The sequence below is a fragment of the Chrysemys picta genome, chromosome 11 (genome assembly GCF_011386835.1).
Source record: "Chrysemys picta bellii isolate R12L10 chromosome 11, ASM1138683v2, whole genome shotgun sequence".
Lineage (NCBI taxonomy): Eukaryota > Metazoa > Chordata > Testudines > Emydidae > Chrysemys > Chrysemys picta.
The window spans coordinates 51546322-51690500 of NC_088801.1; the positions used below are offsets into that span (position 1 = coordinate 51546322).

A 144179-nucleotide genomic window follows, 5' to 3' on the forward strand; every position below is an offset into this window, starting at 1 on the left:
CTATAGCGGCACATGGACCTTGTCTATCTTCTTCCCTATTTCCACAGTTTTAGCACTGACTTCCTCTCTGTCTTTTTTGAAAGAATCTCATCACTGTTGACATGAGACCCACTTTCTTTGGAGCTGTTATCATCTGGAACAGGCTTTGTCTCATCAACTGTCCATTTTACTTTACTCTCACCCAATTATGTATCTTTTCTTGTCTTAATCTTTTAATATTTCTGTCCCACTGTTTGTTATTTAACTCTAGTTTTGTTACTTAACTTTGTTTTGACATGTTGGGAAACAGTTGGATTTGAATTGGAATAATCTGCAAGAAGTCTCTGAGCTACATGTATTCTGAACTTTAGACAATGTAGTAATAAGGAGATTAAAGAGCAGATGATACCTTAGGGAAAACTTTGAAAAACATTCTGTTTAGGAGCCATTCTGTTTTATATGTCATTTTGAATATCTTCCTCATTTTTCACCCAATGGTAGGGACACTTGCATAAAAACAGAATTGTTATTTCTCAGGAGTCTTCTCAGGTAGGGCCTGATGCTTCTCCCAGTGAAACCAGTGGCAAAACTCTTACTGACTTTAGTGTAGGGTTGCCAATTTCTAATCACACAAAACCAAACACCCTAGCCCTGCCCCTTCCCTGAGACCCTGCCCCACCCCTTCCCTGAGGCTCTGCTCCCCCCTCACTACATTCCCCCTCCCTCGGTGACTCGCTCTTCCTGACCTTCACTGGGCTGGGGCAGGGTGTGTGGTGTGGGAGGGGGTGAGGGCTCTAACTGTGGGTGTGGGATCCGGGCTGGTGCCAGAAATGAGGGGTTCAGGGTGTGGGAGGGGGCTCTGGGCTGGGGCAGGGAGTTGGGGTGTGGGAGGGGGTGAGGGCTCCTGCTGTGGGTGCGGGCTCTGGGGTGGGGCTGGGGGTGAGGGGTTTGGAGTGCAGGAGGGGGGTCCAGGCTGGGGGGTGGGGCCAAGGGATTCGGAGTTGGGATGGGGCTGCAGGTTGAGGCAGGGGGTTGGGGTGCAGGAGGGGGTATGGGCTCTGGGCTGGGGCTGGAGATGAGGGGTTTGGAGTGGAGGAGGGGGCTTTGGGTCGGGGGGGGCTCGGGCAGCATGTGGAGCCCCATGTGCCCTCCCCCACCCCCCCAGGAACCAGACCTGCTAGTTGCTTCTGGGGCACAGCATGGTGCCAGGACAGGTAGGGACTAGCCTGCCTTAGCCCTGCAGCACCGCTGACCAGACTTTTAACAGCCCGGTCGGCGGTGCTGACTGGAGCCACCAGGGTCCCTTTTCGACCGGGCGTTCCAGTCAAAAACCGGACACGTGGCAACCCTACTTTAGTGGAGCAGAATCAGGTGCATACATGATCCTGTAGTTAAAGCACAGGACAGGGCATCAACAGGTTTTGGTTCTATCTCTGTATCTCAGTTTCCCTATGTGTTAAATACATGTATAAAAAAGAAATTTGGGGTATTAATTATTTATCATTGATAATGTATTAGTACCAAAAAGCCCTATTCAGGTACCTGTTTCATTAGGTGCTTTTAAAACATACATGAAAAAATCAAAGAATTTACAGTGTAAGGCCCTGCACACATGCTTAACTTTACTCTCATGAGTAGTCCCATTGAAGTTGTGAAAAGTTCACGTTAGCTCCCATTAAAGTGTGTAAGTGTTAACAGGATTGGGTCCTTTGCTTGTATGTTACGTTCCATTTCCCTCCCCTCATCTGTTTTTGGTCTTTTTAGAGCCTGATTCTGCAAATGCTTAACATTATGCATGTTAAAAACAGATCACATGTTGGGTAATAATGGACCACATGGCCAATGTCAAATACAAAAGCTTCTTGGAGGGACATCACCACCATTCTGTCCTCCCCAAAAGAAATGTTGACAATCTTCACCAACAATGGACTCAGTTCTTCTCAATTGGTCTTCAAGAGCCAAAATAGGATTGGGCTTGGGTCCAAAGCACAGGAACTGGCATGAGGTGTTTCCACCACTTTAGCACCTCAGATTGAGAAACCAGCCAAAACTCAGGCATAGAGGATTTAGTATTTGTCCTCTCAATCTGTTACTCTGCACACTCTCCCCTTTCCTCTCCAGACACATAAAGTTTGGTCTGGATCCACACAATTCTATTTGGAAAGAAACAAGATTTCCTCATTAAAGGGGATGCTTGTGTCAGCCACCAAGCTGAGACAACACAGATTAACCAGGCCCTCTGCCCCCCCAGAAGCAATCTCCTGAGTGAGGTTTTGCAGATGCTATGGTGTAGACAAAGAAACTTTTCTTTGCCTCCTTCATAGCCACAGCAGAAGACTTCTAAAAAACCTTTAGTCAGACCTATCAAAACCTTTTCTAGGTCAGATGCAGTCTGAGTTCATCACAAGTGCGCTACTCTTCTCTCTTGCTTCACAGGTCATCCGCAAATCAGGGCAAGATGTGAGGATGTGGCTGGAGAACAAGAAGGATGTTTAAGCATTTGTTTATGTGTCTGTAAAATGTTTTCTTTTATCGTATACTGTGAAAATCAATAAGCACGAATATGTCAAGACTTTTTGGCATTACTAATATTTAATTTTATAGCCGATCCTTTATTTGCCCTTTACATTCTGCTTTGTCAGACTTCGTACTTCTTTTTGTCACTGCACAATTAATATGTGCCAGATGGTCATTGTCTTTTTTTTTTAATCTGGATTATTTAGCACCTGATTCAATTCCCAGTGGAGTCACTGGGGGAAGTCCATTGCATTCAATGAGAATTGGATCAGACCCTTGAATAGCTAACCCTTTTCCTTCATGGCCAATATTGTTTTTCATCTTGGCTTTTTTTAACATGTACAAGGCCTGCCCACTGCCTTGCACCTTGTCTAGTCATTTACACCTGTGCCAAGTGGGTGGTTAGGCACTGTCATTCTGATTTGGTAGCCTTTTACACCCACTCTGCACTCACTCAGCACAGATATAAATGTGGATTCTACCTTGCAAGCTGCAAGGCAGTGGTGAATATGGCCCAAAATAGTTTACATTAGATACAATGTGCAATATCTTTGATTAACTAAGCATGAACTTCAGACTCTAAAGAAAGGAGCCACCAACAGTTTTGTTTCTTCAACGGTCTTTATCCAATTTGGATATTTGTAAGATTGCCTTTACCAGCCTCTCTGTCACAACCGAAGTCATGGCTGAAATGTTGGACATATTAGTTATGTTTATTCATGTAATGAATCAATTCCTATAAAAATGTCACCTCTCAGTTATATTTATTAACAGAACTGGTTTGTTAATAGCAACATTTATTAAAGGAATCACTCTCAGATTTTTGATTTGAGATATTCTATGTTAACCTATTTGACTTGTTTTTTTGTTTTGTTTTGTTTTCTGAGAGAGCAGATCTGTGTTCAATTTTCTGCCTTTGCATTTTAATTCCTAGAATTCTTTGCACTTCACGGCTAGGTAACTTTCAATAACTGTATTAGGATTACAGTCAGTCAGTGTGAATCAGAAATAAAATGTAGCTTTAGGGGACCACACTCTGTCAAAAACTATTAGAAACCTTTCCAAGGAGAACATATTCAATCAAGCAAGGTACAATATCTATTAGACAGTGTTCTACCACACTAAGTATTCCTTGATAAAAGAGGCTATAATTCTGTTATGGTGGTGTCTGCTAGTGTTGTTACAGTTAAGGATGTAATCATTTCCTATTTGCAACTCTTATTTTCAGAGTGTTTGACCTCAGTTGTAACGTTGTCCTAGCTCAGGGGAGGGCAAACTATGGCCTGTGGGCCAGATCTGGCCCATCAGGGCTTTCAATCTGGCCTGCGGGATTACCAGCCCCATGGCGCAGCGGGGCTAAGGCAGGCTCCCTGCCTGCCGTGGCTCCACGCCAGTCCCGGAAGCAGCCGGCACCTCATCCTTGTGGCCCCTGGGGATGGGGCAGAAGGCTCCGTGCGCTGCCCTCGCCTGCAGACACTACACACTGCAGCTCCCATTGGCCAGGAACGGGGAACGGTGGCCAATTGGAGCTTTGGGGGTGGTCCCTACAGGCGAGGGCAGTGCGCGGCAGAGTCAACTGCCCCACCCCATCCCCACGAGCCACTGCCGGACATGCTTGCCGCTTCCGGGAGCAGCACAGGCCCAAGGCAGGCAGGGAGCCTGCCTTAGCCCCGCTACGCACCACTGCCACCCCAGAACCGCTCGAGGTAAGTGGCGCCAGGCCAGAGCCCCTGCCCTGAGCCCCCTAACTCCCTGCCTTTAGCTCCCGGCTGTACCCATCCTGCACCCCAACCCCCTGCCCTGAGCTCCCTCCTGCACTCTGCACCCCCTCCTGCCCTGAGCCTCCTGCCATACCCTGCATCCCAACCCCTGCCCTGAGCCCCCTCCTGCACCCCAACTCCTTGCCCCTTCCTGCACACCACAGCCCCTTCCACACCCCAAATCTAGCCCTACATTCATGGCCCTGCATACAATTTATCCACCCAGATGTGGTCCTTGGGCCAAAAAGTTTGCCCACCCCTATCCTAGCTAAAGCATGGTGTTCAAGCTTAAAGGCAAATGATTTTTTTAAAATACATTTATTTACAAATACGATATGAAAGAATGGGGGAAGTTATTTACTGGTTTCAGCCATACTAGCTGAAGATGTTCCTTCACCATACCTTATAGGGTAAGTAGGACTGAGCAGGATTAGAGTATTTGGTTGGGAGACAGCTAGAGAAAATTTAAGTGTTGCAGGCAATGATGTTGATGTTTTGGTAGACTCTCAGCCAGTACTGAGCCAAACACTACATCAGTGTAGAAGACTTTGTGCTCTCTTTTTGATGAGATATAAAATCAAGGTCCAGGCTGTGGCATCAGGAGCTCAGATACCACAATGATAGTCTAACTTTCAAGTTTCTTTTACCATGCCTATCTGTGGTGACTAAAATTTCTGTGGTACATTTTGCAGTATTGTTAATGCGGGTGTCTTGGACACATTCCAATTTGGACCATTCTATTCTGATTCAATACACTCCCTGTACAATTCCAGTTAGATACACTTCCAGTCCTTAACTGTGTGCAGTGTGCTGTTAAATAGTAACCTTTAGTGGTGGGTAGAGAGGATCCTAAGGTGTGGCATAAAACACCAAAGAGGCCATGGTGAGTTGGAAGATTTCCCAGATGAAAGCCATCAACTTCTTCAGCATCTAAGCTTTTATTATGAAAAAAACGAGTGTTATCTCTTATGGTTGACAAAGAGAACCTTTCAAATGGGAACAAAGTATAAGCCAATGCAGTGCTGTCCCATGATGTCTCCTGAGCTTTGGTTGCTTCTCATGGCTTTCCCAAGCTGCAGCAGGGTGAAAACTCCTGAGAGTCATTTTAGTTTTCACTGCTGCTTTTCAGAATCCTCTGGACCAGATGAAGATAAGATTAAGTTACCCTGGACACACTGCTGTTATATGATCCTCTGAAGCAACTGGGGACCCCACAATAATCCCTGATGGGAAACTCAAGTAACAAACAGCAGGCACACATTCAATCAAGTGTAGCATCAATTTTAGTATCTGGTTCATCCTCCATCAGGGACCTGCCGCAGTTGGACACAATGAGTTTTTTTTCCCATCTGAAACTTCCATAAGGCTATGTTACATCATCCAATATTTGAGACCCCCTAGCATAAGATCATATCATCTGCAATGATTGCATGCAACTGTTTGAAAAGTTAATACAATTTTTGGTATAACACTGAATCCCCTTTCAACTCTCCCTCTCCCAGCCATTCTGCCAGTGTCTCTTCTTTTTGACCTTTCGGTTAAGATCCTTAATTTGGGATATTGCAGATTATGAACTATATGCCTTTTTATGACTTATTAAACCAAAGTTGCTACTTTTGGATAATTTAAGCATTATACGCAGATGAATAGAAACGTTTTCATTAATCCGTGTTTTAGATAATTTTAATATAAACTTTAATAAAATTTTAAAATCTGAAACATTCTCTGTTGTGGGGCTGGTGAAGAGTATAAACTGCCTTTGCAGGAGGATTCTATAAGGTTGCCCATTCCAAACTACTGTGATGCAATGATTTGTTAAAATGTATTTTACAGCCTATTGCATAGCTCTTAAAAGCTAGTAGAGGATTCTAATCTCAACACTCAGTTGAAAACCCTACACGAAGTCAAGATGACTAAGGGCTCTTTCTCTGGTCATTTCCTCTTTTTTCCCCTCCCTCCTCCACCTTTTCTCTTTTGACATCAGCAAATGGTATGATTTGTTTGCATTTATAGAATGTTTTATCTTTTTGGCCGGAACCAGTGGTGCAGGTTTGTTAGATCTACAGCTATTCTCTTTTTCTCAGGGCTGGCAGGTGGGTGTTGGATTGTGTGTCATTCGTAGGAGGTGAACGTCAAAGGAAGTGGGATTGACTGTGAAAGGAGATTTGTAACCCAAGTACTTAATATTTGGCTTCGTAGAAAAGCAAGAGAAAATGGCAAAACAGACAGCCTTTCTGCTTTTAGCTTGCCCCATGTAATCAAAATAGCACAGTAGCTGTATGTGCTTAAGTACACTTCTGTCTTTGCCTTCATTTATTTGGAATTGAGAGCTACTTTATTTCCCTTTAAACAACATCACATGCTTTGGTGTATTCTGTTGAATGTTTATTCTGACAATACAAATCATTCATGCTCTGTAAGTGCCCTTGCAAATAATACAGTTTATAACCAAGTACTTTATGGTGTCTTTTTATATTTGATTTAAATGAGCTCTCGTAGTTAAAAATAGTCAGAAGAGCCATTTCACACTATTTTGTTAATCTCTAACTGTCTTTTCAGAAGTGCATTAGTTTGAAATATTTTTCAGCCAAAATATGGTGGTGTTTTTTGTGGGAGAAAAAATGATCTACAAGAAAATAGGTAGAGCTACTTGTTGTTACAGTAGTTTTATGCTAATTTTTATGCTTGACATTTATAGATTGTGGGCCAGATTCTGCATTGTTAGGAATATTTACTACTTCTAAAATGTAAGTACTCTAGATATCTTTCATAATGCATGTTGAGGTTCAGATTGGAACTGAACAATAGAAATTATTTTTGAAAGGTTAGTAAAGTGTCGCTTTTTACTGATTAGGCAAATGGATCGTGTTCTTTGCACTCTCTTACACCCTGTGTTTTTCTCTTAACTCTTTGCATATTTAACCTGAGTGCCAAATACTTATGTTCAGGCTAACTGCACATTTGAAAAACAATATGTAAGAATGTCTGGTTTCCAATTATACCATAGGTATGAGGTGGGCAGTGTTTGGTTGTCATCTCATAGCATGTATCCAAGTGAAAGAGGGAAGCAATCTGAAGTTTCTTTAAGTAGGCTGGTGTGGATAATATGGCTCCTTTTCTTTTTGCTTGGCTTCTGGTTTTTGTAGATCCCTGGGACCTGATCCCACATTCATAGGACACCCACATTTTTTATTGACCTCAGTGGAAGTTTGGGTCGTAAGGAATGCAGGATCAGACCTCTGGTATAAAAATGTTTTGCAGGTGGATATGCCCATGCTAATGCTGGGAACATGTTGAGTCTATTCTGATCTTATTATATATCCTCATGTAACTTCACTGGAATTATTCCTGATTTAAACAGTAATGAGTAAGGGCAGATTTAGGCCAATGTTCTCTAAAGCATCTTATTAGTAGTGGGCCATTAAAATATATCTAGTTTATTCTTGGTATGTCAAATTTAGCTTTTTCTGTGACATGCAAGCAGTATTCTAAATCTTACTGGATTTCTTCTCTGCTTCAGATGTAGAACTGAGGCAGAATGTTTTGACCCAGAACGCTACTATTTACCATGTGCATCTTTCACTGATGAAAATATCAGAGTCTTCATTCTGTCAAAATCATTATAGGGAAGGCCTAATGGGACCCAGGTGAGTTTCTTGAGGTCCCCATCTAAAGGTAAGAGAGCCTGTTTCTCCTTCAAAGAATGATACCACCTAAGGAGACAAGACAGCCATGACAGTCCATCAGCCACTTTACATGAGAACCCTCAGGGCAGTTCCAGATCATTCAGACACAATACCCTGGAAAGTCATTGATTGCCTCTCGAAAAAATATCTTTCACAGTTTGGTATCCACTTCCAATATGTGCCCACACAAGACGAAGTGGTGGAAGTGCACTGACCTGTTGATTAATAGGTCAGCTCTATTAATACAGGCCATTTTAAACTGTAAACAAACACTTGGAAAAAATGTCTGAAAGTCCTTCAAAGTCTCTTTAAACAAGAGTGCACATAAGATAACTAATTTCTCTGCACTTTGAATGGATTGATTTATGAAGTGCCCAACCCATCCACTTTTATCTGAGGCACTGTGCAACCTCTACACAGGGTTAAACAAGAACTTGGCTCAGTACCTAGAAAAAAAATCATTCCCTCCCATAAAACAAGGGAAAAGAAACAGTGCAAAAAGGAAAAGCTGCTAAATACAAGGAGATCAGCATGGTCAGAAGAATCTATCTGAATAGAAAGGTTTTGCACTGGGCCCTGAAAACAACTAGGACTCCAGGGAATTTCCTCCAGAGACAGGGTTCCTGAACCCTCAAGCTGGGGGGCAAGGACAACTTGGAAACGTCAGTTCTTCTTCGAGTGCTTGCTCATATCCATTCCATTAGGTGTGTGCGCGCCGCGTGCACGATCGTCGGAAGATTTTCTACCCTAGCAACACCGGCGGGTCGGCTGTGGAGCCCCCTAGAGTGGCGCCTTCATGGCGCTGAATATATACCCCAGCCGACCCGGCGCCCCCTCAGTTCCTTCTTACCGCCCCTGACGGTCGTTGGAACTGTGGAGCGCGGCATAGCTGTTCTCCACTCTCCCTAGCTTAGTTAGTCATTCGCAGTTATAGTTATAGTTATAGTTCTAGTGTTTATAGTTATTTAGTTAAATAGTTTTTAAAAGTTGTTCTAGTTGTTATAGTAGTTCAGGGGATTAAGGGGGTCGTCTCCCCCTTTCTCCCCCGGCCGTGGGGCCGGGCTCATGCCCAACGCTCCCGGCTTCAAGCAGTGCGCCTCCTGCGCTAAGCCTATGCCCACGAGCGACCCGCACGACTCCTGTCTGAAGTGCCTGGGAGAGTCCCATCAAACAGATAAGTGTAAGATCTGTAAGGCCTTCAGACCAAGGACCAAGAAGGAGCGGGACTTTCGGCTCCGGCAACTCCTGATGGAGGCGGCACTTAGTCCGGACGCTCCATCTACAAGTCAGGCCCCGGCACCTAGCGCCTCGGTGCGCAGTGCCCCGGCGGCACCGGCCATGCCGACCACGCGAGTGGCGTCGGACAAGCCTCCCCGGCACCGGACCTCGTCGGCACCGCAAGCACAGCAAGTGCCTCGGCGCCGGTCATTATCCCCAGGGCATAAAAAAGCCCATAAGACGGGGACCTCCGTGCCGAAGACGCCGGCTCCCCCAGTGCCGGGGGTAGAGCTGCGTCCGCCGGTGGAGCACCGGAAACAGGTGCCTCCGGCACCGTCGACTCCGGCACCGAGGCCGTTGAGTCCGGTGCAGATAGCGTCTCCACCGAGGCCGGCGGTGATACAGTGCCTCCCGTCGACTCCAGAAACCTTCGCGGCGGCGAGAGACTTGATAGCTCTCACGGAGCCGGCACCGCCTCAACCACCGGCACCGACGGCACCGTTGACTCGCCCGGTCCAGTCGAGGGGGAAACCTGCCTTGATGCGCCCTCCATCGCAAGGGCTGGAACCTCGGCACCGGTCCAGGTCCCGAAGCAGGTCCCCACGCCGCTCGCAGTCCCGGCGCCGAATATCACCTCGGCACCGGTCGTACTCGCGGCCAAGATCTTCGTCGCGGCACCGCTCTACGTCTCGGCACCGCTATGATCGTCGGCACCGATCAACGTCGAGACGTAGTTCTCGGCACCGCTATGGCCGACGCTCGACGTCGAGAGGCCGCTCCCGGCACCGGGCATACTCCAGGTCCTCGTCGAGGTCCAGATCCGACTCCCGGCACCGACGAGGTCATCGGCACCGATCGCGGTCCCGGCACCGTTCGCCGGCACCGCGTAGAGATAGATCATCTCCGGACCGGCACCGTGCGGCACCGCAGCCCACGGGAATCGTCTCGACGCTCTCGGCACCGCCATGGCCATCGCGATCGGTGTCTCGCTCCTCGGAGGACCTATCGAGATCGGCATACCCCCCTCAGGGGCAAGCCGAGGAACAGGACTTGGACCATTGGCAAGATATAACAGAGGACCATTCTCATGGCCCATCTCACTGGTCGTTTTGGACCCCGTGGGCGTACCATCAGGCGCAAGGGGCTCCAATAGCTTCGACCTCTCGCTCGGGTCACTCCGCTAGAAGGGCCCCGGAGTCCACCATCTCTCGGCCTCCGCCAGGGGGCATGGAGGCTTCCGTGTCCGCACCACCTGACGCCCTGGACCCAAGCGCAGGTGATGCTCCGGCCCAGGAGCAGGGAGACCAGGACCCTCCCTTGGATCCTGTGCCACCGGAGGCATCTTCCTCTTCCTCTCCGGATGAGGCAGTGGCGGGCACATCGTGCACAGGTCCACCTCCAATAGATCTTCGGGCTCACCAGGATCTCCTGCGGAGGATGGCCCGTAATATGGACCTGCAGGCGGAGGAGATAGTAGAGGTGCACGACCCCATCGTGAATATCCTCGGAACGGATGCCCCATCAAGGGTGGCGTTACCCCTGATCCGCACGATACAAGCCAATGCAGCTACGATATGGCAAACTCCTGCCTCTATCCCACCCACAGCGAGAGGGGTGGAAAGGAAATACTTTGTTCCATCCAAGGACTACGGGTACTTGTATACCCACCCCCAGCCGTGTTCACTGGTGGTGGCATCAGTGAACGCAAGGGAGCGCCACGGTCAGCAGGCCGCAGCGCCCAAATCAAAGGAGGCTAAGCGCCTCGATTTGTTCGGCCGTAAAGTTTACTCAGCCGGAGGGCTGCAACTTAGAGCGGCTAACCAGCAGGCGCTCTTGAGCCGTTATAACTTTAACTCCTGGAACTCTATGGGGAAGTTCAAGGAGTTGGTTCCCCAAGAGTCCAGGGAGGAGTTTGGAGCCCTGGTAGAGGAGGGTAAGAAGGTGGCTCGGACCTCCTTACAGGCCTCCTTAGACATAGCGGACTCTGCTGCGAGAACCCTGGCCTCGGGTATCGCTATGCGGAGGATCTCCTGGCTCCAGGTTTCGGGTCTGCCTCAGGAACTGCAGCAAACCCTGCAGGATCTACCCTTCGAAGGACAAGGGTTGTTTTCAGAGAAGACGGACTCTCGTCTGCAGAGCCTCAAGGACTCCAGGACAATCATGCGTTCCCTGGGGATGCATGTTGTGGGCACTCAGCGCAGGCCATTTAGGCCGCAGCCTCAGCGCTTCTACCCCCCCCCGCCTCGTCAGAGACAGGACTCGGCCCGGAGGCGAGGGCGAGGTGGTAGACGAAGGTGGACCGGCCCTCAACCCGGTCAGAACCAGGGGCCACCTAGACCACCTTCAGGCCCCAGGCAGAACTTTTGAAGGTGCGGTCGAGGACGGCGCCCCAGTCACCCCCCAGGATCCAGCCCCCTCCTTTCGGGATCGCCTTTCCCATTTCCACCGTGCCTGGTCCCTTATAACCTCGGACCGTTGGGTTCTTCGCACGGTGGACAGGGGATATGCTATCCAGTTCTCTTCAATCCCCCCCTCCTCCCCCCCTTCCCCGTCCCTCTTCAGGGACCCTTCTCACGAGCAACTTCTTATACACGAAGTTTCCACGCTCCTTGCTATGGGGGCCATAGAGGAGGTTCCAGTGGAGTTAAGGGGCAGGGGATTCTATTCCCGTTACTTAATAGTCCAAAGGAGGTCTGCGACCCATCTTGGACTTGCGCGGACTCAACAAATTCGTAGTAAAGTTGAAGTTCCGCATGGTCTCTCTGGGGGCCATTATCCCGTCCCTCGATCCTGGAGACTGGTTCGCCGCCCTCGACATGAAAGATGCATACTTTCACATCGCAATTTACCCGCCTCACAGACGCTTCCTGCGGTTCGTGGTAAACAAGGTGCACTACCAATTTGCAGTCCTTCCCTTCGGCCTATCCTCGGCCCCAAGGGTGTTCACGAAATGTATGGCTGTCGTGGCAGCGTACTTTCGTCGGCAAGGGATACAGGTGTTCCCGTACCTAGACGACTGGCTAGTACGCGGTCGCACCAAAGAGCAAGTTCGAGCTCACGTCCACATAATAGTGCACACATTCAACGAGTTGGGCATCCTACTCAACAAGGACAAATCCACTCTGGAACCTACCCAGAGAATAGAATTCATCGGCGCAGTCCTAGACTCCAGACGTGCACAAGCCATCCTGCCAGACAACCGCTTTTGCACCATCACGAGCCTCATTCAAGGACTCAAGGCCTTCCCAACTACCACGGTGAGGTCGTGCCTTACCCTGCTGGGTCACATGGCTTCCTGCACGTACGTAACCAGGCATGCCAGACTTCGGCTTCGCCCACTTCAAACCTGGGTGTCATCAATATACCGCCCGCATCGGGACAGCCTGAACATGGTGGTCACGGTCCCGAACTCGGTCCTGACCTCCCTCACATGGTGGCTAGATCGCAACGTGGTTTGCGAGGGGATGCCATTTCACGCCCCACAACCCTCTCTGCACCTAGTCACGGACGCTTCATCTCTGGGTTGGGGCGCCCATCTCGACAAACACCATACCCAGGGCCTGTGGACTGCATCCCAGCTAGCCCTGCACATCAATGTTCGGGAACTGATGGCGGTGCGCCTGGCGTGCCAGGCATTTCTCAACCTCCTACGTGGCCGATGTGTGTTAGTTCTCATCGACAACACCACGGCCATGTTTTACATCAACAAGCAAGGAGGAGCACGTTCGTCAATTCTATGCCAAGAGGCCATTCGCCTGTGGGACTTCTGCATCGCCCACTCAATCCATCTCACGGCATCGTTCCTCCCTGGAGTCCAGAACACTTTAGCGGACCGACTCAGCAGGTCCTTTCAAACGCACGAGTGGTCTATCCGTCCGGACATCATACATTCCGTCTTCCAGAAGTGGGGGTTTCCCCAGATAGACCTGTTTGCATCTCGAGACAACAGGAAGTGCCACGTGTTCTGCTCCCTGCAAGGTCGAGCTCCGGGCTCCCTCTCGGATGCGTTTCTCCTTCCCTGGAAAGACCACCTGTTTTATGCCTTTCCTCCGTTTCCTCTGGTCCACAAAGTACTGCTCAAATTGCGCAGGGACCAGGCACAGGTGATTCTGATCGCCCCAGCGTGGCCGAGACAACATTGGTACACCACGCTGTTGGAGCTCTCGGTTCAGACACCGATCCCGCTTCCATTATGCCCGGATCTCATCTCTCAGGACCACGGCCGCCTGCGTCACCCCGACCTGCAATCACTCCACCTCACGGCGTGGCTGCTCCATGGTTCACCCAGGCAGAGCAGCAGTGCTCGCACTCTGTCCAACAGATTCTGCTGAGCAGTAGGAAACCCTCAACACGGACCACATACTTGGCCAAGTGGAAGCGGTTCTCCTGTTGGTGCGAACAACGAGCCACGTCCCCGTTACAGGCACCTATTCCTCTCATATTGGAATATCTCCTCTCCCTAAAACAACAAGGGTTGGCGATATCTTCAATTAGAGTTCACCTGGCCGCTATATCGGCTTTTCACCCAGGGGAACTCGCGTCTTCGGTATTCTCTAACCCGATGGTTGTTAGATTCCTCAAGGGCTTAGACCGGATGTACCCACGGCAACGTCAGCCCGTTCCGACGTGGGACCTCAACCTGGTTCTCTCCAAGCTCACAGGTCCTCCATTCGAGCCACTGGCCACCTGTTCACTTCTGTACCTATCCTGGAAGACAGCCTTCCTCGTAGCCATCACCTCAGCAAGGCGCGTTTCTGAACTCAGGGCGCTTACATCTGAGCCCCCTTACACAGTTTTTCATAAGGATAAAGTGCAGCTTCGTCCACATCCTGCCTTTCTCCCTAAGGTGGTTTCTCCTTTTCATATCAACCAGGATATATTTCTCCCGGTCTTTCATCCTAAACCACATGCCACTCGCCAGGATCAACGTTTGCATTCCCTGGACGTACGCAGGGCCCTGGCCTTCTATATTGACCGCACAAAGTACTTTAGAAAGACGACGCAACTCTTCGTCGCAGTGGCCGACCGGATGAAAGGCTCACCGGTCTCCTCACAACGCCTATCCTCCTGGATTACGTCTTGCATCCGGACTTGCTATGACCTGGCAGGTGTCTCAGCACCGCACCTCACCGCTCACTCCACGAGGGCCCAGGCTTCCTCGACGGCTTTCCTGGCACAAGTTCCGATCCAGGACATTTGTAGAGCAGCGGTTTGGTCATCAGTCCACACATTTGCAGCTCACTATGCACTAGTGCAGCAGTCCAGGGACGATGCTGCCTTCGGATCAGCGGTTTTGCACACAGCAATGTCTCACTCCGACCCCACCACCTAAGTTGGGCTTGGGAGTCACCTAATGGAATGGATATGAGCAAGCACTCGAAGAAGAAAAGACGGTTACTCACCGTTGTAACTGTTGTTCTTCGAGATGTGTTGCTCATATCCATTCCAAACCCGCCCCCCGTCCCCACTGTCGGAGTAGCCGGCAAGAAGGAACTGAGGGGGCGCCGGGTCGGCTGGGGTATATATTCAGCGCCATGAAGGCGCCACTCTAGGGGGCTCCACAGCCGACCCGCCGGTGTTGCTAGGGTAGAAAATCTTCCGACGATCGTGCACGCGGCGCGCACACACCTAATGGAATGGATATGAGCAACACATCTCGAAGAACAACAGTTACAACGGTGAGTAACCGTCTTTTACTTTGGATGGACATTGTGGGAGATGTGGTCCCTCAAGCACCCAGGGCTGCATATTTTTTTCAGGAACAGTGACAGCAAAGATGTTAATGATTTCTTTGTGTTTCAAATATTTTGCCATTTTTTAATATAATTTCATAAGTTACATTAGGAGCTGGGTGTAAGTGAGAGCGGTATTGGTCAGAAAGTGGATTGGATCTCAACAGAGGCTATGATCCTTCAGAGAGCTAATGAAGCAGTCCTCACTTTGATATCCTCCTTCCTTAATGTCACATACTGCAACCGCCAGAATGAACCTCTGGGATATTTCCTGGAAAGTGATCCATTTGATCCTGAAGCTATAGTCCGATTGTATTGCACTGGTGTGCTGGATACGTATAGCTTGCATGGATCCATTCCACGTAGGTTCTTCTCAAATACAGCGTATGTTGTGTTATCTTTTCTCTTTAAGCTTGGGGTGCACATTGTCCCAGGGAGAGGCTTCTACAGGCTACAGGAGAAGAAGATTGTATCATGGTTGTGAATGAGCCCCCTTCCATGCAGGAGTATAATGGAGAGGGGAGATCCGTATATGGAGTGACCCTCAACCTCATGGGATACAATCTGGGTTAATGCACGGGGATGCTATAAATTGACACAAGATGATACAAGATAACTCAGAGAATTATCAGTGTGGTATTATATAGCCTTTCACCCCAAGCCTGATGGTTTCAATCCAGGCCAAACCAGTAGTTACTAAAATCTGTTACTACCTGATGGTTTTTGATGGTCTGTTTGAATTGAATTGGTGCTTTAGCTGATAAGTAACCACATCACACTCCACCACCCTGGTTGGCATCCTTGTTGGCAGTCTCAGAAGAGTGGCCAAAGCTTGAGTAGGCATGGGAATTGAACAGCCTTCACGCTTAAAGGTGTTCCCTCTAGTTTATGATTGAGGCAGAAAGGCTAGGCAGTGGCTTTCAGGGCCACTGATCATGCTGTGTCTGTTCTGGGACTAAACAGAGGATTTCATCTCCAGACCAGTCAATCAAACAGCTTTCGGGAACACTACATTCATAAGATGTTTATTTTTAAATATTGTCTAAAACAAGAACAAAGACCTAACAGAAAAGCTAAACCCACCCTGGCTTCCATTAGAATTCACATCACACATAGTCTGGCTTTGTTAAGAGACTATAGGAACAATGTTTGTTTTGTTTATGGACGTATATGTATGATTCTCTACCTTGCATTTGCATTTGCATTCATATAAACAGATTTCCTTATTATTATATCAACAGGGATGGCTCTAGGATTTTTGCCGCCCGAAGCAAAAACAATTTTGGCCGCCCCCCCCGCCCCGTTTTTTTCTTACCCCACCCCCGGCCCCTTCCCCAAATCCCCAGCCCTGCCTCCTCCCCCAAGGCTCTCAAGCCTAGGAGGGAGGGAGGGAGAGGGAGAAGCAGCGCGTGCGCCGCGGCCACTCGGGGTCTCCCCCTCCCTTCCAGGCTCTCAAACCTGGGAGGGAGGGGGAGCAGCGGCGTGCGAATCAGCTGTTTCGCGCGCCACGGCCACTCGGGGTCTCCCCCTCCCTCCCAGGCTCTCAAACCTGGGAGGGAGGGGGAGATCCCGAGCGGCCGCGGCGTGTGAAACAGCTGATTCGCGCACCGCTGCTCCCCCTCCCTCCCAGGCTCTCAAACCGAGGAGGGAGGGAGAGGGAGAAGCAGCGCGTGCGCCGCGGCCACTCGGGGTCTCCCCTCCCTCCCAGGCTCTCAAACCTGGGAGGGAGGGGGAGATCCCGAGCGGCCGCGGCGCGCAAAACAGCTGGTTCGCACGCCGCTGCTCCCCCTCCCTCCCAGGTTTGAGAGCCTGGGAGGGAGGGCGAGCAGCGGTGCGCGAGCGGCAGCAGCGGAGGTGAGTTAGGGCGGCCGGGGCACATTTTTAGGGGTGGCATGGCCCGCGCCAGAATGCCGCCCCTAAAAATGTGCTGCCCCAAGCACCAGCTTGTTTTGCTGGTGCCTAGAGCCGGCCCTGTATATCAATATACAGTAGAACCGCAGAGTTCCAAACACCTCGGGAATGGAGGTTATTCGTAACTGTGAACAAAATGTTAGGGTTGTTCTTTCAAAAGTTTACAACTGAACATTGACTTAATATAGCTTTGAAACTTTACTATGCAGAAGAAAAAAATGCTGCTTTCCCTTTATTTTTTTAGTAGTTTACGTTTAACACAGAACTGTACTGTATTTGCTTTTATTTTGTTTTTGTCTTGTCTCTGCTACTGCCTGAGTGTGTATTTCCAGTTCCAAATGAGGTGTGTGGTTGACCAGTCAGTTCATAACTCTGGTGTTCGTAACTCTGAGATTCTACTGTAGTAGCTTTTATTAAGTATTCTGGAGCCTGACATTACATGCTTGGAAAAATGATTTGCTAACAACATTTAAAAATGTGAAAAGAATGAGTGTCTTTCCAAATTTCCTTTATTTCCTGAGATTATATTTTAAATCCAGTGTGCTAGACTGCATTAATGATTAATCTTTGCATTATCAAAGGAGGTTGTCACGTATTTTTAGATCAAAGAAGGTTGTTTTGTAGTAAAGAGGTTCTTGAAAAGAGTGTCTCTTATTTTGAAAGAATACATTATAATTATAATTGGGGTTGTGTTGGTTGATTATTAAGATACATTTTTGGAAAAGTCATGAAGGAGTAATGGTAACCATGTCATAAATCATGGAAATTACAGCAAAAGTTCTGAAAACCCATGAATGTGTTTGGCAGACACTAAAGCACTTTTTATCCAACCAAGACTCTGTGAACCCTCCTCCTTTCCCCGAGGACTACAACGATTTCTACCAGCTGAAGATCTGGCCTGTATGTTAAAGGCTATAGGGACATCTTATTCTCTCCTGGGTACTTAATTACTGATCTTTCCTATTTTATGCAGTCCTGCTTGAGGGTCTAAGGTTTTTTAAAATATTCTGATAGAAATCTTAGATCTGGATTGTACCCTGTCCTTGCACAGATGTTCAGGAGGAGAAGAGAGACAAGATGCTATCGTGCACCCCCAGCACATCCTAGTCAAGCATTAGGTATAATCACAGGCCCTGCACTCAAGGAAGTGCTGGGAGGGATTTCATGGACACGAACACTCCTTGAGGTGGTAGGCCATGGCCTCTGCCCAAGAGAGCAGCCATTGGATTTAGCCAAACAGATGGTGGGAGAGATGCAGGGGGAGAAAATTATACCATTGTAAGGGATGGTTCTTGCACTGAGGAGATCTAGTAGGAGTTGTGCATCCTACAACAACTCCTGGAGCAGTACAGCTCTGCCTCAACCCACAGGAGACCTGTGACTTTCTGCTACATTCTGGCCCTTAAAGTTTGTGGGGGCTTTTCTGAAACTTTTTTTTTTTTAAACCTGTATGTGCTTGTGACTTCACGTTACTAATCCACCAATATCTATCCACAGTCTGTTTAGTGTTGCTGCCTATTCCTTGCCCTTGGCTGTTCTCTTAAGACTTCTAATAAAGTTTGTACCGATCTTCACTCACTCCTTTCCCATTCATACTAGGGCAGTATGCCAGTGTGGCACTCAAAAGTCATGGATGTTTTGAGATGATAGAATTTCTGCCTTTCTTGTTGTGACAGATCCTCATGCTTAATTAGCAAGTTTATAGCCAGTGCATAAGTATCTGTGAAAGGTACTGTTCGTTTTCTTCAAGTGCTTTAAACTAATGGGCTTATCATCTTCCATGCTATCAAGCAGATTATTTCTAAAGGTTGTAGCTATATTCAAATATTTCTTTCCTAGCCTATTATGAATGTTTTCACTGATGCATTTTTCTGTAACTAAATGTACACATGGGTGAGACTCTGAGAAATTAATACTATGAATGACTTGTAGTGGTGGTATAGATGTGTGAATGGCTGTTGGAACCTATAAAGTAATTGATGGGTTTAATCAGCCACACATTATATTGGAACCTTTCCAGTGCCAGTCTCTGAAATTAGGTAATTTGCTTAAAGGGACCACCCTGTAAAACACAGATAAATAAAATATGAATATTTGTACATGCATAAAGTATAGAGTTACGGAGAGCCAGGATGTACAGTCATTTTGTCCATGCTGATAATTGCAGTTCTTGCAGTTGCTTAGGGTACGCAGGACATGCCTCACATAGGCTTTTACAACCGTTTGCAATTATTCAAGCTTTTTATATTATCAACATTAGCTTTAATTGGCTTAATAAGATTGTCATAACTATAAAGGGAAGGGTAACAGCCCTCCTGTGTACAATACTATAAAATCCCTCCTGGCCAGAGATTCCAAAATCCTTTTACCTGTAAAGGGTTAAGAAGCTCAGGTAACCTGGCTGATACCTGACCCAAAGGATCAATAAGGGGACAAGATACTTTCAAATCTTGGTGAGGGGGGGAAGGCTTTTGTTTGTGCTCTTTGTTTTGGTGGTTGTTCGCTCTTGGGACTGAGAGGGACCAGACATCAATCCATGCTCTCCAAGTCTTTCTGAACAAGTCTCTCATATTTCAAACTTGTAAGTAAACAGCCAGGAAAGGCGTGTTAGTTTTAGCTTTGTTTTCTCACCTTGTAAATGTACCTTTTACTAGGGTGTTTACCACTGTTTGCTATAACTTTGAACCTAAGGCTAGATGGGGGTCCTCTGGGCTCTTTAAGTTTGATTACCCTGTAAAGTTATTTTCCATCCTGATTTTACAGAGATGATTTTTACCTTTTTCTTTAATTAAAAGCCTTCTTTTTAAGAACCTGATTGATTTCCCCTGTTTTTTAGATCCAAGGGGGTTGGATCTTGATCCACCAGGAGTTGGTGGGAGAAAGGAGGGGGGATGGTTAATTTCTCCTTGTTTTAAGATCCAAGGGGTTTGGATCTGTATTTACCAGGGAACTGGTGAAGAGTCTCTCAAGGCTACCCAGGGAAGCGAATTAGCACATTGGGAGTGGTGGCAGCGGACCAGATCTAAGCTGGTAGTTAAGCTTAGAAGTTTTCATGCAGGCCCCCACATCTATACCCTAAAATTCAGAGTGGGGAAGGATAATGTAATTACAACTGAGGATTTTCAGGAACCTGAGTGTAGCAGTGCACAATTGCTGTTGGCCCTGCATTTCTGTCATACCAGGCAAAAGAGGGTCTTTTCAATTCTGGCATGTATCCCATGGTAACGAAAGAATAATGTAAAAGCACAGTGTTTAGGGGTGGTGTATTTTCTATAAACAAAATTTTCTAAAACTTTCAGTTTTTAGAGAGGTCCCCATGTGCAACAAACAAAGAGTGGGCAGCCATATCCCCAACCTTTGTCTTGAGCATATTACACAGATATGGGGTGGGATTTTCAGAAGTACTCAGCACCTACCTAACTCTGCTTCTGTTGATGTCAGTGTTTTTACTGTTGCTGAAATGAAAGCAGAGTTAGGCCAATGCTAAGCACTTTTGAAAATCTCACCCTTACTGACTATGGGCTAAATCTCTGATGGGCAACCTACTGAAGTCAGCATCACAAGCAACTAGGCTCCACAGTTCTTTAAAGGCACAATTATTGGACATTTTGGCCTTAGGGGTCTGGCTTGCCAGATCATGTATACACGTATTGCATATAAAATGCATAAGGTATAGTTAGATGGTGGAAAACAGTAATGACTCCACAATTAAGGCCATACCTCCCTTTGCATTATAAGCCTGATTTTTAAACTCCATCTAAATTTTCTACTCAACTCCTCTCTTCATGTATTTTGGCTTGTGTTGATCTTAGTACTAAGGCAGATTTTATCTGTGTATGTATTGTTTTTTGTTGTTGTTGTCAAAAGTTTCATGTTAACCAGATGATGAGTTTCTGACATATGGGACTTTGAACATGATGTCTTTTCACTTTTGAAAGAGTTTCTTAATGTTTGTTAAGTGAAATCTTAAAAGTGACATGGCGTAGAAATTTCACATTTTAATTACGGTATTTTATTATGCCCCAATTTCTAGTGCATAGGACGATTTTTCCAAAAGTAGGGTACCAAATTCAGGAGTGATTAGCCAAGTGATCTGCACTTTCCATAGTTCATGATTCCTCTGAGGGAGCTTACAAACTGTGCAGACACCCTACAGAGCTTTTACGCTACCAAAGGAAATTCTCTGCTTCAGAGATCTTACAAGTGGAGGATCTTGCCAGCTCCATAAGCCAAACAGCTCCATACATACACCATACATATACCAGGAAACTATGACCCTAATAGTTGTTGCTCCAAGTGTTCAGAAGCTCTGCAAACGCTCTAGCAGTGTTTGTAAAATGTTTAAGCCAGACAGATGTGGCTCAGGCAGCTTAGATGCTGAAAGAAATTCAGTAATCTTCTAAGTTCCTTGGTGGAATAGCTGCTTATTCTGTGAAGATAGTAGAATTTCAATTTCTATGTTTTCTCCTACATGTGTCTTTGTGCCCCCGGTGTGAAGAGAACCAAACAGGAGTGCCAATCTTCTGACTGTAGAAAGAACAGGAAGAAGAACATCTCGTGGCCATGCTGGTTGGCGAAGGAGATGACTTCCGGCATCAGGCCAGGATCTGCTCAGGAGCAGGTACTTCTCTCGCTGACCAGTGCAGCTCTTCTAAACAGGTGCCCAAGTCTCTGTAGCACTGATCTCTGCTTCTACTTTCCCACTCCCCTGTCAGTGATAACTTCCAGTCTCAATGGCCTACATTTCCCAAAAGAATTAGTGATTCTGGATGTCCATTGTGAGATATCTTAAAGGAACCTGAGCTTCAGAGGGTGGGTTCTAGGCTCTCTCTGAAAATCCGGCACTTTTAAAGTGTCACATTTAAACCCAAACTAGAGGTACTCAGGATTACTAGTTACTCTCATAGAGATAGGGTGATCAGATGTCCCGATTTTATAGGGACAGTCCTGATTTTTGGGTCTTTTTCTTATATAGGCTCCTATTACCCCCCACCCCTGTCCCAATTTTTCACATTTGCTGTCTGGTCATCCTACATATAGGCATACATTTTCCTTTATTCTTCTGCCATTCTGTGTTAGTGTTATTTTGGCTACCAAATTACTATTTGGCTTCAACATGGAGTTACATTAGTTCCTTCCACCATGAGTCACAGAACCACAACCCTAAGAGGGACCATTGTCAGGTCTACAGAAAATGGAGGATAGAAGCATCTGAAAGGAAATGAGAGTAGCATGAGGGATTTCAGTCATATGCATGGAGAAAAGCTATAACCTTTCAACTTACAGAATTATTTGGTTTTTACAATTGCAAACAGAACACAGTCCAGAGAACCTGGGAGGGACAATCTTTGAGAATCTACATGCCTCTGGTTCTTCAGTTAGGCAGACAAGGAAGAGGCAGAATTGGATTAGGAAGGAGGGATGCGTTTGAAATCTGAAACTCATATCCAGTGAGATAGAAAGTGCTGAGCTTCCCCTTGCTGTGGGAAAGTAGGATGAGGGGTGCCAGCACTATGGTGTTCATAGCTTTCCAACGTCTTCCTTACTGAAATGTCTGTCACCCTGATGCCCACTTTCCTTGGGCAAACGAAGCCGACTGTTATGCCTGTTTAAGATAAGATGCACGAATCCACAAAAAGCAGTATGAACTTCTGAGGAGAAGAGTAGCCAGGGGATTGAAATGGGGTTGTTGTGGAGGTTGCTCCTGTACCTGCCTCAGCAGAGTCACAGATCAGACCCACAGACTGGATCTGTCAAAAACAATTAGAATAGCCTGGAGACGAGTTGCATATCATGAGTATTTATGAGGCAACAAAGCTTTCACACCCTCAGTTTCCTGGGCAAATGGCCAACTTGCAACGAAAATGCTCAGAAAAGGAATATGAACAGATAAAGTGACAAGTGTTTGCACTCTGACACCAGCTACCTTTTAGGGTGCCCACCACTGCCCCTTTGATTACTACCTAACCCAAGATGGGTTGGAACATGCTCCCAATGGGAATCCACCCAGACATCACTCCTCTCTGAGTGTATATTGAGTGTTGTAAGTATTCTAAATAGAATCTTCTATCTCTTAGGTGAAATATTTGACTGGTTTTGCAATGCTTCAATTTTATTTACTTACTTATTGTGATTTTATTTTAATTGTTCATGCAGAGGCTTGTCAAGAAGCAGAGTGGTGGCATTATGAATAACAGGCTTTTGTTGTTCATTGTAGTAGTGTTCATTTTCAGGATCACCTACAGCTAGGTGGGTGCAAGCCTTGCAATGCAATGTTTAATGGTGCATATGAGGTGTGTTCGTGCAGGGAGCATCATGCTCCCCTCTCTTGTTCCAACACATTGTGTTCTCTTCAGTGCAAACACAGCATGAGCCTCGTTACCTGTTTGTTTTATAACAGTCTTTCACAGAGTTGACGTGTATATTTTCAGCTCTAAACTGAATAAATTACATTAGGATCTCTGTGTTTTCAACTGTGCCCCAGAGAATCCTAGTGGACTTACTCCTGATGCGCACCAGTGTACAGTCAGATCAGAATCAGGCCCTCTGTTCATATTGGCTTCACTTATGTATGTGAAAAGACCATGTGTAGTCATTAATACTAATCACAAGTTTCTAACACCTCCTTGTGAATTGTAGGGAAGCTAAATACACTGTGAATGAGTTTGAATTGATGCAGTACCCCGTCATTTCATATTTAAGAATTATTCAGTTGCAACCTTTTGCTCTGCGGTAGTCATACTCTGAACATGAACCTCTTGGTATTGCAACAGTTATCATGTACACCCCCACAGGAATGATGTTGTTTGATCTTTGCTGTTGCTTGGTTCTGTCCGTAATTATAGGAGCATCAGCTTTCATAAACTGAATAAGATGATGCTTATAACAAAGAAAAGCAAGCCTGGATTTGGATTTCTTTATACAAGTAGGAGTAGTGCTGGCATCAGTAAGCATTCTGGCATAGTTTATTCTGCTATCTTCTAGTCCAAAGTGGGGGAAACATTGAATTTCATTTTCTGCTGCTGCCATACTCTGAGAGTCCAGAGGATGATTGTTTATAGCAAGTGTACCCCTTCATGATCTCTGCCTTAATGCTGATACAATTCATGCAATAGAGACACTAACAACTACGGTAGTTTCAGTTTGTAACTCAAATCCTGGCTGTTAAATTGGATTTGTGTTGAGCACATGAATGTTTTTACAGTTTTGTAGTGAAAGATTATTTTTGTGTGTGTTTGCTATTGTAAGACAGCTTCCATGAGGGGTGATTGTGTTCAACAAATTCCCAGTGCCACTGGGATAATGTCAGACTATACTGTATGTGCACATTGCTTTTCAAAGACATTTTATTCAATCCATGGTCCTCAGTGTTTGAAGGAAGAGGAGATATTGTTTTTTTACTGAGGAAAGCTTTTCTGCTTAATATAACAGAAATTCTCTCAAAAGCCTGTCATATTACTATGGAGAGATAATCGCCTTTCTTTAAAGAAATGTGGAGCTATTTTTCCATTATAAATCCAATTTTGACCCCTATCTACCATATCTTACTTTGCCAAAAGTAAATCAGTCCATCTACAGTTTTCTAGATTTGATTTGAAGCCAGAGATCAGTTTTTTGGTTGCTGAAAGTTTGAGGCAAACGGGAGGAGGCATTTCATAGATAAGTGAGTTTTAAAAATGAGGTGATTTTCTTTTTGAAAGTTTCTTAGTTTTTATTTGGTTTGTTTCTCACATAATTTGGGCTAGAATTAGAATTGGGCTCACTGGTTTTGGTTTTTGTTTTTTTTCCCCTGCTGTTTTTGATGAGGACATGTTTGGTTAAGAGAGTCTTGTAGGTTAATAATGTTATGCTTGGGATTGGTGAATCCTCATTGAAGCTGGTGGGTGTAACAGCCTTCCTTCAGAATATACGTAAAAAAAACAATCAGGCTGAAACAATAGGAGCTACTACCCAATATACAAGTCACATACAAGGCTGGAGTAGGATTGCAGGTGTGTGTGTGTGAGAACTTGCAGTTTGACCCTGAAAAAAAGCGGCTTTTGGGTAAAGTGCTGGCTAAAAAGAGGATTGGAACTGTAAGCAAAGAAATTGTCTCCTGCTGGTTAGTTCTTAGTGTGTTGAGGGATACCAGATTTTGTACATTCTTTGTAAATAAATAGGATTGCATCAAAGAAATACGTGACTTCAATATCATTTTTTTCATTGTAACTGAAACAATTCAGAAGAACACAAATTTTGGCTCACCATTGGGTCAATAATTTACAGCTCCAACACTCCTCTTCCCCTCCCCCGCCTCCTGCCAGTGCCACCCAGGAGCAGAACATTGCCCCTCCCCCCCAGGTCTGTTCTTCCTTAGGGGGAAGGCAGGGAAGATGGGGACCCCCAATTGCCATATTGCACAGAGCCTCAAAATTGTTTAATCTGGCACTAGTTCTGTCCCTGCCTGCAGGCAAGTGGAGCTAGCTAGAGGCAAAGCAAGGAGTATGCTACATTGTGTAATGGTTGTTAGAGTATATTCCACAAACACACACCAGGACTGTGAAGGAACAGAAACTGAGGCATAGTTTCTTCCCGGTGCTTCCCCTGCAGCTGTGTGCAAACTTGGAACCCAGGACTGAGCCTAAATGTTGCCTTTAGTTATTACATGGAGTTTTCCTTAACATACTTAGCCCCGCATAACCTAGTGCAGGCCTTATTAACCCTTTATGGAGTCCTGCCACAGAGCAATTATTTAAAAAAAAAAATGTACAAATGCTGAATTAAATTCCAAAGCAAAAAACCTCATTATGCTAGACTTATAGTTAATGATATGTATCAATAACTTCAGGAAAAAAAGGGGGGGGAGGGTTCCATGTTTATTGTTTCTCAACGATTTCAGGTCAACTCTGTTCCATTTACACATTAAATGATTGTTATTCTATCTGCCAGCCCTGCAAACTCAATCTACGCTCCAATAGCCAAGCTGAGTTCTTTCTGACTGACACATCCCCATCAATAAAGTTTCCACAATCAAACTTAATTAACAATCCTCTTGATGATACATGAACCAGAACTGAATCCTACTTATTTTCCCGGAGCTGTATGGGGCCTGCACTGCTGACAGGAGTAAATTTATTAAAAAGTTGCGTTAGCTATGGAAGCAGTTATGTCACTGAATACACACAAGGAACTGTTCAAGTTGAGTCTGAAGTGCCATTTTTACAGGCTTTTTTCAGAGGAGAACCACACTTTAATATCAGAGGAATATAGGGGCGGATTCATCCATTGTATCACTGGATTGCACTGGAAATGAATTTGGCCCATAATATAAATTATCCCATTGGGTTTTTTAAAGTGACAGTGCAGTTTTCTGTTTGATGGGAGTTCAGATATTAAATGCCATGTCAGCCTAATTCTTTCATTCTTAACTGTGACAAGCTTTCCCAGCCCTTCTCAAACAAAACTGAGTCATGATATTCTATCCGGTTGAACAAGATTCAGAAACAAAAAGTGTTCTGAAACCCTTTATATTTTTGTTCTGAGTAATATCTATCTATTTATACATCTATTTCCAAATGGATTTTTGGATATCCCAAACTGTCGAATATAATGTCGAATATAATGCATTAGTTTGAATTTCACTAGCAGTTTTTTTTCTATTATGCTCTGTCACCTTCAGTACAGTAACTCCTCACTTAATGTTGTAGTTATGTTCCTGAAAAATGCGACTTTAAGTGAAATGATGTTAAGCGAATCCAATTTCCCCATAAGAATTAATGTAAATGGGGGGGTTAGGTTCCAGGGCAGCTTCCCCTACTCTGCAAGCACCAGGGGCTGGGGGCTCAACCCTCAACCTGCCCACTTCATCCCCTCCCCCAAGCCTCCACCCTTAACCCGCCTCTTCGCCTTCCCCCCACCTTCTCCCCCTTTACTTTGCATGCTGCATCCTGGCTCCTCCCTCCCCCCCCTTCCCTCCCTTCTAAACGCCGCAAGCCAGCTGATTGCCGCTTTCAAGAGGCAGGGGAGGGAGGGAGGAAGCGCACCGAGTCCTCGCTCCTCCCCCCTCCCTCCTGGCCGGGGCAATCAGCTGGCTTGCCACATTCAGGAGGGAGGGGGAGCCTGCGCAAAGCAAAACAATTAATCAAAAAGCAAAAGTCACCTGATTACGGTTTGAGAGAGCACTGAAGTAGTCTTAGCTTTTTGGATATACACTGGAGCTCAGTGCTGACTTTCAGCAGAAATAGAAATGAATGAAATATTAGATGAAGAATTTACAGTCAGATGCTATGAAACATTAGAAAAGCCAGAGGAAATGATTGTCTATCATTGTACAATCAGACGCTATGAAATATTAGAAAAGCCAGAGGAAATGATTGTCTATCATTGCCCAAATGCTCCAGACCTACATATCTATGTAACCCTTGCTTACCAGAGATTTGCTAGCTATAGGAAAGCAGTGGGGACTATGAATTTCTCTTGCTGCATAGAGAGGGATATTTATGTTTCTCTGAGACAATTTTAAACTGTTAAATGCAGTTTTTAATTATTCATCAACACTTTTTTCTGTATTTCCAATTTTATACATTTTTCTATCTTCCCTATAATTCCCCTCCTTCTCCCAGAAAACTGGAAATCATTCAGTTAAAATCTTGGTAATAATTGCATAGTAGCACACAGCATTATCTATTTTATTAGATTGTGACATTTTGCCACAGGCCTGGGCTGGGGCAGTGTGGAGCCAGGAGCTATACTGTCTCAGAGGAACACTAGAAAGCATTCTGCTGCCTGGTTACAGGGAGGAGAGAAAGTATTATGTGATGCCACTTTAAGTGATACAGCATACTCATGCAGCACATGGTGGCTAGGTCCACTGCTTGGTGAGCAGTGGGGGTGGAGCCAGAGCTCTGCCTACTCCTTGTTCTATTTCCATGTGGGGGAGCAACTTGGTAGGTATTCTTATGGGACCTTAGGCTTCTTCCTTGCTTCTCCACCAGGATGTGGACATATGAGGGGGTCTGCAATCTGGCCATCATTGATTAGTACATTTGAAAGGTGTACAACACCCCCTCAAACGTAAAATTAAATACATTCCACTCTAGGATAGTTGCACAGTTTCATAGACTGGATATCTATTATAATGAACCAGGATATTAGTGAATCTAAAAATATCACTCACATCTGACCAACTTAATGAGCTGGGTCTTCCAATGCCAAACATAACTGTGTATTTAAGATTTAAATAAGAATGTATTTAGGATTTAAAGGCAGATGGGGCAAAAAAATGTATAGATGCCCCCAAAGAGTTTTCATTTATAGACAGAGACGAGAACTGATCAGTCTTCTGCATCACATTTTACAGCTTCTGCTTTCTTGTAGGAAAACCAATCCTCCTTACTCAGCTCAAGAGTGCAGGGGATGCAAGGAAGGGTTGCAGATTGCAATATCTCATCTGGTAAGCGCACCCATTTTGAGACTTGTGCAAATGGGTACTGACAAATATTGAAAAGTTCACAGGGAAGTTTCTGAAATTAGAAAGGTTTTCCACTTAGGGTAGAGCAGTGTTTCCCAAACTTGGGACGCCGCTTGCGTTGGTAAAGCTGGCCCCATCTCCCTTACAGGGGCCTCTCATCCTAAAACAGTAACATAGAAGGTGAATCATTTGGGCTTTCTGATCCTCTACGCCAGTGCTTCTCAAACTTTGGACGCCGCTTGTGTAGGGAAAGCCCCTGGCGGGCCAGGCCAGTTTGTTTACCTGCCACGCAGGGCCGGTGCAAGGATGTATTGCGCCCTAGGCGAAACTTCCACCTTGCGCCCTCCCCGAGCCCTGTGGCAGCTTCCCACCCCGCCCTGAGGCACCCCCCTTGTGGCAGCTCCCCACCCCACCCCGGCCCAGGGAGCCGTGCGGCAGCTCCCCACCCCAGCTCACCTCTGTTCCACTCCCTCCTCGAGCCCTGTGGCAGCTCCTCCCCCCCTGCCCTGAGGCACCTCCCCTGCGGCAGCTCCCCACCCCCGCCTGGGGAGCTGTGCAGCAGCTCCCCACCCCAGCTTACCTCTGCTCCGCCCCCTCCCCGAGCACACCGTCGCTGCTCCACTTCTCCCGCCTCCCAGGCTTGCGGCGCCAATCAGCTGTTTGGCGCCACAAGCCTGGGAGGGAGAGAAGCAGAGTGGGGCGGCGTGCTCAGGGGAGGAGGCGGAGCAGAGGTGAGCTGGGGCAGGGAGTTCCCCTGCGTGCCACCCCCTACCCCCTTACTTGCTGCAGGCGGCCCTCTCCGCGCCCACTTGCCCCAGCTCCCTCCGCCTAAATGCCAGCAGCGACCGGGGCAGCCGAAGATCCAGCCGCCACGGTTGCCGCCGAAGGAAGTGCTGCCCCCCAAATCCTAGTGCCCTAGGCGACCGCCTAGGTCACCTAATAGGTTGCACCGGCCCTGCTGCCACGTCCGCAGGTCCGGCTGATCGCGGCTCCCACTGGCCGCAGTTCGCTGCTCCAGGCCAATGGGAGCTGCTGGAAGCGGCAGCCAGTACGTCCCTCAGCCCACGCCGCTTCCAGCAGCTCCCATTGGCCTGGAGCAGCGAACCGTGGCCAGTGGGAGCCGCGATCAGCCAGACCTGCGGATGCGGCAGGTAAACAAATCGTCCCGGCCCGTCAGGGGCTTTCCCTACACAAGCGGCGTCCCAAGTTTGGGAAACACTGGGGTAGAGGATCAGAAAGCCCAAATGATTCACCTTCTATGTTACTGTTTCAGGATGACAGGCCCCTGTAGGGGAGATGGGGCCAGCTTCACCAATATTAATTAATTAGCTGCTTCCCAGCCTGAGGGGGTGGGACTCGGGGGGTCTTAATGGACACCTGAGCCTCATAAAAGGAATAAGAAAGATCATTCTGGGGTATGAAATGTTTGACTAGGCTACTTCATGCTCGATTCTAGAACAGAGGAAAGGCTCAAAGTTAGCCCAGAAAGGGGGTGAGAATAGGATCCAGAGGGTAGGCTGAAGAGAAGCCCATGAAGAGTGGAAGGGCCTTTGTGTTTGTTAGGACTTGGCAGGAAGGCCAAGCCACATTTCCAGAACTGATCTGTGTGTGCAAAGCTGAGGAGTCCCATCTTGGAGAAGGAAACTGAGGCAGGGGTGCTGACAGTACCATGCTTGAGCAGAAGAGGGTGCTATGGGATGGCCATGCCTACAGCAGTCATATTATATACAAAAATGCTACATTAAGAGAACATTAAGGTTGCAAAGTCAAGAACTCGAAAGCTAGGAAATGCCTGATTTAAGGTTGTCCATCCATCCTTAATTTGTCCCTGTGTGTGTATGCATTATGATTCAGTCTTTAATTACATGATCCCATACTCTTTTTCCATGGGTCCTTGCCTCATTTAGTGTACAGGATGGACGGTGCTCAATTTGAGCATCTATTCTATATTTTGTTCTTTCCTTGCTGTTCAGTGGGTGACCCCAGGCCCTATGTACTGCACACTATTCAACCCTGCTCTGAACACACATTATTAATTTCTTTATGGGCTTTTCTGTGGCAGTCATCACTATAGCATGAGTGCTTCACAAACATGAATTAATTTATTTTCACAGCAACCATGGGAGGTGAGGCAGGTTTCCCTTTTCCCCCCTGCCAGGTTCCTCATTCCAATCTGTCCCCCCACATCTCCTAGGTTCTTGTCCCTTCTGCATTCAGATCAGGCAGTTTCCTCCTCCACTCTACCTGCGCCCAGCAGGGGGGCATTGGGAGCACAGGAAACAGGCTACCTGCACCCAGACCAAGACCAGGACTCGGTCCCAGCCTGCAGCAGCCATGACTGCAATTGCATGGAAAGCTGGAGCATGCTCAGTGCAGATGGAATCTCTGGGGAATTAAACTGCAAAGCTTTAATAAGTCTCTACAGAGCATGTGTGACTTGTGATTTTTCAAAGTCTTGTAACTTGGCCAAATGTGGGTGGATTGTCACAGGGCTAGCAAAAGGAACATCCCTGACACAAAGGCCACTCCCTGGCCAAATCACAAGTACCTGCTCCAAAGCCTGGGATACTAACGTTTCTCTAAGAAGAGACAGCCAGAATTTTTTAATTTAGGCAACACAACATATTTTCCCTAGTCTTGTTCTTGGAAATGGCTGACCCATTTTAGCTGGAATTTTTCAGAAATATTCAGCTTGAGGCAAACCTCCCCCATGTAAAATTTCAGCCCAAATAAAATTTCAGCCCTGCCTAGGGTTGTCACCTATCCAGATTTTCCCAGGATCATCCATCTTTTGTGGGAGCTTTCCAGGGAAATCTGTAAGGGTGCTCAGGACACACTTCCAGCTGTCCTGTTTTCTGGACTCAGGATCATCCTCAATGTCCCAGACTCTTGTACCTCAGAGGTAGCAACCTTACCCTGTCTACAGTAATCACCTGTGATATGGTATAAATCCTGCACCAGGCAGGAAGGTGTTAAGGAATTGCTCTGGGATGGAGTGGCTCCATACTACTGCACTTGCAAGTCATGTCAAGAAAGGAGAAGGAGGTCAAGGGCTGTGGGGAAAGCTCAGCTCAATAGTGGGCAGCCCTGGGAGGGGAACTTCCCAGCTCCCTAAAAGAAGATCCAAGCTCCCTGCGGTGAAGAGGGCAGTAATGGAATGCTAAACTGTATTATACTATTCAGCCATTAGTGGCACTGTGTGTAAAATACTTTATTTAAATAAACCTCACCAATACATGACAGTGCATTAAAGGATCTTATACTGAACACAGCTGGTGTGTATAAGCAAGCTCTGTGACCAGCTCATATATGGTACATAGTGTCAGGAGTAAACTAAAAACAGAAACTGAAAGAAAACAGCAACAAAAATTGCAAGATCTCATCCACGTGCCACTTTTCAATGCCCCAGAGAACATAAACTTTGGCAAATCTTCACAATGGACAGACTAGAAGCAGTATTTTGTAAGATTTTGAACTGCAAACAAACACCACAAAGAAACTGGAGATATACAGGTATCTTCTTTAGTTTATGCTATGGGGAAGCAAGTGGATCATATATTTAAATCTGTTGACTTTACTGGTAATAGTCACAAAGATGACTATGAAAGGGTTCTAGCTATGTTTGATGCATACTTCACACCTCAGAGAAATGTGGTTTATGAAAGAACATGTTTTCATCAGAGAATACAAGAACCAGGGGAGAATGTTGAATGTTTTATAAGAGCTCTGCATACATTGGCTGAAAACTGCAATGTTGGGAATATAAAACATGAAGATATCAGAGACAGGCTGGCTGTTGGGTGACTAGATAACAGCCTTTCACAGCATCTACAACTGAAGAGAGATTTAACCCTAGCCACAGCTACACAGAAAGCAAAGCAGTCTGAGCTAGTGAAACAGCAAAATCTAGAGCAATTTGACAAACTTGAAAACCCTGAAACAAGCTTAGAAACTGTAAACAGACATAAAACCCCTGAGGCAAGGTGAAAGAACTTCCAGGCTAAGAGGGACAAATTCCAGCTTATGTGCACAAGGTGTGGATAAAGTCATATTCCAAGAGCTGATGCATGTCCAGAGGCACGCTGGATAATAAATGCAAGAAATATGGACATTTTGCAGCTGTTTGTGACACCAAAGCACTCAGGAAATTGACTCATATTACAGACAATCAAGAGCCATTGAGATGCCAGTGTCTGTTGCTAAAGTTAATGCAATTTAAACGCATTGCTAGATATGTTCCTGGGGAAAATCTGGTAGTAGTAGACCCAGTGTCATGGAGTCCAGCATCACACTCAACTACTTGTGAGCTCGAAGATGACATAAAGGCGTATGTGGATGCTGTGAACACACAACCAGTGTCAAAAAAGAGACTATTCCAGCTACAAAAAGCAACCTTGACAGACATGCAACTTCAGGAAGCTCTAAGTTGCATTAAGGGATGCTGGCCCCAGTATCTAAAGGACACTAAGGAAGTGACAAGATACTACTTTGCAGTGCGTGGACAATTGAGTCAAATGGACTTATGATGAAAGCCAATTGCATCATAATTCCAAACGAAATGAGAGGAGAAAACCTAAACCTCATCCATGAAGGACATCAAGGATTAACTAAATGTTGTGACTGGACCAACCGGTCAGCGTGGTGGCTGTGCAGCAGCAAGGACATAAAGAATAAAGTCTCTGCATGTGAACACTGCAGAACTAACAGACCAAGACAACACAAAGAACTTTTAATAACAACACCTCTACCAGACAGACCTTGGAAAAGCCTAGCTGCAGATTTATGTGAATTCAGAAGACGTCATTATGTGGTTGTTGTGGACTATTTTTCCAGGTATGTAGAAATAATGTACTTGAAAGACATAACATTTGCAGTGTTATCGAGAAACTGAAGTGCACTTTTGCTCACTTTAGTATTCCAGAACAACTAGTGATAGACAACAGACCACAATTCACTGCAGCAGAATTTAAGTAATTTCAAATGAAATATATTTTTGATCATATTATTAGTAGCCCACATTACCCACAAGAGAATAGAGAGGCTGAGAGCTGTAAGACAGCCAAGACTATCCTACAGCAGGAAGATCCATTCCTTGCTCTATTGAGATACAGATAAACACCAATACCAGCTACTGGATATAGTCTAGCACAACTCCTGATGGGAAGACAACTCAGAACTACTGTTCCACCTTTGGAAAAGAACCTGTCTCCAGAGTAGCCAAACATGAAGGGAGTAGCCAAATCAGATAAAAAGACTAAAAGAGCTCATGAACATTTTTAAAACAGACATCACTCAGAGAACTGCCGGTTCTAGAACCTGGTGACAGTGTTTATGTCAAATTGGATGGAGAAAAAGGATGGACAACTCCAGCTGTCATAAAGAAAAAGAATTCAACCCCCAGATTGTATATGATTAAGACCAACAGTCTACTATGTGTCCCTCAGAAAGAACAATCAACAAAGCAAACTCTACAGATGGCCAGTGCAGAACACAAAGAAGACTCAAAGATTCCAAACCACAGCCAGTTGTTGAAACTAATGGACAGCCAGATGACCAAGTTGTTACGTGTTCAGGTCATGTAATTTGAAAACCAGTACGATTTACAGACACTTAACAGACTGACTGATCTGTACTGAACTGCGAAGACAGCATGATAGTGTAAATATGGTAAATGGTAGGAAAGTAGAACTTAAAAAGGGAGATGTAATGGAATGCAAAACTGTATGATACTATTCAGGTGTAAAATACCTTATTTAAATGTATCTCAGCCATACCTGGCAGTGCATTAAAGGATCTTGTACTGAACGCATCTGATATGCATAAGTAAGCTCTGTAGCCACTCCTTATCTGGTACAGAGGAACATGACAGGACTGTACCATATTGCTCTGCAGGAAAAGCACCAGACTTGGAGCTGGACTGTGGCCTGTCCAGGGCCCTTCAGTAAGAAGAGGTGCCAGCAGCTGGACTGACTGTATATTTCCTTTTTCTTTGTTTATTTTCTTGCTCCTAAGTTGTCTGCCCCTGGGATCCTGGAAGGGGTGAGCATCCAGAGGGACTTGACTGGAGGGCTGAGATCAGAGACTCTGGCCCCTTCAGAGTGCTATGGAGCGCCCTCACTTGAGCGACCTGACCCGGAGTGAGTATGCAACCCCAACAACACCCGCAGGGGGTGCTGGTGCAAGACTAGAACCCTGACCTCACTGTGTGCTGGAAATCCAAGCATTAAGAAGTTCAAATATTTTGTGGTCTTTAGAAAGCTGGCTACTAATTTCCAGAACAAAAGGACATTGTGTAATGAGCAATGGAATAATACTTGAGACTACCTGAAGAGCCATGAAGGGGATCATGGTGGAGTTGTGATTATGTACCGATTTCTCTGTTCTTTGAAGAAGCCCTTTGAGTAGGTTTTAGTGTATTTTATTTATGGCTATGGACCTGTTTGTGAACTTTCACTCTGATAAAAAAAAAATCACATGTAGGGAAGAGGTCAGCTGAGACTTTTGCTTTTTTTTGCTAATTTCTGTTTGTTTTATTGTAACCTCATCCCCCTTTCCCTCAACCCACCCCCAGCCTCATTTGTCTGTATTGTCCACCTGTTGCCTTTTGTCTGGAATGTTGGTTGTGAGCTATCTGGGGCAGGGACTGTCTTCTTTGTTATTTGTCTGTTCAGCACGTTGCACAATGGGTCCCACATCCTTGATGGGGGTTCTGAGGCTCTACTATAATAATAATAATTAATAATGTACTGTACCATAAACTTGCATGGTGCTTTACAAACATAGGCCAAAACATATTCCTTGCCTGAAATCGCTTACAGGGTAAGGTCCTGATTCAGTAAGGTACTTACGCATGTGAGCGGCACCACTGAAGTCAGTAGGAATACTCACATAAATTACACCTATGCTTAATTATTTTGCTGAATTGGGGTCTGTGGCCCAGATCTTCAAAGGGATTTAGGCGCCTAAATCAATGGGAGTTAGATGCATAAATATCTTTGAAAATCTGGGCCGAAGTAACTGTTCTGCTGCAGTGCTGAGTCGTGGGAGCTCTATGCTTGCAGAATCAGGCCTGTAGTCAGACAAGTCAAACACTGTTATGTTATAGCTGTCAGCTCTAGAAACTGTTTACATTCTGTATGTTCCAGTCTGCACACTGAGTAAAAGTTAAAAAGGGAAGGGGGGATAGTGGAGGGGCTGGTGGAAGTTTGCATGCAATAGGAACTCAGATGAAGTATACCTCTAAATCTGTATCAAGTTAAAGTATTGCTGAGACATGATTCAGATCTCTCTTTTCCTTCTATTCCAGTGTCACTCAGCCCCTCTGCCTAGCTTGCCCCCTTCTAAGAAAGTGTATTACAGGAGTCTCATTGCACAACAACAATTGGTTGCAACCTCAAGGTGAGTTAGCAGCCGGATGTTTTTATGAGATCACAAGGGTACTGCCTATTCCAGCCTCATTCATTCCGTCTGAGGTCCCAACAAAGGGGATGACAAGACAGTACAACAAATTGACCCCTGCTCCAAGAAGCTAGATAGGGTGGAGAGAAAGTGGAGGCCTCTATTCTAAATCCATGAGAGGAGAAGACAAGATAGTGGGTAGAATTGCCAGGAGTCCTTTGAGTTGCTGATAGAACTGGTGTCTCACTTCAGATGCTTCAGGAGCAGGCATTATGACACTAGGATATGGAGTCACAGGAGAAAGAGTGTCTGATTTTTGGAGATGCAGCCAGAAAAGTGGTGTTGTTATTAATGGATAGTATTACTGTAGTGCTTAGGAACCCCTATCAAGGACAGGACCCCATTGTCCTCACTGCTGTACAGTTAAGTAACAAAGCCCCTGCCCCACATAACTTAGAATCTGTTTGGTCAGACAGGACACTGTAGGTGGATTTAACAGACAAATCAGGTGGAAATAGGTTGGAAGGATGAGATAGCAATAAAACAAACAGAGTTTAACAGAAAAGCAGAGTCACAACTTGTCACTTGCCTAACCAATGCCAGATGGGAATGATTTGCAGGCATCGTGGCAGAGGTAGGTTTTACAGAAGGATTTGAAAGAAGAGAGGGTGGCAACTTTACAAATTTTGACAGAGAGATTTTCCCATGTGAGGTGGGAAAAAAATGTTGACTGTCTCTTTGGAATTTTAGATATGCGTGTTTGTCAGTCTTTGTATGCTCGCTTGTCAGTTACTCATATGCTTGTTTGTCACTACTGTATTCAACTGAAAAAAAACCCCAAACACTAAAGATCAAAAAGTTTATAGATTCGTGAGGCTGAACAGTTTCTTCTTGTCTTTGTCTATTTAAAAAAAAATCTGAATTGGAAGATGAGAACCTGCCCACTACAAACTCATACCCAGATAATTATAGGATCAGACAACAGGAATGTACTTTTTCAAACAGAGACTAGTAAATGCTTGCTGTAGCCAAATGGGCCTATTCAGCAAAATCCATGGTGAAAAGTATAAAGGTTATCCAAGAAACAGCTTTGAGGTTATACTGGGTGTGGGAAATGAAATAGACAGGCATTAAAAAGGGGGAAACATTGATGAAGCAGATTGCTTTATCCAATGTCAAAGTGTTTTTGTTTTTTATTCTAATCCTTTTGTCCTCTCCCCATGTATGTTTTTTAGAATTAAAATAACTAATTAAAATACTTTCAAGTGGGACATAATTTTAATTACAAGATTCTAGCTGCATATCAATTGTTACAGTAAGTATTGCCCTTCTCATGGTACTAGGAGAGGCTGAAATTGTATTTGTAACAAGAGTGTGGGCATCTTTTGAGGTTTGGGTTTATCTGAATTTGAATTCTGATAGGATTGAAAATTTTGGTTCATAACAACTGTCAGACTTGTTCAGTGATGAATTTGATATCTGTCCCGAGACAATCAGGCAGGTGGGGATATAAAGATAAAGGTCCAGCTAGCAAATGAACTGGAGGGAAAGGGGTCACTCGTGGAACCTGTTGCTGGCCTCTTGGAATTGCATAGAATGCAAAACACAGATCAGCTTATGGTAAGGACCTCTGGCTGACCAGGCTTCTAACTCTTCTGAGGTCTGACGGTTTTCTAGCCTCTCTAGACCCTTTTTTTGCCAACAAACTTTCAGTCCAGATTCAAGAGCTGATGCATGAACTTTTGACTTTAGTTAACTTTCTATGCGATATCTTCTCAAAAGCCTCACTGAACCCACACTAGATAAATTACAGCCACAGCCCTCTCTTTCCTTTCTTTTTCTGATTCACTTCCTCCCAGAATTCTCTGGCAAAGCAGTCACTTGACCCAATCTGTTATTGGTGAACCACTTGGTCATTTTCCAACCTATCTCTAAATTCTGGACCATTTACCCCCTGAATAAACAAGATTCTAAATGCATCAGTCAGATTCCTGGCCACAACTCAATTGTCTGGTCATGTGGCTCCTGAGCTATGGCCTTACACTGTCTCCCAGTCTGTAAGTGCAGAATAATTTTTTATCCTTATTCACAATCAGTAATTCAAGGTCTTGCACCACCCGATTTATCATATTTCCTTATAACTCAGTTTCTGAAGGTGTCTCAGATCCTACAGCTGTAGACTGATGTCTGCTCCCCAAGTGCCACCTTTGCATAGCTGATACAAGTGAGCACATTATGGCTAAATTATGCACATTATAAATATTATGATTCTAAATTACCTGCATCTCCTCCACAAAGGGAGCTAGGCATCACTGTAGAAAGCTCAGTGAAAATCTCTGCTTGGTTTGCAGCTGCGGTCAACAAAGCTAACAAATTGTTAGGATGCATAAAGAATGTTATAATGCCTTTACATAAATCAATGGGGCTGTCTCATCTGGAATACCACGGGCAGTACTGGTCATCCCCTCTCAAAAAAGATATTGCAGAACTAGAGGAGGTTTAGAGAAGGGTGATGAGACTGATCAAGGGCCTGAAACAACTCTGCGGTGAAGAGAGATTGAAAAGATTGGGATTGTTTACCTTAAAAAGACAAAAAGGAACATGATAAAATAATGAATGATTTAGAGCTTCTGTTCCCCCATCTCATAGCACATTCAAAGAAATAAAAAGTGGGAAATCCAAAAGTGATAAAAGGAAATACTTTTCCACACAACATATAATTAGACTGTAGAACTCACTGCCACCGGATGGCACTGAGGCAAGAATTTATCAAGATTCAAAATGTGATTGGACATTTATTAAGAATATCCAGAGTTTTAATTAATGATAACAATATTCTGGAAGGGCCATTAAAACTCATGCTTCAGGGGTTAAACCAATATCTAACTGTTAGAGACCAAGATGGAGAGGAAAGGGAGATTTACTCTCCATCTGCCTATGGTGAGGTTTTTACATCTTCCTCTGACACATTTGGTAGTGGCTGTGATGGGTTGGATCACAGAAACCCCCTTGGGAGCTGCCACCCGATGTGCAAAGACTACCCCTGCTCCTGTTTTCCCTGCCAGCTCAGGACTCCAGCACCCTGTCTTGCTGAGCCAGACACTCCTGTTTGGCTCCAGACACAGATCCAGGGTCTGAATCACTTTGTTCCAAAGCTGCAAGTTTACCTGAAAACAGCTCACAGTAGAGTGCTTGTCTTTAGCACTCAGATGCCCAACTCCCAATGGGGTCTAAACCCAAATAAATCCGTTTTACCCTGCATAAAGCTTATGCAGGGCAAACTCATAAATTGTTCGCCCTCTATAACACTGATAGAGAGATATGCACAGCTGTTTGCTCCCCCAGGTATCAATACATACTCTGAGTAAATTACTAAATAAAAAGTGATTTTATTAAATACAGACAGTAGGATTTAAGTGATTCAAAGTAGTAACAGACAGAACAAAGTAAGTCACCAAGCAAAATAAAATAAAATGCGCGAATCTATGCCTAATCAAACTGAATACAGATAATTTCCTCACCAGTCCCAGAGTGCTCCCTTTTACAGGCTAATCTCCTTTTAGCCTGGGTCCAGCTATCACTCACACCCCCTGCAGTTACTGTCCTTTGTTTCAGTCTCCTTCAAGTATCCTGGGGGGGGTGGAGAGGCTCCTTCTTTAGCCAGCTGAAGACAAAATGGAGGGGTCTCCCACAGGTTTAAGTAGACTCTCTCTTGTGGGTGGAGACCTCCCTCCTATGCAAAGCCCAGCTCCAAGATGGAGTTTTGGAGTCACCTGGGCGTCACATGCCCCTGCATGACTCAGTCTTTGCATTGTCCACATGGCATCTTGCATGTCTCCAGGAAGACTTCTCATGTGGATTGGAGCATTCCAAGATGCATTGTTCCCTAAGTGTCTCCTGATCAGGTACTTAACCTGGCAAATTCCTTCCTAAAGAAGCTGACCAAATGCCTCACAAAGCTTACTTAGAAATCAGGCAAGCATACAGCCCATATTCTTAAGCTCGAGTAGAAAATGATATATACGTACAAATAGGATGAATAGATATAGTAGATCACAACCCTTACGGAGATATGTTACATGGCACAGGCAGCACAAAACATATTCCAGTTATGTCATACATACATTTATAAGCACCCCCTCCCCATAAAGCCTTATGGGGTACACTGTCACAGTGGCCATTGGCAGAAACAGGATACTGGGCTAGATGGACTTCAGCTCTGCTCCAGTCTGGCAATTCCTATGCTCTTATGGCCAAAATTATAGAAAGTATACACTATTTTTTTGGGTGTCCAGCCTACACATCTGAAGTCTGATCATTCAGAGGAGCTGAGTACCCACAACTCCTGATGAAGTCAATAGGAGGTGCAGGCGCTTAGTAAATCTGAAAATCAGGCCTTAAACACCAGATCCAGCACCACTGAAATCAATGGGATTTTTATCATTGATGTCACTTGGAGCAGAATTTGGACCCTAATGTATGCATCTCAGCTTGAATACCTGGAACATTAAGTCAGAATTAGTTAGCACTTTTTAAAATGTTCGTCTCTGTTCATTTTGTCTGGACTATCTCACTTTGGAATTCTAGGAAGATCCCTTGCTAAATACATAACTGTCAGGAGCTAGACTTTCCTTGCTAATATTGGTTTCCCCAGCAGAATTCATGTATGATCCTTTCTAAAGAATACATTACCTTGAGTTTCTGGTTCCCCAAGTGAGACTAGGTTATAGTACCCCATACAGAGACAGGAGATATATTAAAATAATAAATAAATGGTCATCCTAGAGGTTCCAGGAATCACTTCAACCAGCACTGAAGTGCAGGTCTAGAGTGGACTGCGGTAGCTGTTTAACAGTGCACAGCAATACTGCACATTAGGAAGCAGTCAATAAGATTGCCATATCCAATTAAAACTGTAGAGGATTTAGGTAGGCAGAATGCAATTACCTCAAATTGCAATGTCTAGGACATGGGGTCCAACACTCCTAGTCTTGTGAAAAGTGCCACAAGCTATTTAATTATGATAAGTAATCAAGCCTAGACAAATAATAATGAATACATTATTTTTTCAATTTGCTGGCAAGTATTGAATAATCAAAAACAAAAAGTCATTTTGGAGTTACTCAAAAGTGAAATTTTTTAAATTCTTCGGTGACTCAAAAAGTTTAAAAAAATAAATTTGGGGTCAATCTAACACTAAATGTTTTGTTTCGATTTTGAGGGGGTTATTTCCCCTATAAAATGGAAGGAATTTTCAAAAGGAAAAGGCATTTTGAATTGAAAAATCAAAACATTTCACTTAAAAAAATGTCAAACTGAAACACTTTGACTTTTTCTGAATCCCCCTCCACCCCACAAAGAACAATTCAGCAAAAACATCACGAATTAATGAATCATTTTGGTGTCAGTGAACCTGCATTTTTTTGCTGAAAAAAGTTTCAGCAAAAAAATTTCGCCCAGTTCTAGTCAAGACTTCTATTGTTATAATGTATTGGTATTACAGTAGCACCCACAATGTGCTAGGCACTGTCAAAGCAACTAATAAGACACAATCTCTGCCCCAAAGAGCTCATACTCCGAGAAGATGAGCAACAAACTAAAGGTAAGAGAGAGAGATAAAATATACAACCAATTTATAAACACACACATGTACATACTATCCCAATCTGACTTTCTGCCTTATCATTACTACATTATTAATTGGCTAATTTCTTGTAGGCCTTGTGGCAAACTCTCCCGTCTTGAGGGAACTGAAGGAAAGAGTAGTGGCCTTACAAACTAGTATACCCACCATTGTGGTCTCCCTAGTGCCCAGTACCTTTAAATTCAATCCTGGTTGATAAAGCCCTTTATAATAATCGACTGTCCAACCAGGTCATATCCCCACCCCTTAGGCAATAACTAAGGGCAGGTCTATACTTACAACACTGCAGCTACGCCACTGTAGCACTTCCAGTGAAGATGCTACTACGCTGATGGGAAAGCTTTTCCTATTGGCATAGTTAATCCACCTCCACAAGAGAACATAACACAAGAACGGCCCTACTGGGTCAGACCAAAGGTCCATCTAGCCCAGTATCCTGTCTTCCGACAGTGGCCAGTGCTAGGTGCCCCAGAGGGAATGAACAGAACAGGTAATCATCAAGAGGTGGTAGCTATGGCGATGGGAGAAGCCCTCCCATTAACATACTGCTGTCTACACTGGGGGTTAGGTCGGTGTGACTATGGATTTTTCACATCCCTGAGCGATGTAGTTATGCCGATGTAAATTTATCGTGTAGACCTGGCCTAAGATGCTGCCCTTGCTGGTAAGTGCACCCGTCAGTCAATGTACTACAGAGTCTATTTCTCTCACTGGGCAGTGCTGTTGTATTTACAAAGAAAGAGAAAATATTCCACTGGTAAAAAAGCAACAAACCTCCAGAAAAGAGTCAGTGCTTAAACCAGAACCACTACTTCCACTATTCCATCTGACTCTGAATTGTCATTGTTGGATCCTCTGCCCTTCCTTGCAAGTGGGCATGAGGAGGTTTGTTTTGGCTGGAATTAGTCAGGCACAGGTGGTATCACCAGCTGTAAATTGGAGGAGGCACTTCCTGATTATGACCACTGCCTACACTTAAATCATTGCCAAGGGGGAAGATGCTGGAGAGTGTAGAAGCCTTCTCTTACTCCAAGAAAGGACCTGGAATGTGTTCATAATTATACTTTGCAAGTCTATAACGCCTTTCACCTGAAGATTCAAGGTTCCTTACAAACATTTGATTTTGCAAAACCCCTGTGAAGTAGATATGTATTATCCACATTTGACAGATGGGTAAACTGAAGTACAAGGTGGCTCGAACCAAAATACTCACATGTATGTGCCTAAAGTTAGGTGCCTAAATCTATATAAAAGTCAGTGGGGGAATGGGAGCTGAGAGTATTCAGCACAACGGAAAACCAGACCATTTTTTAAAGTGCCTAAATATGGATTTAGATGGCTTCCTACCTTGGGTAAGATCCTGGTCCCACTGAAGTCAATAGGAGTTTTGCCACTCCCTTCAAAGGAGACAGGATTTCACCCCCGTTTTTAGGCATCCAAGTTTGGTCTGAGTGACTTGTCTAAGATCACACAGCAAGCCAATCATCTTGGTTTAGTAGCCAGGAATCCTGACTTCTCACTCTTTGCTCTAATTTTTAGATGACACTGTCAAAGACACTGCATAGACGCTGCATTTGCAGCAGCTCTATTATTCTCAAATACAAGTATACAAAATTGTGTGTAGTTAAGTTTTTTATTATGAGGTTAGAGTTTTTATTGGTTGTTGCTCATTTCCCTGGGCAATCACCTTCCGACAAAGAAGGCCTGTGCTGCTGGCCCTGACATGCCTTGTTTTTAAGGAACTTTAGGTATTTTGTCTCCATACCTATCCATATGCAAGCTCTTGCACTGGGAATGATCATTGTTTGCTTGTGGTCTCAGTTTTTATTCATGGTGTCGAAATTAGGTAAGTCATACAGAACACACACTACATACATGCACGAAGCAAAGAGAGAGAGAAAGGCTATAGAATTTACCCACCGAAGAGCTGCTCTCCCACACATAGGGAGAGAGAAAGATTAAAGTTACAAACTAAAAACTACCTCAGGGTACTGATGAGATCTAAGATGCTAAGCCAAACACCCACTCCTGGGGTGCAAAGCCACACTCGCTGTCACTCAAACCAGGTTTTCTTTCCCACCACCACCACCTCCACTATTTTTACAGACCAAAGAATTAAATAAAAATATTCTTAACACTGAAAAAAGGTGTGGAGCAACATGCGTGGGGTTTTAGTTGGTGTTGTTAGTGCAATGCACTTGCCTTGCACCTTTGGAAATAGGAGTTCACATATTGGCTTTGTTTAAGGAGTGAATTTTTTGGTGGTCCCATTCTGATCTTCATTTGTCAGTATCCTAAACCCATTGAACTACCATCTATTTCTATTAAGGAGAGGCTCAGGATAGTTATTGCAAGGTTGTTGTAATTCCAGATTGATCCGAATTGGCAGAGTTGCATGGGGGAAGTTTTCACAGTCCTCTCCTGAATTTTGTGTAGTTCTAACTAGTCCTATTTGTCCCTCAGTCCATGCATATTAAACTCACTCACCTTTTTGTAATTCATTAAGGTATATTTTACCTAGTAGATGTGAAAATTCTTTTCTCTCAGTGAGACTGCATTAAATTACCCAGCTCAGGAGAACACACCTGGAGTACTTCCTGAGTGACAGCTGGGAGATCAGCACTGGTGCATCCTCCTGTTGCTATGATGTGTCAGGCAGGGGTGTGGACTGGGCAGGAATTCTGGCCAAGCATTCATATTTATGTCTGTGATTCACAGCTGATTTCAGTGGAAACCTTATGGATCTAGGCCTGTTCATATGAGTCCTTCCTACCTCCATATACCTCCCATACTCTCAGCGGTGAAAACACCGCTGGCCCCTGTGCAGTGTTACTGTTAATCTCTCAGTGGTGGAGGAGGTCATGTGACTGTGGCCACTGGAGGTCACAGAACATGTGGAAGTTGCTCATAGCGCCACTGACATTTGGGTTCTATTTCTAGAGCCTATGCAGTTTAAGGAAGGGAACCTTTCACAGAGAGCCGCTATTCCTTACTCCTTCCTACTTCTGCTACGCCCTTTCTGCACAATTCAGAATGACTCTGATGCTTAACTTGCACAAAGCAGATGCCACCATCAGCAATATGGTGTTAGCTGTCTTTAGGGTGACCAGATGTCCTGATTTTATAGGGACAGTCTCAATTTTTGGGTCTTTTTCTTATATAGGCTCCTATTACCCTCCACCCCCGTCCCGATTTTTTGCACTTGCTGTCTGGTCACCCTAGCTGCCTTTCCTCTTCATGAATTGCCTTCTGACCCCATTAGTACAAACTGCTTTGACTTCCTGCCATGCCCCATGGGAGAAGACCATAAAGACCTCCATTTCCAAAGTCATATGTAAAGTTTTTGCTGAACAGTTTCTATTGACTTAAATAGGTATTGCTAAATAACACACATGCAAAGCTTTGCAAATGGAATGGTGTTGAAGATCATTACATAACTAATGTTAGTGAAGTCCTGTCAGATCCTCAGGTGAACAATGCCATACAAGGGAAAAGTATTTTTTTTATTATTATTAATCGTGTGCTTGCAGAGTTCTCTGTTTGTTTCCCTAAAAGGACTGAAATGACTCAAATGTCTAAAGTCTGACAAAGATTGAGAATTTCTTTAAGGGATTAATCCAAACTTTGGAGTAATCATAATAATTATTATTTATTATTTTATTATGCCATTTCATTGACAAGGGCCTAAGTAACTAGATTATTGGGTGAAATTCTTTGGCCTGTGTTTATACAAGAGGTCACATTTGATGATTGTAACCGTCTCTTCTGGCCTTATACTCTATCAGTCTATATCTTGAGAATCAGTAGGAAGCTTCACACTACACTGCTACTGAAACTTCTTCCTCTCCTGCCATTCTGACCATATCTCCCTGGCTTCCACCCTCCCATCAGGTTAAAACTTCTCTTCATTTTAACTTTCTGCACAGGTCTGCCCTGCCTACATCTCTGCCCTCATCAACTCCTACACACCACTCCATTCCCTAGTCTCCACCCAAGCTTCTCTCATGATTGCTCCTTTTGTCTACTTCACCCACTCCTTATACTTTGCACTTTCATCTTGCCCCTTCTGATTGGAACTGCTTGTTGCTTAATATTCATTATGCACCCTCCTTCATAAACTTTTTTGTTACTTCCCTGTATAGGGAGGAGTTCCAGCTATCAAAACTACACCCAGTTCTGTGTTTGTGTTTGCTCTGCAGTATGTTACACTAGCTTATACCTATGTGTGCCTTTAGACGTAAAATCTCTGGGGCATTGACTTTCAACAGGCACTGTCATCTGTTCGGCACATCCCACTCATTGCACAGTGTTATGGACACTTGGCGCTATTTAAATGATAGATAATAAAAACATAAATGCATATGCAATTAATTTTCGGTCTTCATAATTAAAAGCAAACAGTTTGAGTGTTTTCTTCACACACATTAATAGCCTCCCCAAGAAATATGTTTAAAACATACATTTGAAATAATAATTGTGTTATGACCACTAGTAGTTGTGACCTAGCAGAATTAAACAGACTGTAATGAGGAGGTGAAGTGCCACATACGCCTTCACATTGTGCTCTTCCTCCTCCTCCTCCCCACTTCATCTCTTCTTGTGGCAGTCAGGGAAGCTGGGAACCAAACCGTGGGAGACATTCTGCTTGAAGCTCTTAAGGGAGCTATACCAGCTGCTGTGTTGGCAGCCTTGCAGTTTTGCTGTCTTGTCTTCCTGAATATAATTGCTTGCTGTTGATTTTTCTTCGATTCTATGGAATGTATATGGTTATCAATCTGAGACTCAGATCTTATACAGACCCATGATAAACTCTAAGATTTGGGAGGGAAGGGGTTAGAATAAAAGGAATCAATCCCATACATATTCTTGTGTATATTATATGCTACCTCCATACCCTGTGTGTATTTAATCTGTTTTAAGAAATCGGAAATAAAATGAAAAACACAGATTATGCTCTCTAGATCTGTGCAGTAAATTGGGAAGGAAAGGGCAGCCGCCTCTGCAGAAATATTACCTGTTATCTTCTTAGGTGTCCCAAGAGAGCACTCAGTAGGGTTGGGATCCATGCAAGGGGAAGAGGGAGGAACTGAGCTGGCTGGGCAGATAGGAGGGTCTGTGTAGGTTGGGGATATAATTAGGGGGGCACAGATCTCCCATTCCACACACCCACATATGCACCCTGCAGCCATGCAGAGCTCACATTTGGGCTATATTCCCTTTCCTGGCCCCTTCATGGCTGGGATCCCTGGACCAACTATGGCTGGGGATTGAGGGCTCTTGGTTGCAGAGTGTCACTAAACCTTTGCAACAATCCAAGGGTTTCTGTGGGTTTTGGAAGTGAATCTATGTTTCAGTCTTTGAGGGATGCGAGGAACCCAGCTACCTAATGGAATAACTTACACCTTCTTCCAGCTGTTCAGCATGTAAATTACACCCACTCAGACACCCTTATGCATCAGTAGAACAGGTGTAAGTAGGTTCAAGTAGGTCTTTTGCATATACGTGACTCTAACTTACACACTTTTATGCATCGTTTCTGAATTTCAACCACAAACTGTTGGGCTGAATGCATGAATTACTGGGTAAAATTCTATGGTCTGGGTTACAAAGGAGGGCAGACTAGTTCAGGGGTAGGCAAACTTTTTGGCCCGAGGGCCACATCTGGGTATGGAACTTGTATGGTGGTCTATGAATGCTCATGAAAATTGGGATTGGGGTGCGGGAGGGGGTGAGGGTTCTGGCTGGGGGTATGGGCTCTGGTGTGAGGCTCGGGATGAGGGGTTGGGGGTGTAGGAGGGTGCTCTGGGCTTGGACCAAGGGATTCGGAGGACGAGAGGGGGATCAGAGCTGGAGGAGGCGGTCAGGGGTGCAGGCTCTGGGCGGTGCTTATCTCAAGCAGCTCCCAGAAGCACCGGCATCTTCCCCCTCCGGCTCCTACACGGAGACGTGGCCAGGCAGCTTAGCAAACTGCCCTGTCCACGGGCACTGCCCTTGCAGCTCCCATTGGCTCCGGTTCCTGGCCAATGGAAGCTGCGGGGGCCGCACTTGGGGCAGGGGCAGCATGCAGAGCCCCCTGGCTGCCCCTATGCATTGGAGCCAGAGGGGGGACCTGCTACTGCTTCCAGGAGCCACGTGGAGTGGGTTAAGCCCCCAACCCTGCTCCCCAGCAGGAGCTCCAGGGCCGGATGCGGCCCTCGGGCCGTAGTTTGCCCACCGCTGGACTAGATGATCATAAAGGTCCCTTCTGGCCTTAAAATCTATGAAAATTAGCCCACAGCTTCTAAACACTTCAGGAAGGAAGGTCTGAAATAGATGTGAGGTGCTCTTATGAAGGTGTGGTATTCTTTGTGCTGAGCTTGTAGTATACAGGTCACTGGATCCCACTGATTTTGTTTCTTTCTTTTGCCATTTTCCCTGTTGCACCTATCCAATGCCTTAGGCATATTACAACCAGTTAAAATACAAAATGTAAAACATAGCTAATCAACCAAAAAAGAACAGATCTCCTGATAAAGAGTCCCAAAATCACAGCCACAGTCTCCTAAGGAAGAGTCCCCAAATCCCAATCCTGAATCAGATTCCTTCCATTATTCCTCAACCCCTGCCAGCCAATCCCACCACCCTAAGTTGGCCCCAGAAAAAGCCTTGGAGAACAGGTTTCCAAAGGTCAGGGGGGCTGTAAACAGATCCAGGGCACTTAAGCCCCCGAGATCAGAAAATCCTTTGGTAGGGCCAGGTTTTGCACCAGCTTCCATGCTGTGTCATTGCATGAGATATGACCAGGGCACAATATGAGCTTCTCCTTTAAAGCATTGCAAAAGGCACTTCTACCCTGCTTTCTCTTGGGGAGTGCTATGGCTGTCACATCACCTGCTCCAGGCTTTCTCCCTTCCAGTTCCACCCCACAATCTAATCATGTTGGAAGGCATGTAAGACAAGTGTACCTCACCCTTACCTCCCAAACTAGTTATCTAGGGCAACCCAGGAGAAGGCTGTGATTTTACCCTGGCTTCAGTGGCACACATCAGAAGCTGGAGGTGAGGCTAAGTGTTCTAAGCACCAGACTGAAAAAATAAAACATTGTGATCCCTGGGTTCAAGTGCTCTAGAGGAATTAACTTAGCCCTTCTTCCTTACAGAGTAGATAAATTGAGTTCCATACAATTTGATGTGTGGACAATGTTTTGCATGAATCCTTGTATGTCTGCACCATAAAGAGCTTTTGGAACTCTTTGTAAGAGTAAAGGTTTATTGCAATGTCTTTGATCAAAATTTCACTCCCCACACTGTTGTGCAATGTCGCTGCCCCTTGCTCCCAGAGGTGGCTGCATTTCTTTGTGCTGTATGTTCAGTATTTAAAGCATTTGGCATGAAAGTGCTACCAAAGTGTGATGATAATATTTTACAACCCTAATTAACATTATTGTAGTGCCTAAGGGCGTATGCAAAACCATTTTGAGTGGGAGGAGAGAAGGTAGCACTGTGAACATTTTTGTGGTTTTGCAGGGCAATGCACAATCGCGTTTTCTCATGGGAACCATGCAGTATGCCAGAGAGAAAAGCTGCATGCACCTCTGTGTCTAGTCCATTGGTAGACTCATGGCCCAGACCCAAAGGTAAAGGATATTACAACAGCCATCTCTGTGTTAAGTAAGAGTTCGTCTATCTCTACTTCCATCCCCTGCAGCGGTCCTAAATACAGTGACTATTCCATTTCTGTACATGCACCTAGAGCCTAAGCTTGATGTTCTTCCTCAGGCAAAACTGCCTTTGAAGTCAGTAGCAGTTTTGCCTGAGGAATGAGTTCAGGATTGAACAACTGCTGATTTGTGGCACCAGTTTGTTAGACTGAAAACAGCAACCTCTACAGTAACCTGCCTATTTCTTGATCTCAGGACACAAAGCAAGTGGAGCATGCACGCCTTCTAAACTCCTACCCATCCATATTATGTGTGTGTGGGTGGAGGGACAGACAATGAGAAAAACAGAGGGGCCTTGTGTAGCATTTCTGGCACTCAAAGGATCTGGATCATAAACATTCAGGCAGAATTTGCCATAGAAACCTTTATAGCAAAGTAAACAGGTTTTACACAAGCCAATATATATATGGTTAACACAATTATTTCCAAAGAGTTATAATGAAAAAAGACAGACAAACACAGGGCTTTGTGACTGTATCACAAAATAAAAATGAGGCAGTTAATTAGTCTTGCTTTTTCTGAAAATTATTTAGGAGGCTTAGGATACTTAAATCTCCAATCCAGTTGAAGAGGGAAAAGTTACCTTCAGAAAAAAGGGATGGAAACACTTTTAGAGCAGCCTTTGAGTGAGGAAGCACTACCACTTAGATACAAGGAGGCTCACCATGAAAACCACCTTTTCACCCTTTGTCAGGGCAATGGTTATTGTTACCCCTTTTGACCTGGATGGATAGCCAACATTCGGAGGTTGTGGGTTGTTTCTGTTAAGAGGAGAAACTGATGACAGATTCAGGTATTTTTGATGCAATCCTGTTTATTTACAAAGCATTATAAAAAGAAAGAAGTACACAAAGTTCTGTTTTCCTAAACACAGTAGGAATGAAACAGGAGGCAGTTTCTTTGCTCACAGTTCCAAATCTCTTTCCAGCCACCACTCTACCCAAAAAGCTTAGTGTTTTTTTCCCTCAGAATCATGCTACAAGTGCTTCTTTTGCTGTTTGCTGGCTTTCTACTTCTCTTTGCCTCTTTCTCTAGTTGCTTCTGGGTGCTTTGACTTAACCAAACAACCTCTTCCCAGCTCCCTATTTGCATTCAGTCCACAGCAAAACTCCTCTACCCATGTAGCTTAGCTTCTGACTAGCATTGCATATGGCCTTCCATTTTGATCAGTGGCTTATGTTTCAGCTACCGTACTCCAAAAAGGAGCCTAACTGCTTTATCCTGTATGAAGGGTGTTTTGTTCACCAGCTTTAACAAGGTTTCACCCAACTCCATTATGACAGTATTTGTTATTTTGCTAAGATTTCTGAAATGGGCAACTAGCATGGACAAAAAGCAGGTTTCCTGTAAGAAAACATAAAAAAGGCAGCAGGCCAACTTCTGCCTTGTTATATCAGTCCAAATTCACTGTGACTTCACAGAGGTTGCGTGAGTGTCACTGAGGGCAGAATTCAGCCCTATATCCATTTAAAATGTATGTTTTACTTTCTACAAACTTGTTTAGATCACATTTTGGTTTTCAGATGCCGTTAAGTATGTAGTTGATATGGTGGATGATCTACCATAGAGTTCCTGAATAAATCCTTTTAAAAGCTGTCTGACATGATAAAAAATTGAAAAACACACTCAGTTTTGTTTGAATGTGGTTATCAAAGAGTTAGCACATGACTCAGCCTTCTAGCAGGCAAGTACATATGCAAACGAACAAGTATGAATTTTAGTAGCATACTGATAACCAATGTAGTAATTTTAAGGCAATGGAAAAATGTTCTCTAAAAATAAAAGAGCTAAGTTTCTCCTATTTAAAAAAATCACATGTAGTCTAAAATTTGCAAGAAAGGAATCTGTATTTGAGGTGAGCACCTAACATTAATTAAACCTGTTTTATTACGTTTCTAGATTTCCCCTGTTTTGAGTTCTCATTCTTTACACTTTGTCCTTTTCCCCCTCTTACACAGTAAGCAGGATTTAAATTGTTTCACATTCTCAAATTATCCTTTAATCAATTGCTTGGCCTTGATTTTTGAATATTGGCTAAATATTGTATACTATATAGCTTTCCCTCAGTTTACTTGGTCTGAGGATATCTTGTATGTTTTAAAAATCCATAAAATTAAAATGAACTTCTAATAAAGCAATAATGGAGGAGAACTAGATTAAAATTGTAATTCAGTTCAGCCTAGAATCACATAATTGGTGAGCCAGGACACAATGCCTCATCTTGATATTGAACAAAAATAAATCCTTTCTTTTTGTTTTGGGTTTTTTTTGTCAAGTTTTCACAGAAAAGAAAAATCTACAAAAAAGGGAATCAATTCACCATATTCTAATCAAACTGGTACACAAAGAGACTAGAAACTATTCCCTGAAATAGCATTGCAGCTGTCATCATTAGATGGCATTATTAAAATCAAGGAGACAGTAAAAAATAGCCTTGCTGGAAGATTTCGGTACACAAAAAAGGGAGAGTTTGTTTTATTCTGTATACACCTCACTATTTTGTGCTGGTTCCATTGGGAATAGTATTTTGATTCATTGCACAGTTAATATCGGCAACAAATTAATAGTCTATATTAATTCATGGTTTGTGTCATTACTACATTTATCAGTACTTCCAGGAAACTTTATCTAAATTACCAGTTTGATTCTTGATCCTAACCAGTAAAAGTCTCTGTAAATAACAGACTGCATTCCCATTAAAGAGCTGTCTAATAACAAATGGAAAGAACAATTTCATATAAAGCATAATTTCACTATTATCAGGACAATAATTTTAAGATTATTAACATATTATTGAATTACATCTACAAATACTTCCTTTACTTTTATAAAAGTTTCACTTTTTATTACTGGTTTGACTGATTACTAGTTTAGAATAAATGTTTGTATATTTACAGTCATTGACATGGGAGAGGAGAAAGAGGACACAGTCATTTACTTGCTTTCAGATCTAGACAAAGGAATAATGGCTAAATCTGAAAATATACTGGGTGTCAGTTGGCTCAAAAGGCAGAGTTTTTCCCTTCTAGGTCCCCAGTTTGAATGCAGCTCATGTTGGTAAGTCACTGGAAGTTGTTTGCATTTGAAGGCCTATGTATAAGTGGTCTGGTTCTTAGTAAGCCACCATCACAACTGTCAATCATCAATGATAATAGAATTATAATAATCTGCATCTTTGTTGGCAGTCTGAGATAAGAGGGCAGGAACTGGATGGCCAAGTCAAATTAATTGCTTTTTCATCCCTAGATGTGGTTCTTCTGGGTCAGTGTTGAGGACTGATGTAGGAAAGCCTTTAACTATGCTTTGGATACAGAATTTCATTCCCAAAGACTATCATATTGGCACGTGTCATCAGCACTATTTTCACTTAGAAGAGCAGCATTTGCACTTCACTTCTGATTTTCAATCATGCATCTGTATAGACTGTTTTTCAACTGGGGTATTATCAATTCCACCTCTGCATCTTCCATCTCTGCCACTTTCACACTGGCTAAATTTACAACAGCCCAGTTCAGAGACACCAGTGGCAGAACCCTTCCACTTTCCCCTGTTAAGTTGGACGAGGAAGATCTATCATGGATACCCAACCTGCCTCAGGGGGGAATTTTAAGAAGCGCCCAGAATAACGTCTGTTTTCAGCTGCCTGCCTTGTCCTTTGGTTAGAAGAATTCACCAAGAAAACAAATGTGAAAGAGGCAGAAGAATCCGACGCGAACCATCTGCTGTCTCTAGGACAGAACCCCTGGATTGTTAGCTACTGCAGCAGCTCTTGGTGATGTGAAAGTTTCTGGCTCAGCTAAAGGAGAAAACTGTGGCCGCGAAGAGGAGGGCAGGGACTAAAGACGATTCTTCACAAGCCGGTGGGTGAGCAGGGGCGGGTTTGAAGAGGCGCCCAGCAAACCTCCCGGGAAAAGCCGGTTACCTCCCTCAACGGCCACAGGCCGGACCGCCCGCGGGTCGGGGCTGAGGGGAACAACGAGAGCTTGGCGGACGGGACCGTCAGCGCCCGGAGCCGGCTCAGCCAGGCTCTCCCCGGCAACCCCTGCGGGGGTCGGGGCAGCAGCGGAGGACGGAACTCCCCGCCTAAAGCAGCTCCGCTTCCCCCACCCGGGCCGGGCCCGCCGCGCCCCGCTGCTCCCTCCCAGGCCGCGCCAGCCGGGCCCGCAGCCGCCCCCACCCCTCCGCGGCCCACGCCAGGATCTGCGTCACGCGGCCGCGCGTGGGAGGGCGCCGAAGCGCGGCGCATGGAGCAAGAGCGGAATCTCCCCATGTGACCGCGCGGGAGGGGGCGGCGGGGGCGGGAGGCGGCTCCCTCCGACCCGCCCTCCTTGCGTGCGCGCCCGGCGAGCCCCGGCCAGGGAAGAGGTGGAGGGGCCCGGCTCGCCCACCCGCCCCGTCCATGGGAGAGGAGGAGTCTGGGCTGGCAGCGCGCAGGCAGGGGGGGTCCTTGGCAGTAACTTCGGGGCTGAGTCTGCAGCGGCGGGGCAGGACGGAGGAAACCCCCGGGCGGCCAGCGGCGGCAGCAGCGGCACCATCCTCCTGCGAAGTATGTATGTCCCCCCTGCGCGGCGAGTGTGCATGGAGACGGCTAGTGCCCCGCGAGCGTGTGCGCTGCCTGCTGCAAAACTTGGGATCCGCTGCAAAGTCTGGCCGGGGGTGCGCGTGCAGACAGCCTGTTGCAGAGTGTGTGTTAACCCACGGCATTACCCTGTTGCAAATCATGTGTCGTCTAGATACGTACCTGTATTTTTGTAAAGTGGATGTAGCGTGCAGCGCAGGAGTGTGGCTCCTCTTGCAAAGTGTGCTTTATCTTTTGGAAAGTGTGTGAATATATATGGTTGCGTGTATGTGTTTATATATCTTACAGCAAAGGGTCTGTGAAAGCTATTGCAAGGGAAGTGAAAAGTTATTGTTCAGCCTTGCTTAGGTGCTCGGATGCCATGATGATGAGGGGCTGTGTACTATAGTTGTAGATACATTAAGGACGAGAAGGATGGGCGTGGGAAGGGAGAGAGAAGGATAAAATGGACTGTAAAAAGAAAAAAAAATGCTGCTTCTCTGCCCTGTGGGGTGTTTTCGTTGCTGCTGCTGAGGAGTTTATTCCTGCTGCTGCTGCTGCAGATTGCCGGAAGGAGAGGGCGGATTCATGTGTGTGTGTGTGGGTGATTCCCAGAGAAATCCAGTGCAAAAGGGATGAGGGAGTAGGCGGAAAGTACAGAAACATCCTTGCATTGTCTCTTCCTTCAGAGTTGGGGGAGGGGGTGCAATCCCAACTGTACCAGTTAGGGCATTGGGTGTGAGGTTGTGGGCTCTTTGTCCCAGAGCTCTGGGTAATAGAAGGATTTTGCAGTTGCACAAAATGTTAATGATTTTACTTCATAAAAAGTATTGTAAAGTATTACTGCTTCATTAGTTGTTTTGTCTCGATTGGGTTTGTTGTATCTCATTGCTAAAAGAAACACTAAAAATCTCTCTTGGCATTGTGTCTTCAAAAATAATTTCATCTGATCTGTAGAAACACAGATTAGGTAAAAATAAGTGCAATTCTTTTGTGCTTGGGTGTCTGTTTTACTTCATATCCAGTACATACACCCACATGTGCAGTAATATGCTGTTCATGCTTGTGTACGCACATCATTAATAGAAAATCAAAACCACCTTAATAAACGGACCTACAAAGGTCATGTGTCTTTATAGGGATCTCCAAAACCTAGGTGAAAGTGTTGGGTTACTGATTCTAGGTGTCTTGTTTCTCCCAAATTCAGGGATTGTGAAGAGATTTTTTACATACAAATTTAAATATAAAATTGAAAAATATTTTTCTGGTATCTGGTTTGTTTGTTTTTCCTTTCAGGCCAATTCTGTTATGATCCAAGTTGCACCTTAGTTGTGTGAAAGAGGGGACATCTGATCTATGAATTTGGTTGTAACTAATATGTTTGCAGCCATAAACAAAACTTGATGGATTACCTTGGCATAGCAAGGTTAACTAAAAATGGAGCATCTGTAGTGAATATTTCGTAGTTGGTAAATAAATGTTTAGGTTCAGTGGTGTAATTTTTTCCAGTACCTGGTTGTCTTACAGTTTCAAAATATTTATCATGTAGATACACATCTTGCTGTATTTGACTATGAAATTTATATTTAATAGACTAGAGAATCACCTTAGAATTTTTTTTTTATTTTGGTACAATAATCTTGTCTACCTCTTATCACTTTTTAGGTCTGGCTACTGCAACTTGTTTCCATAGTTTAAAGTCTTTTAGAAAGACTCGCTACAAAAATATAACGAATATGCATAGCAGCTAACTCTCAAATCTGAATGTAGTTTGTCTTTGGAGACTTTTCAAAACACCAAGAGTGATCAGAATATATTATGGAATAATCACCTTTTTTATATGCAGGATTTACTTATGGGTACTGTTGTAATAACCCAAGCCTGGAGGCAAAGCTGCAACAGTAAGGATGGTGATGTAGGACCCTGACTAGAATAGATCCTGTAACATGCTCTGCACAGCAGACCCCTATGCCCGCGTGAAGCTCTATTGATGTCAGTGGAGCTCCATGTAGGATCAGGTGTCCACCTGTGCAGAGCAGCTTGCAGGATCAGAGCACTGGTACCCTATTTTTGTCTCCCTTTAGAGAGACTAAAGCAGTTTAGATTATATTTGAAATCTAAAAGATGCAGTGAAGATTCATTAACTCTTATTGAACTTCCCAACATGTGCACACACTTGTTCATTGAAGATGGCACTGACATCCAACTCGTAGCACCTAATTTTCAATGCGTGTGAGCTGAGAATCTGGCCGGGGAACAGGCGAATGTGGCATAGCCATAGTGGGGAAATCAGTAAATTAGCACAGTCTGCTCAAACACTTGAAAAGATTTTCCAAATTTGGACCCGCTAACCTCACCAGTTTCCTTCTAAACACAATCTTAGGTTTAGGCCTTTTGTTCCATTTCAGGGCAGAATGAACTTGATGTCACAGTTCAAAATTCTTCAAAAATACAAGCTGGTAACAAAAACAAAACTTCTTGCCTCAGGTTGTAATGATGTAGAAGTACTGTAGTACTAACATGCTTTGGCTGTAATAAATTTAACCTTACAGGTTAAGAAAAAGCAAGACATTTCATTTTTTTTCTTATGCCAACTCCTATTTAAATTAGTGATGGCTTAATTATAATACTGTCCCTCCTAAACAAAAACTTCTACTAAAAACACTGTTAAAATTGCTCAACTGCAAAAACACAACCATAAAAAGCTGGGAAATCACTTGAAGCCCACAACCCTGAGTTCTACTCTGCATTACCTCCCCACATCCACCGTGTACAGCTAGTATGCCTCCTCCCTCTATCTCCATGCAAAATGTGCATCCTCTGCTCCTACCAGCTGGAATGGCTAGAAATGGTTGCTTTCTGATTGTTCAGGATGTTGGTGTGGCGTTGAAGTAAATGATTGTGTGGTGTAGACTTCTGATTGTTTATGTTTGTGTGTTAATGGAGGGTATTGCTTGTAATAAAGCTTTAGCATTCTGGGAAGTTATTGTTGAAAGTCTGTAATAGCGCTGTATTTTGTTTTTTTAGTATTTAATATTTGTGGTCAGAGTTCAGATGACGTGGTGTTCAGAGGGAGAACACACACGGTGGGTGGGGAATGAGAGTGAGGAGATGTCAGAAGAAGAATGCATGGCTGTGGGTTGCAAAGGATGGGTAACGATTTAACTAGTGGCTGTATTGTTGATGTATGTAACCTTAAATGTATTTTAAAGTGTTCTTGTTTAGGGAAATTCCCTAGATTGGGTGTTTTGTATGTTTAAAAAAATCTGCATTAGTGTTATTTGTACCTATTCACATGAATGTTAATCTGGATTCTCCTCATTGTGTCCCAACCCTGTTCTCTGTTCTGACTTTCTACACGTTTCTTTCCCATATCCCCTCTGTAGAGTCCCATGGTCCTCCATGCCCAGTCTGGATTGCTCTTTAATTATACACACACACCTGCTCCCCTTATGCTCTTCCCTGCCTCTTCCCCCACAGTGAGTTGACAGGAAGAATGAGGCTTGAAGCTGTCACGAAAAGGTTAGCAGGGATAGAGGATGGGGGGCGGAGGAAACCATGCTCCCCACAGACTCTGTGGAGAGGTTTTCACGTCCCCCAGCTGTAATGCCAGTGTGCTGGTAGTTCAAGTCTCCTTCTCACATCACAACAGAGGGCAGAGACTTGCAGTTGGAAGTGTCTGACAGACGGAGCTATTGGCTGCCTCCTGCAGTGTCAGCTTTTTCTGGGCACGTTCCTGTGTGTTGCCAGAGGAGAGTATGAATCTACCGGACCCAAGCCAGTCATAGCACTGGGACTAGAGATTGGGAGGCTGAGATCTCCCAAGAAGGGTGTGAAGGAGGGCACATATATGGCCCCCATGCCTCCTTTGGTAAAATCGCCAACTCTTTCCCTTTGGTGGGGGATATAAATAAGGGTCTTGGATGGGTGTGCATAGAGGTCTCACTGTTGCCTTTTTTTATATAGTTGCTTCTCATGGTCTCCTCAGCACTGCTGCTTGCCGTACTAGGAAGCTATGGCAGCAACGCTGAAGTACTGATGATGCATGTCTTGTCTTGACATGCTGCCTCAAGTTCCCTGGCATGGCAAGCAACAGTGCCATGAGGACCCTGGATGGATGTGCTGACACCTTGGCAGTGATGCCTGACTCCCTCAGCAGTCCAGGCAACAATGCATCTGGGAGTCCAGTCTGTGAGCTTAGATCTAATATGGGCTCCCACCGAGACTCCAGTTCCCCGCACAGCATTCCTCACAGTCCTCCTTCCTGTAGCCTTCCTTCCTGCTCAAGCACCATCTCTTTCCCCCATGCTCCTGACCATCCTGCCTACCCCCTGGCTTTAGGGTGTGTGGGCTGAATGGAGCTAGTGAGTCAGGGAGGCAGGCTGGCAGCATCAGAAAACGGCAGTATCTGACCGTGTAAGGTTATACTTCAGCAAGGGGAATGACAGTTTCTGTTTAATTTTAAAAATCCAGAGGTGGCCCGTATCTGAGATGTTATTAGTATGTGTGAAATTGAGCTAGAAGAACCCAGATAAATGTGACGGGGGCAAAAGAGGGCAATATCTCAAAAAGGACCATTTGTAAATGTCTCCTCTGCAAACATTAGTAATTATCTTATTAAAAAAATTATGTAGAAAATTTACTCATCCTCTGAAGAGTTGTAGTGCTAAATTTGAAGACTAAATTCAGTTTCTAAAGTGCAAGACAGAGGGATTTTACTCTTGCTCTAAATGCGAATCCAGCACAGCCAGTACTGTGGACTCATTACCGATTTCTCCATAGAATATAAGAAGAACAGGAGGACTTGTGGCACCTTAGAGACTAACAAATTTATTAGAGCATAAGCTTTCGTGGACTACAGCCCACTTCTTCGGATGCATACAGTGGGCTGTAGTCCACGAAAGCTTATGCTCTAATAAATTTGTTAGTCTCTAAGGTGCCACAAGTCCTCCTGTTCTTCTTTTTGCGGATACAGACTAACACGGCTGCTATTCTGAAACCTTCCATAGAATATGTGAATCCAGTTTTATCTGTCATGAGCAGATTTGTTGGTTAGAACCTCTGGGTAAGGGCTGCTGGGCTGTAGACCGGAAAGGCAGCTCCATGCCTTGCCTAGGGCTTATGGGCTGGATGTAATTCCACTGCTGCTTTTTCCCAAAATTTGAACAAAGTCCATTTAGTATATTGGCATTCTGTTAATGAAAGTTCATAAATTGTTGAGTTATGTAACTTCTAATGAAATCTGTCAAATGCATAACTTTTCATGTGAGGATGATGACTATCTGTATTGGTATCTGCAGTAAGTTAAACTATTTTGCAGCAATATTTAATGTTTATAAATCTATACAATTTCATATTACCTTTCATAGGTTATAACTCGTTAGGTTCTGGTCTAACCAGTTGTGACACTTAAGGTGGCTGCTCAAAACAGTTAATGCTATCAATTGTGATTCAGACACACCAGTGGACAAAATTTAATAAAACTTGTGCAAGTCCTTTTCTTACCTGAATGTTCACACACGTCCTGTCACTCCCATATCTGGCTTGAGAAGTTGACATAGTTCTCTTAATTTTCAGTTTCATTGGTAGTATTAAATCAAAGCTTTTTTTAATAGGCATCTAAAAACTAAATCTTTGTTACCAAAGTTCAGCTCTAACATTATTGGTTCCTGCAATTTTCTTGGGATGCTTAAGGGCTGTTGTTGATAGCAAAAGGTCATAAACATGTAAAAATAATTTCTTCTTAATTTTTTCCTAGCAACATTCCTGCACACACACAGTTATTCATTCTGGTATTTAAGTGTTTTTGAAAGCTATTGCACTGACCAGTAATTTGTAGAATTCATCACATTTTGTAAAATTTTCCCTGTAGGCTTCTAATCTGTCCATTTTAAAGTGCTGAGTGAGAGGAGATCAGGAAGAATATTAGCTGTCCTGTTTCACATTTCAGAGTAGCAGCCGTGTTAGTCTGTATCCGCAAAAAGAAGAACAGGAGGACTTGTGGCACCTTAGAGACTAACAAATTTATTAGAGCATAAGCTTTCGTGGACTACAGCCCACTTCTTCGGATGCATCCGAAGAAGTGGGCTGTAGTCCACGAAAGCTTATGCTCTAATACATTTGTTAGTCTCTAAGGTGCCACAAGTCCTCCTGTTCTTCTTTTTGCTGTTTCACATTGAGTCCCAGTACTTCCATAGCAGACTATAAATTATACAATCCAGCCTTTCATGACCAATGATTTAGCTTAAAACAACAATACTGGAAACTACCCCATTGAATCTGTAAAACTAACCTTTGATTTGATATTTATAATTTTAAAAAAATTGAAATTCCCCAGGGCTTTGCTGGTTATCAGCAGTAACATTCACAGGATTTATGGGTAACTTTTATGTTTATGAATTACATCCCCCTCTGTTTTGAAAATGGGAAGTCTTCACAAGATGTCTGAGGAACTCTTGATACTTCAGCACCTTCCCATCGCAGTCCACCAGAGCACAAATTTGATAGGTGTTACAGCATGCCTGAAAGGTTATTTCCCCAGCCCTAATCCAGGCATTTGGGGACAGCGTGAGTCCAGGGGTAAGAGAAGTCAGAGTTGGGGGGTCAGTTTCCTTTATTGTGTAGGCAAATACTATGTTACCATTGAGGTAGTCTGTTATGTTTTGACTTGAAATAGTCGCAAAGAGCTCCACTAAGCAGCAGCAAAAGAAATATAGTGTGGTGGTCTTAGGAACAAATCTGAAGGGGGAAACTGAAAATAAGCTAAGTCCATCCTTGAATTACTTTTTTTCTTTCACAGTTTCATTGAAATTTCAGCATGGGGTCCATTGAGCTTTATTCAGAAATGTTTCAGCCATGGATTTTCATCCCTAAAAATGAAAGCACCTTATCCAATAGCATGCCTATTGGTCAAAGGGCAAAATGCAACACCTTTCTTTGTAGCTGTTAAAGATCTTATAATGAGAGAGAATATCCTCCCCTCTGAGTTAATAACCTGAAGTCTGTGCAGTGTTGTAGCCATGGGTGAGATGATATCTTATTGGACCAACTTCTGTTGGTGAGAGAGGCAAGCTTTCGAGCTTACATAGAGCTCTTCTTTGCCCAGACCAGGAGAAGAGCTCTATGTAAGCTTGAAAGCTTCTCTCTCACCAACAGAAGTAGGTCCAATAAAAGATATTACCTCACCTATCTTGTCTCTCTAACATCCTTAGGTTTAGGAATATGAGTAAGATTTTGTAGTCTAAAGACTATTCTGTAATTAACGTTCTTACTCTTTGCAGGTTCTATCATCTGTGATGGCGTCAGCTTTACCCAGAACCCTTGGGGAGTTGCAACTCTATCGAATATTACAAAAAGCAAATCTCTTATTCTACTTTGATGCCTTCATTCAGCAGGGAGGTGATGATGTGCAACAGCTATGTGAAGCAGGCGAAGAGGAGTTCTTGGAGATAATGGCTCTTGTAGGCATGGCTAGCAAGCCTCTTCATGTCCGAAGACTGCAAAAGGCTTTGAGGGACTGGGTCACAAACCCTGGTCTTTTTAATCAGCCTCTCACTTCCTTACCAGTCAGTAGCATTCCAATCTATAAATTACCAGAAGGGTCCCCTGCTTGGCTGGGAATATCCTGCCCTAGTTACGAAAGGAATAGTAATACCAGAGAGCCTCACTTGAAGATTCCAAAATGTGTTGCCACCACATGCGTGCAAAGTGTGGGTGCGGGCAAATCTGATGTGGTAGGAAACTTAGCGCTGCAGAGTGGCAATGAACCAAGACTCTGGCAAGGTCACCACACTACAGAGAGCGAACACAGCCTTTCCCCTGCTGACCTTGGCTCTCCAGCTTCACCAAAGGAAAACACTGAGACTCTAGATGCTGCGGCTGCTCTGTCAGTTGCCGAATGCGTGGAACGTATGGTTCCCTCCCTGCCCAAAAGTGACTTGAATGAGGTAAAGGAGTTACTGAAAACAAACAAGAAGCTGGCAAAGATGATTGGTCACATTTTCGAGATGAATGACGAGGACCCTCGCAAAGAGGAGGAGATTAGGAAATACAGTGCAATATATGGCAGATTTGACTCGAAAAGAAAGGATGGCAAACATCTCACCCTCCATGAGGTAAAAATAACTGAGTCTGGAATGAGCTTTCCCCGTTACCATCCCCCTTTTTAGATGGTAGGATGCTGTTTTCCTATGGACACTTGTTTCACTTCCTATTATATAATGAGAAGAGTGTGTGTGTGTCTGTGCAAGTCAGCACTGCCACTGAGTTATGGGATGAAATAGGAAACCTTTCCTGTGTTTGTATGTGTTTGCATTAGTGATTTAAAATGCACATCTTCCGAGATCTATTTCAGAGAGACTTAGAAGACATGAACAAATAGAAATGAACAGATCAACCCTTTAAACAGCAAATCGTTGTTATACAAAGGCTTCTAAAGGCTGGGCCTCTCTCCAGACCAGTCTTGCCTTTCTGTACCTCTTTCCACTTTTAGAGAGTAAACAAGTCTCCTCTGTATATATTTGAAACTGCTTGTTTCAGGTGACCTTGTTACCTGGCTTGATTAATACAGCTCCACTGCCTTCCCTCTGCTCTAGGCCTCACTGTGTAGCTGGTGTGAGGCAGAGGGAATTCTGCAGACAAGGGCCCACAAGACCTAGTTATTCTCTGGATTGGGTTCGAGATTAGTTGTAAAACCTTTGCATTTCCTTGGGCCTAGTACAGGTAATCTGGGGTGATTGCCTAGGCTGTAAAAAGTATGTGCTGTTGTCATCTGCAGGGGTGGAGGATAGCCCCAGTGAAGAGTAGGCTCTGACCTGAGGGCTTGTCCTTGGATGCCTGAAGAATAGCAGAGTTGCTTACATACCTTGCTTTAAACATACACACACATGTACTCCTTTTTCATTCTAGCCTTCTTTCTGGAAGCTAGTAACTGTATATGTTATAATGCAGTAGGGTTGTCTCTATTGGGAATTGGTGTTTTAGTGCTCAAGTAGGGTACTACAGAAGAATAAACATAAACTAAAGCAGTGCCAGATAAGTGTTGATATAATGAATGCTGCATCACCACTTGACAGTTAAGTGATTGCAACATTTCAGTCTGATTTGAGATTTGTCATGAGGTGTACTTCCCAAAAGGAAGGGCTATGTTCACATTATAGGCGTGCCAAAGAAGCTTACTGGTTTTACACTTGTTTTCATTTCTGTAACTTAAAATGACAATTTAAAAAGAAGCTTTTGTAGGTGTGTCATCCATAATGTAAACTAGACCCAAAACTTTTCAAAAACACCAAGCTCAGTTAAAATTAATATTTACTTTTAAGAAGCAATAGCACACACCCAGTTGTGATGGGTTGGAATACAGAACCCCCCTTGGGAGCTGCCACCTAATGTGCCAAGACTACTTCTACCCCTCCCTTCCCTGCCAGCTCGGAACCCCAGCACCCTGTTTTGCTGAGCCAGACACTCCCATCTGCTCCAACACAGACCCAGGGTCTGAATTACTTGCCCAAAAGCTGCAGGTTTACCTGAAAGCAGCTAACAGAAGTGTTCCTGTCTTTAACACTCAGATGCCCAACTCACAATGGGGTCTAAACCCAAATAAATCCGTTTTACCCTGTATAAAGCTTATGCAGGGTAAACTCATAAATTGTTTGCCCTCTATAACACTGATAGAGAGAGATGCACAATTGTTTGCTCCCCCAGGTATTAATACATACTCTGAGTTAATTAATAAGTAAAAAGTGATTTTATTAAATACAGACAGTAGGATTTAAGTGGTTCCAAGTGGTAACAGACAGACCAAAGTAAGTCACCAAGCAAAATAAAATAAAATGCGCAAATCTATGTCTAATCAAACTGAATACAGATAATCTCACCCTCAGAGATGCTTCAGTAAATTTTTTCCTCTGACTGGATACCTTCCAGGCCTGGGCACAATTCTTTCCCCTGATACAGCTCTTGTTCCAACTCAGGTGGTAGCTAGGGGATTCTTCATGATGGCTCCTCTTCCCCCTTTATTCTGTTCCGCCCCTTTATATATCTTTTGCATAAGGCGGGAATCCTTTGTCCCTCTCTGGGTTCCCATCCCCTCTTTCTCAATGGACAGACACCAGGTTAAAAATGGATTCCAGTTCAGGTGACATGATCACATGTCACTCTAAAACTTCATTGCCCACTTGCCAGCACACACGTATACAGGAAGACTTATAGGTAAAACACACCCATCTGCAGACAATTGTCCTGGTTAATGGGAGTCATCAAGATTCCAAACCCCCATTAATGGCCCACACTTTGCATAATTACAATAGGCCCTCAGAGTTGTATTTCATATTTCTAGTTTCAGATACAAGAGTGGTACATTTATACTAATAGGATGATCACACTCAGTAGATTATAAGCTTTGTAATGATACCTTACAAAAGACCTTTTGCATGAAGCATATTCCGGTTACATTATATTCACTCATTAACATATTTTTATAAAACCATATAGACTGCCACGTCACACCAGTAATAACTTTTCATAGGGATTTTTACTACATATTGGTGATACATTTTGATGAAACTTGTGGCGATTTGGCCATGTGTCTAACATGCCCATTTAGCAGTGCAATTCCTACTTGTGCACTACATTGAAAATGCGTAGCTCAGTGTTATGAGGTCATCCAACATACAGATGCAAATCCTGTCCTGTTCCTTTATGACTGCAGGCCAAGTGCAGTCTCAGTGCACCGGTGTTGGAGACAGAATTTGAAGAGTCCCTGCCAGGCATGTGCAATCCCTGCAGGCTCTGGGAGATCTGTGTACATTGCTGCACAGTCAGGATTTGGGGCCGGGTGAATCCTCAGTGACCCTTCATTCTCTTCCCTCTCCTAGAATAGAGGCACACAAGACTTACAGACTCTACTCTAGCCTTCTGTCTGGAGTAGCAGCTGCAGAGAGGCATTGAAGCCTGGGAAGGGGATTCTTCCTGTGGAGAATTCCCCATCATCCAGCTGAGTTTCTTGGGTTGAATATTGAGGAGAGGATTTGTCCCATACTGAACATTAAGTTGTCTTGTGAGTGCATAGCTCTGAAGGAGCTGCTACAACAAATGATGTGGTTGCATGTTGACACTACAAGCTAAACAGAATGCTGAAGAATTGCAGAGAGGCAGGATTCACTCCTTTCTGTTAATATGTAATAATAGGGAGACCAGGTGGGTGAGGTGATATCTTTTATTGGACTAACGTCTGTTGGTTAGAGAGAGAAGCTTTCAAGCTTACACAGAGCTCCTCTTCAGACCTCTCATTCTTTACCATGTCAGGTGCACTTTCAAAAGTGCTGTGCAGTCAGTAGAAGCCAGAGAGAGGTGTGGGTGCTAAGCATTCTTCAAAAAGTCGACTTATTGGGGTTTTTTTAATCATGACTATCTACAAAGGAAAAAAGAAAAAAACTAAAACCAACATTGACTTAATGTTAAGGTCTGACATAAAACCCTCAGAACAAGGAAGTTCTGAGTTAATATTAAAACACTGTCTTTAACCTATCCCATTGTCTCAGTATTGCACAGGTTTCCAAATATGGGGCTATGAGACTGAGGCACAATGGATTGGATTAAAGGAAGCTTGTTTTGGCCATACCCTTGAATTTGGTGGCTCTTAGGTGTTTGATTCAGCTCCGTTTTACAAATGTAACTTTGTGTATTTAATATTTTGGTGTTTGTATGACTACGTGTAAAACACAAGAAAATTATGGGGTGAAGAAAACACGGGAATAGCAAAAATGAGTAATATATGTTGTCTGACTTCACTTAAATTATTTACTTTTTTTGACTTATAGGAGCTGGGGGAGAGACTTTATATTTAATTTTCTCTATGTCTGTGTGGCAGGGGAATCTTCTAACTCTGTTGATGGAAATGTATACTTAATTGGAATGGTTGCTAGAAATCCCTGCTTTTTACAATTAGAATTCCCAGGAAGGGATTCTTATTTTGTGGCACACAGCACTGAATGTTTCTACCTGCTAGCTGCAGTCTGCTGCCTGTTGAAAAGGGAGGAAGCCATGACCGGTACTTCTGGCTCAGTAAGGCTGGGTTTGCAGTGATCATGGAGAAACTGACTAAGAGAAGAAAGAAAAACAAACCAACCCCCCCCCCCTCCAAAAAAAAAAAAAACAAACCCACCAAATAGTTGGCTATCCTTCAGTATTATGATAAAGCACTTGCCAGGAGTAAACAAAAGTGTTCGTTATCTTTTTTTATTATTGCAACCTTCTAAGACTATATCCAGTTATGAAGTAATGTGAATTGTTATGCAAGTGTACAGTATGAATAACATACTGATGCTGAAGTAGTAAGCATTGTGTGTGAAGAATGATCCTCAAAGGATATCTAAAACATAGTAAATGAAAAGCAATATACAGAGATTAACACTTGAATATCAGTTATTTTATGTGAGTGTTGTATTCATAAATCTCTTGCCTTTCCATTTATTTGTTTTGCAGTAATCTTTCTGTAAAAGAATATATAGGATGGGTTTCTTTTTGATTTTTTTTTTTTTTTTTTAAATCACCCCTTGAGTTTTCTGGTCTGCTAGGCAACTGTCTTATTCATGATTTTAATACAGTCTGCTGTGTTAACAGTATATAGTAACTGCAGGATAAAATGGGTCTGATCCTGTCACTCTAGTGCATCTGACTTCAGTAAGCGGTTTGGTCTTTCAGTGACTGTAGGATCAAACAATACATGTAGTTTATCTATTAAGTATATGTAGTGCAATAGCTGCTAGGCCAGAATGCCTCTCCTGGGTCTTCAGGTCTATATTTTAAACAGTGTAGTTTAGTGTAAATTCACACTGAGTACATGAAATATGCTTAAGAAATATAATTATGAACAGTATTTACTTCTGAGGTCATAGAATCATAGAATATCAGGGTTGGAAGGGACCTCAGGAGGTCATCTAGTCCAATCCCCAGACAGATTTTTGCCCCAGATCCCTAAATGGCCCCCTCAAGGATTGAACTCACAACCCTGGGTTTAGCAGGCCAATGGGTTACCTAGGGAGGTGGTGGACTCTCCTTCCTTAGAGGTTTTTAAGGTCAGGCTTGACAAAGCCCTGGCTGGAATGATTTAGTTGAGGACTGGTCCGCTTCTTAATATTCTTTAAATCCACAAAACAGGCCACGTCACAAACTCTAATTGAACTGAAGATAATTTTTAAGTTATATTTCCAAAGAACTTCCAACTGAAGCCAATAAACTTGTCTGATAAATAAAAAGTTTGTGTGACCAGTTTCATCCTTTAAGGCAATTTTTTTTTTAAAGTCTGCTTACGAAGGGGTCTTCATGAGAGATGTGGGGATGGCTTCCTAGATACCAAGGTATAAAGCACGGGTGGGGAGGAGCAGGTTCATCGTTTTTGCCAATGCTTCAGTGTAATTGCAAGCCTACTGTCCTGCTCCCAGGGTCATACAGATAATATTGGATGCAGCCCACATAACACATTGTGGGCCTCATATGTGGCCCAAAATGGTAAATAGGTTGAGAACCACTGCCCTACATGATTTCATAGCAGTAGTGAAACTGACTTGAGCCTTGTTAATTTCGTTTTGCTGCTTTGTAAAGCTATGGGCAGCCTCAGACACACTGGGATGGTGTCCCAGCAGGCTCAGGAAGACATCACTGCATTGGTTTAGATTTGATTTGCGTTCAGATATAATTTTCACAAGTATAAGGGTGAGAAACATACTTTTTTATAAGACCGTTTACATTCTGCAGAAACTGATGGCTTACACGTCATTCATCAGGGAAATCTTCCTACGCACCACTGTCAAGTGGATTTTTCAAGCCTTCTGCATGTTCTTCTGCACTGGCATTTATAAAAAATAATCTTTGGGAGCCAAATCTTTGAACATTAGGAGGTGCTGTTTCATACTGGGGTTTAGTTAACATTGGGGTGAGGAAAAGGTAGCTTACATCAGAGAGAGTTATAATAAACACTTTAAAGAACACTAAATGTATCTACCATATTTATGTCTCTTTATAACTGAGGCAAGTATCTGGGAAAGGATGAGTATTCACAATCTGAGGAAATCCTCCAGATTCATTATAAAATTATAAGTAATGTGACTCAGTGTTGAAATCTGTCATCATGTCACACAATTGGATACTTTTACAAGGGTCAATAGGTGATGTTTTGAGGAAGTCAAGAATATTTTTGTGTGTTTAACTTCCAGCTAACAGTTAATGAAGCAGCCGCTCAGCTGTGTGTTAAAGATAATGCATTGTTAACCAGGAGAGATGAACTCTTTGCGCTGGCTCGGCAGATCTCTCGAGAAGTTACATACAAGTACACTTACAGGACCACCAAGTAAGCTTTAATAAACTCAGGGGAACTTTATTTTCTATGAAGTAATCCGTTTAATAGAATTTCTTGTGAAGCATTAGAAATCTCTTTTCATTCTTCCTCCTCTGCAGCTAGCAAAATGTTTACATTAGGCGGGAGGGAGCACATACATATGGAAAATTGAAATCATCAGTAATACCGTGTAAACCATGGAACCTTTCATATTGTTACAATCACTTTTATTGGCATGGAGCTATTTTAATCCTTTCACCAGCCTTTTGGTTCTCCAGATTCAGTAACTGTGTATACAGTACCCTTCAATATACCATCTCTAAGAAGCAAGCATTTTAAATTTTGAGTCATTTGTTATTTCAAGGTTAATATAAATCGTCGGGGCTTAAACAGCCTACCCAGAGCATGTATGAAAGACAAAGGTAGTCAAGGGTAGTTTATAAACACTTGTTTTAAAAATTAATAATTTGGGACCAAATTTAAATGGACAATGTCCCTTTTTAAAATAGTTATCAAATCAAGCAGCGGAAAACAGGATACGTGTTTATATCAGGTTATTGTCTGTGTATTACAGAATATATGCATTTTACAAAACATGTCCATAGATATGACTAATATTTTTCAGTATGTTCTATATATTACTATCAAAAGTTGATATCTCTTGGATATTACACACAGTGTTGAAAATATATTTTTCATATGTTTTTTCAGGAATTTTTTAAGAATATTGTTTAATACGCATGCCCGACTGTGCTAGCGTCTTCTCCCATCCTGGGTAACAGATGCCAAAGGGCATTTTGTCTTAAAGATCATGCTGGAACTTTCTGCTTTAAGGTGAAATTCATCTCTGTTCAAAACACCAGCACATAGGCCTACGTACTGCTTTATTGAGGACTTAAGTGATGCATGCACCATCTGCTACTCCTCTGCACAGGGCTGAATTTCACCCTAATTTGGGTTAATTTATTGGGGGGGCTTTTTTTTGTCCCACTGCATGATCTTTTCTGGTTTTGCCCCAATTTCATTCCCCTTGTTTTCCTCCAATAATGCCCTTTCTACCTAACAGCTGATCAGCACAAACAGTAGACCTTTCAGCTCTGTCACCTCATCGTGTTGACCAGACTTTCTTGCCCTTAGTTGGGTTTCAACTGCTTTCCTGTCTAAGTGCCCAATCCTGCAAATCCTTGCTTGCCGAGTACTCCCAATGACTTCCACTGTATCAGTTGGGTGGTTAAGAGTTGCAGGATGGGGCCCTAAATTAATGTTTTCCCCCACTCATTGGGTCATATTCACCCTTGATTTTAATGGTGTTGAATCTAGTGAGTTATAGCAGAGATAAATTTGTCTCTTTTTATATGTAAAGACAGGATATTTATATTGTTTATCAATATTGTGTGTGGTTTTTTTTCCTTCTAGATCTAAATGTGGAGATAGAGATGAACTGTCACCGAAGAGAATTAAGCTAGAGGTATGATATTGTGACTCCTACATGCCAAGTTTTACATTCAAAAAATTGATTTGCCCCGAAGTTAGAGAACCTGTTAAAAGAAATAGTTTAGAGAGCACTTGATATGCTGATGGCTTACGATTTGTTGATGGCTTACAATTTTGTATAGCAGTATCCATTTTGTTTGTGATAACATTCTTCCTTTTTGGACCAGGGATCTGTGTGTGGAGAGGGGGAAAATACTAGGTGGAGTAGGGGAAGAGAGACCGGAGAATAGCACTGTTGGGGCAGAGCTGACATAGATGTATGGCCACCGCTGTGCAGAGGGCTTGCTTCAGATCCCAAGGGATATTCAGGCTTTTTCTGCAGTCTCTGTGATTTGGGCCATGAGATTGGGAGACAAATCCTGCCCACCCCTGAGAGACCAATGTGGGGGAAGCTATCAGAGGTTCCTCATGGAGATTTCCTTCCATTGAACTCAATTGTCTTGTGTGTTTTTTATTTTGTTTTTCTGTGGCTCAGGGAAATTCTTATAAGGTTCTGACATAGTTCTGTAAACTTAGAGAAAATAATTTTTACTTTTAATTAGGCACCTCTGTCATAGTATTAATATTAATTTAGGAAAAATAAATACCAAATAGATTACTCAGATACTTGTTGTTTGTATCCTATTTTTAATTTTTAAAAAAGTTAAATATATAGAAAGTGCATTGGACTGGTTTTCTTTAGATTATAAAAACATAGGCCAGAATTCTGCCCTGTGATCCCCATGGAACATCTAATCCAAGTATTCTGCTTTCCATGTGTGAGTGGGACTCTTCCCATTGGGAAAATGTACTGCAAGCTCTAGGCAATATCCTCCCATCAGTTTTTTTCTTGTAGGGCCCAATTGCACTGAAGTCGGTGGGAGTCTTTCCATTGACTTCAGTGGGCTTTGGATCAAATCCAAAATGCAGAACTCTCTATTGATTTCATTGAGAGTTTTGCATAGGAATTGATGGCAGGATATGGGTCATATGTGCCTATAACTAAATCACCAAAACTGTCAATAAGTGAGAAATCAATTGCAAATGAAAATGTATCTATCAGCGCGCGCACACACACACACACACACACACACACAGAGTGTATGTGTACTTATATCTGTCTGCATGCATCTCTCTCTCTCTCACACACTCTCACACACTCTCACACACACACACACACACACACACATTCACATCTACACACAACTTTAATTAAACATAAGTTCTATTGGAAATTCTTTGTTAAGAGGAAATATTTTCAAGGTCAGACTGACAGCATATGCAGTACCTTAAGGATTACTTAAAGTCTTAAGTATCTTAAGTTTCTGCTGCTGGAAAGTAAATTAAGTCCATTTTAAATAGCTCATTACATAGATATGGATAAGTATCCAATATGACTGGCTCATCTTCTTTTATATTTTTTTTAACTGATTAGCCTTTTCACTGCTGCTTGGGTATCATCTGATGCAGCTACAATTCTCCTTATATCATCTACTAAAATAAATGGTATAGTACGTTACGATGTGCTAAGTATGGGTCTGCATTATAATAGCATGTAACATGGAGGTATGTGGTATGTTCTTCATCATGTAATTGTAATGTAAGGGTTTGCAATACACTGAAATAGCACTTTTTTCATATTTAATTCCTTCATTGAGGAATGATATGTCATATGTAAAATCTACTATTTCAAAGTAGTGCAAGGATTTACATTTGTTATCTAAGCAACGGCCAGTCTCATGTGGCAAATACTCAAACATTTTTTCTCCTTGAAAATGAGAAGTTAGTTTGAAAGCCAGATATAAATAAAAGCATTTTTAAAATTTAGTCATATTGCAGCCTGGTCAATTTGTTGTGCAACACATGGATTACAGCCCTGGACAGCACTTAAAATATATACAGTAATTTGAATTGTGTAAATGTGTGCTCTGAAGGTTTACTCACAGCTCCCATGCCAGTAATTCTGTGTTTGTGTTGGGATTCACTTTGACCTGTCTTGGCTTTTTAGTATTATAAACCCAGAATTTAGAGCTAGGAAAAGCCCTATTGAGTCATCTACACCATCACTATCCATGGCCAATATACAGTACTGTGGTTCCCTATAGTATATTCTCCAATGTCTTTTGCCCAATCTAGTTTTAAATTACTCAAGCAGTGGTGCTTCCACTGCTTCTCTTGCTAGACTATTCCACAGTCTGAGATCTCACCATTAGGAATTTTTTTCCTTTGCTCAGTAGCAGTTAACAATGGTTAAGCAACTGAAATGATAAGCCATGAGAGAGTGATTTTTTGGGGGGGGAGTGGGGGGGGGGATTTTTTTTTTATGGGAAAAAATGGAAACATGGAAAAACATAGTAGATTTAAGCTGAAACTTTAGGCTGTTCTTTGGAAGGCTGTTGTTTGGGAGAGGAGACTTATATACCACTAGGAGAAAGTATTCTCGTATTTACAGAGTAGTGAACCTTCAGGCTTTTTGTTCACTGTTTCATTGCAATAGTTCAGAAGAAATATGTTCACTCTTTTTCTACTTATTTTAAAAGGCTAGTAGTTCAATCATGCGATTTTCCCCACCCCTTGAAGAACTGAATGTCCTCAGTTTACAAAATGATATTTTTCTGAATTTTCCTGTTACTGCTGTGCGCTGCAAAACATTGTTTCATTAAAGAGGACATAGTCCCGACTAATACAGAATGACTGACGAAGTGGTGAGGCCCAATTTTACCACCACGTTTTTCTGTATGTTTGGGAGTTCTGTATTATTGTAGATAGCATTTATGTGGCAGGACAATTATTTCACTTGTGTTAATGAGTTGTGGCTCTAATTTACATTCCAGGTTATATTAATTTTTCAAAAATATATAGTTAGATTGTTTCACTACACATTTCCTTTGCAGGGTTATTTTATTGGGAAAATATCTCTCTCTATTGACCTTTTATTTTTTGTTAGCAGTATTTTTCTAACAAAAGGTAGAAGTATGACAAAACATGGTAGCAAATATTGTAGAATTCTCTCTCCATACTGGATGGAAATAGTGTCCATCCGTGCTTTTGAAAGTTGTACTGCTGCATCTTCTATCTCTGAATACAGAGAGTGAGGAAGTATGGTGGGTTAGTATTCTGGCTTTTCACTTGTGGAGACATCAGGCCTAATCTTGGCTTTTCTTTTTAAAAGGTAATTTCACTTCTTGCGTGAGGCAGGATTGGAACATTGGAGCGTGATTTGCCATTGCCTTGCCAATTAGGTAGTCGTACCTCTGCAAAGTGCAGTGTGAAAGGCCAATATGCTGACTTAGAAGTGTTTCATACCTCACGTTGCATGCGTGTAAATGACTGCTTTCGGAAACAGGCAAAGTGACTTTTAAAAAAAAAAAAAAAAATCTGGGATTTTGCAGGTTAGGCTTGATGTAGGTGTACCAGCAGGGCTGTGTGGGCAAAGTTACACATTGCCTGCCTCCAGCCACTCTTGCAAATCCTTCCTCTTCATAAGCACTGAATTCACACAAGCATTACAAAAAAACAAAATACCACGAATTACATCAGATTACCTGTAAAAGCCTTTCTCTTCCCCCGTGTGCCCTTCCCTTTTTGTTGGTAGAGTGGGCAGCGAGGCTGTGGGAGTTGAGTGTAGAGAAAAGAGAGAGATTCTAGGAAAACAACAGGCTAAAGGAATAGAGGGAGTGAGAGAAGGAATGCAGTTACTTGGATGGGAGTTGAGAGTGAATAAAAAGAAAGTGCTGTGGCTCTTAAATTTCTTCTGGAAAAAGAGCAGTAGGGAAGAGTAAAGATGCAAACAGCATTCTCTTCTCCCACTAAGCAGCCATCTCATTCTGTGAAGGCTATGGCGGAGGGGGGACACCACTTATTTTGTCATCTCTGATGAGTCACTGGTAATGCTGCGCAAAGCAATGAGCTGCTGTGGCAGCAACTCAGAAAACAAAACAGGTCACAGGTATATCGCGCAAATGGCCTAGAGAGAGTGGCTACTCGTTCTCATTTCTGCCTTTTTAAATTGTGTGAGAAGAGGTTCGCTTTCCACATATAGTATTGACAGCCAGGAGGGGAAAGAAGAGGAGAATTATAAAGTTATTGCTCTTCCATGTGCTGGTAATAACAAAGGAATCTTCAAGTGAGTGGCAATGTTAAAACAGAGGTGGGAGAGCCTGAGACAGCCAAGTTCAAAAAGCTCAGTGGGAGTAGGAGACCCAGAGGGGAATGCGAGACTAAAGAGGAGGCTCAGAGGAAACATCTGCAGTCAGTGCTGGCTCTGGAGAGAGAAGAGGGAAGACAGATGCCCACCTACACCATTGCCAGGCAGGTTGAAAAGAGAACCAAGATCAGAGGTGTGGGGTTTCTCTTTCTCGCCCGATCAAAAGAACAGAAGCACTAAAATCTGCTGTTCATGTAAGAAAAGTGTCATTGGCGGGAAAGAAAGTACACATGTGAGACTGAGAACATCTGCTATAAGAAACCACTTTAAAAACAACCGAGCAGCATGGAAGAAACACATGCGCTGTGTGGAGCAGACCCCTAGTACACAGTAGAGAGGAGGAATGGGGAGAAGCATGCTTAGCTAGGAGTAGGCCATGGACGGATGTCATACTGAATTGTCTAACCTGCTACCTCTTTCTTAGTCATCCATTCCTATATCATAAGTCTTTGGCCTTGGCTACACTTACCCGGTAGTTCGGCGGCGAGCGATCGAACTTCTGGGTTCGACTTATCGCGTCTAGTCTGGACGCGATAAGTCGAACCCGGAAGTGCTCGCCGTCGACTGCGGTACTCCAGCTCGGCGAGAGGAGTACCGCGGAGTTGACGGGGGAGCCTGCCTGCCGAGTGTGGACCAAGGTAAGTTCGAACTAAGGTACTTCGAACTTCAGCTACGTTATTCACGTAGCTGAAGTTCCGTACCTTAGTTCGAATTAGGGGGTTAGTGTAGACCTGGCCTTTGTGAACAAAAGAACAGTGTGGTAGGGGCACATCTCAGGAAAGGTGATCCAGAATCCAATTGCCTATTGAAGAAATGTATGTGAGGATAACACAAAGCAGCAGAAACCATATATACTCAGTGGGCCTGCTTTCGAAAAACAGACTTCAATTTTACACTGGCGTACAGTTGCTGGTGTAAATTTATGCAAGCACATTTTATACCACTAAATGACATCATTGGTGCTGTCGTACGTCCACATTCAAAATTTCAGCTACATGTACATATGGATGGAAGGCATTCAAAGGCAGAGTTGAGGCCCCTTCTTAAAAATAAAACAAAACTCCCACCCCACAATAAACTAAGGTCTAAGTGTAGAAGTAGCTAGTGTTTTGTAGTGCACTTCCAGCATCTTTCTGTTTGCAGGTGAGGTTTTATGGATAATTTACACTGTTCTAAAGTGGTAAATACTCATTGGATTGTATTTTTCCGTTGGGGAAATTGGGGTGGGGTGTGGTGGGGTAGAGCTGCGTAAAACACTCTGGGCCTGATTCTCCTCTCAAAGAGCGAGAGTAACCTCATTGAAGTGAATGGAGTTGCACTGTGAGGGGGAAGCAGACCTCCTGACAGCATTCACAGTGACACAGATGTGTCTGGTCACTGTTGCGTAGGCCACTGACTGCACAGGCCTCCCTGTTCACTAGGTATTTCTGTCTTTTTTTTTTTTTTCCCCTTTCCTTTGTTAGTCAGAGGAGGTGTATCATTGTACAGGGTTTTTTTTCTTCTGGGGATGCTACCTTTCCCTTTCTTAGATTATAAACTCTTTGGGCAGGCACTGTTTTCCTGTGTGGGAGTACCTAGCATGCTATAGGCACTGCCTGTAATCCTCCTAAAAATGTTACTTTGGCACAAGGGGCCTATGATCTCTTAGTTATGAATTTCATTGTTTTTAGATCCTACTTCTTTCTCCAGCCTGCTCCCTTGATTTAGCTCTCTTCCCTGCTGCATTTTCTTGTGAATAATGATGCATCGCCATTGCTTTACATGAGTTTTGTTTGTACAGCACTAACCTGCATGAATATTTAATCTTGAATCTTGCTACATACAGAAAATGACTGTAATGGAACTTGCAATTTTCCCATGCACAAGAGACGAAGGAGATTTGCAAGTCATAAAAGTTAGAGATGGATAAATAATTTTTGGGGCTTCGCATCCAGGCACCTGGCAGAGCAAAACTGTTCCTTGCAGCATACAAAGTCCATGCTACTTCACTTTTCAGTGGGCAGCTTGTTATGCAGAGAATTTATAAAGATAAGCCACTACCATTTTACAGGGAGACCAGTATAGTTTGTGTGTGTCTTTGCAGCATGTTGAATTTTGTGGTGGTTTGCCCAATTTTCTAAGCTACTAAATTCTGCTACTGTGTTTTCTGTAAGATAGGCAAGTACATGCATGGCTGTGTATCTAAGATCAGTCTCAAGGTCTTACTCTGCATGTACAGCAAGCCTCATGGATGTTACAGATGCAAATGGTCAAAGTTAGAGCAATAGTCTGCATTTATAACATTGATTTCTTTAAAAAAATCCAAAAAACCCAAGCTGCTAAATCCAAAAGAAAACCACAAAATACTGGGCCTAATTCTGCTCTGTTACACTGGCTTAGCTCCAGAGTAACTCCATTGAAGTCAGTGGCATTACTCTGGATTTATATTTGGATGTGTTAGGCGTGGCACAAGCCTCAGAGTCTTAAATCCCAGTTCAAGTTTTTCACCAGAGTTAAAGAATATTCTCTTTTAACTCTTATGATACATTGCTTTTTCTTTAAAAGCAAAACAAAATCATATGCCCTGTTTGTTTTTGCTCAACAGGATGGTTTTCCTGATTTCCAGGACACAGTCCAGACACTTTATCAACAAGAGAAAGTACCACTTGCCTTGGCCAAAGGCAAAAGTGAAGATTTGGCAGCTCTTAATTCCCAGGTAGACAAACCACATGAAACTATCAGCTTTCTACTGAGATGCTGTCTAGAATAGTAACAGTTGCTTTCTAGGTTGATTTTGTATAATATTTTGATGACTAAAATCATTACCTCCAGTTCTCAAAGATCACCTGGGCTAGCTGAGATATTATCACTGCTAATATGGGTTTAACTCTTGGAGCTGTTATGACACTCTATAGTTTTATCTTCATTCATTGCAAGGAAGTAAGGATCTCACCTTCTAGGCTTGAGACAAGAGAAGGAATGCACCATCTACTGTTGGGAACAAATGCGATAGTACAGTACATGCCGCACAGAAGTGAAACCCTTTTAAAAATAAAAGTAATGTTTCAGTTCGTAAAATATTAACAGAATCCTCAGGTAGATCGTCGATTAAAATACACTTGAAAGCAAACTGTTAGAAAATTGTTTCTCCCTTTACCTATCTGCCAAGACCTAAGGTCAGGGTTCTGTGTTTCTCCTCTAGAACATGATGATATCTAAAGTGGTGTGAGTAAATATAGAACAGGTTCCTTCCCTGCTCTAAATGTCATCAGTTTACTGGAGAACCTAGGATGTGGTCTTCTCCTTTACATTGTCAGCTAATTTGTAGTGTTATCTTTTGAGCACACAGATGTCAGTGGGAGTTGAGGTCGCTTCACATCTCCCAAGAGAGGCTCAGCTCCTTGCAAGAATCCGCTTTCTTTTTTAATAGAGACAATTCGTAATGGAGACACTTATAAAATATCCACAAAGAGAAATCAATGAACTTTACAGTTTGCTAGCATCTGTGGATGCTAATTCTGCATATTTTTGCTTCCCTTTCTATTTGTATGCTTCTGTGTGGCTCTTTGAACCAGACATTTTTTTAACTGGTGATTTTTTATTTTTTTTTATTTTTTTATTTCAATAAGATGTTTAGTCACAGTCTTGAGAACATGATCATATTGAAAGTTAAAATTTTCTTGGCACTAAAGTTGATGACAAACATTTATACACCATTCCCTCCCACGTTGCTCTACATTGTTTAATTTCACTCTCTAGAGGTGTATAGGTCTTCTTCATCTTCTAGACAGACATTTCACACCTTTATCCCCCACAAACATACTGTCATCCTACACTTTCACAATGGCAGATTTTTAAACTTGTGTACTGCAATTTCCTAAAATAAAGACTCCAAGATGTCTGGTAAAATCTTGGCATAAGTTTTTAGCAGATGTTGCCATTGCTGTTGGAATATTTTGTAGAGCCATTTATTCCAATAGGGCTAAATTTGATAATTAAGAGACAGATCTTGCATTTGGGAATTTCTCTAAGTGTAGACTGCAGTCCTAGAGTGCAGAAAGTTTGTTCTCCTCAGGTAAGAACTAAGAAATATCATGTAGACCGGCTAAAAGAGAACACATGTTTTTATGCACTTTGAATGACACTGTGTTCCATTGCTTTAGTGCAAAAATATTTTGTTTGATTGATAGTTTTGAGGTAGCTGTAAAGCGCACACATACATATGAGCCAACAAAGAACTATGTCTAGACTGCTTGCTTTATTACCTGCTGGTATTATTTTTTTCCTGTACAACAACATCCATATATATATATATTCTTGCTTTATTTGCAGTCTGAAAAGGTGATGGCAAAACAGATGGAGTTTCTTTGTAACCAAGCAGGGTTAGAGAGACTACAACACTCAGAGAGACGCCTTTCCACAGGGTACTACAGACAAAGCTCAGAAGAGCACAGCCCCAATGGCATGACGTTAGATAATGCGGATGGACAAGGTATAGTAGCTTCCAGGCATGATATTGCTGCCACCCAATTTGTCTGGTGTTATGCAATCATTATTAGTACTGATGTTATTCATATAGCATCAGCAGTGTGGAGCAAGCTAAGCAGACAAGTAAAGACAAGATCCCTGCCTGGAAGAGCTTACAGTCAAAATCAGTGTTTCTCAACTACGGGTACACGTACCCCTGGGGGTACGCAGAGGACTTGGAGGGGTAGTCAACTCATCTAGATCAGTGTTTCTCAACCTGGGGGTTGTGACTCCCAGAAAGGTCATGGGATGGGTTTAGAGGGATCACAAGTGCAGGGCTGGTCTTAGGGGGTGGCAAGCAGGGCAGTTGCCTGAGGCCCCATGCTACAGGGGGCCCTGCAAAGCTAAGTTACATGCTTGGGCTTGGGCTTGGGCTTGGGCTTGAGCCCTGCCACCCAGGACTCTGGCTTCAGACAAGGCTCACAAGTGAAAAACAGGCTCAAGTATCACACAAAAATGTAGGTACAATATTTATATTGCAATCAGTTTATTTTATAATTATATGGTAAAAATGAGAGAGTAAGCAGTTTTTCAGTAATAGTGTGCTGCAACACTTTGTATTTTTGTCTCATTTTGTAAGCAAATAGTTTTTAAGTGAAGCAAAACTTGGGGGTACACAAGACAAATCAGACTCCTGAAAGGGGTACAGTAGTCTGGAAAGTTTGAAAACCACTGGTCTAAATGATACAACCAGATATAGAGCCAGATTCTGCTCAGTAACTCTAGGGAAACCCCATTGACTTCAGTGGAGATGTTCTATATGTAGACTTTTGTAACTGGGACCTCTGCAGCATGTGGGTGAGGGTCACTTACTATCTGGGTATGTCTCAATTGTTTCCCTGCCACTACAGGAGCCTTGGGCATTGGGGCACATTGGTCTCTTCTATTCTCTGCTGTGGCACATGATAGTCTAGTCACTTGTGGGCTGTGATACTTTGGTCTAACTTTGATTGTTAGCTTTAGTGTGTTGGTGGCCTGTAGTATGCAGGAGGTCAAATTAGATGACTTGATGGTGCCTTCTGGCCTTAAATTCTATGACTAACGCAGCGCAACGTGGAAGGGAAAGTTGGATCTTGAAGTGTTTTTGAGCAAAATGAGGGATTGATGCTCAGCCATACCAAATCTGTAGCAGCAATAGCAGCCTGGAGAGGAAGAGAGGTCATCTGCAAATCAGCATTTTACGTACTAGAAATCTCTCCTGCATGGTTGAAATCTAGAATGTTTTTTTCACTGATCAAATGGTGGTGTCCTTTTTTTTAGCCTTAATTTTGATTTCTAGCATTGCTTTGATTCATACTTAATATTGAATATTTCAGTATTGACCTCTTTCAGGTGAGAGGCCCCTGAATCTCCGAATGTCAAATCTGCAAAATAGACAGTTGCAACACATTTCGCTAGATGGAGAGCAGCACGTAGGAAAACCTCTGTGCAGTGACCTGATCCGACTTTACTCCAGTGGTGAGGCAAAGTCTCAGCCCTCAGGTAAGAGTTATCCATTGCAAAGCACCATAAATTGCCCCATAACATCCATTCACAGGTGGCTTTCAGAAAGTTTGTGGGGAGCCACACACCTACTTATCCCTTTCAAAGAAGAATTTAGTTCCTAAACACCATCTGCAGATTGATACCTTGAAACCAAGCTGCAACTGAAACCTCTGAATGACTTGTTAATCTAGAAACATACCGAACATTTGATGAGAGATTTAAGTATTGCCATGTTTTCAGTTATGCTTTGGGCAGGAGATGCAATAACTATTCACACATAAGACAGGAGTCTTGGGACCCATCTACACAGACAAAATAGCCAAGCAGAACAACTGCTGTTAAACTCTCTTGTGGCGGAACATGGTTGTAACATGATCTGGCTCAGTCTGTGTGAGTGGGACCAAATGATATTCGAAATAGACTTTCTGAGGCCTTGGCTACACTTGCAAGTTACAGCGCTGTAAAGCCTCCCCCAGCGCTGTAACTCACTCCCCGTTAGGGTGACCAGATGTCCCGATTTTATAGGGACAGTCCCGATTTTGGGGGCTTTTTCTTATATAGGCTCCTATTACCCCCCACCCCCTGTCCCGATTTTTGACAGTTGCTATCTGGTCACCCTACTCCCCGTCCACACTGGCAGGGCACTTGCAGCGCTATATCTCCCTGGGTACACCGCTGCAGGTACTCCACATCTCCGAGAGGAATAACAGTTGCAGTGGAGTGGCTACGACTCACAGGTGTGAGTGTAAACACTTGCAGCGCTGTACTAATCACCTTGTCAAGTGGCCAATCCTCTCCATTGTTGTGACCGGCTGCAGGAGTGCGGAAGTGCCAGTTTCAAAGCTCGGAAGTGCCGGTTTCAAAGCTCGTACCACAAAGAAAAGCAAACAATTTGCAGCTTGCTTTGAGTGAGTAAATGAATGAGCAGGGGGCCAGGAGTTCATAACTTGCAAAATAGCTGACATGCTCCAAAAAGCACTCTCTCCCCCCACACTCCCTGTCACAATCCACCCCACCCCCCCGTTTTGAAAAGCACGTTGCAGCCACATGAATGCTGGGATAGCTGCCCATAATGCACCGCTCCCAACGCAGCTGCAAATGTTACAAGTGTGGCCACACCACTGCGCTGGCAGCTGTCAGTGTGGACAAACTACAGCGCTTTTTCCTACTCAGCTGTACGAAGACAGGTTTACCTCACAGTGCTGTACAGTTGCAAGTGTAGCCAAGGCCTGAAAAGGTGCCTTCAACTCTTTTTATAAAGATTTAGCCCCCTCTCTGTGGGTTGGACCAAACCATTTTAGAACCTGGTTCAGCCACAGCAGAGTTTCTGTTGTTTTGACTCTGTAGACTGGGCTTTTAAGTGTTTCTGCTAGCCTTTCTATGCAGTGACTTGTGGTCACTGTTTCCCCCTCTTTAACACAGGCACACAGGAAAAATCTCGAATGCTGTTAAGAATATTTATTTCTTCTTCCACTATGAAGTCTGAATTGGATGCCTGTGCTTTGGCAAAGCATTTTACATATAAAACTGGTGCATTGGCATAATATCAAGAGCAGTCTTGAGACTCTTCTCCCTCAAGGTTTAGGAATAATAATGAGATGTTTCAAGGTGTATGGTAGTGGTTCCTCTTAAGACTATTGTGCTGTTTGAGCACTTGGCAGAATGCTGTGTCTATCCTATCCATGCCTATCCTAACCTGGGCCCAAGCCCTCCCTATTGCAACCTGCTGCCTGTAACAAGGGTCTGTGTGGCTGGAGGACCTTCTAGTCCATGGTCTTCCCATACCCAGGAATGTTCCACATGCTCATGCAGAGAGCAATACTGCTGAGCTCTGCTTCCTGGTGAATGGGGGGTTATAGAGAAGTATCTCCGTGGCTTCTTCCATATTTTGATAGTGGAACTGTGGTGGTTCTGATATAGTTCAGGGCTGGTATGCCTTGGGAGGAGGGTGGGGCAGAATCTTGTCTTCTGTGAATGTTGATATGTCATCAGCATCTATGTCAGGGGTAGGCAATCTTTCAGAAGTGGTGTGCCGAGTCTTCATTTATTCACTTTAATCTAAGGTTTCGCGTGCTGGTAATACATGTTAGTGTTTTTTAGAAGGTCTCTCTCTATAAGTCTATATTATATAACTAAATGATTGTTGTATGTAAAGTAAACAAGGTTTTCAAAATGTTTAAGAAGCTTCCTTTAAAATTAAATTAAAATGCTGATCTTATGCCGTCAGCCTGCTCAGCCCGCTTCCAGCCTGGGGTTCTGTTCACCTAGGCCTGCAGTGGGCTGAGCGGGGTGACTCGAGGTCAGGGCAGAGGGCTGGGTGTTGGGGGGGGGGTGCAGGGCAGAGGGCTGGGGGTGTGTGGGGAGGTCAGGGAAGAGGGCTGGAGGGTGTGGGGGTGCAGGGCAGAGGGCTGGGGGGGTGCAGGGCAGAGGGCTGGGTGTTGGGGGGGTGCAGGGCAGAGGGCTGGGGGTGTGTGGGGAGGTCAGGGCAGAGGGCTGGGGGTGTGTGGGGAGGTCAGGGAAGAGGGCTGGAGGGTGTGTGGGGGTGCAGGGCAGAAGCCTGGGTGTTGGGGGGAGGTCAGGGCAGAGGGCTGGGGGTGGGCGGTGCAGGGCAGAAGACTGGGGTGCTCGGCTCGTGGGGGTGCTCCCAGCCCCCTGTCCTGAGCGGCTCATGGCAGGGGGCTGGGAGGGATATGCCCTGTTCCACCCCCTTCCCCCAGGCCCGTCCCTACCTCTCTCTGCCTCCTCTACGGAGCAGCGAGCACGCTGCCGCTCAGCTCTGCTCCGCTCCCCCTCGCAAGGGCCATCGCTGGCAGGGAGAGGGAGGAGGAGGGGTCGGAATGCACCACGCTGGGGGAAGAAGCGGGGGGGGGGGGGGAGCTTGGCTGCCATAGGACCAAGCTTCTGCCTCCTGCCCCCGCAGGGGAGAGCGGTGGGCAGGGGGGCTGAGGGTCGGGACCCCCCCCCCTGCACCACTCTCCCCTGCAGGGGCAGGAGGCAGAGGCTTGGTCCTGCGGAAGCCAAGTTTCCCTCCTCCCACTTTTTCCCCCAGCTTGGTGCATTCCGGCCCCTCCTCCTCTCAGTGGGCAGCAGCATGCCATTCAAATTTGGCTCGCGTGCCGTAGGTTGCCAACCCCTGATCTATGTAGTTCAGTGGGCATTTTCTTAGGGTAAACACAGAAAACATTTATTTCAACACAATATTTCTTAACTAGGGTTACCATACGTCCTCTTTTTCCCGGACATGTCCGGCTTTTCGGCAGTCAAACCCCCATCCGGGGGGAATTGCCAAAAAGCCGAACATGTCCGGGAAAATGGCGGCTCTGTTTAAGAGTCACTGTCAGTTACACAGAGCCCCAGCCGCTGGAGGCTCTGTTTAAGAGCCGGGCTGCCCGAGAGCTACCGGCTTCGGGCAGCCCCGTGCCTGGAGACCCTGCGCCGCCGGAGCCCGGGAGGGGAAGTGCCCGGCTGGGGGCGCAGGGTCTGGAGGCACGGGGGCTGCCCGAAGCCGGTAGCGCTTGGGCAGCCCGGCTCTTAAACAGAGCCCGGGCGGCTGGAGCCTCCAGCCGCCGGGGCTCTGTGTAACTGACACAGTGTCAGTTACACAGAGCCAAAGAGGAGCAAAGCCTCCAGCCCCCGGGGCTCTGTGTAACTGACACAGTGTCAGTTACACAGAGCCCCAGCCGCTGGAGGCTCTGTTTAAGAACCGGGCTGCCCGAGCGCTACCAGCTTCGGGCAGCCCCCTTGCCTCCGGATCCTGCGCCCCCAGCTGGGCACTTCCCCTCCCGGGCTCCGGCGGCGCAGGGTCCGGAGGCACGGGGGCTGCCCAAAGCCGGTAGCGCTGGGGCAGCCCGGCTCTTAAACAGAGCCTAAGAGGAGCAGAGCCTCCAGCTGCGGGGGCTCTGCTCCTCTTCGGCTCTGTGTAACTTATACAGTGTAAGTTACGCAGAGCTGCCGGAGCCCCGGAGGGGAAGTGCCCGGCTGGGGGCACAGGGTCTGGAGGCATAGGGGTTGCCCAAAGCCCGAGCGCTACTGGCTTCACGGTTTGCTGGGCAGCCTCCAGACCCTGCGCCCCCGGCTGGGCGCTTCCCCTCCCGGGCTCCAGCTGTGCTGGGGAAGCGCCGGCTGGGGGCGCAGGGTCTGGGGGCTGCCCGGGAAACCGTGAAGCTGGTAGCACTGGGGCAGCCCTTTCCCCCTGGCTGGGAGTGGGAGGGAGGAGGGGGCGGAGTTAGGGTGGGGAAGGGGCGGAGTTGGGGCGGGGCTAGGGGTGGGGAAATGGGCGGGGCCATGGCCCGTGGAGGGTCCTCTTTTTTTATTTATGAGATATGGTAACCCTATCTTAACAGCTCCTCTTCCTCTTCTCTCCCCCCCCCCCCCCCTTTTTTTTTTTTTTTTTTTTTTTTTTGCAGAAGGCCTTGGTATTTTAAAAGACTTTCCTCACTCCGCTTTTAACAACATAGAACGGAAGGTCATAAAAACAGAACCTGAAGATACAAGATAGTCATCCTACTCTAGAAAATGGCATCAGAATAAAGAATAAATCTTTAGAAGAGAAACAAACAAGCCTTAATAACCAGCGTTGCCTCATTCAAATAAGAGATTTCATAGCCAAAGCCTAAGAACTGGTACAGTAGTCTGTGGAGACTGAAAAACAAAAGACACTGCAATCTAAAACAGTAATACAGGTGGATACACATTCCTGTAATGTGGTTTTATAATGTGGAAAGGTTCACAAATTAATATTGTGAGCCTCCTTTATTTAAGAATGTATTATGTATTTGTATAACTTATCAAAGTAAATCTAGATGTTGGGACACGTATTGAGTCCAGTAGATGTGGCTACAGTTCATTTTACTTGAAATTTCAGTGTCTACTTTAAATGTATCTAGCATAGATATGATTGTTATACATTTGAGTTAAAAATCCTTGGGAGAAAGTGTAAGAAAAACCTAGAGTGACACAACTAACAGCAAATTTGCAATGGTATTTGTAGGGAAAAATAGCAAATACATAAAATATTTCATAGTTTAAAATGTCACGTGGATATAGCATTTGATAAACCTGATCCTGTATTATAGCAGACACATTTGACACTTATTAATGTTATTTTAATGGTTTCAGCCTGTATGTAATACATTTACAGTATATACCTATCCACTACATGGGAATGGTGAATAGGAAAATATCAGCCAGAATATGGGAGCATCCTACTTATTGGCTCCAATTTCATCAGACAGAACAATCCATTCAGATACTGTGTAGCTAAACCAGGGCTCATATGCTCTCATTTGGGAGGGAACTCAGAACACTAGACATTATGGACAGGATGGCAAAAGTTGTGCTTCAGACACTTAGAACATTTTGGAGTTCTCTGTGGATGTTAAAGACAAAATGCATCATAAGTGTGGCAAAGATGGAAAATGCAGGATTCATGCATCAGTATTGAAAAGGTTATATTCAATATCCAGGAACAATAAAATAACAGAGAAGAGGGGGAAGGGGATACATTACTGGTAAATGACCCATTATGAGGTGCTTCCCAACCCACATGATTCTCTGAGTATACCATATACTGTATACAGTATGCCAATATGTTCCCTTGTGTATGTTAGTTAACATCTGTATTTGTTATTTATTTGACTTTTTTTTGTATGTTTTTCATTTTCGCAGATGCCATTTTGTCTAAAGACAAGGAATTAGCTTATAACTTAGGGATTTTGGTATTTAATGTGGTGTGTGTGTGTGTGTGTGTGTGTATACATCCATAATGTCAGTGTAACTCCTATTGTATAGTTGCATCTCTGCAGTCAAAATAGCTATACACCTTAGTTTTTAATATAATTTTTACCCACAGTGCTCTCTGAGGCGGGGAAGTAAGTCAACAAGTAATGGATAAACTTCCACAGTGAGGTGTGCACTTCATCTGCAGTTTTGCTGTGTCCTAGATATGTAATGATTATTCAATCATAATGTATGTCGTACTGAAATTGTCAACAAAATGTGAGCTGGAATGTCTACACTGCAGTCTCTGATCACTGTAAACCTGTTTCATTATTTTATCACTTTTGATTTATGGAACAAAGCTTTATAGTAGAAACACCAGTAAACAACTTTTTATACTATTAAAACGTTTGTTTTTTTTAATGTTTCTTGAATTGAATTGTATTGTACTGTCTCACTCCAGAAGAAACTTACTTTGAGTGGAATTTGCAACTTCATTGCTAGAAATAAGAGGTTGAATGTATTGTTATATTTGCTCCTTTATGTTGTGAGAGATAATAGAACGGGTAGTAAGTATGTTTCTTCAGTTTGTAATGTCAGTCATAGCACTGGTTTGTATCTGGGTAGTTCTGTGTACAGTATTACAGTTTGGAAGCTTGTAAAGGCTTGAATTGTACAAGTTTAGTAATAGAAGTTAGCAAGCAACAAGTTTTTAAAGATGCAGGAAACTTCCTTCTGATCTGGTTTTGTTTGTTGTTGTTGTTTTTTTGTCAACATCTAGCATGCCCAAAATCTCTGCTGGACCAAACAAAGTTCTTAAATATATTAAGAGTTTACTGGTCTGGTTTACCGTGGGGGAGGGGGAAATAACTCATTTCATTAATCATATTGTTTCATTAGAATACATTTATTTTGTAAACACTAATGTATTACATTTACTAAAATTAAAGTATATAATAGATATTTTTATTTTGAGTTTGTAAGTACAGTATGATTCAGTTGTCATCAGTGGGTTAGCTCTAGGATGGTATTTTGGTTTATAGTCCAGTGGACCATGTCATTCCCAATATATGAGGCATTTTTTATCATGTTAAATTTGCAGCTGTGTGATAGTTTCAACCCTCCTGGGTACAAAACTGTTTAAGACATTCCCAGATCTCACACACAACTGATAATGGCAAATAGTCTAGCACTCAGTTTTTCCAAAGCAGGGAGTCTTGGCTGACAGCAGTCCTCTGAGGAGAGATGGGCTGGGCCTATTGTGCTGCTCATGAAGAAGAGGCACCATTGCAGATATAGGGGAAGGTTTATTCAGCCTACTCGCTGTGGGGAATTGACGGATTCTGGCTCCCTCAGGATACTTTTTGACCAAAGTCCAGCCTGGCAAATGATGCCTGTTCTTATGCACTTGTTTGTTGCTTAAAAATAAATTTCACCAGGACAACTTTCTCCCCACCTCCCCCTCTTGTTTTTCTTCCTATTTTCCTTTTTTCCAAAACAAGGGGTTAATTTTCCTGGAAGAGGAGTTGTCCAAAAAATTGCAGGGAGGGTGAAGGAGAAGCTTCAAGTGCCACAGTTGCTGGCAGAAGCCTCTCCCTGGTCTAGTTATGCTCATGTACTTTAATCCTCTTTAAAGGCTGGCACCATGACTGAAAACAGGGACTGCCCTGGATGTCTTTAGAATAGAGTTCTTTCATTTGCTGTAAACTCCCGCAGGCCTCGGTCACCTGGGCAAGTCAAATTGCCAGCAGGCCAGCTGCATGCATGTGTGGCATGTGAGTCCTGCAACACAGTCTGCCCTATGTTGTCACCCTGTCCTTTTATCCTCAACCTCTGCGCACACACAACTCTAAGAGATACCTCAAGCCAGCTGTCCCATCCGTTATTAGACTGTTCCTATCCATGGAAGCAGGGACTGTGGCCTTGGCTAGCACTTCAAGTAGTAAGTCTTTATCCTGCTCAACCATTCTGCCACTGTCAGCAGGTGCCTGGGTCAGCAGCCACACTTCACCTCACTTTCTGAAAAGCAGCCTGTTTCTGGGTGGAGGGGGAAGAGACTAAGTGGGTGAGATATAGGGTTGACACAGGAAAGGGGGAGTAGGTTAAGGGATAGGACTGCGAGAAGGGGAACAAGCCAGGGGAGCGGGAAGACTGAAGCATAGAAATAGAAGAACAGAAATGCACTGCAGCTGAGAGAGTATAGACCACTAGTTTTCAGCCTGTGGTCTAGCAGGGGTGACAGATTCTTCCTAAAAGTGCAGTGCCACCATACCCTGGTCCTGCCTCTCCACCTGCCCTGGGCGGGGGGCCTGAGAGCAGCCCTTGGCCCATGTCCCCATCCCACAGGGTCCCAGGCCCGGTGGAGAGTTCACAGATGCCTGCGTGGCTCCTACCCAGACTCAGCTTCCAGTCTGGCTTGGGGGCCGGGCCTCAGAGGTTGAAGAGCTGCAGCCGGGCCATGGTAAGAGCTGCCCGAGCAACTGTGGGGAGCCACAGACCCTCCATCTGTCCTGGGGGGTGGGGACGTGGGCTGGGGGCTGCAGTTTGGGGGCCCCCACCCCAGGCCTGTAGAGGGTCCATGGCTCCCCACAACTGTCCAAGCTGGCCATTCTTACCTGGGCCTGGCTGGGTGGGTGGGGCGTTAAGCAAAAAGGAGGCAGGAGGCCAGGCCCCTGGTGAAAAGTGGACAAGCCAGGCCCATCCACTTTCAAAAGTGGGAGGGTCATGACCCCTTGGCCCTCACAGTTCTGGTACCCCTGGCCTGTGGATCCCTTGGGGTTTGTAGACTAAGATTTCCAAAGGAGTCTGCAAATGAAAAAAGGCTGAAAACCACTAGTACAGAACAAGAAATCAGGTGCAAGTCAGAGCAGAGAGGAGCATTTCAAAACAGAACTGGGCAGATGGACTTAGGGAGGAAAACACTGTCCTTCACCTTCTCCCACCAAATAAAACAAAACAAAAAACAGTGCCCTTGAGAATGGAGAAAACAAGGGAGAGGGGGGGAATGACTGCCAAGGACTAAATACAATTTTCTTCCACCCTATCCTTCACTGTAGCATGCCTGACTTTTTATTCTGAAGGGGACAGGTAGGTGGGAAGGAAGGAAGCAGGTACCCTTTCCTCTCCCCATGAATGTGGAAAGCTTGGAAGGAACATATGCTTTGCCATTAATTTAGTACTGCTAGGCTCATTACAGAGAGAGGAAGGCAAACTCTATCCTCTGAAGCTCACAATCTAGACAACATACAAACAAGTGGGAGGTTGTTATGAATGAGAAGAACAGTGGGACTGAGAGAAGTTAACCAGGCAGTTTATTCATCAAGTTTGGTTATTTTTAATGCACACACCAGTCATTAGATGTACTCTTTTCCCTCTTGCTAAGAAGCCTGGCCTAGTGGCTAAACCCCAGATCTGGAGTCAGGAAATCTGGATTATATTTCCTCTTCTCTCATGAACTGCAGGTGTGACCTCGAGTCGGTCCTTAACCTCTTGTTTCTCTGTAATGGGGTTAATACGATATCTAAAGCATCTCAGAGGTGTTGTGAAACTTAACATTGTTCATAAAAGTGCTTCAAGATCCTTGACTGGAAGGTACTACACTTGAAAACAACAAAACTTTAAAAAAAAAAAACAGCCACCCATCATTGTAGCCTAGCTGCTGGTGTTTAACAATCAACATAACTTCCAGGATGTGACTATCCTGGTGCAAGCAATGAAGTAATTGTAACATAAACTTTGGTTATTGGCCACCTGCTTTAAGTGCTGTTTCCTTATCACTGAGGTTCTGAATAAGCAATTTATGTGGCTTGAGGGAAGACAATCCAATCACAACCACAATTTTATTCATAATGATGACTATAGACTTTTCTTTTAACTGCAAAGCCTCATTTCCTTCACTTTTTAAAAATAAAGAAAGCTTGTAATAGAACAGCTGTTCCAGAAATAGTTCCCAGTGCTGAGAAGTTTTCTGGTGACCCAGAGTTAAAAGCCACATGTTTGTTAACATAATGATCTGGGAATTAGTAAGCATTTTGGCTACATTCTGCTACTCTTACTCACCCTGAATAGTATTTTACTCCATGAGTAGTTTCATTGAGCCAATGGGACTGCTCATGGAGTAAGGTTACTAAACTGGATGATGGGTTTTGGAATCTGGTCCTTTCTTCATAGTTGGTTATTATGAGATATTTCAGCATTCAGCTAAATCAGAATTAGAAGGTGCCACTGACTATAGAAGCAATTCTTTCTTTACTCATTGTTATCAGCCTCATGGCATGATAATGCTCTCCAAAAAATGATGCCTTATAGGAAGGGTGGGAATGACACGCATGGAATGGAATCCCTGAGATACAAATGTTTCCTATTCCTTATATGAGGGTTAAGCCTAAGAAACCCTCACACGATCTGATAGAGAATTAGGATGGGATGGCTACTGCAGCAGGGCTTTGATAAAGCAGGAATACCTGTATTGTATCAGCTGATCGGGTCTTGCAGCATCTGTGCATTTCTTCAACTACTCACAGAAGGGTTGGTTGGAGCTTAATGTAGCCAATAAGCAGAAAGAAGCTGATAGGTTCACTTGATGGCTCAAACTATAGAGAAGGACTAACCTTTAATCCTTCCTTTAGGTAACACTCCTTACATTGGTTGGGAGATACTAGTCTTTTCTCCATCATTAGTTAGACTCTAGCCAGACTGCATTGCTGAGCTAACTGTATATCTTCTTAACAGGAAAATAAAGAGAAATAATGTTTGCTTCCTTTCTGCTCTACAGAAGGGTTGAAAAGATGGCATGCTGTGGTGATTCAGTGGGGAAAGGATAAATTCTTCACATACGCCTACTCACCACCATGAAAAAGAACTCTGTGGGCAGAGAAGGAGAAGAATATTAAAGATGACTATTGTCAAGTCCTTTTGGAGGGGAAAGAAAGGAATTCCTAATTGCTTCCTTCATAAGGTATGCTCTCAGGGATCCCTAACCTAACCAACGCAGAAAAAAAGCAAATGAATAGTTAGGGAGTAGAATGAGTATCCTCCAAGAGAAGCTTTCCTATGCAGCCCTGTTTATGAGCTTTAAACCTGACCTGAAGAAAGTTGCTACTGGAAGTCAGTGTACTTTCTATGGCCCTTCAATCTTTGTTTTGTCTCCTGGAACTATTAGCAGCTTTTTGCTGTGTTTTTTGGGAGGTGCACTCCTATCTGTTGGAAGCAATACTGTGCCCCCTATGCTTGCTCATGAAAGCTATCAAAGACTTATAATAAGGCAAAAACTTCCACTAGTTCTTGCGCTAGGCAGTATTTGAACAAAGATGAAGTGAGCAGTGAATTAGACCTGAGGGTCTCAACCTGTGGTCATTAGAGTTGGCAAGCAACTGTGTCAGCTTCCGTGGGAGTGTTCTGTGCTTGTGAATTGGTGGTGGCCCATGGGGCAATCTCTCTAGCAAGATGTGGTCCATGCTCGGGAGCTTGAGAACCCCTAACCTAGACTGTTGCCAAAACCTTGATCCATCTTAAAAAACAGGAGTACTTGTGGCACCTTAGAGACTAACAAATGTATTTCAGCATAAGCTTTCATGGGCTACAGCTCACTTCTTCAGATGCATAGAGTGGAACACACAAACAGAAGATATTTATACATACAGAGAACATGAAAAGGTGGAAGTATGCATACTAATTGTAAGAGGCCAATCAATTGAGATGAGCTATCAGTAGCAGCAGAAGGAAAAAAAACTTTGAAGTGATAATCGAGATGACCCATAGAAGGTGTGAGGAGAACTTAACATGGGGGGGGAGGGGAATTCAATTAGTGTAATGACCCAACTATTCCCAGTCTCTGTTTAGGTCTAAGTTAATTGTGTCTAATTTGCATATTAATTTGAGTTCAGCAGTCTCTCTTTGGAGTCTGTTTTTGAAGTTTTTTTGTTGCAAAACTGACACCTTCAAGTCTGTCACTGAGTAATTAGAGAGGTTGAAGTGTTCTCCCGCTGGTTTTTGAATGTTATGATTCCAGATGTCAGATTTGTGTCCATTTATTCTTTTGCATAGAGACTGTCCAGTTTGGCCAATGTACATGGCAGAGGGGCATTACTGGCACATGATGGCATATATCCCGTTGGTAGATGTGCAGGTGAACGAGCCCCTGATGGTGTGGCTGACATGGTTAGGTCCTATGATGGTGTCACTTGAATAGATATGTGGACAGAGCTGGCATCGGGCTTTGCTGCTTTCCCAGGAGCTGATGCTTTCATACCGAAATATTTGATATTTTTGCTTATCTTAAAAAGACAATTCAAGGGTCTTCAAAATATTAGTTTGAGAAGTTTATCATCTATTACAATATGATGTGGTACATAGTACACTGGGTGACATACATGATTGTATAGCCCCACAGCAGCCAATCAGAAGAGACACATGTAAGTGAAGGTAAACATTGGCCTCTTGTATCTTAGTCTAGCCAGATTTAATTTACATCACAATAAACAGTTCTTATTTAATTATCATGTTTGCTTTCCTAAATATTTAATATCGATTTATTAGCAATTATAAATTCCTACTGTAGCTTTAAAACCTATGCATAGGCAATTAATTTCTCATTACCTCAAGGATTCTAGATGGCTTTGTTTTCTATGCTATTTAAAAAAATTATAGATAAACATCTTGGAAAAATCTATGCAGACAATAAAACTGAGCTTTTGTTTCTTATTTTTCAAATGTAACCAAATGCTGCAAGAATATAGCTCTATTGGATTATAAAAATCACAAGTTGTCAGTGAAAAATCACTGCCAAAAATAATAGGAAATCCTGACTCTTCACAAACCATATCAAGAATGCAAATGCAGGGAATTTTTTTCATCATAGGACTCGCAGGGATTTCCAAGGTTTGTGCACAGCCTGGTAAACCAAACAAATTAGCTGGAAGCCACCGGTGATGAGCTGAATTAGAATGTGCATCATAGTTACGCATTTTGAAACCTGGTAATGACTCATCTATATGCCATTAAAAGTTTACACTTCATAAATTTGTGTTTAGCTGCTTAAAAAGTGCTATGTTAAACACCCACAGAATCCTAAGCAAGCTAGGCCTTTCTCCTATTACTGTTGTACGCACTGAGAGATAGGTCACTCAGGCATGAATACGTAGGATGATGCTCAGTGGTGAGTACGTAGGTGGAATCTCATCGTTTCCTACATTTGGGATGGATGTTTTACAAGACACACAAAATGGCTATTGAAACAGCTTGTGGGTTGAATACAGTTGCACTTGAAAAAGATGCACGGACATGAACCCCCATTACAAAATATTAATGGGGGGGGGGGGAAGAGAATTCTCTGAGGTGTTCAAGGTGCTTTTAAAATACCTAATTGTTTTTTACTGTATAGCTCGAGAGTTGTTAGGCACATAGAGTATCTGCAAAGGGGAGAACGTACAAAATGTCACAACCACTGAAAAGCAAATCAAATTAAAGTGGTTTCGTGAAACCTACACAGAATATAATAGGCATTATCAAATAGGAAGGAGCCAAGTTTTGTCCTCAGTTACACAGTGGAATGGGGATTCAGCAGTCCCTTATTTGCTGAGTCTCGTATCATCCCTGTGCTCCTCTACCTTACTTGGCTTTCTATCAGTTCCAGATATTTTTCCACAAAATTGACTTTCTGTGGTTAGTATTGTGGCTTATCTAAATCTTAGAAGTTAGGTACTTTTTCTTGAGATTGGACATTAATTTAAATTGCATCAGCTCTAGTTTTTCTAGAACAAATTTCAACGCCCAGTCAACCTGTGGAACTTATTGCCAAAGTTGTGAAGGCCAAAACTAACAGGGTTCAAAAAAGAAAGGTCCATAAATGACTATTAGCCAAGATGGCCAAGGATGCAACTCCATGCTCTTGATGTCCCTAGCCTTTGATTGCCGGAAGCTGGGAGTGGACAATGGGCTGGAACATTTGATGATTGCCTGTTTTGTTCATTCCTTCTGAAATACCTGGCGTTGGCCACTTTTGGAAGACAATATAATGTGCTAGATCAGGGGTTCTCAAACTGGGGGTTGGGACTCCTCAAGGGGTCACGAGATTATTACATGTGGGGTTGCGAGCTGTCAGCCTCCACCCCAAGCCCCGCTTCGCCTCCAGCATTTATTATGGTGTTCAATATATAAAAAAAGTGTTTTTAATGTACAAGGGGAGTTGCACTCAGAGGCTTGCTGTGTGAAAGGGGTCACCAGTACAAAAGTCTGAGAACCCCTGTGCTAGATCAGTGGTTCCCAAACTGGGGTTCGTGAACCCCTGGGGGTTCACGAAATGTTACAGGGGGTTCTTGGGGAAAAATTCCCTAATGGTGGACAGAGCTGTCCCTAGGGACTCCGGGCAGCATGGGGCCAGCAGCCCGGAGCCGCTGGACTTCCAAGAGCTAAGCAGCTCAAAGCAAGCATCTCTATCACACTGAGGAGGTTTCAGAGTAGCCATGTTAGTCTATATCCGCAAAAAGAACAGGAGTACTTGTGGCACCTTAGAGACTAACAAATTTATTTGAGCATAAGCTTTCATGGTGCCACAAGTACTCCTGTTCTTTTTACTGAGGAGATTTAAACTTCAAGACTGCTTATAAGAAATGGAAAGGGAGGTGGATATTTTTTGCTGTTTTTAAAATTAAATAGGCAGCTAGTATTGTTTTTAAAATTATTATGAAGAACAAGTTTAAGCTTTGTTGTAACATGCGTTGTTTGCCTGGACTGCTCAAGACCTGAATGCTTGTGTAGGAAGAACTCTTTGAATTGGCTTCTTAAATACCTTCCTGCTGTTTCACATCTGATACTCCTTGATGAAACATAAGAGCCTTGTCTTATAACAGGCTTATTCAAAGTGATACAAGCTACGAAAGTGAAATCTTGGAAGAGTGTTACCATTTTCATAATGTAATAAAAATACTGTAATGATAATAATTAATAATAGTGTGTAATAAACATGTCATAAAAACAAAATTTATACTCAGGTAAAGGAGAAAATCCCTGGAAATATTCATTTTTAGGAGGGGGTTCGTGAGACTTGACATTTTAGTGAAAGGGGTTCACAGGTTGTTAAAGTTTGGGAACCACTGTGCTAGATGGACCATTGGTATGACCCAGTATGGCTGATCTTACATTCTTATGAACAGTCATTGGGTTTACTATTGGGTTGTTCATGCAGTCCTTACTCATGTCAGTAGGCCTTACTCACATAAGTAAATACGATGCATTTGGGCCTTAAGGTCCCAATCCTGAAATTGGCCCTGTATGGGCTGACCTTTATGCCCTAGCTGAGTTAGCTACAGGATCAGGGCCTAAATTAGTAACCTGATCAGACATGTTACTGAGTTTGGTTTCTTCCGCACTGTTTTGCTTCCACAGCCAATGTAGATGGCTGCAATAAGAAACAAAAGCTCAGTTTGTTCATGTGCATAGGTTTTTTATGTGTCTTCTGCAAGTCTCTCATTTATTTTTCCCAGGTCATGTTTATCATTCTCATGGTCCATTTCCTTTGAAAGCAGCTGTCTGCTGTAGTGGGTTAAAAAATGTAATGTGAAAAGTGTGTGTTTTGAAGAGTTGTTTTCTCCCCTAGATTAGGGTTACCATATTTCAGCAAGCAAAAAAGAGGATGGGAGGAGCCCCGCCCTAGCCCCGCCCCTGTCCCTCCCACTTCCCGCCCCCCTCAGAATCCCCAACCCTCCCCCGGTTCCTTGTCCCCTGACTGCCCCCTCCTGGGACCCCTGCCCCTAACTGCCCCCCAGGACTCCACTCCCTATCTAAGCCTCCCTGCCTCTTGTCCCCTGACTGCCCCAACCCTTATCCACACCCCCACCCCCAGACAGACCCCTGGGACTCCCACGCCCCATCCAATCACTCCCCACCCCGACAGCCCCCCCCAGAACTCCCAACCCCCCACCCCCCCGCTCCTTGTCCCCTGACTGCCCCTGACTGCCCCCTCCTGGGACCCCTGCTCCTAACTGCCCTCCAGAACCCCACCCCCTACCTAAGCCTCCCTGCCTCTTGTCCCCTGACTGCCCCAACCCTTATCCACACCCCACCCCCACACAGACCCCTGGGACTCCTACGCCCCATCCAACCACTCTCCACTCTCTGACAGCCCCCCCAGAACTCCCAACCCATCTAAACCCCTCTGCTCCCTGTCCCCTGACTGCTCCGATCCCTCTCCCCACCCCTGCCCCCTGACAGCTCCCCCCCAGAACTCCCACCCCCCTGCTCCTTGTCCCCTGACTGTCCCCTCCTGGGACCCCTGCTCCTAACTGCCCTCCAGAACCCCACCCCCTATTTATGTACAGGCGTGACTACCTGCCCTTTCCTGGTTACTATACGCGGCCAGTCCGCATCCACATCCAGTAGTTAAAAAAAAAAATAAACTAATAATTTAAATTGGAATTTCATCCATTAATAAGTATTTATTATATAGTTAAAACCATTCTATTGAAGGACAGATATTAAATAACACTAAATATGTTAATGTTCAAAACAATATTAAAAATTTGAAAATTTAGAGCATGGAAACCAAAATAGCTAAAATTTAGTTTTGGCAAGATACACGGAATGGAAACTCCGGGATCTTTACCTGTCACTGAATATAGCCATCATACCAATAGTGGAATATAAAACAAGTCTACATATACTCTCCTTAAAATTTTTACTTCTGTCCATTCCCAATAATTGTAACAAATCATTATTCCCTTCACTCCACTTGCCACGCGCCCCAAGCACAAAACCAAAGAAGTGGATATTTTTACCTCCCGTTAAGTTTTTAATTTCTTCCTCTAACTCAAGATAATAAGCCATCTTCTCACTGTGGGCTTGTTCCAAACTTCCGGCATTATCCTCCCATCGCACTGTAACGTCAACCACCACTGCTGTATCTCCTTTTATAAATATAATATCCGGCTTTCTTAACTCACCCTTACTATTTCTCAAATGGGGCTCTATTATTGCCTTCCACCCTAATTTACCAACCTTATCCACAACTGCAGACACTACTCTATTACGCCTTTTTATCCTAGCATTCTTAGTCTTATAACATTGTCCTGAGATATGGGGAACAGTCTCCCGCACTTTACCGCACCATCTACAAAGAGCATTCACACCTCCTCTTCCTCTTGCTAATGTCTCCCTAGTAGGATAAATATTTGCCCTAAGCTGCAATGCTGCGATATACGCTGACGATTTAACTTTACTAGAGTTTCTAAAAATCGAATTACTAATTAAATCATTTTTAAAATATTTTATCCCTACTCCCTGACATCTCAGTTCCGACCATCTTAAAAATTCCTCTTCCCTCCATTTCTTGGGATGAGATGTTACTGCACTAAATAACAATATTTTATCCACAAGATTTTCTCCTGCATATAGATAAGATAGGTCCATCCAATCATCTCTCGAGACAATATGTCTCCTCCATTTACGAATTAACATATTTGGGATTTGCACACTAAATTTAGTGAGAGCTAAACCACCATCCCTACCTCTAGAATAAAATATCCCATCTGTGGTACACTGAGGTAATGTAAAATCTCTTTAACTATTTTTCTAACTAACACATCAAGATCATCTAAAAGATTAAAAGGGGTTCTATTAAAAGAAGATTATAAAATAGCTTCGGTAAGATGTATGTCTATAAAATTAATATTTTTTGGGCCGGTTTTAATGGGGCCTTAATTAAATTCTCACTCCAATATTTCAATTTTTCTTTAAGTACCGGTCCCCCTACACCTATCCAGGGATCTATTCTAGCTCCTAAATATTTTTCAAAATCCCCTGGTTGAACATATTCAATCTCCTCTGACCCTATCTGCCAATTATCCTTAGGATTAACTACATAGGTTTTATGTTTAGTTAAAATATGAAAGCCTTTCGTTTTCTTCACATTAACAGAGAGATTAGTATTTTTACAAAATTCCTCTAAGATACCCAAATTTTTGATCATTCCTTTATATGAGCTACTTAAAATTGCCACATCATCGGCAAAAGCCAATGACGTGACACTATTACCCTTAACATAAAAACCACTTCCTTCTACTTCTAATCTAGTTAAAAGGGGATCCATAGCAATATTAAACAAAATTGGGGACAACGGGTCACCCTGCTTGACCCCCCTCCTAATTAAAATAGACTCAGTAGCTTCATCACCCACCCATACCCTAGTTGTGCAATTATCATAAAGGTCCCTAATAATATCTATAAAATGTTCATCTATACCAAATCTTCTCAACCCGGCTATTATATGTCCGTGTCCCACAGAATCAAATGCTTTAGCCAGATCTACAAACACTATTGCAATTTCATTCCCATTTCGTTTAGCCCCTTTAATCAAATTATCTAATATAGCAATATTTTCCTCACACCCAGGGGCGGATATAAACCCTTTTTGTCTACTACATATCTTAACTGTTTCCACCAGTCTTTTTGCTAATATTTTGGTATAGATTCTAATCCAAACTGACCCAATTGTCAATGGTCTCCAAGATGTTAACTTCTTCATTTCCTCCTCATCTTGTGTCTTTGGTATTAAAATTGTTCTATTTTTCTTAAATTCATCTGGTACCTGTCTATTTAGAAACCATATATTAAAAATTTTTGTAAGTATTAAGGAGTCTAAATTAAAAATATCCCACAAATTGCTCACTTTTACTTTATCTGGGCCAGGAGCACTATCTTTTCTTATTTCTCTTAAAGCTATTCTAATCTCATCCACAGAGATCGGACTCATTAATATATCATTATCCGCATTCTCTGTGGATGATGGCCACCCTATCATATTACCATGTCCAATTGTTCCCAAAATATTTACATAGTATTCCTCAATTTCTTTCATAGGGATAGCACACTTAGACTTATCTGGCTCTCCCATTATAATGCGAGTCAATCTTCTTCTATCCTTATCAAATAATTGTTGATAGAATTTATACTTAGCTTTCTTTGTAGCATATCTCCTACTTGCATTAAATTGCTTCCTTCTCCCCTCCTTTCTCATCTTCCCTTTTCCTTTATTCCTCAACTCTATTTGACTTTCATTTCTAGGGTCCTTTCCCTCTACTAATGAATAACATAATTTTTCCAACATTGCCCATCTGAGAGCTTTTGTTAAATCCTCCTTTAATAATCCTTCAATTTCCCCTAAACTATTTATTATTTCTCTTCCCTCCCTACTTTGTTTTCCCCGTTTACATATTTTCTCCACTAAATCCACTTCTGGATGTCCTTTTAGTGGGAAAATCCTCTCTCTTGGGGGCGGAATTTCTAATATATTTACTTTAATGTCCTCTACCTCAGTCACTTCCTCCCTATCTCCTGTTACCACTAACTTCTTCTTTGCTAATTCTCGTCTTTTATCTGATATTTGTTTATTCGTTTTGGTCCTCATCTCGCTCTCAATACATTTATTTATATTCCTTTTCCCAATATATTTCCTTTCCAACTGTATAAGCTGCGCAACCTCATCTTTGGTCCATATACGAGATCTAATCGATCCCTCTTTGATCTTACTTTTAGCAGCCATATCTTCTTTTCTTTGCTCATTCCTCACAGCAGGGTGTCTATGTCTACAGTGTTGGCTCAATCCAGATCTAGTATGAAAACCAAGCCCACAGACCGAGCACGTATGGCTCTTCATTGGGGTATCCGCCTTCTTGGGTATGCACTTGGGGTAGTGGCAAGCTATATTACGATATTGAGAAGATTTTCCACATTTACTACATACAACTCGTATGGCTTTACTTTTATGAACCACATTAATGTGTTTGGCCCATTTACCAAATGTTGGTAATATCTGGGGACATATTGGACAATTAAAACTATCAACGGGATACTCTAAATAAAAAACCCCATCCTTCCACGAACTACTCTCTAATATATTTATATTACTACCAGTACTGTTAAGATCCTTATTACAATCCCTATTAAAATCAGTACTTGGTCTAAAACTATTTAATAAACTAGACCCATTAACTAAATGAGCATTAAGATATCCCGATTCCCTAACATATGGATCATCAAATGTACTTAAATACTTAAAATCTGGATTAAAACTGTCCATAGTTAAATCATTAAAAGTGTCCCTTGTAAAAACCATCGGTAAGATAGATAAAATCTCCTCACCACGATCATCACAAACATTCTCCTCTACCTCCTCTCCATGCTCCACTGGGAGGACTTGATTCTCACTCTCATTCTCATGAGACTTCATTATAGTCCACACCATTTTATCCATTGGTCCAGCGACCCTGATCACACCCCTAATATATTTAACACTGTCAGCCGGGGCATCAAAGCCAACAGCGGGGGCGTTATTAACCCGGTCCAGCGCCAATCCAGTATAAAAATATAAATTACTTTTTTCCATAGCTAAAAGATTTACCCTTTCCAGGGGGAAACTTACCCTTACCAGGGGGAGTCAACCCGTACCTGGGGGAGGCTACCCTTACCAGGGGGGCATCCATGTGGCACCATATGGGGCTGCCCAACCCCGTCCCACACCCCACTGAATGTGGGATGTGGGTTCGTCCTCCGCAATCCGCCTGGCTATCCAAGCCAGTTACCGACTCTCACCACGAGGAGGTAGCGGTTGGACTTGCAATCCAGAGGTTTTCCTCAAAGAGGGGTCCCAAACAGCATAATGTCGAGCTCTAACGGGCGTGTGAGAAAAGGCTCAGATCTTGGTAGGGGTTGCCCCTATTGACCGGGCTCACGCCCACCCCCACCTCACCGATAACCCATTCTCTCACTACCCTCAGGCAATGTTTCCGTCCAAGCCCGACAGCTGAGAGGGTCCAGAGACGCATGGAGAGCCATTAAGAGAGCCACCCTGTGCCTTGTCCCCTAACTGCCCCCTCCTAAGACACCCCCCCCCAACTGCCCCCCAGGACCCTACCCCCTACCTGTACCCTGACTGCCCAAAACCTTCACCCCCCCAAAAAAGCCCCCCCCCGAACTCCCGACCCCCCCCGTCTCTTGACTGCCCCCTCCAGAACCTCCCTGCCCCTTCTCCTGCCCCCTGGCCCCCTTACCCTGCCGCTCAGAACATGGTGTTGGGCTCTGTGCGGAGCCAGACACGTGGCTGCGCTCCCCAGCGCAACACACAACCCAGTCCCTGCCCCTGCACAGTGCTGCCGGAGCGGGGTGCTGGGCTGCAGGGGAGGAGGAGCTGCCGAGGCCCGATGCAAACAGCCTGGCAGGCCGGCCGGCTCAGAATGCAGCGGGGGGGAGGAGGAGCTCTACAGCTGCTCCGGAGTCCAGCCCGGCAAGCTGCGGGGGAAGGGCTCTGGCTGCCAGAGCCCCATGCGAGCGGCTGACTTTCCTGCAGCCCTCCCAGCCGCACCTCGCTCTGCCTGGCGGGGAATCCCGGACATTTTGAGTGATTTACAAATTCCCCCCCGGACGCTATTTTTAACACAAAAAGGAGGACATGTCCGGGTAAATCCGGACGAATGGTAACCCTACCCTAGATAGCTTGCCCTGCAATTTTCAGCTTTCTGAGCCTCCAGCTATGTCTAACGTATCAGTGCTCCTGTTAGAACTCAAAGCTGTGTGACATAGCAGGCAGCATCCATCAGGAACTCCAGGGAGGCAGGTCTGTGCTTTCCCAACTCATTTCACCATGACCCAAAAGCCCAATTAGAAATCATCTTAAAAATAAGAAACCAGACCTGATCACTGTATTCAAAATGAATGTAAGGCGACTGTTGGCCCTTTACTAAAACTTAGTGGGGGGTTTGGTTGGCCACTTCCCAGTACCAAAAGAAAGGGAGAAGGGCTGATGGGAAATCAAGATCCTGAGATTGAGAGTTCCCAGGGCCAATGGGGAGAGGCCAATGCTCCAGGTCATCCTGATTGACAAGCCAGGCAGGCCAATGAGGGAGTCAGGAGTGTGGGGTCCCATCCTCTCTGTGAGCTGGAGCTGCCTGGCCAGAGGGGCTGAGCTAAGGAGAGAGCAGAGCCAGCCAGAGAAGCAGCCCAGGGACCAGCACCATGTTGGGAGCAGAGCTATGGGAGCAGGTGGAGGGGCCAGAGGAGCAACCCAGGGAGCTGTGCTGGAAGCAGAGCAGCAGCGCTGGAGCTGGGTGCGGAGAGCAGCTAGGGAGAGCAAGGGGGACCCTGGGCAGAGGGACCAGTGCAGGGAGACCCCAAGAGTTCTTGCAGGCTGGACTTGGAGGGGGATCATAATCCTGACCGGAGAGGGGGCAACGCTGGGAAGAAGGGTCCTGCCACCTAAAGCCTGAGGGCGTGTGGCCACCGCCAGAGCAAGTGGCTGACCTGCTACACCCCTGCAGTACAGCCAGGGCCTGAGGAGGAGGCCTGGCACACGTGAGGGACAGACTGAACTTCCCTTACATTCCAGAGACGCTGGTTGTGATGTCCCCACGCCACAGAGCGGGGCTACATGTTTTCCTTTAACCTTTCCCATTTTTTCCTTATTTTTTTCAAATTAGTCGTTGTTTAAAAAATTTTATTTGCTTTGAACTGTATGTAATGATCAGTGAGTCAGGGAAGTGTCCAGAGCATAGGGTTACCATATCTCATAAATAAAAAAAGAGGACCCTCCACGGGCCCTGGCCCCGCCCATTTCCCCACCCCTAGCCCCGCCCCAACTCCGCCCCTTCCCCACCCTAACTCCGCCCCCTCCTCCCTCCCACTCCCAGCCAGGGGGAAAGGGCTGCCCCAGTGCTACCAGCTTCACGGTTTCCCAGGCAGCCCCCAGACCCTGCGCCCCCAGCCGGCGCTTCCCCAGCGCAGCTGGAGCCCGGGAGGGGAAGCGCCCAGCCGGGGGCGCAGGGTCTGGAGGCTGCCCAGCAAACCGTGAAGCCGGTAGCGCTCGGGCTTTGGGCAGCCCCCTTGCCTCCGGACCCTGCGCCCCCAGCCGGGCACTTCCCCTCCGGGGCTCCGGCGGCTCTGCGTAACTTACACTGTATAAGTTACACAGAGCCGAAGAGGAGCAGAGCCCCCGCAGCTGGAGGCTCTGCTCCTCTTAGGCTCTGTTTAAGAGCCGGGCTGCCCCAGCGCTACCGGCTTCGGGCAGCCCCCGTGCCTCCGGACCCTGCGCCCCCAGCCGGGCACTTCCGCTCCCGGGCTCCGGCGGCGCAGGGTCTGGAGGCACGGGGCTGCCCGAAGCCGGTAGCGTTCGGGCAGCCCGGCTCTTAAACAGAGCCGAAGAGGAGCAAAGCCTCCAGCGGCTGCGGCTCTGTGTAACTGACACTGTGTCAGTTACACAGAGCCCCGGCGGCTGGAGGCTCCAGCCGCCGCGGCTCTGCTCCTCCCCGACTCTTCGGCTCTGTTTAAGAGCCGGGCTGCCCGAGCGCTACCGGCTTCGGGCAGCCCCCCGTGCCTCCAGACCCTGCGCCCCCAGCCGGGCACTTCCCCTCCCGGGCTCCGGCGGCGCAGGGTCCGGAGGCACGGGGCTGCCCGAAGCCGGTAGCGTTCGGGCAGCCCGGCTCTTAAACAGAGCCAAAGAGTCGGGGAGGAGCAGAGCCGCCATTTTCCCGGACATGTTCGGCTTTTTGGCAATTCCCCCCGGACGGGGGTTTGACTGCCGAAAAGCCGGACATGTCCGGGAAAAAGAGGATGTATGGTAACCCTACCAGAGCAGAGAAAGCACCCCGGAGTGGGGACACTCTAGCCTCTGTCCTAAGTGATCACAACAAGTTTGGGGGTTAAACCCCAGGAATCTTGGGCTCAGGCTTGTCAGGGATACAAGGATTCTGCCACACAGGCGAGTGGAAGGGGAGTCCTTGAGGTCAGGCAGGCCTCTGGATAAAGGAAGTGGGAGCGAGGACTCAGATCCTTTCACTAGCCAATTCCACCGGAGTAGTGTATAAGCCAGGAATGTTCCCCACAATAGCGGGACCATTCCCCCACTTACATGAAGTCTCCCAAGAACATAAGTTCCATAGCTAAAATTCTCTGTTATATGGGTGTTTATATTAAAAAAACAGGAAACAAACAAACCCTGAAATAATTTAATTGATTTCAGTGGGCATGTGCTAGACTTATACCAGTATTACCAAGATCAGAAGCTGGCTGTTTCTCATGCTGATTACAAATTCTGGAATGCTAGGAACTTTTACATTGATTCACTACAACTTTTCTTAATAAAAACATTCTTAGTATCTCCCCTTCCTGGATCAGTTCCAGTCTTTTTTTTTTTTTTTTTTTTGAATATATATGGTTATTACTTTAGGATCCAGCATGTTTTACTTCATATTCATTTCTTTTGCACACATCAGCCCACTCACATATTAGATCCAAATCTTTTTCATTTTTGCTTGTTGCTTGATTAAGCAGTGAGACACGACACGCTGCATGTTGTGACAGATACTGACAGGCCTCGGATGCATTGTGAGGCATGAGGAGCAGCCAGGTTCCTCCAAAAGCCCAGAAGTACAGATACTCACCATGGTGTCTGAATGTGATTGTAACATGTTTATGTATTGGAGAATATTTTTTTTTTGGTGTATGGCAAAAACAACTTTTTTTTTTTTTTTTAAGGTGGTAAATCCTTTTTGAATTCTGGGAGGAGAGAGTAAAATGCTTTGAATCATGATGTTAACTGTGGTTGTTTCAACTTTTAAGATAACTGATATTAAGCAAGTCATGCCTTGCTTATTCTTCTATTCATTTCTTATGTCTATGAAGCTTAGTGGCATTTTTATCTGCAGTATTTTCTTGCTCTTCTGACCCAGTTATTGTATACAGCAGTTGTTCTTAACCAGGCGTTAGGATTGCCAGGTGCCAGTTTTTGACCGGAACGTCAAAAAGGGACCCTGGCAGCTCTGGTCAGCACTGCTGACCGGGCCGTTAAAAGTCCAGTTGGTGCGTGGCTGGCAGGGTCCCTACCTGGCTCTGCGCAGCTTCCTGTAAGTAGTGACATGTCCCTTGTCTCATAAGTGGAGGGACAGCCATGGGGGCTCCGTGCACTGCTCCCACCCCGCTCTGAGAATGAGCGCCGCAGCTCCCATTGGCCGAGAACCGCAGCCAATGTGAGCTGTGGGGGCGGCACCTACGGGCGGAGGCAGTGCGCAGAGCTGCCTGGCTGCACCTCTGCCTAGGAACTGAGGGACATGTCGCTGCTTCTGGGGAGCTGCCTGAGGTGAGCGCAGCCTGGAGCCCGCACCCCAAAACCCCCCTACACCCCAACCCCTTGCCCCAGCCCGGAGCCCCCTCCCACTCTCAAACTCCCTTCCCGAGCCTGCATCCCTTCCCGCACCCCAACCCACTGCCACAACCCTGAGCCCCTCCCGCACCCAAACTCCTTCCTGGAGCCTGTACCCCGAACCTCCTCCTGTGCCCCTGCCCCAGCTCAGAACCCCCTCCCATACTCCAAACCACCCGGCCCCAGCCTGGAGCCCCATCCTGCACCCTCAGCCCGGAGCCCCCTCCCACACTCTGAACCCCCCAGCCCAGAGCCCCCTTCTGCACCTCAAGCCCCTCATCTCCAGCCCCACCCCAGAGCCCACACCCCCAGATGACACCCTCACCCCCTCCCATACCCCTACCCCAGCCAGGTGAAAATGTGTGAGTGAGAGTGGGGGAGAGTGAGCTACAGAGGGAGCGGGGGTGGAGTGAGTGGAGAGCGGAGCCTCAGAGAAGAGGTGGGCCAGGGCCTTGGGGAAGGTGCGGGACAAGGGTTTTCAGTTTTGTGCATTTAGAAAGTTGGCAACCCTACCAGGGTATGTGTACCTCTGGGGGTACACTGAGGTCTTCCGGGAGTACCTCAACTCCTTTAGATATTTGCTTGGTTTTACAACAGTCTACATAAAAAGCACTAGCAAAGTCAGTACAAACTAAAATTTCATACAGACAATGACTTGTTTATACTGCTCTATATACTATACACTGAAATGTAAGTACGATACTTATATTCCAATTGATTTCTTTTATAATTATATGGTAAAAGGAGAAAGTAAGCAATTTTTCAACCTGTGCTCCTCCCTCCTAGTTCCATGCAGGTTGCTACACTCAGGGCTTGTCTACACTTGCAGCAGGGCAACTGCATCTCTGCAGCTTTGTGAAGATGCTGATGGGAGAGCTTCTCCCATCAGTGTAGGTACTTCAACTCCCTGAGTGGTGGTGGCTATATCAATGGGAGAAGCCCTCCCGTCTATATAGCGCTGTCTACACTGGGACTTGCGTATAACTGCTTTGCTCAGGGTGTGGAAAATTTACACCCCTGAGTGCCGTAGTTATACCAACATAAGTTTGTAGTGTAGACCTGGGCTGCTTATGTGCAGAATTACTCAGGGCTGGTCTTCACTACCCGCCCGGATCGGCGGTAGAAAATCGATCTCTCGGGGATCGATTTATCGCGTCTTGTCGGGACACGATAATCGATCCCCGAATAGACGCGCGTACTCCACCAGCCCAGGTAGGAGTAAGCACCGTCGACGGGGGAGCCGCGGCGTTCGATTTGCTGCCATCTTCACAGCAGGGTAAGTCGGATCAGATACGTCGAATAGCATAGCTGAATTTACGTATCTGATATCAACCCTCCCCCCCCCCACCCCCGTAGTGTAGACGTAGCCTCAGTATATTCAGGATGCCCTTGTTTGTCCCTAAACCTACCATAGACAATGTTTTGAATAGTGCAAATTCCCATGGAAAATCATGGGAGACGGGAGAGATTCCAGAAGACTGGGAGAGGGCAAATATAGTGCCCATCTATAAAAAGGGAAATAAAAACAACCCAGGAAACTACAGACCAGTTAGTTTAACTTCTATGCCAGGGAAGATAATGAAGCAAGTAATTAAGGAAATCATCTGCAAACACTTGGAAGGTGGTAAGGTGATAGGGAACAGCCAGCATGGATTTGTGAAGAACAAATCATGTCAAACCAATCTGATAGCTTTCTTTGATAGGATAACGAGCCTTGTGGATAAGGGTGAAGCTGTGGATGTGGTATACCTAGACTTTAGTAAGGCATTCGATACGGTCTTGCATGATATTCTTATCGATAAACTAGGCAAATACAATTTAGATGGGGCTACTATAAGGTGGGTGCATAACTGGCTGGATAACCGTACTCAGAGAGTTGTTATTAATGGTTCTCAATCCTGCTGGAAAGGCATAACGAGTGGGGTACCGCAGGGGTCTGTTTTGGGACCAGCTCTGTTCAATATCTTCATCAACGACTTAGATATTGGCATAGAAAGTACGCTTATTAAGTTTGCGGATGATACCAAACTGGGAGGGATTGCAACTGCTTTGGAGGACAGGGTCATAATTCAAAATGATCTGGACAAATTGGAGAAATGGTCTGTGTTAAACAGGATGAAGTTTAACAAAGACAAATACAAAGTGCTCCACTTAGGAAGAAAAAATCAGTTTCACACATACAGAATGGGAAGAGACTGTCTAGGAAGGAGTACGGCAGAAAGGGATCTAGGGGTTATAGTGGACCACAAGCTAAATATGAGTCAACAGTGTGATGCTGTTGCAAAAAAAGCAAACATGATTCTGGGATGCATTAACAGGTGTGTTGTGAGCAAGACACGAGAAGTCGTTCTTCCGCTCTACTCTGCTCTGGTTAGGCCTCAGCTGGGGTATTGTGTCCAGTTCTGGGCACCGCATTTTTAAAAAGATGTGGAGAAATTGGAAAGGGTCCAGAGAAGAGCAACAAGAATGATTAAAGGTCTTGAGAACATGACCTATGAAGGAAGGCTGAAAGAATTGGGTTTGTTTAGTTTGGAAAAGAGAAGACTGAGAGGGGACATGATAGCAGTTTTCAGGTATTTAAAAGGGAGTCATAAGGAGGAGGGAGAAAACTTGTTCACCTTAGCCTCTAAGGATAGAACAAGAAGCAATGGGTTTAAACTGCAGCAAGGGAGGTCTAGGTTGGACATTAGGAAAAAGTTCCTAACTGTCAGGGTGGTTAAACACTGGAATAAATTGCCTAGGGAGGTTGTGGAATCTCCATCTCTGGAGATATTTAAGAGTAGGTTAGATAAATGTCTATCAGGGATGGTCTAGACAGTATTTGTGGGCAGGGGCAGGGGGCATGGGGACTGGACTCGATGACCTCTCGAGGTCCCTTCCAGTCCTAGAATCTATGAAGCTATGAAAAATGCGCAGGTTTTCACACTGCAAATTCTTTAGTTAGATGAAGCGTTTGCCCTTTAAAAACTTGCCTATTTGTGTACTTTGCACAAGACTATAAAAAGCTTTTAAAATGTTTTCTTTACTTAAAAAATAATGAATTGTTACTTCATAGAAATAGTTAAAAGATGGGGGGAGAGTTATAAATCTTACTACCAAGTATTTTGGGTGATTGCTGAGTCCTAGAGCCCTGAGCGAAATATTGAAAACTTTCCAAACCTGCAATAAAAGCTTTAAAGTACACCACACCATCACATTTAGCTTATGCTCATGTGTGTTGCAATTTTTTTTCTCTCTCTCTCTCTCTCTTTTTTTTTTTAAAGCATATTTTTATAATTGTCTTTGCTTTTTCTCCCTTTCAGGTGACTCAGGGCTAACAACATTCTGTTGTCTGGTAGAGAGTGATTTTTTTTTTAAAGGGGAGAAAAAGGGAGGGGGAAAGATGGGAGGGGGAGGGAGAGAGAGAGCGAGAACCTGAAAATCTTGGGAGATAGCTCAGTGGCCATTTTGAGGCGAGCATCAATTGCAGAAGATCCTTAATATATAACTATTAGTTATTGACATTTGGTTTTGGGAGGAATTTAGCAACCTCTTAAAGTATAATATAAAGTTGGTTCATATAATTTTGTAATGTTTATACCATGATTTTGACACGTGTGTTTATGTGATTGACTTGCATAGCCATCTATGTGGTTGAAACATACAATATATGTGTAATATTATTCGGCATTATGATATCATGGGGAAGGATATATAATACTGAATGCAAATGCTACACATCAGGTTGCCCTATAAGTGTAGGTGGGGGAATAATTGGGATGGTCTGAAAGAGACACTGACTTTCTCCTACCAGCTGCATAAATTAAAGTTGTTAGTATAAGAATTTGATGGGCTAGATATCAGAAGAGGTATCTGATTGTAGTAACTGTTGAGATTTATGTAGGACGAATGAGAATTAATCCAGGAATCTTCAGAGATGAGAAGGTGTAACGATGGTGGTTCTGGCAGGACCCAACTGAGAATGCCAATTCAGGACCAATTGCTTAAAACAGGGCAGTTACAGCCCTAGGCTGGGGTTTTTCCACCTCTAAGGCAAACCAAACCAGCCAGACAAAGAGGACTTTGGTCTCACCCCACTGGCTAACCACAAGTCATACAAGCAATTCCTTTAGATGCTCCAGTTTCCCAGTATCACCACCAGTGCCACTCATTATGGGGACAAATGGTTATGAAAACCAATACCCCATTAAAAGAAAAAAGGTTCTCCTGATCCCAAAGGATCAAGCCTCAGACCCAGGTCAATATACAAATCAGATCTTACCCACAAATCACGCTGTTGCCAATCCTTTAGAATCTAAAATCTAAAGGTTTATTCATAAAAGGAAAAAGATACAGATGAGAGCTAGAACTGGTTAAATGGAATCAATTACATACAGTAATGGCAAAGTTCTTGGTTCAGGCTTGTAGCAGCAATGAAATAAATTGCAGGTTCAAAATCAAGTCTCTGGAATACATCCCCAGCTGGGATGGGTCATTCAGTCCTTTGTGTAGAGCTTCCATTCGTAGCAAAGTCCCTCCAGATGTAAGAAGCAGGATTGAAGACAAGATGGAGACGAGGCATCAGCCTTTTTATAGTCTTTTCCAGGTGTAAGAACATCTCTTTGTTCATACTGTGGAAAATTACAGCAAAATGGAGTCTGAAGTCACATGGACAAGTCCCTGCATACTTTGCTGAGTTGCAAGGCGTATCTGCCTTCTCTCAATGGGTCAATTGTATAGCTGATGGTCCTTAATGGGCCATCAAGCAGGCTAGGCAGAGCTAACACCAACTTGTCTGGGATGTTTCCCAGAAGCATAGCATAAGTTTGAAATACAGGCAGTATAGAGCCAATATTCATAACTTCAACTACAAAATTGATACACACATATAGACAGCATAATCATAACCAGCAAACCATAACCTTGTTTTAGACACCTCATTTGACCCCCCCTTTATACAAGATGTGGTGCCACTACAGGACTTTGGTTACAACCATGTTCTATATGGTCCCAGTTCAAATCAATAACGTGACAGGAGGCAACTGATTTTATCATTCCATCTAGAAAAAGGTCTTAGTAGGAAACTGGTAATTCCTATATTGGGTCTGGACGTATTGATAATAAATCATAGGCAGTCTAGACACCTGGAGAAAGTGGACCTACTCTTAATTAAAGTCCACTGGGAAGCAAGGAGCAGGGGTGAAAGTGAGCCAGTACGGGCCGGTACAGAGAGCTGGTGCTACCATTTAGGCAAACTAGGCGGTTGCCTAGGGCGCCAAGATTTGAGGGCGCCAATTTTTTTTTTTTTACAGCATTCGTTCGGCCCCTCCCCAAGCGCGCGGTCGCTGCCCCACTTCTCCCACCTCCCAGGCTTGCAGCACCAATCAGCTGTTTGGTGCTGCAAGCCTGGGAGGGGAGGAGAATTAGAGCGGGGGCGGCGTGCTCAGGGAGGAGGCGGAGCAGAGGTGAGCTGGGGTGGGGAGCTGCCGCACGGCTCCCCGGGCGGGGAAGCTGCCGCCGGGGTGGGGGTGCCTCAGGGCAGGGGGAGGAGCTGCCGCAGGGGGGGCACCTCAGGGCGGGGGAGGGTGGGGAGCTGCCACAGGGCTGGGGGGTGGCGCAAGGTGGAAGTTTCGCCTAGGGCGCGAAACTTCCTTGCACCGGCCCTGCCAGTACATCGTACCAATAAGAACCCACACCGGCCCATACCCAGCCCACATTAAAGCACTGCCGTGGCAGCACTTTAATGTCCCTACCCCTTTTGCCTCCTGTCAGGGGCCCTGCCAGTAGGGTTCGTACTGACAGAGCCGCCGACGGGAAGCAAAAGGGGCCCGGACATTAAAGCGTTGCCATTGCAGCGCTTTAAGGATGGTCCTTTGCCACGGCAGCGCTTTGAGGATGGTCCTTTCCCGTGGCAGCGCTTTAATGTTGCTGCGCCCCCACCCCCCCGTTGGCGGGGCCTCCGTTGGGAAGGGGTACGCAGCAACATTAAAGCGCTACTGCGGCAAAGGACCTTGCAGCACTTTAACGTCCCTGCCCCTTTTGCCCCCCACGGCCGCTGACGGGCAGGGGGGACAAAAGGAGCAGCTGCCCTGGTGCCAGCGATTTAAAAGGGCCTGGGGCTCCGGACGCCACTGTGCCTACCACAGCAGCGGCGTCCGGAGCTCTGGGCCCTTTAAATCAACATAGGAGCCCCGGGCGGCGCAGTCCAAGGGCTGGCTGGGGGATGCTGCCACCCAGCCCCGCCCCTTCTGCCCGAGGCCCCGCCCCTTCTGGGGGCCAGAGCCACCACCCCATCTACTGGTAAGTGTCCTCAGTTACTTTCACCCCTGGCAAGGAGACATTTAAGTAAATTCAGCCTCAGTTACATAGAGATGAAAACTGGAGCAATAAAGTGGGATGGATAAGTATGACGGTGGCCTAGATTCTAGGATTGTAAATGGACTTGCCAGTGGCATTAAGTGATGCATCTGATTATCTTCTAAGGCAGTGGTTCCCAAACTTGTTCTGCCGCTTGTGCAGGGAAAGCCCCTGGCGGGCCGGGCCGGTTTGTGTACCTGCCGCGCAGTGGCGTAGTCAGGGTCTAAGTGTAGGGGGAGCAAACATAAAAAAAGGTGCCTCCCCCCGGCTCCTCCTCTGGCCACACACCCCCTTTGCTCCTCCCGTTTCCCCCCCAGATTAACCCCGGGTCCCGGCTCAGGACTTCCCGTCCTCCCACCCCGGGCTCTAGGCTCCTGCGCCGTGCCAGGGCCCCCCGTCCAGACAGTGCAGCCTGCGCCCCTGCCCTGCGGGCCCGGCCCTGTGGAGCCCCTCGCCCGGACCCCCCAGTGCAAGGCACTGCACTCCCCCCGCTCACATTCCATCCTGCGCCGCAGCCTGTCCCCGGCCGATCCTGGCCCCGCGCTGCGGGCGGATCCCAGCTCCAGCTCGGGGTGGGGAGCGCTTGGTGCGGAGCCCTGAGCTGCCGCAGGAGGTGGCTGCGCCTGCGGCGATGTTGGGGCCGCGCTGAGCATGGGGCGCGATGGCCGAGGAGCCGGCCCCCTCACTCCTCCGGCCGCGCCTGCCGCCCCCCTCCCCCATGGCTCCTCCGGCTGTGCTGCCCCCAGTGCCGGCCCAGAAGGCGCCGCTTTTGGGAAATGTGCTGAGGGGAAGCAGCTGCTTCTCCTGCACCCTGCTAGCTGCGCTACTGCTGCTGCGTCCGCAGGTTCGGCCAATCGCAGCTCCCAGTGGCCGCGGTTCGCTGCTCTAGGCCAATGAGAGCTGCTAGAAGCAGCGGCCAGTACGTCCCTCAGCCCACACTGCTTCCAGCAGCTCCCATTGGCCTGGAGCAGTGAACCGTGGCCACTGGGAGCCGCGATCGGCTGAACCTGCACACGCAGCAGCTACACAAACCGGCCCGGCCCGCTAGGGGCTTTCCCTGCACAAGCGGCGGAACAAGTTTGGGAACCACTGTTCTAAGGGCATCAGAATCAGGAACCAGTGGGTTTGTGGAGTATGATATAGGTATGGTCATTCAAGTCCTATATGGCTTAGGCCAGTTTCATTTATACTGTAGTTATCTGGATTTTATTAATCCTTTCCATAGGAATTTTACCGTGTGCATTATGCTGACCAAACTGAGCTCTCCACATGGACAAAGGCTTAATACACAAGACATAATAGCGGGCAACTCTCAAGTTACATAAGTATCCTCTGAACGAAATGAAAGTATATGCCTGACAGTACCAGAAAACTGAAGTCAATTCTGTGCTCGTGTGACCCTGTGTATGACTCCCACTATCTAGATAGGACCCCATCCATGTACATTGCGGACAGAATTTGTCCCCAGATAAACTGCATTGTCTTGCTTAGAACATACAGTAATAGATTTTAAGGTCAGAAGGGACCATTCTGATTTTCTTGTCTGACCTCCTGCATAAGATAAGCCATAGACTTTCACTGATATTTCTTGCATTGAACTGAACAACTTGCATCTGAAAGCTGTTCAGTCTCAATTTAAAGATTTGAAAGGATGGAGAATTTACCACATCCCTTTGGTAATCTGTTCCCATGAAGTGCCTGGGAATTAATGCAAAGCTATGTATGCGCATAACTGCTATGAAGGGATTGAGATGATTTGTTGCAAACATAGCACAAAAAAATTTATAGTAACCGCACCCCTCTCAGAAGTGTACCATAATGTTGTACCTATCTTGTTGGCTTTCATGACAGTATTTCAGATGGCTCTCCTTAACCATGTGGAGGTTTTGGGACACACATTCCTGTAACCTTCCATGTGCATTTTGGGGGGAAATCAAAAATATTTGAAGGGAATTAGGAATGATGTGCTACATCATTCCAGAAGACAATCCTGCGCAACAGATGGCAAAACTTGTGCTAAGTGCCGATAGAAAAAGCTGTAAACCACACTATACGTCTTTTAATTAAAATAAAAGATTAGATCAACAAAGGATTACAATAGGTGGTTAAACCCTAGGGCTAAATAGCACTTGCTTTGTTCTCATTTTCTGATGTGTGAAAAGAGACTTTTTACAGGGCAAACAAGGAATCCTGAATACATGGTATTAAAATTCTAGCAGCAAATTAAGTGTTAGTGAGCACTTCATGATTGGCATATGCAACTTAACACTTTCAAAGGGATAAAAAGCGGATATAGAAACATTGGATTCAGGTATTCATGTGAAATATGTCTGACTAGATTGTGGATTTTTACTAGATATGAAACAAAAATTTTTATGGTGGGGGGAGGAAAACTCAGAATTCAAGATACCTCTGATACTCTTTCTTGCACCCATTAGAGGGTACAAATGTGCTTGTAATCTAGTAGTTAAAGGCAGAGTCATGGTCTCTAGGTTCTCTTACCAGTTCTGCCATTGACTGGCTGTGTGATTTTTGGGTTTAATCACGTATTTGTGCCTCGGTTTCCTCATTTGTAAAGTGGGTATAAAATAATTGCTTATCTCACAGAGATATTGTGAAGGAAACTTAATATTTGTAATCACTCTGAAACACTCACACATCCATGTGCTGGAGAAGGCTTCTGGGAGGTTCTGCCACCAAATTAAGGGAGACCTAGGGAGATTTCCCTTCCTCTGATGGAGCTTCCCCTCGTCCAGTCTGGATACTGCTAAATCAGATCTCCTAGAGATTATCACTGGTCCCTTCTGAAGAATGAGGCCTACATTTTCAAAAAGGCTAGTGATTTTTGGGTTCTTCAATGTTTGGATGTCCAACTTGAGACACCCAAAAGGGGCCTCTCTTTCAGAGCTTGGGTGTTCAGCGCTTTCTGAAAATCAGGCCCTCTACTGTGACTTGGGATAGGCACTCCAAATCACTGGGCACTTTTGGAAGCTGAGGCCCAAATGTTTTGCACTTGGACTGGATCGCATTGCACCAAATGGCATGTGTTTTTAAAAAATATCCTTGGAAGAAATGGTCCCTGTCACCACTGTGGATTTGCACTACAGGATATTCGCTCCCCTTTGCCAAATACACTGTAAATTATACAGCTGAAACACTTTGCCATTAGGGTGACCAGACAGAAAGTGTGAAAATTTTTGGGGGGGGGTAGGGGGTAATAGGTGCCTATATTCAGGGGCGGCTCTATGCTTTTTGCCGCCCCAAGCACGGCAGTCAGGTGGCTTTCGGTGGCGTGCCTCCGGGAGGTCCGGCTGGTAACGCGGATTCGGTGGCATGCCTGCGGGAGGTCCGCCGGTCCCGTGGATTCGGCATACCCGCCACTGAATTGCCGCCAAAGCCACGGGACCGGCGGACCTCCCGCTGGCATGATGCCGAAGGCTCCCTGACTGCCGCCCCCACAGCGACCAGCAGGCCGCCCCCCGCGGTTTGCCGCCCCAGGCACGTGCTTGGTGTGCTGGTGCCTGGAGCCGTCCCTGCCTCTATAAGAAAAAGCCCGGAATATTGGGACTGTCCATGTAAAATCGGGACATCTGGTCACCCTATTTACCATACTCCTAATATGCTCAGTGGATGAAATCAGTGCCAACATTCCCATTGACTTCAGTGGGGCCATGATTTCACCCCAAATATCTGTCAGGAACAAAGAAGCATTTCCAGCCAATGCACTTGATCCTAAGTTGCCAAGTGGTGCCGCTTCTCCTCTTGTGCATATGAGAAAGCAGTTCTGTTTAAACAAAAAAAGAAATGACGAGAGCTTCCAGTTCCTCTTCTCTCCTGTCTGTGAGCACAGGGACCTCCAGTACAAAGGATTTATCACAGGCCAAGGCGGAAAACATTGGGGCAGACCCTTGTTAAAATAGTAACAGACCATCACTAGCATTATGTAAGGTCAAAATATAACATTTATCTAGCAATTTATTTTTTGTTTCCATAATCATCTTAATTATAAAGGAGTAAAGCCGGCTTTCTGTTTGCTAATGAATTACTATCAATATGCAACATTTGATGTAAAAAGGTAGGTGGGAGCCAAAAAAGTAACTCTGGTAAGGTATAAAAAATAAAGGGCTAGTTCTGGATCTATGTCTTTTTCAAACTATGAATAGGTGCACTGTCAGCAAGTCATAGGTGTATAGAAAATAAGGGGGAAATCATGTAACATGAGAGAGACTAACAATCAGAGTCCAAAATACCTTTGTCCAAGGGTGTGTTTGTGCATCTGTTACTGTTTATATTTGGTAGTTTGTTAGTTTCAGTGGTATACAAGCAGGTGCCCAAACCTGCATGCATTCCTTTGCTGATATTCCCACCCCCCTCCATTATAGTCAGTGAAGCATATACAGAGTGAATATATGTAGCTAATCTTCAGTATATGTGTCTCTTAGAATAAGGGCATGGAGCTGCCAACAATTACTACTGGGACTTATTTTAGTAAATGCTATTTATGGTAGGATTTGTAGGACCATGCCCTAAAGGCATTTCTAATACTACATAATTACTTTGGAATAATTACCACTCATTCCAGTGATGTTTGACTTTCAATATTTGTGAAATATTGTCTTGTGCATGTCACTTATGACTAAAACGGGTGAGGAAATTATTATTTTCCCCGATGAAAATTACATTTCAATGAGATTGTGACCAAACCCCCAGAATTTTGAAGATGTTTTTCCAAAGCAAACCTTTTCCAGTTTTTGATCAAAACCTGACAACTTTCAGCATCACTGGATGCATTTTCACCAAACATTTCCCTTTTCCAGCCCCCTTCCTACTCCCCCCCCTCCCCATTTAAACAGCAGATATTTGGCCAACTTAGTTGTAACTCTTACGGCTTTTTCTATGTGCAATGCCTTTCGATTTCTGAAGCATCTACCAGGCTGTCACTAGTGAGGCAGAACTGGTGTGGCAAGACACAGAGGTGAGACTCTGCTGTCTCATGTGCTGGATAAAACCAGACAAGATTTAGGTCTGCAGCTAACCGCAATACTACAGTGTGAAATATTTCTGTTTTCATACTGTATCCCCATTCCTCTCTGTGCTGTTTGCACTTGCATGAAGCTGTTGAAACAGGAACACTATAGAATGTGGTATTTTTGAGGCTTAGTACTGTTATTTTTTTTTCTCCTGTGGGAAAAGAGTTTGACCCAAGGGCTCCTTCCCCATAGGTCAGAAATGATGGTCTCCTGGTTAAAGCATAGGACTGGAAGCTGGGAGTATGGATTCTTTTCCTGCTGGGTCACATACTTGCTAGATGGTACTATCTACATCTCTGACTACGTTTCCTCCTCCTCCTGCACTCTCCCGCCCTGTGTTTCCCTTTCACTGTACTCCTTTCATCTTTTTCACACACTCAGTCCCAAGCCTTTTATGGTGCTATCCCTCATACCTGTACCAGACTTCCATTTCTTGTCTTGTCTTCATCTCTTTTCTTCTTCCTTCAAATCCCGCATTTAATAGCCTATATTTCCCCCCAGGAATGCTTCCTACGCTCTCCCCTTCCCCAATAATCTCTCCTTAACCATCTGTGTCCTTCATTATGGCTTGGCACCTTGTCTATAATAATACATTGGTCCAGTTGACGAATAAGTTCTTGCTGTACTTTCTGGAGACCACAACAGTCCTTTTAGCTACCAGCAGGTCCTCGGCATGTAAGATTATTGCAGAGAGGGCTCCGTCCTGGGTGGTGTGAGTAGGAAATCAGTAGGAGTTGAGGATGCTCAGAACTTGGCAGGATTTAGCCTGTGTAGAGGCAGCCAGATGGCTTGAGCAATGTCAGGAGATCTCATTCTGACTCCCGGGCTGTGATGATATGCTGAGTGTGCAGGCTCTGGGTCTAGAAAGGCACGGTGCGTTGGGGGAGAAAGGAGGGAAGGCCAGCAGCAGCATTGTATGTAAGTGTCAGTTGGAGTTAAATGACTCCAGTAGCTTCAAGCTCCAAGTGTGTTGTTTTTAATACTATGGTTATGCTGTATTTGTAACTCTTTGCAAACTGGACGGTGCAGAAGGGAGACAGATGCTACTCTACTGTCCCCAAAATGTCTGTCTTGGGACTTTGGAATTTGCTTAAAATTTTCTGCCGTTTTAAGATTATTCTTTCCTATTTTGCCTTGATCTGTGTTACACAGAGGAAGAGGCTGCCTGACTAATAAACTTTGGACAAGCCATTTTACTTCCGAAAGATATTTGTGCGAATTGATGCTAACATTTCCTTAGTGTTCTTGGTAAGCCTCTTGCTTTTCGTGCTGCATCTAGGCTGTAACTGTCAGTGTTGATTGATTTAAGTGACTAATAACAACATTTCAGTTATTTATTATTACCTTCACTGCCTTAAAAAGATGACACCCACCACAACAAAATTTTACAAACCTTATCCGGGTGCCTTGTCTGTGTCTGTGCTACTGGATGTCGAATGCACATTGGAGTGGGATGAAGGCAAAAAGTCAAGGTTAACCTTGCTGGTGTCAAATATTTCAGAAGCATCCGTTGAAGCTACTACCACTCTTTATTACAACTAAAAGATAACCCGGCAAGACAGAGAAGTTCATTTTCAGGGTTGCATGATTCGGTGAATCAAGCCAGTTGTATTGCTGTTCTAAAGGCAAAGAGCCAGACAAGTGGTCTGGAAGTGTGCTATTTCCCAAACTCACATTAATCTTCAGATTTGAATTTTAGATCAAATACCTGAACAGACATTGTTGCCCCTTTGGCCTGAGTGGTTAGTCAATATTTGGGCCCTTTCAGGGCTGTTTCTGTTAGGTATAGTCTTGGTGTAATCTTTTTTTATTTACAAAAAAAGTACAGAAAGTCCCATTTCCCTAGACGCAGTAGAAACAAATAGCAGTCAGTTTCTCTGCTCAGAAATCCCCAGGTCTGCCATTCCAGCGAGCTTTGTGCCCAAGAATCTCTGTCTCTTAGCTTCCTTTCAGGGTCATGCTCACCCCACTTTCTGCCTCAACACAGGTTACAGACTGAGTGGGCAATCAAAAGACCCCTGCTAATTTACCGGACTTAGCTCTGCTCAGCCAGGCTATAAGGCTTAGTGCCTTGGGCAGTAGCCTCCACTGTCTGCAGCTTTCTCACTACAAAAATTGCTCCTTCCGTTGAGCCTGAAAGGGAATGCTTGGCACACCCATTAACTTTAGAGGTCACTTTTTGTCTTTGGATCCAGGACCACCTTGATGGCAGCCATTAGCACCTTTCAGCATAACAGTATGAATATCAGCCTTCATGCACAGCGTTGCTATTCTAACCTATTCCATTTTTAATAGAGAAGAGGTTGGAGGTAAACATCCCCAAATTATGGGAAAACTCAGATCCAGAAGTGGAAACTTTCAGTGTATATATTATTTATTGGTAGGATTTTTCTATAGAGCTTATCATTATAGCACACAAACACCTCTGAAGAAGGGAAGCATTATTATTCCCATCTTATAGATGGGAAAGCAGGGAGTGATAGTTTAAGAAGTTTGCCTATGGTCACACAGGATGCCTGGCAGCTCTGGAAACAGAACCCAGCTCTCCTGATTCCCAGTCCAGTGCCTTTACTACATGACCATCTTTTCTCTCTCTAATGGACTAACTTGAAATGTCAGTTCTGAATTACCCCCCTTTTTCTCTATAGCAGGCTAGACCAAAATTCTGAATTTGACCAATCTTACTTTTGGGAAATCTGCATTCAAATCTGAATTTTGTGGTTTGAGCCCTAGCTCTAATTTGTAATAACAGATCTAAAAATGCAAACAGGTACAGGATGCAAATAGAGGCTCTGAAGTTGGAGCTGCTCAGGACTTTTACTCTGTAAGAGTGTTCATAATATAGCAGCTTGTAAAAGTGTACGTAAGCAAAAGGTGAATAATAGAATTGGTGCAAAATATAGTCCCTCTTCATAACCCAGTAATGTATCCTGTAAATTTAGGTGCCCGATTCTGTTCCCAGTGCCATCAACAGGATTTTTGCCATTGACTGCAAGAGAGGGGGCAGGATCAGACCCTAGACTGGAACTAAATATTCAACAGGAGAACAAAATCTAAGAACTAATTTAAATTAAATCTTATTTAATACTAGGTTCAATTTTATTATAATAATTAAAGAAGTCTCTTTGCTATAATCTGGTATAATGTTAATTAAGAAATAAATACCAAAACTAGTTGTGATGCCAAGCTACTCTGGCTTACAGCTGTTGTGCTTTACATGTGCTGCAATGTTGCTTGAGGGGCTTTCATTTAAATGACATATGTAACTTTAATGTGGGATACATAAGAACAAAACTGATTTCGGGGGGTGGGCCAGGAGGGCGGACAAAGGAGCAGGCATGCTGAATTGATGCTCCATGATCTATGGATGAGAGCCAGGATTTCTCACTGAACCTTAAACTCCCAATAACTACAAATCCACATCCCCTTGCCCCTTCTATGCTGCCACTAAACCCTCCTGGAAGCAGGGCCGGTGCAAGGAAGTTTCGCGCCCTAGGCGAAACTTCCACCTTGCGCCCCCCCTCCGCCCTGAGGCGCCCCCCCCCGCAGCAGTTCCCCCCCCCCGCCCTGAGGCACCCTCCCCGCGGCAGCTCCCCACCCCAGCTCACCTCTGCTCCGCCTCCTCCCCGAGCACGCCACCCCTGCTCTAATTCTCCCCCCCCCCAAGGCTTGTGGCACCAAACAGCTGATTGGCGCCACAAGCCTGGGAGGCGGGAGAAGTGGAGCAGCGACGGCGTGCTCGGGGAGGGAGTGTAGCAGAGGTGACCTGGGGTGGGGAGCCCCGTGGCAGCTCCCCACCCCCTCGGCCCGGGGAGCCGTGCGGCAACTCCCCACCCCAGCTCACCTCTGCTCCGCTTCCTCCCTGAGCACGCCACCCCCGCTCTAATTCTCCTCCCCTCCCAGGCTTGCAGCGCCAAACAGCTGATTGGCGCCGCAAGCCTGGGAGGCAGGAGAAGTGGAGCGGCGACTGCGTGCTCGGGGAAGGGGCGTACGAACGCTGTAAAAAAAATAATTGGCGCCCCCAAATCTTGGCGCCCTAGGCAACCGCCTAATTTGCCTAAATGGTAGCACCGACCCTGCCTGGAAGGAGAATGCAGTACCATTTCCTCACAGTGAACCATGTGAAGATGGTGGAGAATACCCCCAATATACACACTTTCTGCACTTGTTTGACCATGGAGCTGACCAAACCCCACAATTTTCATCCCACCTGAAATGATGAGATTTGAAATTTGGCTTCATCCCAAATGGAGATGCAAAGTTAAAGTCTCTGAATGTTTTGCAAAACTATATTCTGAAATATTTCACTTGGATTTTTGTTATGCTACATAATTTATTATAAAAAAGTTTCTTTGTTCTCGTATATAAAAGAAAACATTTTGATATTCAGTTTGAAAATTTTTGATATTGAGATGTTCCTGTGAAACATTTTCAATTCTGTCAAATCAGCATTTTCCGATTGAAAACTATTCTGCTGGAAAGTTTTCAGCCAGCTCAAGTGACAATAGATACCTAAGCAATTTGGGCTTTAGCAGAAGTAGTTTTCAGGTAACATTTTAAAAGGTCCCTTAGTGACTTAGGGAGCTCAAGTCTCATTGAAAGTCAGTGGGACTTAGGCACCTCAGAGGCTATGTCATTTTGAAAAATTGACCCCACATTAATTTGTATGATACTTCTGGCGATGTTTTCTCTGCTAGGAAGCCCAAGAGGGACAACTAGTCCTGCTATCCCTGCCGCAATCCGTTATATCATCCAAGCAGAACATTAAGAAGTAGAGCACCTATAGGTATTTCTAACCCTCTGTATTCAGCCTTTCTCCCACTATCTAATTATTACTTGAGGATTCAAGCAATATATTTTGCTTGATATTAGATGAGTTATTCATTGGGATTTGGACAGATATACCCTGCCCAGTTACTTTTGCTTTGGCTCTAGTTCTAATGTAGATGAAGGGAGAAAGGGGGAACGTTGTGACTGTGTTAATAGAAAACACACAAACTGTCAAACCTGTAAAAAGTTGTCAAGTCTTTGGTGTATAGTGTCCCATCTCCACTACAGGTATGTTGCACTATCACTGAATTTTTCCAAAGACACAATTCTCTATTTCCTAACGGGCACACACATCTTGGTCAGTTTCAGCATCTTCTGGTGGTGGGAGTGACTAAGGTAAGTTAATTCCAGTACCTCTTACAGTTAACCTTAATAGACCTCATCTGGAATACTGTGTGCAATTCTGGTCTCCCATGTTTTAGAACAGGGGTTGGCAACCTCTGGCATGCATGCCAAAGACTGCATGCGAGCCGATTTTTAATGGCAGGCAGCAACTTGCCATTAAAAATCCTGCCCGGCCCGCTCTTTTCCACCCTCTGTCCCCCCCCACCCCCTCCCACGGGGGCAAGGGGCAGGGGGCAGAAGCTCGGTCCTGCCGGCTCCCCTGCCTCTTCCCATGGTGTGCTGGGTTCCTGCCCCTCCTCCTCTTCGTCCCTACCTCCCTGCCAGCCCGTGTGAGGGAGGGGTTGGGGGAGGAGTGGAGTCAGCGTGCTCACTGCTCCCGGCGGAGGCAGAGAAGAAGCGGGGGCAGGGCTTTGGGGAAGGAGGGTGGTGGAATAGGGGCATATCCCCTCCAGCCCCCTGCCGTGAGCACACCACGACCCCCCCTCACACACACCCAGCCCTCTGCTTGACTCCTTCACCCCCCCCACGACCCCAGCCCTGACTCTGGCACCCCCATACATACCCAGCCCCCCACACCCGATGCATCCCCCCACATCCCCACCCTGAGCACCAAACAGGAGCTCCTGCACACCCCCACATTCCCACCTGCACCCCTCACACCAAATGGGAGCTGCCCAGGTAAACTAGGGTTACCATAATCCAGCAAGCAAAAAAGAGGACGGGAGGAGCCCCGCCCCGTCCTGCCCTAGCCCCACCCCTGCCCCTCCCACTCCCCCCCCTCAGAACCCCCAATCCTCCCCCCGCTCCTTGTCCCCTGACTGCCCCCTCCTGGGACCCCTGCCCCTAACTGCCCCCCAAGACTCCACCCCCTATGTACGCCTCCCTGCCTCTTGTCCCCTGACTGCCCCCTCCTGAGACCCTCCCCCCATCCTAACTGGCCCCCTAGGACTCTACCCCCTACCTGTACCCTGACTGCCCCAACCCTTATCCACACCCCCACCCCCAAACAGACCCCTGGGACTCCCACGCCCCATCCAACCACTCCCCACCCCCTGACAGCCCCCCCCCAGAACTCCCGACCCATCTAAACCCCTCTGCTCCCTGTCCCCTGACAGCTCCAATCCCTCTCCCCCACCCCTGCCCCCTGACAGCCCCCCCCAGAACTCCCAACCCCCCCCCGCTCCTTGTCCCCTGACTGCCCCCTCCTGGGACCCCTGCTCCTAACTGCCCTCCAGAACCCCACCCCCTACCTAAGCCTCCCTGTGCCTTGTCCCCTAATTGCCTCCTCCTAAGACCCCCCCCAAATGCGCCCCAGGACCCTACCCCCTACCTGTATCCTGACTGCCGAAAACCTTATCCCCCCCCGAACTCCTGACCCCCCCGTCTCTTGACTGCCCCCTCCAAAACCTCCCTGCCCCTTCTCCGACCCCATGGCCCCCTTGTTGTTGGCCTTTCTTCACCTAATGTCTCTGTGAGCCGTTCGTCCGGGCAGGCTGGGGAGGAGCTCCAAACTGCCGGAGCCGATCTGCGATGCAGGGAGGGAGGGAGGGAGGAGGAGGAGCCCTCTCTGGCTGAGTGTCGGAGCCCCAAGTAAGTGACACCGGCCGGCAGCACTGTTAGCCGCGCGTGCTCTGCATAGGGGGGAAGTCCGGACATTTACAAATTCCCCCTGGACGCTATTTTTAGCTTAAAAAGCCGGACATGTCCGGGGGAATCCGGACGAATGGTAACCCTAGGTAAGCGTGCCACACACAAACCTCCTACCCCAAACCTGAGCCCCCCCCTCATTCTAGCTCCTGGCCAGACCCTACACCCCAACCCCCAGCCTGCTCCTTCACCCCCAGCTCTGTGCTCAGTGCACTCCCACCCTCAGTTCAGTGCAGAGAGAGAGGAAGAGAATGGGCCAGAACCAGGGAGAAGGTAGGTACCCACTGTATGTGGGCAGGGCCGGGACTGTGGGTCTGGCAGCCAGGATCCCGGCTGGCAGGAGTCGGCGGATGGAACCCCTGAGCGGCAGCGGGCTGAGCCACTCAGAACAACTGCCGGTCTAGGGTCCTGGTCGCCAGCCCCGCACAGCCCGCTACTGGTCTGGGGTTCTGACTGCCGGATCCTTGCCAGCTGAGGTCCCAGCCGCAGGCCCCACTCAGCCCACTGCCGGCCTAGGTGAACAGAACCCCAGACCAGCACAGGCCAGCTGCGTAAGATCAACATTTTAATTTAATTTTAAATGGAGCTTCTTAAAAATTTTGAAAGCCTTGTTTATTTTACAATACAACAATAGTTTAGTTATATAATATTGTGACAGACCCAGACCAATGGGGTACAGGAGTCTGGTAGGGGGCAAATATACTGGTCACTGGATGAGTAGCTTTCTGTTCCCTGAGTGACCAGAGCAGGGGCTGCACTAGAGTAATCAGGAACCTGCTAGAACCAGTTAAGGCAGGCAGGCTAATTAGGACACCTGGAGCCAATTAAGAAGAAGCTTCTAGACTCAATTAAGGCAGGCTAATCAGGGCACCTGGGTTTTAAAAAGGAGCTCACTTCAGTTTGTGGTGGGAGTGTGAGAAGTTGGGAGTAAGAGATGCAAGGAGTTGACAGGGTGTGTTGCTGGAGGACTGAGGAGCACAAGCGTTATCAGACACCAGGAGGAAGGTCCTGTGGTGAGAATAAAGAAGGTGTTTGGAGGAGGCCATGGGGAAGTAGCCCAGGGAGTTGTAGCTGTCATGCAGCTGTTACAGGAGGCACTATAGACAGCTGCAGTCCACAGGGCCCTGGGCTGGAACCTGGAGTTGAGGGTGGGCCTGGTTTCCCCCCCAAACCTCCCAATTGACCTGGACTGTGGGTTCTCCCAGAGGGGAAGGTCTCTGGGCTGTTCCCCAACCCACAGGGTGAATCTCTGAGGCAAGAAAATCCACCAATAACCCACAAAGATAGAGGAGGAACTTTGTCATACTATATAGACTTAGAGAGAGACACCACCTAAAAAACATTAAAATGTATTACCAACACATGAAACCTTAAATTAAAGTGAATAAATGAAGACTTGGCACACCACTTCTTAAAGGTTGCTGACCCCTGTTTTAGAAAGATGAAGTGAAATTGGAACAGGTGCAGAGAAGAGCTAGTAGGATGCTCAGAGGAATGGAACACCTACCTTACAAGAGGAGACTCAGAGTTTGGCTTGTTTAGCCTAACCAAAAGAAGGCTGAAGAGAGAGATGATTGCTTTCTCTAAACACATGAAAGGGATAAACACCAGGGAGGGAGAGGAGTTAAAATTTAAGTTAAGTGCCAGTGCTGGCATAAGAACAAATGGCTATAAACTGGCCGTCAACAAGTTTAGGCTTGAAATTAGACACAGATTTCTAACCATCAGAGGAGTGAAGTTCTGGAATGGGACCTCTAATCCCAACTTGTTTTAAGACTGAGTTTGATAAGTTTATGGAGGGGATGGGATGATGAGGTTGCCTATAATGGCCTATTATTCATCCTCATCTGCTGTTAGCAAATACCTCCAATGGCTGGTGATGGGACACTAGTAATTCAGATCCCTTCCCATCTACAGAGAATTCTTTCCCAGGTGTCTGGATGGTGGGTCTTGCCTACATGCTCAGGATCAGGAAGGAATTTTCCCCCCAATTCAGAATGGCAGAGACTGTGGGGGTGTTTCACCTTCCTCTGCAGCATGGGCTCGGGTCACTTGCTGGTTTGAACTAGAGTAAATGGTGGGTTCTCTGTAATGTGAAGTCTTTAAATTAAGATTTGAGGACTTCAGTAACTCAGCTGGAAGTTATGAGGCTGTTAGAGGAGTATGGATGGGTGGAGTTCTGTGACCTGTGATATGCAAAACATCAGACTAGATGATCATGATGGACCCCTCTGGCTGTTGAGTCTTTTAACTATGTCTTAGGTAGCACCTGACCAGTGCTGATTTTTTTTTCTGCAGAAAATGTCAATTAATACAAAAAAGATTTAGATTTTTGGCAAAGTTTTCCACGGAAAACTTGGAGAAAAATCAGAAACAAAATATTTCCATCAAAATCTGAAATATTGATTCAGAAATGATGGTTCAGTGACTATTGCGAGTTGTAATTTGGGTGCTTCATGCTCCTATTTTCCTCTCTAAGTCATGCTCCCTGGGTGGACTAGATCTCCCATAATGTACTACAATTACTTCTTGTTGAGCCACCCACATTATGGGGGATAGAACTCTGGTGAGCAAGGCCTGCCCATAAAGAAGAATGAGAACAGGAGATGCCCATACTATAACTCCCCTGAAGCTCTGTGGCACCGTTTCTGAAGTGAAATATTTGGGGATTTGGCTGGAAACTAAAGTTTTCAGGTGTCCTAGTTTTTTAACTAAAAGTCAGTTTTCCGGGGGTGGAATCACAAACAAACAACTCCAAATACATCTAATCAAAAACCCAATTTTCCTTTGAGAGAGATTTCAACAAAAATTTTGAGCAGCTCTAGCCTTAGGTATTATGGTGATAATTTAACACTTATTTGGTGCTTATCTGAGCACTCCAACTGACATTTCAAAGGGACATTTGGCAGCTACAATGGGTGTTTGGGTGCCTTTGTATCCAGGGGCTACAGTTAGCAGGTACAGTATGTAAGTGGGGTTAGGAGGAGGGGGAAAGACAGCTCCCACATCTCTTCATAAGCTCCGTTTTTCTTCCTGGCTTGGAAGAGCAGTACTCCCTTTTCCACCTTGGCTAGTATGGGGAGAGTTTACCCACTCTGTATACCCATTGGCAGAACTTGGAAGCCAAATTTGGATGCCTACATTTGACATGCAGGGCCGGAGTCTGTAAGGCTACTAAGTACTTTGGCTGCCAGCTACTCCATATCCAGCTCTGACTCTCCTCCCTTATTACTGTTAGGAGACAGCTATAATGTTGGGAATAAGCAGGTCATTGTTTAGCACTTGAGTAGTCAAATCCTTCATTGCTGAGCTACTGTGACATTGGGGTATGCTCAGTCTCTGCTTGAGCCCAGTCCCTACAGCTTTAGAACACATGGTGCTTTGAATGTTCTTTACTGATGTCCTTGGCTCTGAAGGCAGAAAGCACCTTTGTGACACCTGATGTAACTAAGGTCCACAGCAAAACATAAACCACAGTACTGTTGGGAGGGAGGGGGAGAGAATTCCAGCCTGTATTGGGCAGGTGAACTGGGGGCAGGAGAGAAGAGACAGCAGAGCCCTCTTCTCCCCTAGCACAACCACACAGGAAGAGGGCACGCTATGGAACTAGAACTCTCTCCGCATTAGGCTGTGGTGTCCTGTATCTCTGCTGGCGGTTTGGCTAGGCCCAAAGTATCCCTGCATGTGTGCTGTTAGAGCAATGCATCCTATTTTCGCTGGCTCTCTGAACCAGCCTGCTAGGGTAGAAGGTCTCCTGAATCCTCCACTCAGCCACTAGGAGTCTGCTCCCCAATTGAGTATGCCCCATGTTCAAAGGGGCAGAATTTTGGCCTATGAAGAAAAGAAAAATTAGTGTGTCTGAGGCGAGATAGCGATAGACTCTGTTCCATGCAATAATCCAACACCTGCAATCAACAGAGGCACTCAAGCTAGTGGTCCCCTTGATATATTGCAGGGGGGTGGGCTGCTGGCATGGTGTTCTACCTTCCACTCTGGAATTTGATTCATTTGCCTATCCCCACCAACACCAAAATGTCCTGGCTTGGTCCAAAATAGTCCAGATGTGTTGACCTTCAAGTCATTGTGCAAAGCCCACCTGTTTTTTCTGAGCACTTAAAAAGGGTATGACTTCTAAGGGGAAGAGTCCGAGGCCCTGGGTTGCTTGTTGATAATTTGGTTGCAGCTGCATTCTGTAGAGGGTGAGGCTGCCTGGGGTTTGGCTGACGCTGTGCGTGTGTTTTTTAAATAATGGCAGTGTGCCCAGAGGTTTTGGATGGGCACCTCTTTGTTGTTGTAGAAATCCAAAGAAATAAATAACTATAGCATGCAATCTCCGCTTGTTACTTCTGTTCATGGCTGATTAATCTTTATGTATGAACTTTATTCCATAACTATGGTAATTCACAATCCATTCAAGCAAATCTGTAATGGCAGTCCTTGGGTATGAATCAATAAGATGTTTAAGCAGTGAGCGTGCCAACAGATATGCATCTCCACATATTAGAGAAGCTCTGCCTTGCTTACACAACGTTTCCGACATAGCTGGAAGCCTCTAATGCTTCTGGAAGCTGACACAACTAAGAAAAAACGAGGGTGGGTTTCCTGAAGTCAGTGCTCAAATTCTATTGCTTGGGCAAGCGTATTTAGCTGGTGGTCATAGACCCCCCACTTACCGCTGCTGATGGTGGTGAGTAGTAGTAGACGGAAGAGGGGGGAGAAAGAGGTGCAACAATTGAGAGAGTTGGATCATACCATCGGTTTGTTTCCCTAGTCTACTGCTTTGAACTGCATGCCTAAACACATCTGCATCCACCACATTGCTCAAAATAGGAATTAATGAGTGTACAGTAGTCCCTGAATACTAAGGCTTCAATGAAAAGTAAAAAAGAAAAAATCTTGACAAAGTAAAGAATAACTTAATACAGGGATAAATCCTACCTAAATCAGGTAGCCAGCAGTATCATTTGCTATGGGGCAAGAGGAGTAGTGCCCCAACTTTGGTTTGTCCCCTGCACTTTTCATAGGTTAACATTCTCTTCTACTTATTTGTGCCCCCCCCCCATCTTCGCAGGATTATAATATAATGTTCTCTATGCTTACACTTTTACCTCTGCCCCAAGTTTTTTTAAAAAGACACCCTGCATGTAGCCCTGTTGATTTCAGTGAGGCTACTTCCAGGAATACAGCAAGACAGATTTGGCCCAGGCATCTGAGAGGGGTGCATTTTTCAACTTTCCATTTCCTCTTTCTTTGAACAGTTTTCAAGACTGAGCTTGGACAGAGAAACTAGACTAGTTAATTTTGCTTTAACAGTTATTTAAATTTTCACTGTCTGCCCTTATACATAAGACCCCAAGAAATGGGTTGCAAACAAGAAAGAAGAATTGGGGGTTGTGCTTTGGGAGGAGGGTGTTAAACCCTGTTTCCATTGGAGTTACCTTCTTTCTTCTCATGCTCAATAAATACATATTTTTAAAATAAAACCCCACAGCCCTCCTTCCCCACCCTTCTCCTGGACGTAAGTTCTATGGTAGTTTTTATTTTTACAAAGCTTAAATGTTAAGCCACATGTGACCTGACAGTCTCCTTATATTTTACCAGTGTTTAGGATGAAGTGCAAACCAAAGGCCTGATCCTCCAAACGTGTGCACACTTACTCATGAGTGTGAATGTTTGCAGAATCAGTGTAGCGACTGGAATGATGCTGCTTTTCTAGAAATTATCGCTAAGATCTAACCCTAGTAATGATATTGTAACTTTTCCACTTCAAAAGAGAAAATGCAGAGCGGAAAGTACTGCAAAGATGAACAGATGTGGCATGAACAGACTGTGATTGTGCAGGGTGCTGCCCCACTTTTGAGGGTAATGCTGAGGTCATGGAAATAAAACCTTTACAACACTGCTCATCAAACAGTCTTTTTTTTATTCACATATTTAAAATTTTGAGGGCCAAATTCCACCTCAGGGATGTTCGTGCAGTTTGGCTTGATGGCTAGAGCATGGGAGTGAAAATAGGGAAACCTGGGTTCTAATCCTGACTCTGCTACTGGCTTGCTTGGGTAAACCACTTCATCGCTTTGTTTCCCAGGTTTGTCTTCTATAAATTGGGGATAATTAGGTGGGCAAAGTCACAATTTGCATCAGTGCACTTTACTCCTATTTCCTGGTTTTTCAGCCTGGAGGGTGTGAACAGATGGCAGGCACTGTGGCCATCATGACTTATAGATAAAATGGGTGGGGCTACAACCCTGGATCTGAACATCCCCATGCACTAGGCAATTCACATTTGAATTTGGATTTTAACTTTCCATGTCAACAGAAAGGATGGTCTAGCGTATAGAATAGTGGACTGGACTTGAAACCCGGGTTCAGGTGCTAGCTCAGCCACACCTTGGGCAAATCACTTAATCTACCATATCTCAATTCCCCATCATGAAATGGGGCAGCACTTCCCTACTTCACAAGGGAGTGGTGAGGAAAAAATCCTTTAATGGTTGCGAGGTGTTTAATGCTACAATGATGAGAGCCCTATAAGTACTTAATAATCATGTTTATTTAGGGTTACCATATTTAAAAAATAAAAAAAGAGGACACTCCACAGGGCCCTGGCCCTGCCCCTTTCCCACCCCCGGCCCTGCCCCAACCCCGCCCCTTCCCTGCCCTAACTCCCCCTCCTCCCTCCCAGCCACGTGAAAAGGGCTGCCCAAGTGCTACCGGCTTCACGGTTTGCCGGGCAGCCCCCAGATCCTGCGACCCCGGCCGGCGCTTCCCCAGCACAGCTGGAGCCCGGGAGGGGAAGCGCCCAGCCGGGCGCAGGGTCTGGAGGCTGCCCGGCAAACCCGTGAAGCCGGTAGCGCTCGGGCTTTGGGCAGCCCCCATGCTTCCGGACCCTGCGCCCCCGGCCAGGCACTTTCTCTCCCAGGCTCCAGCTGCTCTGCTCCTCCCCTGACTCAGACTTCAACTCTGTTTAAGAGCCAAGCTGCCCGAGCCAGCGCTACCGGATTCGGGCAGCCCCCGTGCCTCTGGACCCCAGCCGCCGGAGCAGAGCAGCTGGAGCCTGGGAAGGGAAATGCCCGGCCGGCGGCTTGGTGTCTGGAGGCACGGGGGCTGCCCGAAGCCGGTAGCGCTGGCTCGGGCAGCTTGGCTCTTAAACAGAGCCGAAGTCTGAGTCAGGGGAGGAGCACAGCAGCCGCGAGAGAGGAAGTGCCCGGCCGGTATTTTTCCCGGACATGTTCGGCTTTTTGGCCATTCCCCCCGGACAGGGGTTTGATTGCCAAAAAGCTGGACATGTCTGGGAAAAACCGGATGTATGGTAACCCTAGTTTATTACTGTAGTGCTAGTGGCCAACCAAGATTGGGCCCCATTGTGACAGGCACCATACAAGTATATATGGATGAGTCTCATATTTTTATAATGAGATTAAACAATCAGTGACCCCTTGTCCCCAGCACACATACATATACACCTCCCCCTGGTCTGCTGACTGAAGCTTCAGCTCATTTCTTGGTAACTAATTTTTATGGACCAGTTAATTTTTATTCTCGAAAACTGGGGTTCACAATAGAAACACCAACAGACCTGTGAGCTAATGCTAGTAAGCTCACACTATTCCACAGCAGGAAGATTGCCAATGCAAACCTTTCTGCCTATTAAAATCTATCCTGGCATTTTATTGTTGGCATAACTTCAAATTGAACAGAAAATCCTCCAGTAGGTGGAGGGCTCCCTTGCTTGTTTGCTTCCCTTTCTAGTGTGGGTTTTTCATTAGCGGGGTGCCAAAGCCTGATCTTAACACCTCTGTTTACCAGTGGAGACAGGAAATCACAAGGATCAAAGTCTGAATGACTGTACTGAAAAGGGGAGGGGAGAAAAATCTTAGTCTGCAAGGTGTCGTTAACTAGATGTATACAGTATTTCATGATTAACCATGTCTGAGGCCATTAGACACCAGATGAATATAGTGATGATCGCCACCACTCAGAAGTGCATTAGGTGCCTTACAGAAAGAGCCAGGTATAGTCCCTGCTCCAAAGAGCAGACTGTCTAAAATTAGACATGATGCACCAACTGAGGGTAACAAACAATACAGATGTGGGGTGAGGAAGGAGGAGTGTCCAAGTCATAAGATCACGTGATTACTGATTGTGGTAAGAGCAAAGCCTAATGGCTCCATTAAGGTTAACTTTCCTTTTAATAGCAAGTTAATTCACTCCATGTACAAGTAGGCTATAGTTCGAGAGAGAGTTCTTCAATGCTGTCTGAAGAGGGAACAGATTTCTCTGGAGGGTTTCCAGCCTAATATGCATGATGCAAAAGCGTTATTACTGACTGATCAGGAATCCCTATGCATGTCCTATCCCGGAATAAGATACTTACTGTATTTATTTTCTGATGTTATCCTTACCCGTGACTGCTTGGGGCTGGCAAAGCTCGATCTGGGGCAAATTTTGAATTTAAATAACATCTAGAACATAGGGTCCAATTCTCCCAATGGGAGCAAGCCTGAGCCTCTCTATAGAGGATGCAGTTCCCCCGAAGTCAGGGCAGCTGCATATACCTGCACCAGGACTGAATTCAGCCCATAGACTTTACTACCTATTTTCCCTACCTCCATGAGGGTGTTGTGAGGATAAAAAGATTAAAGATCTGAGGTGCTCAGTGCTAGGATGATGGAGGCCATACAAGTACCTGAGTACTTTTTAGGAGTACAATAAAACAGGTGTTACTTGCCAGCAAGCTAACCCTTAGAAGTCAGAGGAGTCAGAGAATATAGAGCTTGGGTCATTATAGGCTTTCTCTATCATTTAGGTCCTTCGGGGTTAGCAAAATTGGGAACACCAGGATTGACAACCACCAGCTGCCACCAGTGTGCTAAGCACTGCGTTGGTTAGTCTTGCTCTCCACAGGATTAGATGGCATCAGCTGCAATTAGAGGAGAACTAGCCCCTCAAAGGGTGTATTTTTATTAATATGTGAGCTGTGGGCTTGTCTGCATGCAGATTTATACTGATTTAACTTAAGGTGTGATTTATTTTTTTTTAAACAGACTGAGTTGGACTGGTTCAAAAGAGACTCTCTTATTTTGGTTTAAACCAGGCTTATTTAAGTTTGACATAAATTGACTAGGAACAGGTTTAATCTAAACTGAAATAAGTCTCTACGGAGGGCTTTAAATAAACTGGCTTATTTAAACTGGTGCAAGTATGTGTGTAGACAAAGCCTAAGTCCATGTATTGATAGCACATTAGATCGAGTTACTGCAGGTTATGTCCCATAGGGTATTCTCCATAATGTTCAGATACATATTTTTAAAATACTATATGAAGCTTGAGATGCAATAAATTTGGGTGAACACTAAATATGTAGCTGAGGATGGAGGCTAAAACTGAAGCCGAGTCCTCCATCTATAGGGTGGCTGCTCTCCAATTCACTGCCTATTCTGTGCAGTGTTATGGTTAATAAGGCCACTGCCTTGGAAGCCTGCCTGTTTTTAAAATAGCAGCAGCTTTTATTCTTATATTCTGGAAACTGAAAAAAGCCCGCAGCATTCTGAGCCCTAGATACTGTGTGGTGGGTGCCCTGGAAAATGTATACTATAGACAGGTACTATAGTATGCCACTATATTTTCACTCCTTAGAATTCTGTTAATTCCTAATCTGAGATTTGCCAGCTGTACTTGTTTTTAGTGTGTGTGTGTGTGTGTGTGTGTGTGTGTGTATGTATGTGTATGTGTGTGTGTGTGTATATATATATAGTCAGTCTATTTATTTGTGCATGTTGTAGCTACATTACTGTATGACATACAGCACAATCCATGTGTAGTAGATGTGATGACTACAAAGTGGAAACAAAAACATTCCCTGTTCCAAACACATTCAACACCCGTGAGCACTTGGGTACTTTATTAACGATCTGCAAAGGAAAAAGAGGGCTCATGGTGGAGAGTGGTCAAGTGCCAAGAGGTGACAGGTATTGCACCCAGAGAAGTCTTAAAATAGGTGTTCAGAGACCCCAAAAGCTGTGGGAGCTTCCCCTGAAGTTAAACAAATATCCCAAACTCTTCTAGTTGTAGGTTCAGTTGTAGATGTCCAGCTCTCAGGGCTTGATTGCAAAATAATCCATCAATCAATTAAAGAGAAACGCAAACAAAATTGTTGTGCAAGACCTTGAGCAAGGCTCTGATTTTTAACATGTATTCTTGCTCGCACCAATCCTCTACTCCCACACGCAAACAGACAGAGGCACAAACACACACCCACACGCCCGCCTACGCTCACAGCCATGCACTCACCCACACACATGGCTGTCACGTTTGTTCCACTTCTTGCAGGAAGCAGCCCTGGAGATGAGAAATGACTGAATATCAGGAGCACACATGTATCAGATATAACCGTGTGCAGAGTATAGATAGTATTTGTCTTTATAGCTGTTATCAGTTAAACACTTACAGGAATATTTTAACTTCACTTCAACTACTTAAGGATAGCCCATTAAAAACCAACAATAATAGGAACGAAAAGGGAAATTGGGCAATTTCTAGATGCTTTTACAATGCACTTATATTCCAGTAAAACACTGAAAAGAGTTTAAGATCTGTACAGAGGAAATTTTCACTCTCAAGCTCTGATCATTCCACTAGATTCTTATAATTCTATTGAAAAGCTGAAGAAGGATCATTCTGCTTTTTGACAGAAGGTTGTGCCTCATTCTCAGTGCTATGGAGATGCATCCAATGCTCTGAAAATATTTGAGGTAGGTTTTGTACTGCCACAGAAAATCATCTTTTTTTTAAATCCCTTAATATGCAGATCCTGCATAAACTACTACATAAGCGACTGAGTGCTTTTAGCTGTAGATTCAAAGGACCTTATCCAACTCCCATTGGAAGTAGTGCAAAGACTCCCATTGGTTTAACTGGAAGTTGGATTGAGCCCAATTATATTCTTCAGGCAAGCAAACCATACAACTCCTTTTGATTTTATTAGGTCTGCCTAATAGGATCAGGCCCAATGAATGTGAGGTAAAGGTAACCTAACAGAAAATGCAGCCTGCAGTAATTTTCCATTTCCATTCCCATCCCCACTCTGCCCTCTGAAACAAGTAAGAAAATAGGGAGAAGGGACTGTTTGTTACAAAAATATGTACTTTTCTCAACAGAATATCTTGTGCCACGTTATCCTCACCATGATCATGAACTGAAAACTTGTAGTGATAACTACTCCTCTAATCTGTCTTAGATGTTACTAATGTGACTATCCAAGTAGCCTCTAGATGCCAATGTAATCATTGCCTATGTTTTTCAGTGTAAAGATTGGTCACTACAAAGACAGTCAGCAATGGAATGAGTTTCTGTAGATTAACCAAAGGCAAATTATATGATGGAAATTCATGTCTCACTACTACAAGATGTTTAAAATAATAACCAGCCCACTCCACCCAGACAGAATCTTTGTCATGACGCACAGTGAAGTTCCCTGCCATGCAGAAGCAGCCTTGCTTTTTAAGGGCTAGTGTCTCTGCAGCTAACAACATTGCCCCTTTTGCGTGCTGGGAATAAGACTTAAAATAAGCTATGTGAGATCAAACATAACACTTTTTGAACTGGTGGCATTGTTTAAACAACCAGCCACCTCCCAAAGGCTCTCTACTCTTGTACATTTATGCTCTGCTTGGTAGTAGGAGAGAAACGTGCATCACTTCTCCCTGCTCGCTGAGATCTTTCAGCCGTTGCCAAACATGATAATGACCTATTACGCAAATGGGAATAAAAAGCTGATTGAGCCACAGCACCTAGGAAGCTTGAAACCCTGTAGCAGGATTCTGCTTTCAGTTCCAGTGAGGGTGACCAGATGTCCCAGTTTTTATAGGGACATTCCCGATATTCGGGGCTTTCTTATATAGGCACCTGTTACCCTCCACCTTCTGTCCTGATTATTCACACTTGCTGTCTGGTCGCCCTAGTTACAGTAGTAAAAGTCCACTAAATAAAAAGGAGTTATTCTAGTTTTAAACACGTGTAACTGAAAGGAGAATCTGGCCCTGTGTGTCCCTTCTCCACTGAAGCACAGAATCTCAGACCTGACCTTGCTTGCAGAGAAACCAGTGGGAGTTTTGCCATTGCCTTTGGTGACAGCAGGAGTAGGCCCTAGAATTGTAAGGCTTTCAAGTCTCTATTTTTTGTGTAGTGGTTGTTGTTACTGGTTCTCATCATCTTTAGTATCCTCGGCATGACTCACAATAATCTTTTGATAACCCCCGCTGGTTCCTTTTTATTTTTAAATTCTAAGATGCTTCCGCACAGTGTACAAATAGAAATTCCCCACACACTTGGTACTTGACAACACTAGGTTCAAACTCACCGTGAAAGGTATTTTAAAACATACACTTAATTGTTCGGAGCCATACATGTGCATATAAGTCGAGCACCAAAGCATTCATAGCTTATGGAAGCACCCACGACATGTTAGATACCTTCCAAACATTCAAGAAGAGTGCTCTCTGCCCAAGATCTTTATAGTCAAAGAACAGATAGGCAAGTACAGGTTATGGGAAGGAACACAACAAAATTGGATCTTGTGATACACATCACCTATATTTGCATCTGGATGAAGACAGAGGTATTTCATAGAATACTGAATCATGAACATGTTGCAACCCATGACTCTGTCAGGAAGGTGGCTCAACAAATGATCCGCATCTGCGGACAGATCATAGACACAATCAGAATATTGCATATGCAGCTAGGGATATCCCTGTTCGTGGGTAACCGCTGCACATCCCAAGCCCTATCATGAATGGCATTCAATGGATTATCCAAATGAGGACAGGTGGTAACAAGTGACAGAAAATCTGTCAGAGGATAGCAGGTAGGATGGTCTTGTTGTGGGGCAGACCTAGGTGCCAGGGCTATAGGCTGAGTGCTACCACATACTTCCTCGGCAACTGTGGGTAAGTTCCATAGGGCCTGACCCTGAGGTGGTAAGTGCCCTGGATGGCCATTGACTTAAAACCATTTAAGTCAATAGCAATTAAATAGCTTGTTACCTCATTGAAGTGTGCTTTTAATCATATGGTGCTTCCATTTCCCCATCTGCAAAATGAGGACGATAATACTTAGGGTGTTAAGAGGCTGTATATTAACAATTATAACACACTTGGGGATTCTTTGATGGAAAGTGCCTATAAGCATTATTATGATTTTTATTTCTGAAGGATGATTATCCCTGGTATATTTCCCTGTGGTTTCTAGAGCATGAATAGTACTTCTAACTGGAAGTAATTGCTCTTATTTTGGCTAAATCAGCTATTAGTTTATGGCAAAGGTTACCAGGAATTTTCTGATCTTGCATGCCTGCGTACCATAGTGTGGTCACCCAAGCAGCTCTTGATTTCAAGTCAAATGCATGCAAAACACCACACATGTAGGCTCTAGTCTACTGGGTTTAGATCAGAGACAGATCAGATGACTCATAGAAATACATGGAAATAGATCAAAGAAGCAGCACAAGAGTGTTTGCGTTAGGCAGGGAGTGGGGTTTTTGACAACCATTCTGAGCATGAGTCAGAGTGTAGGCTTGCGTGGGCGGACGTGTGGGTGGGTGCATCTGTGGGTGTCGGAGTGAGACAGACGCAGATAGATGGCTACAATTAAGTAGTTAGTGAAATGACTGTAATAGTAAAATTAATTTAAAGGCACAGATTTCGAATGGAGCACTTTAAAATAGCTCCTTTTAGACAGATCTGAAGACAGTAGACATTTCCTACTTGAAATTCTACTTAAGGGTGTCAGTTACCAGTTGTTATACACGAGGTTACTCCATGTGCTTCTTACTTAAAACTGGCTAGAAATAACTTAAACTAAACTCTACCTTAATGTGCCTGCCAAAGAGGGGCACTGCTTAGCAATGAGACAAGATCCCTTTCAGACCTCCACGCATGCATGCAAGCACACACACACACTGGCTGTTTCTGGGTAAAGAAAACCAAGAAGTAGGGAAGAGAGGCGTGCAGAGCAGCAAGGATAAGGAGCCAAAGATATGGGAACAGATCCTACTTCCGTTGGAGTCAATTGCAAAACTCCCATTCACTTCCATGGGACCAGGATCATGGCCGTAGTTCATAGGCAACTATCAGACTAAGGTTTTCCTATAGCATTCATCACCCAACTATCTAAGCACTGGAACTGGATCTCTTTCCTGCTGAAATCAATAGGACTTTTTCCACTGACTTCCATGAGAATAGGACTCAACCCATAATTAGCTGACTCAGAATAGATCTCCCTGTTTAAAGAACCGGGAGTATACTTGCTGTTAGTCATAGTTAATGCCGATAGAGTTGACTCCTTTGCTGTTTGTCCTTCGATGCTTCAGTAATGGTGGTATCATTTGAATTGTACCTTTATAGCTTGTGCTGGACACCAGGTCCACTGACTAGATCCTCAAAAGTCGCACCACAGCTTATTACCATTAGAGCCCTGCTGACTTGTAAGGCTTCCCTAAAAAGAATCCATGTGAAAAGCACCGCCTAGGTTTAAATCGCCAAGCTTTCTGTGTGCTGATTGGGGTGATCAGTCCCAGAAGGGGTTGAAGTTCCCCTCCTGTGTTATCCTGGGTTCAAGGGATGGAGAGAGATAGGGGGCCACTCGTGCTTGCGTCTCCTTTTCATCTTCTTGTTGCATGATACTTTCCATAGTCAAGTTCCTCTAATGGCATCTTTGGGAAGTGTAGAGACACTTTAGTTAGCAATTTCTAAAAATAGTAGCAACTTCACACTTGGCCAAACAGAGTTTTCTGATCCTCTGGATAATTTCTAGCTGATCTAGTAAGCACTGAACAAAATGGGAATGTTGTGGCTATAAACCTGCCCAACCAGCCAGTCTCCCTGCATGACGTATGCAGGAGATAGGTAGTATTAGATTCCTGCTTTGGATTGACATCACCTTTTCTCTCTGACAAAGACATTCATAACAACTATAGGCCAAATGTTGACTTCAGATATGCAGGAGCAACTCCAGCTAACCTCAGTATGACTTGAGCATGCAAATCTGAAGGCAAAATTTACTCCTTCCACCCCTGTCCTCTTCATAAGAAGGCTTGTCTCGCATAAAGTGCCCTGTTCATTCTGGTTTCATCACTGTAGTTGCATACGATCTTACCGACTGCACTTTGCTTAATTTTGTTTAAATGTAGCAGTGGAGCAGATGTAATTGATAACATCACATTTATTTTATTCTATTTAAATTCATGTTTAGTGATTTTGGGGGAAAAATTGTATCCCTAATGGTCCATTCGGAAAAATTGCCCGGGTGAAGGGGAAGAAACTTTCTGCTGAAGTCCTAATTTTTATCCCAATGTCTGTCTTATCTGGGTTTTTTTTTATAATGATTCAAAATTATATTTTCTATGCATCTGATATGCTAGGGTTCTTCCTGGTCATCCACTGTTGGAACTAGGTAGTTTCTGCCCATGGCTCTGTGTCAACGGTAGCAAAGTGCATGGCACCAAACTAGCTCCTAGGATCAAAGATCTGTGGATAAATATTTTAGGCAACCAAAGAACCAAATCAATGACATCCTGGCAAATTTTAACAAGTGGTTCCAGCAAAGTCCCCCTCCTTTCCCAGTTCATAATACCCACTGTTGAACACATGAAAGTGTGCTGGAAGAGGGGAATGGTGAGATGTTGGGGAATCCTATTCATTCTTCCCCCACATTAATCTCTGAATTAGGGATATAAAGACAGAAGGGGCCACTGTGATTATCTCATTTGAAGGGAAGGCAACACCATGTGGCCAACAAAAATTCCCTTAAGTGCACTTGCTGGACATATGGTTTTTATACTTGAAAAATAATCTGAAGAGTTCTGATACACATGCTCAACACCAGGCTGTGCTATTTTCAAATGGGGGTGGAGTAGGGTGGGTAAGGACCTTGGAGAGAGGTCTGTGGTTATCATGGCCCTGAAAATTATTTTTAAAATATCTGACACTTGGCAAATTCCAATTGTGAACAAAAAAATTGTTCTTCAGTAGTAATGTTATAAGCACCAGGGGTGAATTACCAGGCTTCAGAGAGGGAGTGAGTGCCTCCAGGCAAGACAATCAACTCAGCCTTCCCTTCAATTCGCTGTTGGAATTTTAACAAAGGGCTTCCGTTAATTCCTTCCAGCATGTCACTTGGCAAAATATCCCCCAGGCCCAGCTTGTCCTGCTCAGATTGGTGCACCTGGATCTTTTCCTGCCTTTCAGCAGTAGTCTAGTCTGTGAAGGGAAGGGATTTTCTAATGTAGTATTTTTCTTAGAGAAGTTCCATGCAAAAAGGTGAGATTTGGATTATTCCAGATGTGGATTAACAAACACAGCACACTTTTGCAAACAGAGAAAGGTGTTGATTTTGAAAATATCTTGAAGCAGCATGTCTGTGACTTCTTAAAAACATTAATTGCACAACATGTAAGTGCTTCTCCAATATACTACACTGTACCCACTTAATTACAACAAATGTGCTATACTGCCCTCTACTGAAGAAGATCAGAACTGCTCAAGTGTATCATAGGCACAAGTGACATACTGCTGTCAGCTAATGAAGCTTATCCTTTAGTGGAAATGAAAGCAAACCTGTGGTTTTTTGGTCAGGAGAATCTGACTTCTATCCTTGTTGTTTCCATGAAGGTCTGTGGGAGCATCTGGTTTTTATTTCTGCTATATGCTTTGGAGAAATCTTGATGTATACAGGTATTGCTCCCTGATTATAATTCAAAATTTTAAAAAAATAAACATTAAGTTGACAAGATTTTTAGATGCAAGTTCACATTTCATCCCTGTTTCTCTTTTGGATATGATTACAGTGTATTGGAGCTCAAAATTTAATTTACTATTTTTGATTGTCATGCAGTCAGATATGCTCTTCTCCCCAACTCTCAGACCTGTAATTTAGCTACTGCTCTTCCATGACACTTGGCTCCATTTTAATTATAATGATCACTCAATCTGGAAATATATTTACAGTGCCATGAAGGCTGTGTTTCCAGCCCTTTTTTCCTCAAATGATTTCTCTGTGGAAAGTTCTGTGTGTAGGGCTTTGGCAAAATTGAAATCCAGTCATCTCTCAAGGCTGTTAATAGCAGTAAATTCTGTTGACAGGCTTTGAATTGTTCTTGAAAGGTGTTTGGCATTTGTATCTCCCCTCACTGTGGCATCTGCTGTACTATTTTACTCAAGCAAAGGGTATGTCTTCATTGCAGAGTTTACCCAGATCTGGGCACCCGGATTAGCCAAACCCAGGTGTGACCTTCCACGCTGCTAGACAACACTCAAGTCACACCCACGTAAACACGCCCACACTGGCACTGCAGTAACTCAGGTTAGGTAGTAGGAGCGGGCTGTCCCATGGTTCTAAGCAATGCACTAGATAAAACAGCATGGAAACCCAGCCCGCAGATGAGTGGGAAGGCATTGGAGGACTATCAGCACCTGAGTTCTGTAAACCAGGCTACAGCCTGCACACTGCTAAGTAGATAGGTAGGAGCTCATGTTAAAGTGAAACCTCTAACCTCTACTCCCTGTGGGGTAAACAAGCCTGGTTTCAAAGCACACAGAAACCCTGATAAAACATTTTTCTGTGTGAACAGTACGGGAGTTAGGGCTGAAACCCAGGTAAAAAGCTGGGGTAACTCTGCAGTGAAGGCATACCCAAGATTTCCATAGATCAGTACCTGAGTAAGGACCACATGATATAACCCCAGGTTTTTAATGACTAGAGTATTCTGGTTTGTATCTTTGTATAAAATCAGCCTTATTTTTATTGTTTTTCTAATTGAAGAAAGTGTATTTATTTCTAAAAGATTTAAAGGATGAAATTGCTGCTGTATGACTCCCCCTCCAACAGTCACTGGAATGAAGTCTCGCTAATTTGCTCCTCTATGGTGATACTCAGTCATAACCACCCACGTCCATTTGCTCTCAGCCAGTCCTACTCACAGCCCTCGCCCTGCTTGGTCACACTGAGTCATCCCCCTTCCTGAGCACCCTTAGACGCTGCTATTTGCCGCGCTGCTGCTGCTCACTTTTTAAAAGGACTCTTGTGGTGTATTTCAGAATTTAAAAAAATAGATTTTTTTTGCATTGTTTCTGTTAATCACCCTTCATGTTTGAAAGGTACAGTCTTTTTTCTAGCTGACTATTGTTCCCCTCCCACTGGCCTTTGAATTCCCTGGGCTCCTTGTAACCATGATAAATCCAAGCCTTAGCAAGGTCAACTCATCTTTCCAAGGGAGATGGTTGTTTAGTGTTCTTTTAGTGGTGTTTATTGAACTAAAGCTTTCAGGGCAAGCATTTTTGACTAAATATTCAATTGTGCAGTGATGTCAACCAGTTGGGTATCAATCCCCACCCTAGAGGTGGCTGCATTTGAACATTGCATGGCCTGTATGTTGTTCAAATGCTTTAATCTTTCAGGATGAAAGGCATTAATTACTCTTGAAAAAAATTGTAATTGTGCATCACTCCCTGTCACTGGATGGAATCAGAACTGCTCATCTGTGTCCTAGAACCCCATTCTGCTAACAGCTCATGGAAATTTGAGAGAGGCCTGTGCTTCTGGAGCACGAGGAAATGAATTTGTTTTTCTGTGATCGTATAGTTATGAACTGCCACCTAGGGTGACCAGATGAGATGAAGAAAATATCGGGATACTGGACGGGCAAAAAAAAAAAAGCCGAGTGCTGCCGGCAGAGCAAAACCGGGACAAATTGCGTCCAGATTGGTTGGGGCACAGGACAAACAGCTAAAAATCGGGACGTCTGGTCACCCTACTGCCACCACATGTAACTTACTGATAGCCAAGACGTTCCGAGATATCCCCTGATATGTTGGAACTAGAGCTGTAGTTTGGAAAATGTTCATTGAAACAGTTTTCCCCTGGAAAATTCTGTTTTGACTAAGCTTGATGTTTTTGTGAAATCATGTTGATTCTGATTAAATTTCCGGGGAGATTTGAAATAAAAAAAAAAATTGTTTCCAGTTTTGAAAAAAAAAGTTCATTTTGGATTGCTTTCAGAATTTCAAAATGTTGTTTCAGATTTATGTCATTTTAATAGTTGTATTATTTTTACAATATTTCATGACTTGTCAGTAGTAGCGGTACACGTTATATTATGCACTACTAGTGATGTCATAATATGACGATATTAATAGTTGATATATTTCATTTTTGTTTTTAAAATAATTAAGGGCAGCGGCTACTTAGTACAGATTGAAACATCTCATCTTTTCCAGATCGAGGTGTCTCCATTTGTTTCCTCAGCACTTTCTGGTTAAGTGCTCAAATGAATCCACAAGCCACACTTTGGGCAGGCTGGGCGTGTGAGGGAGGAATAATATCACATCTATGATTCCTCTCCCTTCTGTGCTTCTGCAGAGAGACAGTGCATGGGCACACTTCTAAGGCCACGTCTTCACTACCCGGATATCGGCGGGTAGCAATCGATCTACTGGGGATCGACTTATCGCGTCTAGTGAAGACGCGATAAAATCGATTCCCGATGGCTCTGCTGTCGACTCCGGAAATCCACCGCGGCAAGAGGCAGAAGCAGAATTGACGGCGGCGCGGCAGAAGTCGACTCGCCGCCGTCCTCACAGCCAGGTAAGTTGACCTAAAATACACAACTTCAGCTATTCACTTAGCTGAAGATGCGTATCTTAGGTTGACCTTCCCCCCCCTCCCCGGGTAGTGTAGAGGTACAATACTGCCACCATATTTTGGGATGTACCTGTAAATGAACCTCTAGTGGGGTTGGGGTGGGGAAATCAATATATTTGTTCTGTTTGCAACACTTGTAATTCAACACCAATGCTGACATGAACAAGGAAAAAAGAGTGATGATTAATATACCACGCTTGCAAATCTGAGGCCAAGACATCACGTTCATACAGTCTGATAATAAATACTCACATAGGCCTGATTTATCGAAGCAATTAAACTTCACTTCAGCAAAGTGCATGCTGAATTGAAGCATGTGAGTAGTTCCACTGAAGGAGTTTATGGGCCTGCTTGTGCTCTGAGTTAAGCACGTGGATAAATTCTTTGCTTCGGGGCCCTAGGAAATATGGGAGGCAGCTTGTTTTCTAGACCAAGCTGAGAATGAGTGACTAGCTCAGTTTTTTTAAATTCCTAGCAGTTCATATCCTGCGTCAGAGAGAGAGAGAAGCAGTGACACTTGCATAATACTAAGATCATGAGGATAATGCACGATTTTTCCAAGTAGTTGTTTTAAAGGTTTACAAAAATGTGTCTGTCTTCTGTTAATATTTTCCGATAGGGCAGATAAGCGTCCTTTAGGGAGGAAAAGAGTAGGATGATATGTTAAGCAATTTTTAATTAAGCAGCGAGGGCCAAATTTTGGCACTTAGTGGTTTTGGTCAGTAAAGGAGTCTCTCACTCAGGCCGAGGAAGCAGTGTTCTTGTGCAGCTGCATTCTGGCCTCTCTGCAAGAGAGGTGGGGAGCTAGAATGAGAGCAAAACACACCCTCTGTTCTCCCCAGCTGCACTATTTTCAGATGTACATAGGAATTGCCAGACAACATCAGAACGGTGGCCAATCTAGTCCAATATCCTGGCTGTGACATGCCCTGGCCCCAACAGCCTCTCCCCCATCCAAGTTTTCAAAGGTGGTGGGAGGCCTACACCACCAAAGAGCTTCTGCTGTCCCCTTCCCTGTTACTAACATTCAGTGGGAGTGTTTTGGCTAGCTCTCAGTACTAAAATAATGGGGAGAGGCCAATGCGTCAGGTCAGCCTGATTGCCTGGGCGGGCAGGCTAATCAGGGAGTCAGGAGGCCAGGTTGGGCCCCGTCCTCCGTGTGAGCTGGAATTGCCTGGGTCAGTCAGAGTGGGGCTGAGCTAAGGAGAGAGCAGGGGCCCAAACTGAGCTAGGGAACAGAGCTGTGCCAGCCAGAGGGGCCAGAAAAGCAACTCAGGAAGCAGGTCAGAGCTGGGAGCAGAGTCACAGAAGCAGCCCACAGAGCAGACCCTGTGCTGGGAGCAGGGCGGCAGCCACAGAGCCAGAGACACAGCCCAGTAAAAATCATGCTGTAATGTGCAATCATTGTAAAAACATGTCAAAATACAGTGTAAATGACAGATTCAATGTCGATCTTCTTTTCAGCTGAACATTGGCAGCAGTTCAGTGCCCATTCAGACAGTTGAATAAGAGGGCCTTTATTACTGATGCCACTGTTATTTCCCCCTCATTTTCCTTTCTTTTCCTTCCAATTAACTTTACTTTCAGTACCTTGCTGAATCAGATCAAATACAGGGGCCCACAAGTAGGATTGTGCGGGGCTCACTGTGAAGTGTACACCTCGGCTAGTACTTCTTACTGACAGCAGCACACATGATAGTTAATGGAGGTGCCACACTCTCCGAACCCACAGATAATGTCCCATGGTTGGAGGCTGGCTGGTTCTCTCTTCTAGTGCTGTATTTGCATGATGGAAAGAAACTGCCAGGCTGCTTGTGGGGGAGCAGTGGCTCTTGGTT

The 144179-nt window shown here is 44.7% G+C and overlaps 1 protein-coding gene across 4 annotated transcripts; it reads left to right on the top strand.

Moving 5' to 3' along the window:
• The first annotated feature begins 21405 nt into the window (after positions 1 to 21405).
• On the top strand, positions 21406 to 85682 carry NAB1 (NGFI-A binding protein 1). Of its 4 annotated transcripts, none has more exons than XM_042842441.2 (8): positions 52680 to 52853; positions 60832 to 61665; positions 67765 to 67898; positions 69303 to 69354; positions 76151 to 76261; positions 77878 to 78037; positions 79405 to 79554; positions 83964 to 85682. In XM_042842441.2, the coding sequence occupies exons 2-8, from the start codon at positions 60847 to 60849 to the stop codon at positions 84053 to 84055; spliced, it is 1518 nt and encodes a 505-aa protein (XP_042698375.2). In that variant the 5' UTR covers positions 52680 to 52853; positions 60832 to 60846; the 3' UTR covers positions 84056 to 85682. The 4 variants fall into 4 exon arrangements, with proteins under 4 accessions (XP_065418070.1, XP_042698375.2, XP_005308065.2 ...); XM_005308008.5 differs by lacking the exon at positions 52680 to 52853 and adding an exon at positions 53199 to 53539; XM_065561998.1 differs by lacking the exons at positions 52680 to 52853; positions 76151 to 76261 and adding an exon at positions 21406 to 21424.
• Positions 85683 to 144179: the final 58497 nt, after the last annotated feature.

Excerpts from the sequence above, each read along its gene's own strand:
- NAB1 (XM_005308008.5), top strand. The coding sequence starts at position 53,393 with ATGGGAGAGGAGGAGTCTGGGCTGGCAGCGCGCAGGCAGGGGGGGTCC. Across the intron at positions 61,666-67,764 it reads AACATCTCACCCTCCATGAG|CTAACAGTTAATGAAGCAGC; the intron begins GTAAAAATAACT and ends TTTAACTTCCAG. Across the intron at positions 76,262-77,877 it reads TGGCAGCTCTTAATTCCCAG|TCTGAAAAGGTGATGGCAAA; the intron begins GTAGACAAACCA and ends CTTTATTTGCAG.